The 142,122-nt window shown below is 40.9% G+C and overlaps 9 protein-coding genes and 1 pseudogene across 15 annotated transcripts in view; 3 read left to right on the plus strand and 7 right to left on the minus strand.

Moving 5' to 3' along the window:
* Positions 1–11,636: 11,636 nt before the first annotated feature.
* Positions 11,637–38,238, minus strand: ACADSB (acyl-CoA dehydrogenase short/branched chain). 2 transcript variants are annotated; one of them, XM_045568273.1, is made up of 11 exons: positions 38,148–38,238; positions 30,133–30,292; positions 28,490–28,590; positions 24,409–24,615; positions 23,633–23,803; positions 22,466–22,591; positions 21,133–21,225; positions 18,341–18,430; positions 14,957–15,094; positions 12,731–12,830; positions 11,637–12,040 (listed from the first exon to the last, which is right to left on the minus strand). In XM_045568273.1, the coding sequence occupies exons 1-11, from the start codon at positions 38,187–38,189 to the stop codon at positions 11,970–11,972; spliced, it is 1,299 nt and encodes a 432-aa protein (XP_045424229.1). In that variant the 5' UTR covers positions 38,190–38,238; the 3' UTR covers positions 11,637–11,969. The 2 variants fall into 2 exon arrangements, with proteins under 2 accessions (XP_045424229.1, XP_045424230.1); XM_045568274.1 differs by lacking the exon at positions 38,148–38,238 and adding an exon at positions 34,239–34,261.
* A 169-nt stretch (positions 38,239–38,407) lies between these two features.
* IKZF5 (IKAROS family zinc finger 5) lies at positions 38,408–53,218 on the plus strand. Of its 3 annotated transcripts, XM_045568312.1 has the most exons (5): positions 38,408–38,564; positions 40,030–40,178; positions 45,544–45,709; positions 47,685–47,867; positions 49,225–53,218. In XM_045568312.1, the coding sequence occupies exons 3-5, from the start codon at positions 45,577–45,579 to the stop codon at positions 50,166–50,168; spliced, it is 1,260 nt and encodes a 419-aa protein (XP_045424268.1). In that variant the 5' UTR covers positions 38,408–38,564; positions 40,030–40,178; positions 45,544–45,576; the 3' UTR covers positions 50,169–53,218. The 3 variants fall into 3 exon arrangements, with proteins under 3 accessions (XP_045424268.1, XP_045424269.1, XP_045424267.1); XM_045568313.1 differs by lacking the exon at positions 38,408–38,564 and having other exon boundaries at positions 40,164–40,178; positions 45,519–45,709; XM_045568311.1 differs by lacking the exons at positions 38,408–38,564; positions 40,030–40,178 and having other exon boundaries at positions 44,666–45,709.
* A 481-nt stretch (positions 53,219–53,699) lies between these two features.
* Positions 53,700–62,621, minus strand: PSTK (phosphoseryl-tRNA kinase). The gene is made up of 6 exons (XM_045568314.1): positions 62,229–62,621; positions 58,924–59,215; positions 58,482–58,680; positions 55,966–56,041; positions 55,349–55,442; positions 53,700–53,916 (listed from the first exon to the last, which is right to left on the minus strand). The coding sequence occupies exons 1-6, from the start codon at positions 62,442–62,444 to the stop codon at positions 53,717–53,719; spliced, it is 1,077 nt and encodes a 358-aa protein (XP_045424270.1). The 5' UTR covers positions 62,445–62,621; the 3' UTR covers positions 53,700–53,716.
* LOC123649968 (ATPase PAAT-like) lies at positions 62,297–80,537 on the plus strand. 2 transcript variants are annotated; one of them, XM_045568307.1, is made up of 7 exons: positions 62,297–62,892; positions 68,192–68,438; positions 69,174–69,377; positions 70,361–70,433; positions 73,417–73,623; positions 75,687–76,141; positions 79,295–80,537. In XM_045568307.1, exons 2-7 carry the CDS (start codon positions 68,269–68,271, stop codon positions 79,527–79,529), a joined length of 1,344 nt encoding a protein of 447 aa, XP_045424263.1. In that variant the 5' UTR covers positions 62,297–62,892; positions 68,192–68,268; the 3' UTR covers positions 79,530–80,537. The 2 variants fall into 2 exon arrangements, with proteins under 2 accessions (XP_045424263.1, XP_045424262.1); XM_045568306.1 differs by lacking the exon at positions 62,297–62,892 and adding an exon at positions 67,085–67,805.
* A 918-nt stretch (positions 80,538–81,455) lies between these two features.
* FAM24A (family with sequence similarity 24 member A) lies at positions 81,456–86,243 on the minus strand. Of its 2 annotated transcripts, none has more exons than XM_045568316.1 (3): positions 86,180–86,243; positions 83,021–83,147; positions 81,456–81,788 (listed from the first exon to the last, which is right to left on the minus strand). In XM_045568316.1, exons 2-3 carry the CDS (start codon positions 83,134–83,136, stop codon positions 81,596–81,598), a joined length of 309 nt encoding a protein of 102 aa, XP_045424272.1. In that variant the 5' UTR covers positions 83,137–83,147; positions 86,180–86,243; the 3' UTR covers positions 81,456–81,595. The 2 variants fall into 2 exon arrangements, with proteins under 2 accessions (XP_045424272.1, XP_045424271.1); XM_045568315.1 differs by having other exon boundaries at positions 86,120–86,200.
* Positions 86,213–99,272, minus strand: LOC123649969 (ATPase PAAT-like). 2 transcript variants are annotated; one of them, XM_045568309.1, is made up of 7 exons: positions 98,927–99,272; positions 97,988–98,191; positions 96,824–96,893; positions 94,445–94,651; positions 91,864–92,318; positions 87,771–88,001; positions 86,213–86,292 (listed from the first exon to the last, which is right to left on the minus strand). In XM_045568309.1, exons 1-7 carry the CDS (start codon positions 99,094–99,096, stop codon positions 86,277–86,279), a joined length of 1,353 nt encoding a protein of 450 aa, XP_045424265.1. In that variant the 5' UTR covers positions 99,097–99,272; the 3' UTR covers positions 86,213–86,276. The 2 variants fall into 2 exon arrangements, with proteins under 2 accessions (XP_045424265.1, XP_045424266.1); XM_045568310.1 differs by lacking the exon at positions 86,213–86,292 and having other exon boundaries at positions 87,767–88,001.
* Positions 88,897–89,339, minus strand: LOC123649946 (annotated as a pseudogene).
* Positions 99,273–100,586: 1,314 nt separating the features above from the next.
* CUZD1 (CUB and zona pellucida like domains 1) lies at positions 100,587–112,234 on the plus strand. The gene is made up of 9 exons (XM_045568318.1): positions 100,587–100,687; positions 102,826–102,976; positions 104,892–105,106; positions 106,574–106,724; positions 107,074–107,291; positions 107,772–107,944; positions 109,001–109,392; positions 110,131–110,399; positions 111,949–112,234. Exons 1-9 carry the CDS (start codon positions 100,606–100,608, stop codon positions 112,119–112,121), a joined length of 1,824 nt encoding a protein of 607 aa, XP_045424274.1. The 5' UTR covers positions 100,587–100,605; the 3' UTR covers positions 112,122–112,234.
* Positions 112,235–116,607: 4,373 nt separating this feature from the next.
* LOC123649711 (deleted in malignant brain tumors 1 protein-like) lies at positions 116,608–124,137 on the minus strand. The gene is made up of 6 exons (XM_045567892.1): positions 124,128–124,137; positions 123,657–123,968; positions 122,400–122,432; positions 121,681–121,856; positions 119,024–119,406; positions 116,608–117,023 (listed from the first exon to the last, which is right to left on the minus strand). Exons 1-6 carry the CDS (start codon positions 124,135–124,137, stop codon positions 116,732–116,734), a joined length of 1,206 nt encoding a protein of 401 aa, XP_045423848.1. The 3' UTR covers positions 116,608–116,731.
* Positions 124,138–134,730: 10,593 nt separating this feature from the next.
* LOC123649712 (deleted in malignant brain tumors 1 protein-like) overlaps positions 134,731–142,122 on the minus strand; it is a 14,797-nt gene continuing 7,405 nt past the window's right edge. The window contains exons 8-15 of the mRNA XM_045567894.1: positions 141,273–141,490; positions 140,241–140,552; positions 138,716–138,820; positions 137,857–137,895; positions 136,676–136,987; positions 136,125–136,148; positions 135,359–135,403; positions 134,731–134,825 (exon numbers count right to left, since the gene is read on the minus strand). Coding sequence (XP_045423850.1) covers positions 134,731–134,825; positions 135,359–135,403; positions 136,125–136,148; positions 136,676–136,987; positions 137,857–137,895; positions 138,716–138,820; positions 140,241–140,552; positions 141,273–141,490 — 1,150 coding nt within the window. The remainder of the gene's footprint in view (positions 134,826–135,358; positions 135,404–136,124; positions 136,149–136,675; positions 136,988–137,856; positions 137,896–138,715; positions 138,821–140,240; positions 140,553–141,272; positions 141,491–142,122) is intronic.

Raw genomic sequence — 142,122 nt, forward strand, 5'->3', positions numbered from 1 at the left:
AGCCTGCTTGAACAAAGAGAAAAGAAAAGAGAAAATGCAAAAAAAAAACCAAAAAAACAAAAACAAGTAGTAGCTCTCCAAATTAATCTTGCCACACTGCTTCAAGGCCAAAAGCTCTTGGAGACCAGTCCAGATGCTTGGTCCGGGGCTCTGGGTACCACTTGCTCTTTTGAGGCAGCTGCTGCATCTTTGAGAGTAGCACGGACTGACAGAACTTCAGGGAAAATGGAAATGCTCTGTCTGTGCCACGCAGCGCGGTAGCCACTGGCCACAGGTGACTAACGGGCACTTAACATGGCCAGTGCAACCAAGGAACTGAATTGTTAATTTTATTTAACTCATTTTTTTTTTTTTTTTTTTTTGAGACAGTGTCTCACTCTGTTGCCCAGGCCAGAGTGTAATGGCGTTATCATAGCTCACTGCAACCTCAAACTCCTGGGCTCAAGTGATCCTCCTGCCTCAGCCTCCCGAGTAGCTGGGTCTATAAGCATGTGCCACCACGCCTGGCTAATTTTTTGTATTTTTTGTAGAGATAGGGTCTCTCTATGTTGCTCAAGCTGGTCATGAACTCCTGGCCTCAAGTGATCCTCCTACCTCGGCCTACCAGAGTGCTAGGATTACAGGTGTGAGCCACTGAGCCTGGCCTCATTTAAATTTAAATAGGCACACGTGGGTAGTGGCTCTCATATTGGATAGCACAGTTCTAGAGAAATCGTGAAAGAGGAGTGACATAATCCAACTTGCATTTGAAAGAAGGCCTCAGGCTGCTGGCTGGGAAATGGACTGTGGACAGGGGAAGAGTGGATGCTGGAAGCCAATTAGGCTGTTGTGCCCTTCCCAGCGAGAGACCACGGGCCTTAGAACAGACTACAGCTTTAGTAGAGATGAAAGACTAGGCAGAGTGAGGAATTACTCTGGAAGCAGAACCAGGGATGGAGCCCTGCTGGGGACTGGGACCCAGCGGGCATACTATAGTTGGAAAACCACATTTGCAGTTAAATAGATTCACCCTCTTTAGAAATAGTTTTTGAATCATTCCCTTGATGGAGGACATGTCTTCTTCCAGTGGTGGACACCGTTTCAAGCCATGTGAGGTAACTGAGACAAGGATCGCACCTCCTCTACCCAAGTGGTTTATCAAAGCACAAATCCACTAACATGAGCTGGCCAATGCCATTGTCCCATCTGGTTGATTTTCCAGGTGAAGTTTTAGTGAGCAAATCCTAGGTGGCCCCCACTTGAATAAAGACAATGAGTAAAAGAAAGGAGAAATATTTACTAAACAGCTACTCCTTTAAGAAATAGCACTAACCAAACAATGCTTCCCGTCTGTCTGGCCCTCCATCGTCCATCCTGTAGACCTGGTTTCTCAGTACCTGTTCTAGCTTTTTTGGAGGCTGGGCCAGGACGGGGCTGGGGGGAGGGGAAGATTCTTTCTATTTTACCACAAATTAGGTGATTCCACCAAAGCTTTTCAGGGTTTTGGCTTCTCCTCCCACCTCCTGTCCCTGGCTAGCCCTAAAGTTTTTCTCAGCCAGAAGGAAAAAAAAAACAGCTCCTAAGTTTTCAGAAGTCTTCACAACCCACCTGCCTTTTAATTCCCCAAACTCATTTTGGTACGTTACTTCTCCTTCTTTTTTCCTCCCTAATAAGAATAACTCAGTCCTCCTTTGACCTAATTGTACTCAGCCACTCGTATGCTTGCGGGCTGGGCGGCAGCAAACCTTCAGGTCGCCCCCGCAGCGTTCGGCAGACCTGCTCCTAGGTCCCCGTGGCTCCTCCGGGGCCAGGACTGCTGGAGGTCTTGCCCTTGGCTGTCCCTCTCGCTTCCCTCCCACCCCCAAAGACAGCATCACTGGCCATTTCTAGAGTCTCACTTGCTCCCCACGTCGCCTCCTTGCTCGGCATCGCCCAAACTCCATACTTTACGTTAGGGGTCAGTCTTGGTGGGGTTTGGACAAAGGTATAATGACATGTAGTCATCGTTACAGTACGTTACAGTAGCACACACAGTAGTTTCCCTGCCCCAGAGAACCCTCTGGGCTCCACCTATTCAATCTCCCTTCCCCCAGCCCCAGCAACCACTGATCTGTTTATTGTCTCCGCAGTTTTGCCTTTTCTGGAATGTCATATACTTGGAATCGAACAGTATGTAGCCTTTTCAGATTGGCTTCTTTCATGCATTTAAGTTTCTAATATGCATTTTAAGTTTCTTCCATGTTTTTTCATGACTTGATAGCTCATTTCTTTTTAGTGCTGAATAGTATTCCACTGAGTGTGCCACAGGATAAACACATGTATTAATATTTATCCATCCACCTCCAAGATTGTGACAGATTCTGGCATAACTAATAATCATTTCTCACTGGGCTGGGCTTCTCTTTTCTGGTTTCTCTCTCTTTTTTTTTTTTTAAATTTCAGAATATTGTGGGGGTACAAATGTTTAGGTTACATATATTGCCTTTGCCCCATCCGAGTCAGAGCTACAAGCATGCTTTGGCTTCTTGTCGTGTTCTAATGGGCAGTTCCAGAGGGTCCCATGAATGGGTATAGTTTTCCAACAGTTTCACATGATGGTTGAGCAACATTTTGCAATATTAATAATTCACATTACTCTTAAATTTGATTAACTATATAGGTCTAGTTATAACATGCACGGCATGTGATTTCAATTCTTTACATAAGCTGATAGACACTGAATACTAGAATTGTGAATGGTCTTATTTTTTATAAAAAGTATTTAATATAACATTTAAGTACAATTTCAAAAATTTTTTTTTTGTTTTTGAGGCGGAGTCTCACGCTGTTGCCCAGGCTAGAATGAGTGCCGTTGCGTCAGCCTAGCTCACAGCAACCTCAAACTCCTGGGCTCAAGCGATCCTCCTGCCTCAGCCTCCCGAGTAGGTGGGACTACAGGCATGCGCCACCATGCCCGGCTAATTTTTTCTATATATATTTTTAGCTGTCCAGATAATTTATTTCTATTTTTAGTAGAGACGGGGTCTCGCTCTTGCTCAGCTGGTCTCGAACTCCTGAGCTCCAACAATCCGCCCGCCTCTGCCTCCCAGAGTGCTAGGATTACCAAAAAATTAAATTTAAAGATTCAGTTTTAGGCAAATAACTTCAGTTAAAAATTTTTAGTTAATTGGAATTTTATTTTGCTTTTAATATTAGTTTTAAGTACTTTATAAGAAAAATAACTTTTTTGAAAGCAGATGAAAATTTAATTTTAATTTTTACATTAACTTTAATTTGCATTTTTAATGAAAATATATTATATAATTTTATATACACTTAGAATAAAATTACATTTAAAGATAATCCTATGGATCATAATGAGATAATGAGTACATGGCAAGATCATAATAGAAATTAAAAATACAAAATCATAGATCAGAAAACAAAAACGCTAGAAAAAAGAAACAGAAAATCTTCATAGAGGTAATATTTATTTTTTTAGTTTTTTAGAGGCAGGATCTTGTTCTGTCGCCCAGGCTGGAGTGTGGTGACAATATCATAGCTCACTGTAACTTCGAACTCCTGAGCTCAAACGATCCTCCTGCCCCAGCCTCCCGAGTAGCTGGGACTACAAGTGTGCGCCACCACACACAGCTTAATCTGAGTAATTCCCAAGACCTCTTGCCCACTGGACAAGTGAGGGTTTGTTTCAGTCTCAAAATGTTGTTTATTATGAAATACACTTAAAATGAGCCTAGCAACAATCAATACGCATATCCTCAGCCTTTGTCTACTTGGAAAAATCAATTGGGTTGGGAAGATGGAGTATTAATGTGCAAAGGAACTGTACGTGCATTTTACAGCAAGAGGTTTCTGTTGTATGACAGAGGGTAAAATAAGGCAAGACTCGAAGGGCTGTCTATCCACTCAGCCAGATGTTCTCCCTTCAGACTCCCTACCCCTCCACAGGCACAAAACCTTACATCCCTGCTATTACTTTATCGCTAGTTTGCATCTCCAAAAGGAAAAAAAATCCATTTTTAAGAGAAATGGTTAGATTTTAAAACACCAAACGTGAAGTGGTTTCTCTTATCAGCAGTTTCTTCATTAACTCTCCAGCTAATAAAGTAAAATTTCATCCAATCAAGCCCCGTGGAGGCTCCTATTTTGGGGTGGGAGAATTGTGAAAATGTTGCCCTAAATTGCTTTTTGTTCCGTGGAGCTGGGGAAACACCTGGGGCATGGCTTCTCAGTGGTACGCCAGGAGGGTGAATGGATTCTGTAAGGGACCTCTGGGCCCAGGAGGGCGGGGGCTGCCTGCCCCCCTTCTGCTTCTTTCCCCTCTAAGCAGGTGCGTCACTAAGGAGCTCTCAGGGTTTATCTAGTTGGATCTGCTGGATTGGGCTGCTAGGGGACAAGTTGAAAAGGAACATGGACTCTGGGGCTGGAATCATTTTGAGCACCCTACTCAGGTATTAGTGTGTGATGAAAATCTCCTGGCAGATTCTTAAACAGGCAGATTCTCGGGTCCCAGGTCCATAGTTAAGACTCATAGATCAGGAAATGTGCCTTTTTATAAACACCCCAAGTAATTTAGGAGCAGAGGGCCCAGGTGATGGCTATTCCACTCTTCTGAGGACGTCCTCTGACTTTACCGCATTAGGCTTACATAAGACTCCCAGATCTCTATCTCCAACCCTAAGCCTTCACCTGCATTTAGACATAAATTTCCAAAGCCTGCTGGACAACCTGCCAGGACAGATCTGAAGGTAGACACTGCACCTGGCTAATTTTTCTATTTTTAGTAGAGATGGGGTCTTACTCTTGCTCAGATTGGTCTCAAACTCCTGGCCTCAAATCATCCTCCCACCTCGGCCTCCCAGAGTGCTAGGATTACAGATGTGATCCACCATGCCCAGCCTTTAAGTAGAAGTTTTGAATTTACTTTTTCCTTGACAAAAATGCTTCATGGTCAAGGAAATATTACATTTGAATACCTCAGATCAAATCAGACAAAATCGAATCACAAGTAAAGACAAGACCCTAATCCCAAGGCCAATGCAGATGGCCCAGTTTGTCCCTCAATGCAACAAGCCCTTGTGCGCAGCTTAGGACAGGCATTTACACCTGGACGGCGCTATTTCCCTACTGAGGCTAAATCTTCAAGGGATTAGGTTTCAGATCTCTTTTCCCTGCTGCCTTGTGAGTCTAGTCTCCCATGAGGCTGAATGGAGGGCCTACTTTACTGTGGCTATTTGAGAAAAGCAGAAAAATCAGTTAAAGGGAAAATAATGCATGAAAATGAAAGTTTTCAGTGTCCCTATAGGTAGTTTTAATTTTATTTATTTCCAATTACACAAGCAATATAAGAATACTTTCCCATTATAAAACCTCAAACAGTACGCAGGATGCCAGTGACCCCCACGACCTCCTCCTCCACCCCCAGGCCCAGCAGAGGTCCCCAAAGTGAAGTGTAGTTATTGATATAGCGGCTATACTTTCCAAGTTTCTCCTAAGAATTTTTATACCTGTTTGTACTTAAAGAAATATATGTAGCTTTGTACTGTTCTGCACAAATACTGTTGGTCTATTATCTCCATAAACAATATGCCTTGAGGACTGTTTCATCTCCATACATGGATCTACCTTATTCTTTTAAACTGCTGTCGTGTGTACTAGTTTTCCTACGGAGCCATTTCGAATTTTTCGCCACTGCAAACCGTGCTGCCCTGGATGTCCCAGACATGCTTCCTTATACATCTCCCAGAAGCAATGAACCAGACAGCTAGGATAGCTGGGCTTGTCATATCCTTGTTGACAATGTATAATTTATACTTTTATTTAATTAATCCAGGTTAAAGTTATATCCTACCTTTTTGGCATTTATTTACTGATCATTGTGTATAGCAAATGCTGCCTGGAAAATTTAGTCTTTTTAGAAGTTGTCGGTATTTCTTTTGAGACAAAATTCTAATGACTATTCATTTGCATTTGAAGAGAAACAAAAAAGCTCTCTATATATCAAGTCTGTTAATTACACTATCCAAACCCTCTAGGTCTGTTTTTACCTTCTACTTGACTTGTTGATTTCTAAGTCAGCACCTATGATTATGGCTTTGTCAATTTTTTACATTGTATTTCTATTTGTTTTGCTCTATATAGTTCCCAGTTATGTTGTTAAGGACATAAAGTTCATGACTATTGGACCTTCTTGGCAAACTCTTCCTTTTTATGAGATATCCTTTAAAATTATTTTTGCCTTTAATTCAGTTTTGTTAGATATTAACATCGCTACTGAGGCTTTCCTTTTTGGTAGCATTTGTATGGTCTTTTTCCATCTCTATATTTCAACCATGCCCCCGCCCTGCGCTGTTTTGTTTCAGGTGTTTCTAAGTTTGTGTAGCTGGGATTTAAAATTTTTCTTTTGCCTATCTGAACATCTTTGATCTTTTGACAGGTGAGTTTAACTCATTATCAGTTACAAATGCTACTATGTTTGGCTATATTCCCATCTTATTTTGTTTTCCACTTACCAGTTCTTTAAAAAAAATTATAAAGTTAGGTCTTTGTGAGTTGTCTGTATACAAATAATTACAAATCAAACACACTGTAGTCATCACTCAGATTTCTGTCATGATTTTTTTGTCATTCTCCTCATTTTAAGGCAGCCTTTAGCTATGATTTTTCTTTAAAAAAATTTTGTTTTTTCAGATCAAGAGTCAAACACAGCACACAGCAGCCCCGGGTGAAACTCTAAAGGGGATGAAATTTTTTTGGGTATCTCCGTAGTTCCCTTTTCAGTACTTTCCTCGTCCCTCTAGCTGCATCTTCTAGTGCTCTGTCCACCTACGCTCTCTCCCAACACACACAGGCTGCCACCACACCTATTCATTTGTCTCGCAGGCCCTGTTCTCAGCTCATTTCTCTGCTTGAAAAGATCTGAAACTCATCAGTGAAGAATTATTAACTAATGAAGGGCCAGTTGGTGGTGGCATTTTCCTAGAAGGCTCCTGAAGATAAACAAGCCTTAAAGACCTAAAGGAACGAATCTGGGAGGGCCTGCATCAGCCAGACCGCCAGCGTAAGTCTCATTTACGCCATCTACCCGTAAGCATCTTATCCAACCCCTCTGCCTCAGTCTCCTTGCCTGCAAAGAGGGAAGACAAGAGCACCTACCTCATAGGGCTGCTGTGAGTTACTACGCGCCACGAGTGTAGGATAATGGCGAGCACGCGGAAAGAGCTCAAGAGATGCTAGTGCTCACTGTTATCATCCTAATGGACCTAAAGAAATACTTCTGCATGGGAGCGACCGTGGTAGTTTTCCACTCAATCCTTTTGTGAGGATACACTAATGAGAACAGACAAAAGACACCTGAGATAGACTCACATATAAATGAGCTGTTTTTATTCATCTTCGTATGGTGGCTCAGAGCCCATGGCACCCTGGACGTGGCAACCACTCAGTACATGTTGCTGAATGACCAAAAAAAGAGGGACTGATATCTAGATTTCTAAAATAATGTAGAAAATAATGGGGAACAGACAAGCTGAAATCTCCAATGGCTTTAGACTACAGTGGATCACTGAGTAAAATGTGCAATAATATAAAATTTCCAAAAGTAATACTATAAAGTACAGGCATAAATATCAGCCAGATATCTGTACAGTGAGGATGTGCTCAAAAGAGATGACCTCTCTACTGAAGAGCTGCTTATTTTGCCATTAAAAAAAAGAGTCCTCTGGCAAAATTTTCTTTAGCATCATGAATTTAAACTCAGTCTACATTATAAGACCTCTTCTCTGAAAACAAAATTGGCTTACATAAGAGGCAAGCTATTGGCTTGGCAAACAAAGGTGTATCTATCTTGCAGGAAGATTACATTATTTTCTTACTTCATCTGTATGTGTAACAAATAATTTTGTTTTTTAAGAGTAGCACAAATCTCCAGTTAATTTAATGCTTTATTTTTTCATTCTCCATAGAATATTGGTTTTATAACACTGAATACAGTCTAATATGTACCATTAAAACAAAACTTCCACCTTATGAAAGATCAGCAAAAATACATTGGCAAGGATAGTGCACTTATAAAACACATCAGAATAATGAAACCAAATGATCACACAATAATCTTCACATTTGACAGACCAGCTGCAGCCTAGGACAGCCACTAAGTGCCAGGATCTTTGGCAAGTGATTCACATATGTAAGGGACGACACTCATCATTCATAACATTTCTGAAATGTTAACTCTTTACCAGTTAAACATAAAATAAACCAAGAGTAATGAAATATGAGGATGAAATTAAAAGTGCATTGAACAGAAACCATATTTAATAACAGTAAGAACACTGAATTGGGAAGTAGTACATTCAGGTTCTTGTCTTTGTCCCTGGATGGATGATCTTGGGCAAGTCATCTAGGCTATGAATCCTTCATTTTTAACACGGAAGAGTTGGCTGGATGGTTCACTAAGTTCTTCTAGGTTTAAATTTCCATGATTCTAAAATCTCTGATGCTCATTCGTTTTTGGGTTGTAAAATGAAATCTCTAACTATACTGACTTGGCAAGTGGGTGGAGTCTCGCTCTGCCCACACAAGTCTGCTTAAACAGTTCTCTCCTTTCTGAGCCCGAGGACAGCACAATCCTCAAAGTAACAAAAATGATAACAGGCTTCAGGAGGCAAAGCGCTGGTTCTTCACCTGACTCAAACTCAAGATAGTGTTAAAGAGTTCAAAGTCATGAGTACCAGAAGAAAAGTAATAATGAAAGAACTGCAAGGAAAATCCACAACATCCTTTTTGGTAAAATAACACATTTTACCATTCACTGATTCACTAACAGAAGAAGGTGGGTGCATATATTAACTATTATGTTATTAAGTATGAAATGTCCGATTTCCTTAAGTGCTAAGTTTGATAGCTGGTATCTCTGACATTTCTCTTTGACACTTGTTTTATTTTTATTGTGAAGGTACATCCTCAGTCTTTCAAACACATGTTTTGACTTGTGATTATCTTTCACATTTTTTTAAGAACAATTTTTGTGAAATCACAGGTAACTCAAAAATTCATGTTATTTTCAAATATGAGTTCCATCATTGAACCAATGCAACACAGACACATCCAAATATCAACAGTGCTTGGTAAGGATATGGCTAATGAATGTATAATAGGTCGATGATTTGGAAAGTTCCATTCTGGTGAGTTTAGTCTTGAAAAGGAACCACATGGGCAACCTGAGACCACGGTGGATAATGATGAGCTGAAAGCTGTAGTGGAAGCAAATTCATCTCAACCTACTTGTGAATTAGCATTAAGGTTTGATGTTACTATTCCAACAATATTGGACCATTTGAAACAAATCAGCAAGGTAAAGAACCTGGATAGATGGGTTCTGCATGAATTAAATGACCATCAGCACAGAAATCGCCTTGAAACTTGCCTTTCTTTGCTGTCACGACATAAAGGTGAACTATTTCTACACTGTATTGTTACATGTGATGAAAAATGGATTCTTTTTGATAATTGCAAGCATTCGGCACAATGGCTGGATGAAGATGAAGTGCCGAAACACAGCCCAAAACTGAATATTCATCAAAAAAAGCTAATGGTGTCTGTTTGGTGGTCCAGCACTGGTATAATACACTATAGCTTCATGAAACCTGGTCATTCGATATAGTGGATGACTACTGCAACCAGCTGGATGGAATGATGAGGATGCTTGTGATTAAGCATCTGAGATTGGTCAATAGAGACAGGCCAATCCTCTTGCCAGACAATGCTTGACCGTATGTTGCACAAACAATGCTGCTCAAACTACAGAAGCTGCACTTGGAAACTCTCTGTCATCCACTGTATTCACTAGACCTGGCACCAACTGACTACCACTTCTTCCAGGCTTTGGACCACTACTTGCAAGGAAAAATATTCAATTCTCAACAAGCTGTGGAAAATGCCTTTCATGATTTCATCGCCACTGGCTCTCCAGGTTTCTTCCCTGCTGGCATAAACAAGCTACTATTAAGATGGCAAAACTATGTCAATAGTTTAGGTGCATACTTTGATTAATTGTACTGCTTCTTCTTTAAGATATTATAAACCACACTTTTGATTCGAAATTGGACATTTCATATTTAATGACCGAATATAATATATAATATAATTAATCTTAACTGTTCTTTGTGAACATACACAAAATTAAAACTTTTATCAATACTAAATATAAATTCAAGGTCCAGATGTATGTGGGAGGCTCTCTGCTGATGCTAATTTGAACACGAGGTTTATTGTACTTTTGCGTGTTTATAATTCCACAGGAAGAAAGTTGGGATTCTTTCTACTAGTGTCAGCTTCCACTTCATTATTTGTAAAGCCCACCTCTTTCACATAATCACTGAAATTAAAGCTGTCTAAGGCCCCTGTAGGGCATTTCATCCAGCCCCTACTTTTCTTATCAGATTACTGTCTTTTTGTTCTGAAAGACTGAATGAGTGGGTTTTCATCATCTCCCTATTTGAAAGTCAAGTAGACTTTATCTCTTTGGATCCAAGGTCTAAATTTATCTTTATTTCTTCCTAATATTTTAATGTAATTCCTATCTCAATTGTATTTATGCAATTTTGAATATTTAACTATGATTTGCATTGTGGAGATTAATCCAATTCAATAAACATCAGTGTGCAAAGCAAAATTACTTTGAAAATGTCAGGTTTTCTTAATAAACATTATCCTTTCATTAAAGTACTAAAATGCTTCCCACTTAACAGCAATGATTATTTTAAGCAACTGCATGAGCTTTGGCACGTTTTTCCTCTTTAACCCACGCCCCCTGTCCAGAATACATAAAAACTCCTCTGTTGTCCCCTTGCTCCTGAGGGGACTCTGGATCTATACCCTCAAGGGGTCTCTTCCTCTCTAACAATGAAGAGCTGGCATTGCCAACTATACATTTTATTAAGCTTTGCCTATTTATAATTTGTATTGTGAAAGAACAGATTTATTTTGTCTTCCCAAATATAAATGAGAATAAATATGCTTTCTCAAACTCTACGACTCTCCCCCAATTCCTTATGAGATTTTTGATACCCTTCCTTATGGACAAGAGATCTCTCTCTTGAGAATCACTGAACCAAAAGCCAACTTCTGAATTACTATTCAGGATAAAGCCCAGTAACCAAGTTTGAGGAAATACACTATTTCAATTAAAATACAGAAACAAATTGTACTATTGAAAAATAGTGCATAATAGAATGATTATTACAATACTGTGCAGCAGTTTCTGATTATTAAAACAAATTACATAAACCTTATACTTGAAAACTAACGTAGAGACTTGTTTTTAAAATGACCTGCTGAAGCTATCATAGACTGTATCTTTTATAAAGATCAATCATAGTAACAAATTATATTGCTTTATTTATTTTGTTAAAATAATGTTTTCTTCAATTATATGACCTACAAAGTTATACGCTTATTTTCTACCCATTCTCATATTTAAAACTAGAATTTTTAGATTTTCCTAAATAAATTTTTATTTAGTTTTTACCTCATTTAGCCACTTAGAATTGAAAAGAGTATTGAGTAAAAATTGCCTCCTATAACAAATGTTTCTCTGACTGATGCCACGAGATAAAGATTTAATAGGATTATAAAATAACTATCTCTATAAGTAATTCAGTACTTCAAACGTCTTTATTTTCCCAAATGCTGATGAGGTGAAACTTCTCTATACTTTGAAACTAGAATGATATTATAAATATGTATAGAACTTTAAAACCAGTTTGGGAGGAAATATGGGTGCTTGTCTTCCCAAATTTAAAAATATGATCTCCTGTGCCTACGTTAAGCAGACTGAAACGGTGGAATCTAAAAGGCCTGCCCCCAGGACCACAGCTAAAGGCTTAAATAAAATATTTCAATGCTCTGGAGGTTTACATCTCCAACAAGGCACAATAGTTTAAAATTTTACAGCAATGACAGCAGGAGAAGTCACATTCCTATAGATGTCAGTATTCCGTATCGATGAGCTTCGCAATGGTATTCAGCTGAATATTGGAAGTTCCTTCATATATTACACCTTAAACAAAAGGGAGCAAAAGGAACAATTGGGAGTGGAACCACAGCTAAGAGTCTATATAAGAAATAGCTCTATGCACATTAGCTCTGCATGTTATAAAACTGTTACTAGTAACATCATTCAATGTCCCCTGAACATAGTACTGTTTGACAAAGTAATTTTGACTAAGAGATGACAATCTTCCATTTGGCTTATAGATGTCCAGAATCAGTATTAAAGAGTTGAAGACTTTGATTCTCAAACCATTAATGCATAAACTCAGACTGTTATTAAGGAACAGGTAGCTTTCGGAGCTGTCGCTGTTATTTTCCTATCTAGTCGTGGAGCTGAATGGCTCAGGCTTTATTAAGCACTTAGCTTCTGACACTAGAATGATTCCTCAAAGAACAGCCTTAAACTACACTAATTATAAAATATTAAAATTAAAAAAAATTAAGATAGATTTTCTTGTATTTTTACTGAAAAGCCTGTTAAGATATTTTAAAAGGAAATTTGGTGTTTTTAAAAACATACCCCTCTTCTTTTATAGGGAAAAAAACTCAGCCACAAGAAAACAAGAAAGCCAATAAATATCTACTGAAGAGATTAAAATTGCCTTTATCTAGGTACCAGTAATATTATATAAAATTGACAAATAAAATAGCCAAAACACCTAAAAAGGCAAATAAAATGTAAAAAAAATCTATTTACCAATCTTTGCATCTCGGAAGTATTTTTCCACAGGGTAATCTTTGATGAAGCCTACTCCTCCCATCCACTCAATGCATTTACTAGTTGTTAGCCCTGCAATCTACAAAAATAAGAAGCAAATCACACATTGAAACCACAGAACTTATGCATTATAAACACTTCTGTGTCACATTTTTAACAACATGGATTTACTGGTACTGGGAACTGGAAGGAATGAAGTTACTTTATAAACTAGCAATGTCTCTGTAGTCATATTCTCTATATAATTTCTGTAAAATATCCTATTAATTCACAGAATTCCCATTTTCTTAAGAAAATTATAGTAGTGTTCACACTGTGTGCTTGCTGCTGAGCAGAATTGTTCATTCAGGGAACATTTATCCAGAGCCTTCTTTATGCCCCACACTCTGCCAGCTGCCAGGTATGCAATGGTGGGGGTGGCTGGTCACTGCCCCATTGGTCCTGGTGGCCATTGAGAGACATTAAACCAACAAGCACAGAAACTGAAAAACGGCCTGGGGTGAAAGGAGAGCTTGTTAGGAGAGTTGATGTGACGTAGATGGCAGAATAGCTGAGGGAGTAACAGCATAGCTGAGACCTAAAGGATGAGTTGGGGGCATTTCAAGCCGAGGAACAACATGAGGAAAGGCTCCAGGGGAGAGTGGGCTCCTCGCCCCCAAGGCCCTGCAAGCGAGCCTGTGGCTGGGATCGGGGTGAGCTGTGAAAAGAGAGTAGAGGGCAGGCCAACCTCACCGAATGGTGAGTGTTTGAACATTACACTGGCCACTCAAGGGCGTCCACATCCTAATCCCCAGAAACTGAGAATATGCCACCCTATGTGGCAATAGGGACTCTGCGGATGTAACTAAGGGAAGGCCCTTGAGATGGGGTGCTTATCCCGGATTATCTGGGTGAGCCCAAGGTAATCATGAGGGTCCTTATAGGGGAAAGAGGGAGGCAGGAGAGTACACCATCCAATGCCATGTGGCCACGGGGACAGGAAGCAGAGCAGAGACTTGAACATGCTGCACTGCTGGCTTTGAGCTGGAGGAAGGGGCTACGCATCAAGGAATGCGAGCAGCCTCTAGAAGCTGGAAATGGATTCTCCCTAGAATGTCCACACAGGCAGCCCTGCTGATGCCTTTATTTTATTCCAGTGAAACCCATTTCAGACTTCTGACATCCAGAAGTGAGAGAGAATAAAACTACTGCTGTAGCCACTGCATTTTTGGTAATTTGTTACAGCAGAGATAGGAATCTAATACAAATATAGTTCCATTTGTTGCAAGAGGCCACTGAAGAGTTTAAAGCTGGAGAGTGATGTGGCCTCACAGACACTACTTTGAAAGGGGACAGACTGCGCTGGAGGAAGTGACAGGGGCCAAGAGGGCAGTGAGGTGACTGCAGGAGTTCAGTTAGGAAGTGATGCTGCTGGACTAGACAGGTGGCAGCAGAGGACAGAAATAAACAGATTTAAGAAATCTTTTTGGGGGTAGAATCCACAGGAACTGATGATGGATTTAACGTGGGGGATGAGGAAAAGGAGGGCGTCAGGATGACGTTCCGGTTCTGACGGTGCACTGGGTGGGCGGGCAAAGCAGAAGCTGGGTATATTAGTCTGAAACTCAGAAGGGAAGTTGAGGCAGGAGATGAAATTCAGGGGCCAGAGAGGCTGAATGAGTATTTAAAGCCATGGAATGTCTAAAACGTATCACTGAGGCTAGGAAACAGCTGCCCAATGGTTTGGCTAAATTCTCTGGCCAAAGTCTAATGAGTTAAATATAAAATGTGTACATACGAGTAGAAAGTATTAAAAAAAATAGATAGTCTTTTCTTGGTATTTTTAATCTCATTCGCTCACATTATGAAGACATCACCTTCCATGGCATTCACCTTGCCCTAACTTGAAGTGATGGCACAAGACTGTCACTGAGAGGAAGCTCAACCATGGATGCGTGGTGGCTGGTCTGTCTGATCTGGGCTACTCACAAAAACACCGAGACCTCACTGAATGAAAGCATTTCCCTACAGCAGCTTTACTTTTTTGCTTTTTTATTATAGGAACTGGAAAGTCCATGTTATCGTACTTGAAAAACAACCAAAATTCAACCAATGTTCCTAAGTGAAAAGGTTAACAACATATCTTGGAAAGAAAAAGAAGGATCAATTATAATACTGAATTACTTTTATTTTGTTGTTTGTATTGTACTGTATTGTATTTTTTACCTCTGATGCATAGTATTTGGCCATAGATGCTTCTTTTATGAATGGCCTTCCAGCTTCTAGAAGCCTAGCAGCATTGTACGTTAGCAATCTTGCAGCTTCCAGCTGGGTGGCCACGAGAGCCACTTGGTGTTGAAGCCCCTGTAACATTCAGGACCAAGTTAGAAAATTATGATTTCTGAAAAGCAACTCATCCTCAAAGTCCTGCCTGGATGCACAACACTGCCAGGCTCAAAATATACTCCAAAGGAAATTCACACTCATTTCTTTAAAGTATTTTAAAATCTGCAATCTAAAATGAAATATGACACTACAAGTATTGCTAAACCCTCTTTTCTTAGAAAAATTTCAAAGTCCATGTATTTCCTCACAATTGTCAAGATTTAAATAATAAATTATCACAAAGTTTAAAAATTTGACTGTTATATTTAATAATTATTTTCAACTCTTTATGATCAAAATTGAACTTAAACTAAATCCCTGCATAGCAAAACTTTGAATATGTTCTTTATTTCCTTGAATTAAGAAAATTTTGACTTTTTATAGGGCCCCAAGGCATTATAACATGTTACCTGCAAGGTAATGAAGGAATATTTGAAGCACCAATTACTCCCACCTTGAAATTTTCGAGGGTGATTAGGTGCACACTCAATGTTTGTCAATGAAAGAAACTGACTTAGTGAGCGAGAATACAGATATTAACATTTATAGTTATAAAAAATTTCCTGGAAATAATAGGCATAGATGTTTATTGCAAACTGAAATGTTTCTCATGCCTAACCTATCCATCCACTCAGATAGTTACCAAGTAGCTACAGCATGCCAGGCACTGTGTGGGGTGGTGGGGGAATCACACTGAACATTATAGTCACAATTCCTTGTTTTCATGACTCATACGGTCCAGTGGGGAGAACAGATAACAATTATAATAATGTGTGATGAATGTTAAGACAGAGAACCTTGATTAAGGCAATCACACAATAATCTCAGGAATGGCCTTTTTAAAAAATGGAGGAATAAGCTGAAGAAAAATAACATTGCTCATAAATATCCTATAGATTCTTCTTCTTCTCTTTCTTAAATATTTGATATGTACAAAAAACATATAGGTTATGAAGGTTATGAAACATAATAATTAAGTACATACCCATAAAACTATGTGCAGAGTAAATATCTTTCCCCTTCTGATTTGTCTTGTCACTTTATGGCATCTTTTGAGGAAAAGAAATTTACCAATCTTACCACCAATCCTATCTTTATCATTAATATTTCTTGTGTCTTATTTGCAAAATCCTTTCCTACCATGAGATCATATAGATATTCTCCTTTATTTTCTCCTAAAATTTTTAAAGTTTTGCTTTTTACATTATGTCTTTACATCTGAAATCTATTTTCTATAGGGTGTGAGCTAGGGACACAGTTTCATTTGTATCCCCAAGGAAAGAATATTTCCATTCTGTGATCTGCAATATCATCTCTGTTATGTATCAAATTTGTATACATACATGGGTCTATTTCTGGCCTGTTTTGTTCCATCAGTTAATTTGTCTATTTATATGTCAATGTCACTGTTCTAGAAATTTTTTATGGCTTTTTATATGGAATTCAGAGATTCTGATTATTTTTGCAAAGTACATTCATTCAGTTCAATGAAACTTACAGACACCATCCATGTTGTTTATTCCAATTACCACATGAGGTACCATGAGAAACAGAAAAGTCAGTGAGGCATGTTTCCTGCTCTCTAAGAACTCACCATTGCTGAATACCAGTTCCCTGACTACATTGAGAATACAAGGCCTGGCACGGAGAAGATGTTCAATAAATCTATGCTGAATAAACAATTGAAAGAAACAAGATGAACAGGCTTGTCTGTACCCTCAAGGACCTTATAGTCTAGAGATGAGAAAGATAAGAATGAACGCACGCAAAGCAAAAACCAAATCACTCCAAGTGATAAAGTTGTTAGGAAAAAACCCTACTAACTTTAATCAAAACTTCACATAGTTAATAATGTCGCTTTTTAAGATCAAATTTCCAAGTTTTCTTTAAATTACTCACACTAGGCATCTCTAAAAATGTCATTATGATTATACCTATTAGTACACCTGACCTATCTATATATATAGATACACATAGAAACACTATTTCCTGTGTACAAGGGAGGTCAAAAACTCTCAAAACTGTCTGGACATTCTGTCCCTTTCATTGCAATCTTTGTGGCAGCTGGCTCTGAGCCAGTACTCTATTATAATGCAATGTAAATTAGACCAGGAGCCAAGGCAAAAACCTATAATTTTGGTATCATACTAGCTATGTGACCTTGGGAACTCAAACTCCACGTGTCTCGGTGTCCCACGCACAAGATGGGGATGATAGCATGGGCTGTGGTAGGCAGTGGCCAGGCCTGCCGCGCTCAGTCCTTATGGGTCTTGAACTGGCTGTACATTTGCATAGCCTAGTGTCTCTCCACATGCACAATTTGAGCGTACTCGTCATTATTATAAACTTGAAGACAATGCAGCACAACAGAGCTGATAGTGTAATAAGAAATTGTACTTGGAGCCTAGAGCTGCTTGAAGGGAGGTTTTGCAACCATGTAAAGTAATTATTCTGGAATTTTAGGTGACATGCTTCAGGTTGTCTAAAAGGCTTGGTGAGCTGCCACTCTAGGCTGCCCCTACCCTGGCAAGACCTCCGCATGGACAGGAAGAATACCATTGCCAGCAAGGAATGCCCGGATTGCCGGGGGAGTTCTGAGAAGCTGCATCATTGGACCAGACCAGTATTTCCCAGTATCCTTGGCTGATCAAATCTCATTTGCATTTACTGCAGCAAACTGGTTCTTCTATAAGACATGCCAGAGCGTAGTCCTCTGAGGATTACCACATGGTTAAGGACTAACAGGGGACTCAGAACAAGTGCTACCATTTACTGAACATTTGTTATACCCAAACAATGTGTGAAACACCTTATACATACCTAATTTAAAATAGGACAAGTAGTAGTATTATTTTACAGATAAGGCAGTTGAAATTTAGAGAGGCAAGATAACTTGCCTATGGCTTAAAGCTAATAAGTGGAAGAACCAGGATTTCAACCCAGGAAATCTCACTCCAGACACCATACCCTGGAACTTCTGAAGCAGTGAGGAGACGCTATAGTGCTCACCAGGATATCCTGAATCGTGCCATAGCTGGGCCTCAAGGACTACGTTCTGCCCTTGGAAAAGATCAAGGCATTCCCAAGTATACTCCCTGAGGCCTATTCCTTCCTCCCCACCCCTCTGCCAGTAAAATCCCCTTGAGGCAATTCCTTCCTGAGGCTTTGCATTTCCCGGAAGCTGGTAGAATCCAGTACAGTAGAAAGGGCCTAATAATTACATACCTGAAAGTCAAATACTCTTTTGCCAAATTGTGCCCTTTCTTTAAGATATGGAATAGTGTAGTCAAAACATCCTTGGGCCAGTCCCAGCATCTGTTAAAAAAATAAAAGATCAGAATTTCTTATTTTGTTATAAGTTTATACTTTTAATTATCCAAGTTGTAAATTGCTTTTACACATAAATTGAATAGTTGGGGTAAGGGAAGAACTGGAGGTGCTGAGGTGGTGAGGTGTGTGTTAATAACACATCATCACCCACTGCATTTGTAGAAAAGAACTTCCGACAATTGGGGAAAACTTTGAGTGATTTCTTTTGAGTATATTTAATTCTAGCATAGAGGTCAATATACCAGCAAGGCTATGTTCACACAACCAGACTACATTTTAGGAATCTTCTCCTTTAACCTGATTCTCCAGGCATAAAATGAGCCACAGAAGTTTTACTCAGAACTGGCCTCAGAGACTATAGAATAGTATCTTCCTCCAGTTCTCCTAGAAGTAAAATGTGGATGGTCACTTTTTAACCTTCTACCTTCCTGTCCATTTTGTATTTGATTAGGATTACTAAATTTCAAGCAAGGGCGTTAGAACATGTGAGAGCAGCTTCGATTAGAATCATCTGGGGAACATGATTAAAAAATACTGAAACCTGGGCTTAACGATGGAATCCAAATCTTGGGAGTGAAGGGGTAAGGGAGTGTGGCCCAAACATCAGCATTTTAAAAACTCCTTAGTGATTTAATGCACAGCTAGGGCCGTGAACAACCGATGGAGAACAACTGGTGGTGGCGCGGTGGCTCACGCCTGTAATCCCAGCACTCTGGGAGGTCGAGGCAGGAGGATCGCTTGAACTCAGGAGTTCCAAACCAGTCTGAGCAAGAATGAGACCTTATCTCTACCAAAAATAGAAAAAATTAGCCCAGCATGTTGGTGGCACACGCCGGTAGTCCCAGCTGCTTGGAAGGCTGAGGCAGGAGGATTGCTTGAGCCCAGGAGTTTAAGGTTGCTGTGAGCTAGGCGGACGCCACGGCACTCTAGCCTGGGCAAAAGAGTGAGACTTTATCTCAAAAAAAAAAAAAAAAGAAAAGAAAAGAGACAGAACAAGTGGTAAAAACATTAATTTACACACTTGAAGAATAAATCATGACACGGTGACAATTTTAGCTAAACTGTCTCATTGCTAACCAACTTCTATCTCTATTGAACAACTCAAGCTTTGAAATGGTTCCTAAATTTCAACATTAGGCAGCCATTAAATCACTATCTAATTATATCAAACTATGTAGGTTTTAGAAAAAGAAAAAAAAATCAATAGTTAAAGCTTTTGGGGGAAATGCCCACAAACTCATCAATATTTCATTAGTGTTCATTCGCATTTTCTTTCAGCCTTTTATTTTGAACTCCCTAGAAAATAGAATATTAAGTTAAAAATTAAAGGGACAACTACCCCCCCACCCCAAATTAACATGAGGTAGCAGACTCACTGCTCTTTTGCCTATGAGATAAGATGATGTCACTGTACCCTTATAATCTAAGTTTAAAATATGTAAATAACACCCTATGTTGATATGAAGACTGACATTATCAGTTGTCAATTAAAATAGGCTTTCCCATCTGAGTAAAATGTTTCCATTATAAATACTGAAAAACTAAATTCTCTCTAATTGCAAGGTTTTGAGGACAGATGCCTTCAGTTCACTGTTACATTCGATGTCCCTCCTCTTCTAAAAGGCATCCATCGAGACATAGTAACTACCTGACCTTAACTTTTAATTAGGTTATAAGATAACTTGGAGTAATTAGACTAAAGCTCAGGCCATGTATTTTATTGCCAGAACATCTATATTATTTATATGTCTGGGAATAATGAGATCCACTACTGTAGTTTTTAATGCCATATCTGAACAAGTGAAATCACAGAAAAACTTTAAAAAGAACTGAGAAGCCAATATTCTTTAATAACATATTGTCTAGCTTTGTGGGAAACCTGGGTTAAGTTTTGATCTAAGAATAATTTGTTGGCAGAGTAACAGCAGCAGAAAAAAATCTAGAGTAATAATACAATGTATATTCCAACAGCTGATATACATGTAACATCTTCAAAATCTAAAAGCTACAAGTTCTTAAATTTTGGATACTCACTGATTAAAAGTAAACAAATATACTCTACAAAAATAAGTAATTTATAATAATACCGAAGATATTATGCATTTTGTTAATCTAGAAAACCGATATCACTTAATAGAAAAATACAATATGCATTATAAAGGACAAATTTGGTTAATAAAAGAGAAATAGTTCTCATATATCTATTCAATTGTGGCTCTTTTATTTCATGTGCCACCAAAAAAACACATTGTCTGATTTTCACATGCACAACACTAAGCAACAAAATCTATTTATTATGTACAGATTAGAGATCTTTACCACATAGTAGAATAAATATTCTTAATTTTAAAAATTCCTTCCAGAATGAATTTCAGGCCTTGAAAAGTTGATTTTTTTTAAATGCCATTTTTAATTTCTAATACATTTTAGAAGTTATTGGTAGAAATACTGAACAATACATTAAAGCAGAAAAACTGTTATCTCTAGACAGCTATTTAGCTCTCTGGACACTTCCATAACTGACCACAATGGAATCCGAAAGGTAAGCGAAGCCGTGCTCTCACCTCATGTGGGGGAAGGGTGCCATCTTGTGTTCACAGCTTCCAAATACTCACTGGGCTCACAAGATTGTCTGCCTTTTCCATTTGAATTGACTCACACTGTGGAGGAGCTACAGTTGGACTTACCTGTGCAGCTATTCCTATTCTACCTTTGTTGAGGGCCCCTATGGCGTACTTATAGCCATGTCCAATTTGTCCCAAGATATTGGTTTCTGGAACCTGAAAAATACAAATGTGCACTTATTTCTCAATTTAATTTGACATTATTCATTTTGACCATGTTTTTTTAAATGCACTCAGACTCTCAATTTGTGTGATATTCCTCTCTCCCAGTACTCGCTGACATCTCGGTGTCTCCCCCTGCACTGTTTCCTCACAGCTCTTGGAGGGAAGGTACTTAAATCCCACTGTTCACGACTGCATCCTTCAAAGCCTTGCGCGATTTGCTGAATGAATGAATGAATAAATCTAGAAATCGCATACAATTCATCCATAACATAAATATTTCTTCCCCAATTCTTATCTGTATACTATAGTGTGAGATAGTGTATTAGGAACTACAAAAAAAATGCAAGTACTTGCAAAAACAAGAGTAGTAAAGCCTTTCTTCTGTTGAGACTCTTGACCTTCACAAACATCAACTGAGGGGAGTGTCTGTATATGTATATGTGTACACCTATGTGTGTGCACATAAGAGGAAAAAGGAGGAGAGGGGCAACAGAAGTGTTTTTATTCACAATTTTTAAAAATTAGGACTAGGAATAAAGAAATATTCTTCACTTTATAATATGGGCAGGTGGGAGAGAGAATAGGGGAAAAAGGGGAAAGAAAAGGGAAAGTAGGAAGGAGAAGGACAGTTGGGGCCAAGTGGTGAGATCCAAATGACATTTGTAAAGCAAACAACCCTCCCCTAGCCACCACATGCATGCACAAAATGATCAAGCTCTATTGTGAGTGATGGAAAACCCAGCACAATCTGTCCTACCTACAGAAAGTTCTAAAGCATAAGCATTCTGACCATCTCCTATTCCTCAGTTTTCAAAAGACTCAGCTTTAAAGTGTGGGCGCTGCCTGACTGGTTTCCACTCTCACTGAGCAACATCCCCATCTGGTGGCCTTTGGTGCACTGACACCAGACTCCCTTTTCTGAAGCCACGTTGGGTTCACAAGTATCAAACTTATAAAGTATAAATGGCTCAGAAGTACACAAGTTATACAATATAAATGGGATCAATTCTCAGCATTTGCTCCTGAGGCCAATTACCGGGCAGGAAGGTTTCCACTCTTGGCCTAAACTCTTAATAAAAAGTATATTAAGTCGTGACTTTAGAGCACTGTTCAGGAGCTTTACAAAATACTTTCTTATAGCCACTTGATATTTTGACACCTCTCTTGCACACTTCTTATGATGCAAGCTTATTCCACATCAGTCTTGTATTGAATATTCTAAGATACCCACCTTGACATCTTCAAATGTTAACGGGCATGTGGAAGAAGCTCTGATCCCCAGTTTGTTTTCCGTCTTCCCTACGTGAAGGCCTGCAGTATCACGATCGACCAAGAAGCAGGTAATTCCTTTATATCCCTAAAAAGATTTCAAATGCTATTACCACTTGGATTTATAAAATCCCTTGTTTCTAAAGAGTTCAAAGTAAAAAGCAAACTAAAAATGGACGTTGGTAATAAATACTAATGGACTCAGAATTGCAACATGTGTATTATGAAACAAGAATGACTGGAGGGCATAAGACCCAAACTCAAGAACCTTACCGTTTCTTTTGCTTTTTCAGAAACCATTATGGACATAAAATTATTGTTACACTAAGTATTGTATGATCATGAGAATTCCATATTTTAAATTTAATTTTATTATATACTTTAAAGTTTTAACAATTAAATTCAATTAAATGTTATATTAGCGAAAAGATGAAAGATAAAATTTACCATTTTCCTATGTCTATTTTCCAACTGAACAAATTATTCTTAAAATAAATGTATAAATAAGTATTTAAATTCTTCATTATTAAATAGAAAATTTGAAATTCTACAACATTAAAGATTAGCTTCCTTTATATTGTGAGATAATTAATAAATGACCCTCCATGTACAGTCATGCCTTGGTATCTGGGGAGACTGGTACCAGAACCCCTGTGGATACCAAAATCCATAGATGTTCATGTCCCTCATATAAAATGGAGTAGTATTTGCATATAACCCATGCACATGTTGCTATATACTTTAAATCATTGCTAGATTTACTAATACAATGCCTACACATCTCTTTATTCTTGTGGATTCACTGCAGTACTTGGCACATCCAAGTTTTGCTTTTTGGAACTTTGTGGAATTTTTTTCTGAATATTTTCAATCTGTGGTTGGTTGAATCTATGTGGATGTGAAACAAACAAATACAGAGGGCCGACTGTAATTAGTAATTATGTCAATAATATTTATTTTACGTTAATAAGTAAAAGGGTGAAAAGATGCCAGTTCAAGTCTAACATTTTCAGTACTGAGGGGAAGGATAATTTAAGACTAAATCCTAAAATGGAAATGAAAGGAGGAAAAGAAAAAGAAAGAGGAGAGATGAGGGGGAAAGGGAAAGAAATTTTGTTTTTAAACTTACAACACTAGGGTCTACATTTGCCATCACCAGGAAGAGATCTGCATATGCAGCACTGCTAATCCACATCTTGGACCCATTGATGACATAATAATTTCCTTTTTTATCAGCTCTTGTCTTCAAAGAAAATGAGTCACTACCTGCTCCAGCCTCTGAAAGGCAGAAACTTCCTATCTGCAGATGAGAGAGAGAGAGAGAGAGAGAGAGAGAGAGAGAGAGAGAGAGAGAGAAAATTAATATTTATTGCCTGCCAGACCTAGAAAAAAGAAAGAAAAAAAAAAAAACCAAATTAATAACTGCATTTATGCCCTGTATAACAAATACTTATGGCAAAATGGACATTTGTAAGTCAAACCTTTAGCTACTTTTTTAGTATTTACCAAAATTGTAATGTTATTCTGACAGTATTATTTTACAAAACATATGCTAGAATTTGTCCAAGAGAAATTTAAAGACTTAAGAACACATAATGAAGTTTATCTAAATTGATTCTAATAATTATGAGAAGAAGACATCTCGATGTAAATGAAACCATCAACAGGTACTGGAAAATATAATTGGAACAGAAAAGAAATAATTTTATTGTCTAAATTATTATTCTCTAAATTTCTAAGTGGCAAATGAGAGGCAGAGTGCATTTTTCTAGTAGCAGCAACTGACTGAGCGTTGCTCGCATCATGGTCCTGGATAATGAAGTCGACAATGCAGCTACTTTTCTCCTGAAAATACTGTAAACTTAGAAAAGATCAGATTCATTTCAACAACTTGTCTCAACTCACTTTTTCTGTAGCCAGCTTGGGTAAATAGGTGGCCTTCTGTTCTTCTGTTCCATGTTTTGTAATCATTTTGTTAATTATTGTGTTCTGGAGGTCACAAAAGAGAGCCACCGATGCATCGACTTTGGCTAATTCCTCTATCACTAGGATAGTGGAAAAAAATGAAGCTCCCGTACCTCCATATTCCGGGTCAATTTCAATACCCATCAGCTAAAGGAAAAACAAGGAAAAAGATTAAGAAAGCTATTTTATATGGGGAAATTTCTTGCAAGAACAAATTCAAAAATAAACAGTAATCATATATATTCTCAACTTTAAAATTTTGTATGTATTATTTTATTTTAATTTGGTATGGGTATTTTGCCATAAGTAACAAAACAATCTGTAACAGAAACTATATATATTTGAAAAAAATGAAATTACATGCTATCATTTGTTTCCTTTTGGGATCCAAGAAATGAAGAGAGGTGAAATGCTTTGAAGGACAACTGAACAGAATGAGAAAATATATAACATAAATATACTCTGATGACATTTCTTGCTAAGAACTGTTGTTGCCTGCTTAACGACTGTAGACGGTGTTTTGGTTTTTCAACATGGCCCCCTTTATACTGATTTCAGTGTACTAAGGAACAGAATGAAACAACCTCCCCCTCAGTGGGAATATGTACTGTTGCATTTGGCATAATCTCTTCTATTCAGGCTCTTCCACCCTGACCTTTTTAGCCTAGATAATAACTGAATGACCATTGCTTTTGGGCCATTTTAGCAGGTCCGGGATAGGTAGGAGACAACCTTTGGTAGTGTTTGCTAGAGCTACACTCGACAAAGCACAGGTACCTGGTAAACACAACCAAATGCTGGCCAAGGCTTTCCAACAAGTCTGACTGTTCAGTCACTGCTGAAACTCCCACAGTACTCTCAATTTCAAAAAGAGAATGTCTGTACATGTAATTCAAGACCCACAGCTGTTAACAGACAAAAGGATAATGTTCTAGTCTTTCCAGAAACTCTTGGAATCACAGCATGCTGCAGCCAGGGCTGTGACTCTTATGTTTTAAGGAAAACTTAGCTGTAATGAAGGTGGAACCACAAAAGGGGAAGACGACTGACATGGTGAGACAACCAGAAATGAATGAGGTTCTGTGAGGAAGCACTGGAGGCCCTGGGCGTGCCTGAAGGCTGAGGAGGGTACGCTAACTATCTGATGGGAAGTCTTGAACAGATGTCAGAGACAACACTTCTCTAAAAAAGTGGCTAATTTCTCCCAAAGTGGAAATATTGTTTTTGCTAGCTATTATGGCAGGTGACCAAAGAGCTGGGTCAACAAGACTGACGAGGCAGGTGAGGCCACATCTGCGCAAGAGCAGTTTGTGGAGGTGAGTAGCAGGGTGCGGGCAGACAGCCCGGGCTGCAAGAACCACCCTCAGGAGGTGTTGCACACTGTGAAGTCAGAAGACTTCTCAGAGAAGCCTAGAGGGTCTGCCAATAATGAAAATAAAACCTGACTAAGAAAAGAACTCACAGAGAGTTACATATTGGACTTTTGTTTGATGCAATGGAGCTCCACATAAGATTCTATTTTCCCAAGAGTTTCACTAAAAGAAAGTTGGGAAAATCACCACTATAGACGGTATAAAAACATTTAAAACAGGAAAAAAATAAAACTATCTAAGTGGCAAAGGTTATTTTTCAAACAGGATGATAGACAAGATTTAGGCCAATGGCTTTGCATAGCAGCCACTAGTTCTGGGATGCCTTTAGTATTTGAGATAAAAAAAAAGTATATCACTTCAAACCTATGGAGAAGGGAGAAACGATGAGTGGGGTGCAGTGATTTTTATTTTAATTTTTTTTTGTGCTTCAAAACATCCTTTTGTAATTGAGATTTTATCAGTTGTATTGAGCATTAGTACTGACATTTCAATTTGTATACAATTCTTAACATACATATCGAAATTTAAAAAGCCATTTATTTTCATTTTTTTAAAACAGTTATTCTAGTGACTTTCCAGCTAAAAATTTGGAGGCAAATTTTGCTTAAGAAGATATCAAGTACCAGTATCTTCCAATGTTGATAAGCTATTACATAAGTTCCACCAATTCACAATTTATTATCATACTCAAATTTTCAATCTTTCACAGCACATTAACAAAGTTATTAGGAAAACAGGACAACCACGACCAAAGATGTTACAGAGTGTATGGAACTCTGACAGGGAGAGCCATGATCAAGGAGTGGTTTTCTTTAGGAAACAAGTCTACTAAAAACCAACATGGGAATAGAAGTAATTTAAAATGTTCGAGACATTAAATGCAGGCCTGGGACTCCACACTGCCATTTAGTATGCTCTGTATTGTAGGATATAAAAACTAACCCCCATCCATGGAATGTTAAGCTGACACAGTCAAAGCCTCCCATAATTCAATATCCCACACTATTTTCTAGTTGTACCAAAAAATAAACAACCAGAGAATGATTTCACCTCTTAAAAAAAAAACATTTACACTTAAAAAAATGGAATGAGGCGGGACCCTCCTTAACAAGGTTTCTAGAGCTACTAAAAAACTTGCCTTTACAAAATACTTGATAAAAATATTTCTCTGGATTGTACCAGAAGGGTGACAGGGACCACTGATGAGACATGGTGTGTGGTATTAATCCGACCTGGCTTCTCTCTCCAGCTTCAGCAGAGGCTGGACTCTCCTCAATTTTCGTTTGTTCATTTTCTGTGGGACAGAAGACTAATCTTCTTTAGTTTCTTGGTTAGCTACTTTGGCCTGTTTTCGCTTTGCTCCCCTTTTCCCTTGTGGTTGTACTCTTTTGTCTGAATATTATCCTTTGCTGCAGCCTTTTTTGGCTTTGTTTCCACTTTTGCAGGAGCAGGGTTAGCTGACAACAGCACCGACCTCCTCTTGGGCTCCTCCTTGACTGCGCCTTCATGGCCGAGCTGAGCTTCCTCTTGGGCATCTTGGCAGTGGGAAGGGCGTGTGCTGGGTGCCTGCGGGCCGCGTTGCGCCAAGAGCCTTTGAGAGCCTTCTCGAAGCTGGGCTGCTTGGCTGCTGCCATTCTGATTTTTAAAATACTCTGGGGGAGCCTACTTGCCGATACCACAGCCAGAGCGGTTCTATCCAACAGCAGAGGATTGGATAAGGAAAATGGGGTATACATACACAATGGAGTACCATTCAGCCATAAAAAGAAGGAAATCATGCCTTTTGCAGCAACATAGATGCAACTGGAGGCCGTTATCTTGACTGAAACAACTCAGACACAGACAGACAAATACCGCATGTTCCCATTCAGAAGTGGGAGCTAAATAACATGCACAGTGGAAGCAGAGCGTGGAATGATGGACAGTGGAGACTGTGAGGGGGAGGAGGGCGGATGATGGGAAGTTGCTTCGTGGGTACAATGAGTGCTGCTCCAGTGACCAATGCACTAAAGGCCATGACTTCACCACAATGCAACTATCAGTATGGCAAAATTGCACTTGTACTCCATGAATATATACAAATAAAAAATTAAAACCGGAAAAAATGTTTAGTGCATTATAGGATGTTTAGCAGCAAAATAAAAGATAAAAAAAAGAAAAAAGTTTTTTTAAAAAGTAGGGTTGCTTAACTGTGGCATTCAGTTGGGTAACACTTTGCTGTGGCAGCCGTATTGCGCATTTGAGGGTGTTTGGCAGCATCCCTTGTCTCTGCCTCCCTATGTGCCAGTACTACGACTCAGTTATGACAGCCAAAAATGTCTCTAGACATTGCCAAATGTTCCCTAGGTGGCAAAACTGGCCCCAGTTGAGAACCACTGATCTAAAAAAATAAATCACTGTCTCACGTCCAAACTTTTCCTTGAAAAGCACAGTATTTCTAATTTTAAATGTTAATTGCATTGTTAAAAATTTCTAAGTATATAAATATACTTATAGGACCTCAATCTATAAAAGAATAGATAATTTTGACTAGGAAATGAAGAGTTCATTATGCTATCATTACAGTCTCTAAATTTAAAAATATGCATACATTTAAATACTGAAATGTATTTATAAAAGCTTGAAATTTGAAGAATTATAAAATATACCCCTTGTTGAAATAATCCTTGTATTATTGACTTCTCCATTTTTGAATTTTCATCCATGGTTGAAACCAAAGGAGCAATTTGTTCCTGTGCAAATTTTTTAACTGCAGGAAAAAGAATTACTGATCAGTCTATGTTCAAGTGGCAGTCAAATCAATAAAAATTATAATTAGTTCATTAAGAGTTTACTGAAAAAATTTTACTTTTTAACTAATAAGTTAAAATATATATAGGTGCTCTTCTTATTCTTTTAAAATACAATTTATGAAGTTTTTTTAACACATACATGTATAATTCCTCATCCCCTTTGTAACCCTTGATGACATTAAAACATACATAATTCATGTATATGATACAAAAACAAACATAGAAAGCACAAAATTAAAAATGAAAGCCATACTCCCTGCCCCCCAGTCCCTCTACTCAAAGGCAACTAATTTTAAGTTTATTGTGTATTCTCTCTGAAAACTTTTCTTTGAAAAACATCTATATTTATCTATATAGATACATATATTTTATGTGTACTTTTTACACATAGAAAGCATAAGGAGCACATTTATCTGTGCCTTGCTTTGCTCCCACTTACATCTTGATGATCTTTTTGTGACAGCACATCCCATCTACCTTGGTTGGTCCTTTTAACAGCTGCATTGTCATACAGAATAGGGTTTCTCTACCTTGGCACTGTTGACATTTTGGGGCAGGTTAAGTCTTTATTGAGAGGGAATTGTAGGATGTTTAGCTGCATCCTTGGCCTCTGCCCCTCTAGCTACCAGTAGCACCTCCCACTCCCAAGTTGTGGCAACCAAAAGTGTCTTTCGATATTGCCAAATGTCCCCCGGGGGCAAAATTGCCCCCAGTTGGAAATCACTGTTCCAGACCTTTTAAGTCTTAGATGCACCTAGAATTCATTTTGATGAAAGCACCTTCTTAACTTTCCCAGCATCATAATACCAAGTGCTGCACGTGTGCAGAGAAGCCACTGGGCTAAACTGAGAGCTCAGTGCATGCTGGCTTGCTCCAGGGTTCCTTTGTTTCGAACAAGCGATTCCCTCTGTCTAGAATGGCTTCCTGTCCCTTGTCCAGCTGGCCAACTGCTCTTTATCCTTCAAAGTACAGCTGAAGAACCACTTCTCTGGGAAGCCTTTCTTGACTGCTTCCCTGCCCACTTCCTGCCACGGCACCCCAATTCATTTTAGGTGCTCTCTGTTTTGCTCCCCAAATCCCTCCATGACATTTACCATATTATTCTGAAACTATTACTTTTATTTGACTGTCTTTGCCACTAGACTATGAGTTCCTTAAAGGCAGTGATTTTTCTCTTGCCCATCTTTGTTGCTTCTGTGCTTAGACAAGTAGGTACTAAATTACTTCTAACTCAGCAAGGCTATATAAGAAACTGGAAACGAGGTGACTCCAGCAAGAACTGGGGGACCAGGCAACAGGGGTGGGAGAGACTTAACTTTTAGCCTTTTATTCTGTTTTTTTTTTTCTTTTAATCTTGGATAAGTATTACTCCTCCCCCTAAAAAACCTCTTCATTCACAAACTTAGATGAACGTATTTCCCAATCACGTCACACATAGTTTCATATTATAGACCCAACTCATGACCAGAGGAAAAGGTGAAGTTGAGAAATTTACTTACCGGAGCTCTTTATCGTTATCTGCTCATCTGTAAATGTTTGCAGTGGGGCAAATGACAGTCCATTATTTGTCATATCAAGTAGAGCTTCTGACTGGGAAGACTTTAGGACATGAGGAGGAATTTTCCACGAAGACAGGCAAGTTGGGAAATTTCTTCTTAGCTATAGGAACAGCACCCAGTGAATAGGAAACACAAACACACAAAAGTAAGAAAGGTATTTGAATATCAGTTTCTTTGGGAATAACTTTACAACCCATTCTCATATTTCATATCAATAAAGTAAGGGAGTTTAACCTAGTACATTTTTCAAGTCACTATCTTTTCAATATAAACACAAATTAATTTGCTAACATTATATGATGTCTCCTTTATCTAGCAATGAGCTGCTTTAAATTAACAAATTTCCCAAGTAATTAACTTTTACCAATCAAGGAAATAGAGCTTTCTAGATGGAATTCAATTCTTAAAATGTATTTCATATTCCACTGACTTCTTATAAAGGAAAACTGGAATTATAACACTACTTATGTCTAAGACTGGCTCCTATCAAGAGCAATCTCTTGAGGGTACAGAGCTATCTGCCCTGCCCTGAGTGGCTCCAGGCAGATGTGCTTTTGTAATTTCCATGGCTGGTTTTGTTTCTTCAGCTTCTTATTAGTAAGAGACAATGCAGCATAAGGGTATCTGATATTTAATAGCTTATGTAATCTTGGGCAAGTGATTTCTTTTTTTGAGACAAGGTCTTGCTCTGTTGCCTGGGCTAGAATGCAGTAGCAGCATCATAGCTCACTGCAACCTCAAACTCCTAGGCTCAAGGGATACTCCTGTCTCAGCCTCCTAAGTAGCTAGGACTATAGGAACACACCACCACACCCTGCTAATTTTTCTATTTTTTGTAGAGATGGGGTCTCGCTATGTTGCTCAGGCTGGTCTCAAACTCTGGGCCTCAAGCTATCCTCCTACTTTGGCCTCCCAAGTACTAGGGTTACAGGTGTGAGCCACCATGTCCAACCTGGGCAAGTGATTTTTAACCTCTCAGTTAGAACTTCTCAGAGTCTCAATTTCCTTACCTGTAAAATACAGATCATAACCTCTTGGAGTTCCGTGAGGATTAGTAAAATAATCCATACAAAGGCTTTAGCATAGTATCTACCATACAGTAAGAGCTCAATAAACATAAACATTAGTGATTATTTCTACTACAACTGCTAGGAATGCAGTAGTGGAGGTGGTCACAACATAAGGGGGACAAGTAACGATGCAGTCACGCTGTCAGCCATCATTTCTTGCCATTAGTGCACCTCCTTGTTGCGGTGCTCCAAATCCTTTAACAAATGTAGTAATACAAGAAATATGCTTTCTCAATAGTTTTGACTATATACTTGAAACGCTGAGAAAACAAAGAAACCAGAGTCACTGTGTCTGAAACCATTGTCAATCTTTGCTGCACATCAGCCAAACTTTGCAATTACGTGCCTAAGTTCTGCTCTTGGATTCACCTGAGAAAAAGAAACACTGGTCAGGCAGAGGAAAAATGTATATGTCTGCTGTGTGTGTCCATTTTCCTAGTTAATTTTTTGTTTTGCTTTCAGAATTAGGAGACAGATAGTTTAGGGCAAAGTTATGTGGACTATTTTTTTTCCTCATTAAACGACCGAGTTGGGACAGGAAAATTCGGGGCTAGAAAGAAGGCAGAGGGGACATGAGGTATCGTCTTCTTCCTGATGAGTTAGACAGAAAGAATTAAAAAGAAAGAGTAAGACGGGCACAGTAGTGTTTGCCTGTAATCCCAGCGACTTGGGAGAATAGCTTGGGGCCAAAAGTTTGAGACCAGCCTGGGTAACAAGGAGACACTGTCTCTAAAAAAATAAAAAATAATAAAAATTCAATTTTTAAAATTATGAAAAAAAGGAGAAGTGAGGTAAGAAATGGAAGTGCAAAGGGGCTCAAGAAGGCGAGGAATGTGCTGAGTAGCAGGAGAGAAGGTGGTCAGACGCAGCTGGCACAAAGAAAGAAGGCCAGGGAGGAAGAATGGGAATATTATGGAGAAGGAGGAGAGGTGAGTGTGGGGGACAACTTTGCTCAGTGGCTGGCGGTGGAGTCTTGAATGGGGTCAACATATTTGTGAATGAGTGAAAGCATGAGCCACCTAGTTTTCTCTACAAAATGCTCATCAAACTTGCCTATTACATTTCAAAAACTACGATATCCTGCCCATTTATTTCTAAGGGAGATTATTTACTTCACTAAATCCACTACAGAATTCGATGTGTCTCTTAGTCAACATATCACCTGTGTACCTAAGTTTATCTTTAGAAGAAAGCCCACTACCGAGAAACTAAGCCAGCGGGACTTAAATACCTATTTTTCCTGCTGACACAACTGCGAGACCCTTAGTTTCAATACTGCTACTGACAAAGTATGTGACCATTCAGCACATAGCAATTATTTTAGATTCACAGACAAGATAACAGAGGCAAACGTGCTTGAAAAAGTATGAAACGGTATACGATCGTAGGGTGAGATAACTGAAGATACTCATCATCAAGTATGTGGAGTGGAATCCATCTTTAAGCAAAGCATTAAGAGATAGTACCTATCCTTTTCTGGCAGAAAAAAATGTCTATTTAATCGGACAGTTTTTAATAAAGGAAACTTTTCTTTCCCTTGCCTTTAAATGCACGGCCCGAGGTTTCGATGTTGATTTTCTCCTGTCCCCTGCCCTTCAGTGGTGACCTCAGCCTTTGCAGCATTGGTGTCCACTCCATCAAAATGATTTTCCACAGTTATAACCCATTGCACCACATCATCACATTTTTTTGTACAGAGCAGCAATTGCTACTTGAATGGAATAATGGTTATTTATGACTTGCCAAATACTTTTCTCAGAGCTGGAGTCTGAGCTGTTTCCTACTCAACTGACCAGAGTTCTGCCACACTTAGTAGTGGTGATGATCAAGCCTGGGGCCTCGAGACTCCTGTGGACAGAACAATAGAGTGCACGAGCTTGGATAGTGGAAAAAATCACAACTTTATTTCACTAATCTATAACTGAAACACAGCATTTCTTTTAATCATGAATGTAGGCAACTAGTTAGAGTAATATTAGCAGAATCTGTGACTTTGTCATCAAAAGAAATTATAGATATTTTTATATCACATTGAGCTGGTACAAATATCTTGAAGTATTGCTTGTGCTCACCAGTACTTCAAATTTACAGCAGTTATTAGAACTGCTGCCAGATCTTATTAAGAAGCACATATTACTATATCACAATTTAAAAAACATTTTTAGAACTGTTTTATTATAATTAATTTCCTTTATAATCCTATATATTTTATACATTTTTGAACATTTTGAGAAAATGTCTATAAACTTTACTACATTGTAGTATGCCCTTCACTCATAGCACAAAAAAGGGTTAAGAACACCTGACTGTGGAATGTTCTGGTAAAGGTTCTTTTGCTAAACTCCTTAAGTTTAGCCACCGTTAGTCATAACCCTTTTGCCATTATGCTCCAGCTTAATGAAGTATTGTTGCAAACATTCTTAAAGTGCTTCAAATCTAGATGTTTTCACCATATAAGAAAGGCAAGGGAAGACATCGGAGAAGCCATGCTTACCCACAAAGAAAGAATCAGGCTTTTCAAAGAAAACGCTTCCACATAACACAATAGCACTTTACCTTAAATCCCAATAGTCAATTTTTTCCCCGCCCAAATGTGCCCTCTTGCTCTCTCCTCCCTGAGATAGTTCCAGAGGTGCACCCCTATGGGCTGACTGTCGACCCAGATGTCAGTCATCACTGAGCACTACACAAAGCTCTCCCCCTTCAACTTCTTAGAACATTCCTTTCTCTTTCCTCAATTAAGGGCAACTTCACTTTCCTCAGAGTACATTACTTCCCCTGAAGCTCTCTCGAGTGGAAACTGTTCCTTCTCTCACAGTCTTCCTTTTCTAGGAGTAAGGAGGTAGGGTCCATTAACTCCCTACTCCTCAGCAGAGCCTCAAGAACATTACACCTCCCTCCTCTCATGGGAGGAAGGGAGGTGGGAAAGGAGTAAGAAAGGCGACCATTTCCCAAGAGGATCAGGCCATCACTCACTCTCTCTGCCATGCCTCATCGCTGGCTCTTCTGCCCTCCTGGCCAGTTTCCCTTATTTGCTGAAACTAGTTTACAAACATCCTCTCCACTCAACACACGCCAGTATCTGAGACTGCAGAGTCCATGAGGCCAGCTCACGCAACACTCTGGCCTTGAACTCTTCGTCTCCAGTGACTCTCTCCACTGCCATCCCCTCCATGTTTTCCCTCAGATCACAGCTTCCTGTCCCTCCACTTGCCCACTAACCTACTATGCCACCAATTTTTTCTAGAACATGGCCAGCTTTCCAGTCCCATCATACAACTAATTTCTTTGTCCCCGACAGTCTCTCTTGCTTTCATTACTGTCATTGTCCAGCTTAGGTTCCATGGTGATCTTTTCATTCACTTCATACGTACCTTAGACTTTCTTACTTCTATCATCCTGTTTCCTTCTCCCCACCTCCTCCTCTAGCAGTTACTGGTAATGGGTTCTGGCTGTGTTAATAGCTAGTATTTAATGAGTTTTTACTATGTGTCAGGAGCTGTCCTAAGTACGTATCATCTGTTATCTCACTTAATAATGCTGTTCTCTCACTTTGTAGAAAAAGGAAATGGAAGCACAGAGTGAGGAAGTAACTTGTTTGTCATCCCCTGGCAGAAGGCAAGAGGGAGAGAGGGCCAACTTGTCCTTTTATGAAGAACTCATTCTCTAACTAATGCCATGGCATTAATCCATTTACAAGGGTGGTGTTCCCATTACCCATACACTTCCCATTAGGCCCCACCTCTACATTGGGGATCAAGTTCCCAACACAGGAACTTTGGGCGACACATTCAAACCACAGCACCTACCAAGTTCTCTCTACCTGGATGCCAAATACATGTTCTGAAAAAGTACTGTTGGCTGGGTGCGGTGGCTCATGCCTGTAATCCCAGGAGTCTGGGAAGGATTGCTTGAGGTCAGGAGTTTGAGACCAGCCTGAGCAGAGCAAGATCCCGTCTCTACTAAAAATAGAAAAAATTAGCCAGGCATCATGGTGCGAGCCTGTAATCCCAGCTAGACTCAGGAGGCTGAGGCAGGATGATTGCTTGAGCCCAGGAATTAGAGGTTGTTGTGAGCTAGGCTGATGCCACGGTACTCTAGTCAGGGCAATAGAGCAAGACTCTGTCTCAATAAATAAATAAAAAAAAAAGAAAAAGTACTGCTGACTTTGTCGAACAGCAAAAAGCTAAACAAGATTTATATTTAATCTGGCAGCTGCTATCCGGCATACCTTTGGAACCACAGGTTGACTAGGTCCAATTCTCCATTAATAGTGTTGCTCAAACCAAATGGACAGGGCAGTTCTAATCTACCTGCAGGACCAGAAAAGATCTAAGAAGGCAGAGGTGGGCTGAGTGTCAGCACTGCAACCTGACTGTTGTGTGTGACTTGGGAATAATGGGTATTGTCTCTGAGGTCCTCATTTGCAAAATGAAGACACTAATAACTACTTCATCAGGTTCACAGGAAGGGTAAAGAGGGTAGTGGATGTAAAATGCTGTCTCTGCCCCGTAGTAAGTTCGCAGTAAATGCTGGCTCTCTATTTGCCCCTGGACAGGGACCAAAATTAGCCCTACCTTGCATTTCTCCACCCTCATGCCACTTATGACCAAATGCTCAGAGGCAGGACTCTTTTACCTTTTTGTCTCACATTAGAGATAATTAATTTTATTTGTCTGTTCTACAGGCTTGAGGTGTTAAGAAAATTGCTAAAGTCATGTCAGTATATTTTCACAAAGGAACAGAAATATGATCTTATGATTACTGTTTAATACTATTTATAACTGTTGGTTAATAACTTAGCATAGAAAACTTCCTGGGTTTTGCAATTTGACTCTGTTCAAATGACTTAAAATGTCCTCATTCCCCTTGTGCTGCAGTGTTCTCACCTCCCCTGTTCCTTCCTAAAACCCTAACCCAGTTTCTAGAGAGCCTGTCTCTTTCCCAATGATCTAGTCCTCTCTCTCCAGTGAACCCACAGGCTGACTGTGGACCTATTAGGATTTGTTCCATGTCTAAATGATATGAGGTTAGATGGATATAGTTCTAACCTCATCACTAAAAGACAAACTTCTTGAAGGCAGGGTGTTTTACTTATTATGATATCTGCCATAGCACACAATGCCTCATGCATGGCAGGACAGTAAGAGCTAACATTTACTGAGAGCTGATTATACCCAGCACTATCCTAAGTGCCTTACATGACCATATGAACAAACCTATAGAACAGGTACAATTAATCTTGATAACAACCCTATGGAATAGGTACAATTATTCTTCCCATTTCATAGATCAAGAAACTGAGACACAAAGAGTGTAAGTAAGCTCTCCAAGGTTATGCCACTACAAAGTGAGAGAACACAGGTTCAAACCCAAGCAGTCTGGCTGCAGAACCCACAGTCTTAACCACCATGCCACAGTCAACATTCAGTCAATTACATTAGCTAACTTATGTAAAAGAGCTATAAAAACTATAAAGGTCTATAAGCCACAATAAAACAACAAATCCAAGCAAAATCGGTCTCTGGTATCTCTACAGAGGAGGCAGTAGTGCTTGAAGGTTATGTTTAGAATCAGATCAGAGTTTGAATACCAGCTGTAGCACTTCCTGGCTTTGGCTTAATCTTTCTCAGCATCAACCTATGAATCTGCAAGATTAACTACCTGCTAAGAATTAATTAATTCTTAAGTCAAGAATTAAGTGAGATTACTCAGATGCAACATCAAGAAAGAACATGCTTGCCACAGAGTATTAGGTCAATTAATGTTGGCTCTAGAACAGAGTCAAATCGTAAAACCAAAGAAACTTTCTTTGCTAAGTTATTAACCAATAATTATAAACAGTATTAAACAGTAATCATAAGAACATATTTCTGTTCCTTTGTGACAATATACTGACATAACTTTATTAATTTTCCTAACACCTCAAGCCTGTAAAACAAATAACATTATCTCTGATGTGAGACAAAAAGGTTAAAAAGTCTGCCTCCAGGCATAAGACTGAGGGAACAGTTGAGAAGCCTTCAACTCATTAAAGCAAATGCAAAGAAAATATAAAAGTTTCTGAAGCCTCAGCAGGGGGACAATTCCCAGTGAATTGCACAAACACAAGAGTATACAAAGGTGTGACGGTTCTGGAAAGCATGCCATAGAAATGTTTAATGTGGCAATGACAACCCTGACACAAGGGCTGTGAAAGAACAGCTTGTATAGGTCCAGACATCAGAATTAAGTACAACAGAAAGATGGTTTCAGTTCAAGTTCACGGTTTCACCCTGGACGGTGGTAAGATCGTCCAGGGAATATACTCAGGCTCTTGCCATGAGATAAGGAGCGGAGGGAATTTCCGGACTGTAAGTCCGAACAACTCTGAAGTCCCTTACTTTTCGAGTGGGGCCGTGGAAGGGAGGGCAGGGAGTCGCTCTGCTCAGAATGAGACTGGGTCTACATCATAACAGTCTTTTGCTGGAGGAGAAGGTGGGTTAGGGCATCGGAGAGGTGACATCTATGCACCGGTGAGATCCGAGACTCAGTGGCTCTCAGGAGCCAAAGGCCTGCAAAGGGCATCTTGCCAACGCAGCTCTCCGACTCCATGCAAGGTGCTTGTTTCTCTAAAGCTTCTAGACCAGTCCTCAGGCCCCTTCCCACAAGCTGCTGCCCCCAGCCCTCCCTAAAGAAGGGGAGGCTAGCTGTGCCGGAGGCCTGGAGGGAGGTCCGGCTCGTGGTCGGCCCGCAGGTAAAGGGTCTGAGGAGACGGCCCCGGGGGAGCGAGGGAGGTGCATGCCCAGGACGTGGTGCGGGGCTCAAGCCGGCCCCCCGAGCCCGTCAGGAGAAGGCCTCGCGTTCGCCGTGAGTCCCCAGGACGCCCGCCACGAACGCACTCACCAGCCCGCTGCTGCGCAGGAGCCGAACCGCCAAAGACCGCATCCTTGTCTCCTGCCAGGTAGCTAGTGACTCCCACGTTCCCCAGGGCAGCGCGACGGCGCCCGGGTACAGAGCCAGAGCCCCGCCCCCAGCCCCGCCCCCCAGCCCCGCCCCGCACACACTCCCGCCCCGCCCCGCACACACCCCCCCCCCCGAACGCCACTCAGGCCTACGGAGCACCAAGAGAGACACACAGCCCGCTCCTCTGCCTTCGCCCTACGTCCTGCTCACGCGATACTTGGAAAGGCAGGGGGCGGGAAGGGAGCGAGAGACACAACAAACATGGCGGCGGCTGCGACGGTGACGAGGGCGGCGGCGGCGGCGGCGGCGGCGGCGTTGAACAAGGCGGTGGGGGTTACTCGGTGCGGTTGTCAGGAGGTAAGTAGCAGGCTGCCGGCTTGGACGGCGGCGACGCGGCTGAGCAGGGCGGATAAGAAGGAGCGGCTGGAGGCGAGAGCCGGGTTCGCGGCGGGCCGGCTGACCCCGCCCGAGACTCAGTTCCAGCAGAGGGTCGCTGGTAGTTGGTCGCTGGGCGGGGTGACGATCCAGGACCTTCCCGGCCGGAGTGCGGAGGGCTGCGCTGCCTCTGGCTGCGAGAACCCGAGGGAGCAGCCTGCGCTGTCGGCGCCGTCGGGCAGGAGCTCAGAGGCTGCAGGGTGGGGACTGCTGCACCTGGCTCTGACAGGTGGTTGTGCGGGGTCGCCCGGAGGTTTGCGTCTTCACGGGGTTTCAGGGTCTGGGGGTCAGCCCAAGCGCGGGTCTCCTAGGTTCCTCATCCAGGCGAGGATGTCGCTCCGAATCTTGGGGAGGATGCTGCCCCAACGCCAATTCCAGGCTGCTCGTTGGGAGAAGGACTTTTAAAACCTTCGTCTTTTATGTAATAGATCCTGCTGGGTCTGTTTCTACTACACGTGCACTTTAATTTTCGTAACATGTGAGATTTAGGGAGGACACTGCAGCAAAGAATTACTCAGGTTTATTCAGGGCTTAGGTCTCCTGATAAACTGTCTGGAGTATGAGTGGCCAAGCCAAGCATTCTTGATAACTGGATCCGAACCAAACGGGTTCCAGCTAACGCTAACCACGTGGCCTATTTAATGTCCCCTTAATGTGCTGGTCAGAACCTGAAAGAGATGTGACAAACAAGAGAAGAAATAAAGGCGTCTTAAATGGTGAGATCTCAGGAGATTCAGTTTTGAAGGAAAAACTTTAAAACAACTTTTTAAATGTTTGGACTAACAGTTTTTAAAATTCCGTTTAATTTTGATTTATGTCATGCCTTCAACACCGCTAGAGATTAATACATTGATGGGAGTTCGTTACAGTGGATTGAGATGTTTGGCGTTCTTTTCCTGTAGCAGCCTAGAATGTTTCCCAGAAAACCAGAACTATTCTGTGTTGCCATAGAGAGGATAATAAAGATGAGATTCAGATGTGCCCTTGTTGGATGTGCATGGTGGGATTTTTAAAAACCCTTTCCTATTTCCACACATAGGAGTGAAGCGTTGTTTTTATGCGACTGTAGCTGTTCAGCAGTACCAAGCCTAACCCTTTTAGAAGTGCACTGTGACCAAATGAAATTAATAACTTAAATTTAGTAAGACGTTAAATTTTTGCCAGAAAAATGAAATCTTAAAAAATCCACCAGTGAAAAAATGTTAGTCATGCCTATGGAGCTTTTGCTGAAGTACAGCTATTGTTTTGTTCTTTGATTATGTCAGCTTAGTTTTCTTTTCAGCTAATGGTAATAAGACAGGCACAAGTTATTAGCTTATTAAACCTGTAGATGCTAATTAAGTTTTTGTCTTAAAGGTTTTGATTTGTGTTGTGCTTTTCTTTGCAGATCTCTGTATGGCTTTTTAATTTTAGTTGAAATTCTCTCCATGGCCTTTTGGAGTCCCTTGGTGTGTCTCCAGAGTAAATTTCAATTACTCTACACTTCATCCATGTTGGAGTGGCAGGAAAAAGGAGGAACTGATTTGGGGTGAAAAGGTTAGATTGTACAAATTCTCTTTTGTATTTCTTCCAACATGGTTTTATTTATGTTTTAGTTTTATATTATGCTTTATGATATGTCAAAGCCTTATAGTGTTCCTTTTTGCCTTCAAAGAGTTTTTGACAGTTCTGAAATTAGGAATTGTGTTGTAATTCTTTTTGAAGGCCCATGTTACTCTATTCAAACCAAGCCTCATTTGTTAGCCTTCTCTATTAATACGTGTTCTGTAGCAGAGTATCTTTTTCAGTGACCATAATTATTAGGTGATAGAAGTAAACACATCATTTGAACTATAATCCCTTTATGTGTATAGGCCTGCTTAACCCCCAAATTAAGTTATATAAGTTAGTTGCTAAGTGCTGTATTCCTCCCTGTGGTTAGTAACCTTTAAAAACTTCTCAAAAAATGCTAGATGAATGAAACATATCCTATCATTACCTCATCATGTTCTCAAAATTCTCCCATAGTTTACAAAAAAGATAGACTTTGGGAGGAAGGTAGGTTAAAGAGCCTCTCTTCTGGTTCTTTCTTGCATTACCTATGTTTCATGGTTATGGTTGCCTTTAATTTGCATGTTAATGCCTGTTTTAGCTCCTGGTTAAGAGGTTCTTGGTGTGCACACCTGTTTGCACATATATAGTGTGTGTTTGTGTATATTCTTGAATTGATTGGCAACTTTCCATTTGTAATACAAGACTGAAGAAGAAAGATCAGAGGACTTTATACAAAATAAATCCTTTATCAGAAGCAGAGGAAGCTTGAGGAATAGCTTAAATTACTTGCTTGGAGGTAAAGAGATTTTCATTGTTCTTTTGGGATACCAAATCTTAATTCTCGGATACCTCCTTTTCCTCCACTGGCTTGGTTAGTCTTGGTTGTTTTGTAAACACATTATTTTTGAGCCTTGAATGGATAATTTGGGGGAAGCTATTGGCATAAAAATACTTTAGGTATACTCTAGCCAGTTTCTATGTAGACCTATACGTAGACCCCATGGAATTCCACATTAAACTCAGCTTACCTTAATCAGAGTAATCACAAGAAGGACTCAGGAATTTTGCTATATCATAACGAATGATAATCATAAGGTTTGAGAATGTTCTTCTCTTTGGTTGATATGATTAAAAATCTATCTTAGTTCAGGCTACTGTAACAAGTTACCATAGACTGAGTGGTTGAAACAAACATTTATTTCTCACAGTTCTGGAGGCTGGGAAGTCTAAGATCAAGGTGCCAACAAATCCCATATCTGGTGAGGGACTGCTTTCTGGTTGTATTTTCACATGGTAGGCAAGTTCCCTGGGTCTCTTCTTACAGGGGCACTAAGCCCATCCAGAGGGTTCCACCCTCATAACCTAATTACCTTCTAAAGAAGGCCCCACCTCCAAATACTATCCCATTTGGGGTCAGAATTTCAACATATGAATTTTGAGGGACACATTCGGTGCATGGCAATATCAGTTAGGAGAAAGATAGATTTGGGTTGGAATACACCACCGAAATCTATAATAGTATTAGAGAACAATTAAATAAATTTCTGTTTCAGATGATAGGGTTTTCACACATTGGAATTTTGTGTAAAGTAAATAAATTTTGGCTAATAAGCTCTAAGGTGTTGAGTTCATGGCCAGTAGGAAAGATACCATTGAAGAAAATTATCGTTTGCTGATTTCCTAAAGTATATATTTGTTATGTTTGCAAAGATTTTTAAGTTTATCAGTCCTTTAGAGGCATCTCCAGATGTCAGTTAATTTGTGGAGTTCTTAGATTAAACTTTCAGTCCTGAGACTGATGATTATTATTTTAAATACAGGAAAATGGCTTGGATAGAAAACCTCTATTTTCTTTCTATGAGAGGAAGGCTGTTGTATTTTCAGAATTATTATTTTTCCGTTTATTGCACTTAGAAATATTGACTGGAGATGGAGAAAACTGGGTTTTGAGCCAAAGACTTTACTTAGCTTTAGGCACCTCTCATTTGGGTCTGTTCCGCCAACTAGAGCTCTGTGTAAGGGCCTGTCATGCTCTTTATATATGGATATATGTGACATAGGTGACACAGGTCAAGTGGGCACAAAAATGCTTAGGATGAAATGACACCTAATTTTTAAATCACGATAGGATGTTGAAGGTTATAAACCATATTAATATATTTAAAATCTGATTTAAGAATAGTTTTCCTTCATGTTTACAGTGTTATCTTCCCTTATCTTATTTCATTGGCATCAGTTTTTTTTTAAGTCCATCATGTGTAATGACTGAAAAACAGCATACAATTTATGGCAGGGAACACAGTGAAATTTATAATGTGACAATGTGATAATACCCAAGACTGTCAAAATATGCCAGCCATCCTCTGTAATTAGGCTCATTTGTGTTCTTAAACTTGAGATCTTGAGATGCCTGTATAAAAATACCATTTTCTTTTGCTTGCTTACTGGCAGTCTTATGTGTTTTTACTGCATTGTCACATGTACTGTAGCAGTGTTATACTTTCTAATCAAGATTTGGTAAGGTTTATCTTGCTTATTGAAGCCTATCAAAGTATATTCAGACATTTTCCAGGGAAATGTATCAGTTTTCATATGCACTGATTGGCAAGAATTGATGTTATGTTGCAATGTAAATACTGGGATTTATTTCTTAATTACAGCTTTTATAATTACAGCACAGACAATCTGTGGGACTGTATGGCTTATTTTCCCTCTGGAAGGCCGAGGCGGGTGGATCATTTGAGCTCAGGAGTTCAAGACCAGCCTGAGCAAGAGCGAGACCCTGTCTCTATGAAAAAAATTGAAAGAAATTATCTGGACAACTAAAAATATATATAGAAAAAATTAGCTGAGCATGGTGGCACTTGCTTGTAGTCCCAGCTACTTGGGAGGCTGAGGCAGAAGGATTGCTTGAGCCCAGGAGTTTGAGGTTGCTATGAGCTAGGCTGACGCCATGGCACTCTAGCCCAGGCAACAGAGTGAGACTCTGTCTCAAAAAAAAAATAAATAAATAATTTCCCAGATCTTATTCCTGATAATCTTTTTAATTGGAGCTAACTAGCTTACATTTTCTAATCAAAGGGCAAAATTTAAAGGAAAAATAATCAGCAGAATCAACAATAGTTGCAATACATAGTAATACAATGATTAGGAAACAGAGGCAGGCAGGGTGGCTCACGCCTGTAATCCTAGCACTCTGAGAGGCAGAGGTGGGTGGATCGCGTGAGCTCAGGAGTTCGAGACTAACCTGAGCAAGAGCGAGACCCTGTCTCTACTAAAAATAGAAAGAAATGATGCGAACAGCTAAAAATATATATGTAAAAAATTAGCCGGGCATGGTGGCGCATGCCTGTAGTCCCAGCTACTCGGGAGGCTGAGGCAGGAGGATTGCTTGAGCCAAGGAATTTGAGGTTGCTGTGAGCTAGGCTGGCTGTTGCTGTAATCCTAGCATTTTGGGAGGCTGAAGTGGGAGGATTGCTTGAGACCAAGAGTTCAAGACCAGCCTGAGCAGCAAAAAAATTAGCTGGACATGGTGGTGCAGGCCTATAGTCCAGACTGAGAAGGTTGAGGCAAGAGGATTGCTTGAGCCCAGGAGTTTGAGGTTGCCATGAGCTATGATCATGCCACTGCACTCCAGCCCCAGCCTCTGTGACAGAGCAAGATCCTGTCTCTTGCCTGGGAGTGGGAGTGAGTCAACAATAATCTATAAGATTGAGAAAGTTGAGCCAGATTAAAGCAAGTGATTTAAAGATATGGCCTAAAAGTAAAATAAGAAGAGATGAGTTTGGGAAATCGTATACTGATTTTTTTGGAAATTGGGATATATGAATTAATGAGGCTCAGGTGGACCACGTTTGTCTCATTGTAACTAAGGAACAAATAGATGCTCAGTATATTCTCCAATCAAGTTGATGAACTGATAGAAAAAGGGAAAAAAACTGTGAATCTGAGACATTGAGGTATTTCTTAATCCGAGGTATAGCCATTGTTTTGCTACAAAAATAATTATTAATAGAAAAATAGCTACTGCTGTCTGCGTGTCTACCATATGCTACACGTTATGAGATACTTTATATATATTTGCCTGTAAAACTTAAGGTAGTACTGCATGCAAGTTGGTGTTATTATTCCATTTTACAAAATAGGAAAGTAAGGCTGAGGAGAGGTCCCTGTTCAGAGTCTTAAAGCTAGTGAGTCTCATCCAATAACAAAACAGAGTTGTCCTTTGATGTCTAAGGGGGATTGGTTCCAGGACCCCCTGGGATACTAAAATTCATGGATGCTCAAGTCCTTATATCAAATGGGATAATATTTGCACATAACCTACCTTTACCCTTCCGGTGTACTTTAAATCATTTATAGATTATGTATAAAACTTAATACAATGTAAATGCTATGTAAATAGTTGTTACACTGTATTGTTTGGGGAATAATGACAAGAAAAAAGTCTGTACATGTTCAGTACAGAGGCAACCATTCATTTTTTTTCCTAAATATTTTTGATTTGCTGTTAGTTGAATCCACAGATGCAGAGGGGCAACTGTTTTCTATTATCAAATAAATTTTCTGTAACAACTTTCTAGAAAACAGTGAAAAGAGGTAGCAATAATAGTTTTTAAAAGCCCCTTGGTAGCTTCTAAGAAGGGAGGAAATGTTGCATTAAGAAAAGTGAGAATTCAGTTACCTACAAATCCTTATTGGGTTAAATGTGTTAAGAATAAAGAACACATTAGAGGCCAAGGCAGGAAGATCGATTGAGGTCAGGAGTTTGAGACCAGCCTGAGCAAGAGAAATGTGTACACAATTAACCAAAAGACATGTAGTAATAAGTTCATAGAAACTTTATTCACAACAACCAGTTACTGGGAAGTATCCAAATGATCTAAAAACAGTACAATAGATAAATCAGTTGTGGTATGGGCACATAGTGGACTACCGCAATGAATATGAGCACACTTCAGCTGAATGCAACTATATGGGTGAATCTTACAATCATGTTGAGTGACAGAAGCCACACAAAGGTTCATGGTATATGATTACATAAAGTTGAAGAACAGGCAAGACTAATCTACAGAACCAGAAGTCACAAGAGTGGTAAACCTCACCAGAGTGGAGGGGGCCTAGTAGGGAAAGGGTACACAAGGGGGGCTTCTGGGATGCAGGCAGCCTTCTGTTTCTTGGTCTTTGTGCTGATTTCATAGATGTGTTCATTTTGGGACAATTAATTGAGCTCTACCCTTACGATTTATGAGTATTTCTATGTATGTGTGAGACTTCAAGAAAAAGTTAGGCATCTATGCTAAAAAGTGTCACTGTTGTTTTACTATGTCTGGATCTCCCCAGATCATTTCATTTTTTTTTCCTCTAGGTATAACGAACTGTAAACTTTAAAAAAGCAAAGATGGGTGAAAAGAAACCAGAGCCTTTGGACTTTGTGAAAGATTTTCAGGAATACCTGACTCAGCAGACCCATCATGTGAACATGATTTCTGGATCAGTTAGTGGGGACAAAGAAGCAGAGGCTCTTCAGGGAGGTAGACTCATCTTAATATTATTAAATAATCCATTTTTTATAAATAATTAATATTTGTGTGTAGTTATCCATATTATGAAGACCACTGCTCGCTAATGTGAATCATTCTGGTTTTTTTTTTTTTCCTAGAAAAATAATGGGGCATTTTTTTTCCTTCTTTAAACATATCAGATTTTTGCTGAGGGAGAGTGCTTAACATGGTCTGGAGATGTACTGGTGGTCTTATTGGAAGGTTACAGATACTAAATACCCTTCCTGTCCTCCAAGTTCTATTAGCTAACAGTAGACACATGGAACCCAAAGGGGATCAAAACATTAGCTTCACTATAGAAACAATTCGGCCATCAGGATTAGACCTGAGACCAAAGTAGGGGTTTCTATTTCTTACCTGTTAAAATGAAGAAAGGGCTGACCAGGTTTACCCATCCAAGAAGAGAAACTAGAATAGAGAAAGCAGTGACCTGCTTGAACCTGCTAGAGGTGTATTTTGTCTAGTTTGCTTGCCACACAAAAACTGTAATTTATTCCTAACCTAGCTCAGGGGTCAGCAAACTATACCCTGTGGGCCCCATCTGGACCGCTGTATTCAAATGGCCTGCAAGCTAAGAATGGTTTTTACATTTAAAAATAGTTTTTAAAAAGTCAAAGGAATAATGTCCTGACACATGAAAATTCTGTGAAATTCAGACTTTAATGTATAGACATGCTCATTTGTTCACATATTTTCTATAGCTACTTTTATGCTAAAACAGCAGAGTCCAATAGTTGTGATAGAGACCATACGATGCACAAAGCCTGAAGTACTTGCTACTCACCCTTACAGAAAAAAGTTTGCTGACCGCTGACTAGAGGGTCTAGGTAGGGCCTTGTAATCTAGGGACTGGCAGCAGGGACCAGACATCACCTGGGAGCTTGTTAGAAATGCAAAATGCCAGACCCCACCCCAGATCTACTGAGTCATAATCTGTGCTTTAATAAGATCCCCAGGTAATTCATTTAGATATTAAAATTTGAGAGGCACTGGCTTGGGAAAGCAGTGGGAGAGAGGGAGACACTGAACCTGATCCCTCCAGTGTAGTGGCCCTGTTGGATATCAGCGTTGTCCCACTGCAAAATCACTTTTCCTGGTGAGGTGGGAGGAAACAGAGGAGCAGGAGCCTTGAGTTTCTCATGCCAGCACTGCTACTTCCTGGGATGGAGCATAAGATGTTTTCCTATGAAGCTGCAGAAATAAAAATTTCCCTCCTAATGCTAGATTCACAGATTGGATTTAAGAGACCAGGGTTGTAGTCTCTGCCATTTGCTGGTTTTCCTGATTATGAGCAGCACCTATCCCTTCAGTTTCTTTATACAAAGAAGTTGTCAGATTAGATTAAAAGCAGACAGCCAAACAAACATCTTTTGGCTCTGAAATTCTTACGATCCTAACATTCAGAGGTATCAGAGACAATACTTTCCTTTTTCTGGCTTACTTAGAATTCTAAGATCCTAAATATAACCCAGAATCTAGAACATATGTATAAACTGAGTGGGGTGATGGAAAACTTATTAATTGCTTGTTTAGACTAAAGTAAATAGAGTTAGGATTTTGGTGATGATTATGATCACCAGCTACAGCTGTAGGAAAGCTAGGGTGTTAAGCACCTGTGTATAACTGTGCCCTCGCTCTTCAATGAATCTCTTTACTCCCCCTCTCCTCACCTGTTCTCTTCTTCAAAAGCATGTTGAAGACTGATACAATTTATATGTAAATACTTTGAGATCCATCTGTAAAAGGTTCTGAAAATATAATACAGAATATATTACTGCTTTTGTATAAAATTAGCCTCAGTTCAGAAAGGCTGTTATAAAATGAATTTAACTTTTGTGGGAAGTGAACTGTCAATTTATGAAAGATTTTCAACCACTTAAGACTAAAATGCTAAATTGAGTTGATTCTGAAATTCATAATTTCTTTTGCTATACTTTGTTTATAGCTGGAACAGATGGTGATCAAAATGGACTTGATCACCCATCTGTTGAAGTTTCTCTGGATGAAAACTCAGGAATGTTAGTAGACGGGTTTGAAAGGACATTTGATGGGAAGCTCAAGTGTCGGTACTGCAACTATGCGAGCAAAGGAACAGCCCGGCTTATCGAACATATTCGAATCCACACAGGTAATGGAGACACAGCTAGAGAAGGCATTTCTTTGAGGGCAGGAGTTAGGGGCCAAGGAGGGCAGGTTGATCTGTAATATAAATAGTTCTTATAGCTCAAAAGTGAAGGTTGATGTAAGGTTTGAATAAACGGGGAAGTTATTCCATTTTTACACAGCATCAGCATAACAACATACAGACAGGTCAGAAGTGAAGCCCTTTGTCTCCTTCCTTAGCCATTTTAATTCTTGATCCAAATAATCTTAACATCAGTCTACTTCTTAGGTTGAGGAGGATAATGTGCAAAGCATTATGAGTGATAAAATGTCTTTATCCTTACTAGTACATTTCAATTGCGAAAATGGGGAGAAGTTTTCTATACAGTTGCAGACTCTACTGCTAATCCTAGGTCTCACCTTAGCCATCCCTTCTTCTGAGAAACCTGCCTAACCACCTATACCCTGCCTCTGCTCAAGACCACGTGAGGTGTCCTTCCTGTGTGCTCCATGGCTTCCTGTGCTCATTCATCACGTCATTGTGGTGGCCCAAGAGCCTTTTGAGGACAGGGATTATGATGAGACCATCTTCGTACCCCTAGAGCCTACCAGGGCATCTGGCACATACTTGTTAGATGAATGACTCCAAACTTGGTATTTCAAATATTTTACATGTTTGGGTAGTTGTCAATTAAGATCATTAACTAAAATTGTTCCTTCTGGCATCTGGAGAGTAGGAAGACAGAGAAGCATTGGCAATTCTGAAGGAACACTTTTTGTATAATTCATACTTAGACTAGGAAGCCCATTTTGAATTTGAGTTTTCTGTTTCATATAAAGACTTTTCATAAAGGATTTTTGTATATATTTTTCCCCTGAGAAAAGAGTATGCATGTGTGTATATGTGTGAATATGTATGAATAAGTGTTTACGTATAGATGTGCAAGGGCTGTCCAGAAAGTATCCAGCCACTGTTAATACATATTTTTCATAGTACATGGCTGGATACTTCTGGGTAGCCCTCACATACATGAACATATAACTGAGACATATTTTTGATAAAATCATTATGTAGGGACTATTACTAGAATATTATTGTCAGTTGTGCTATTTCTTCTTTCCCCAAATGCCACTTGGAGCCATAACAATTTTTCTACTATATTGACTAGTAGAATATATATGTATGTCTCTAGTTGTTGCTGATGAGTTAAGCTTTATCTGTTTGTATTTCTTTACAAATTTTAGTAATCTCTTATGCAAATCTGAATTTCTGAAAAGCATTTTTTTCCTGATCAATTTCCAAATCCAATGAATGGACAAACATGAAACTTTCCATAAATGAGCTGCTCTTGTAGTTTCTCCCCATTTTTCTTTTGAAACAGGTGAGAAACCTCATAGATGTCACCTTTGTCCATTTGCATCTGCTTATGAACGTCATCTGGAAGCCCATATGCGTTCTCATACTGGAGAAAAACCATACAAATGTGAATTGTGTTCCTTCCGCTGTAGTGATCGAAGTAACCTGTCCCATCATCGAAGGCGCAAGCATAAAATGGTACCAATTAAAGGTACTAGGTCTTCCTTAAGCAGCAAGAAAATGTGGGGGGTTTTACAGAAGAAAACAAGCAATCTGAGCTATAGCAGAAGAGCACTAATCAACTTAAGTCCACCTTCCATGGTGGTTCAAAAACCAGATTACCTTAATGATTTTACCCATGAAATCCCAAATATCCAGACTGACTCCTATGAAAGTATGGCAAAAACCACACCAACTGGTGGCCTTCCAAGGGACCCCCAAGAACTCATGGTTGACAACCCTTTGAATCAGCTCTCGACTCTAGCAGGACAGTTGTCCAGTTTGCCGCCTGAAAACCAAAACCCTGCATCCCCTGATGTAGTTCCCTGTCCTGATGAAAAGCCTTTCATGATTCAGCAGCCTTCTGCCCAAGCAGTGGTTTCTGCTGTGTCAGCAAGTATTCCTCAGAGCTCCTCTCCCACAAGCCCTGAGCCTCGGCCATCACATAGTCAAAGGAACTATAGTCCAGTGGCAGGTCCAAGCAGTGAGCCAAGTGCCCACACAAGCACTCCTAGCATAGGAAACAGCCAGCCAAGCACGCCAGCCCCAGCCCTGCCAGTCCAGGACCCTCAGCTTCTGCACCACTGCCAGCACTGTGATATGTACTTCGCAGACAATATCCTTTACACTATTCATATGGGATGTCATGGGTATGAAAATCCTTTCCAGTGTAATATATGTGGATGCAAATGTAAAAACAAGTATGATTTTGCCTGTCATTTTGCAAGAGGGCAACATAACCAACATTGAAAATAATCATATTACCTTTTACTTGGTTTTGCCTTTTTTGTGTTTTGTGCTTTGGTGTTGTTTTTTTTTTCATCCCTGATAAAGTGTCTGCTAATTTAAAGTTTATACATTATATTTATGGAATATAAATTTGACAGTGGAAACAGAATTTTCCCATTTTTTTCCCCATAAAAGTCTGGTCAGAGTCATTTATGTATTAAAAAAGTTAAGACACACGGTGTCTCTTTCCTTTCATTTAGACATTTGAGAATTAGAGTGCAATCATAATCTTCCAGGTGTTCATTTAAATTTTTCACATTTGTGGTCCATAAAAACTTCAAGGCTTATCCATATTTTTGATATTTCAACATAGACACTGAGCTAGATGTTATTTCTGCCATATTTCAAAATGGTAGAATGAATTATCTTCTTATAAAATCTGTTACAACTTATTTCAGTGTTTAGTAGAGAAATTGCCTTAAAAATTGCTCTTAATTAAAATATTTAGTTCACATATCTTAAGTTCACATATCTTTAGTTTCATTTCAATTGACAATAGTAAAGCTATTTCAGTGTAGTAAATTTTTCTTTTTTCCACAGGGGGAAGTGTAAAATACTTAATTCTTACAAAAATAGGAGGTGAAAGTTCTAAAATAAAACTTAAGACTTTAAATTGAAAAGTATGTTTAATATTTAAAATACCTGTTTATTCAATTTCTAGTTTAAACCCATGTCCATTCTCCATTGAATCTTTACTATATTTTGGATTATGTTTTAAAACCACAGGTAAATACACTAGAGTGCTAGATGCCCTTTTTACTTTCAGCTTGAACCTTTTTCATTTAAATCTTTTCTTACATTATTAGTGTCAGATGAGGTTGATAATTATAGTGAGAATCTTTTATTCTTCCTATTCCTTTAAGACCAAAGAGGTATAGTGAAAGTCATGCATCTTATTATTAAAATGTAGTCCTTCAAAAAAAAAAAAATCTCTGAAGATTCCTTTTCCTGCCTTCTATCCATTTATTGCCCATAATTTCCAAGAAAAGGTGGGTATAGTGATGGTGAAGTAATATTTACAAAAATGAGAACATGTCCAAAATGGATTCTGGTCTCCTTTTCAGAACTGGCCATCTAAAATGTTTTCTGTGAATTCAAACTGTTTACCAGTCTTCATGTACAGTGATAAAACTATATGGAAACTGAATTGTCGCCTTAGTAAAAAAGGATAAAAAGGTGTGAAAATGGATACAAATGCATTTAAACATATTTAATTTGTTTATAAAAATAAGACTTCGTAAATAAATCTAGAGTAAATCATTTTGAATAGGAGGCTGTTTTCATATTGTGTAACAACTAGCTTACTCTGAAGAGAGCCTGGTCAAACAATAAAATATATTGTTACTAACTGTTGGTTTCTGTGTACTTTGCAAAATTTTATTTTTAATTTGGTTCATATCTTCAATGTGCTCTTAGTTGGCTTCTGAAAGAGACTATCCTGTTAAGCATCTATTAACCCAAAAGTACTTCTACTCTTGCAGTAAATAAAAGGGAAATACTGATGGTATCTGCCCACAAAAACCCCAAGTGCCAAGTTAATGGATCCTCTGCCCTCTGTTCCAAATGCAAGAAAGCCACTGTAATGAGTTCTTGTGCTTTAGTATCTAATCTAACCTAATTTCAACTGCATTGTTTAAAGAACAGCCTCAAGGACAGTTTCTCCAAACTGGAACTTTGTCAAATCTTCTGAATCCAAAATTCTACAATTCTGTCTCACTCTGTTGCTGTCTCACTCTGTTGCTTAAATCACTCACTGCTCAGTTCAGTTTTACTGTAATTTCCAAATGTGCAACTTTGCTCTAGTATTTATCAATTGCCAGAAAGAAACAGGTCATTTGGAAGCTTTTGCAATTATTTTTCCTTACATTTTATTTTTCAGATAAAAGCAATACCCCAAAATAGAAAATGAAAATTTTCATTAAAGAGAAAGAACTCTCTTGTTAAAACCAGCTTATTAACTTTATATTCTGGGCCCAATACATTTTTTTCCCCTAACAACTAAAGATCAATGTTTTGAAGGTACATTTTAAACATGGAAAAGATATTTTTTTCATAAATACAAACTAGAATGTAAAATCCTAATTTTCCTATGACTTACAGAGCACAGTTGATATCCCAAAGGTGTTGATGCTTAAAAGCTACAATTATTCTAAATGCACTTAAAATTTTTGAGGCTAATCTACCTTAGAAACTTTTTTGATATTGTATTTTTTAAAATATTTAGGATTTTATTTAAATTTCCTGTGAGTTAAATTCTGTATTTGTTAAGATGTTCATATCTTCCCTTATGTATTAAATATGTTTCTCATTTTTAATCAAATATTTTATAGAAATAAGTTGTTGGAAAAGATTTTAACATGCACTATTTATAGTACTTTGCCATTAACAGGCAATGTTCTGAAACTAAATTTATTTTTGTTCAGTGAACATAAGTTTAGATTTTTAAAGTTGGTAGATAATTTAATCTCTACTAATATTTTTTTAAGAAACTGTGAAGAGATTAACAGGAAATAATTTTATTTCAGATTTTATCAATGTAGTATGTAGCTACAACTTGAAATTCAAGTAAAGGCTAGATTTTTACTTTGAAAAAATTCCACTGGGTATTTCCAGTGCTATTTCATTTTAGAAATAAGTGTTTGCCATTCTTCTCCAAAATTGTTTGACAAAGGGATTACTAAAAAAATAAAGATAAACTTCATTTTCAGTTCTACCAAAATATTTATCAAATGAATGTTACTAAAAATAAAGATTCCCTGCTAAAGACTTTTTTGTTAGTCTTAGAGGGTATATGCTTTCTAGAATTTGTTTTTGTTAATATGTACTTTGATGTAAAAGAACATATTTTGTATGCAAAACATAAAAGTTGCATTATGGTTGTAAAATACACTATATTGTTTAGGGATTCCAGAAAGCAGTTTAATGCTGAAATACCTATATCTAGTGTGTAGTTCATATTGTGATGAAGCTTTGCTTTTGTAATATATGAATAAAATAATACTTTCTAATGACCTCGATTTTTCTTTTTTGAATACTAGGATCAAATTAGTTTTTTACTAATTTTCCGCTATGTAAAATGTTCCATTAATAAAATAAATAGATTTTGTGGCTACACTGGTTTGAATTTCTAGATGTCTTAAGGAGATCTGTCATAAGTTAAAAACAAAAACAGGTCCATACATCTGCAACTTGTCTCCCCTCTAATTTCCTCTCTTTATTCAAGATCCACTTAACTTGACTTCTGCCCCCAAGCCCCGCCTACCCTAAGCTTTCTGGCATGTAAATGAGGAAGGCTGCCTCTGTGCTTAATTATCAGTGTCACATCTGACAGGTAACAGACTGAAGTATTATGACAAATGAATCCTTTAGAATGAACTGATTTTTTTTCTTTTTTAAAAAAGAATGGTCTTTGCAATGTACATTACTGGCCTAGAAAACATAGTAATACAAATTTAACTAGTTTGTAAAAGCTTACCAAAATCAGACATTTGATTGGAAATTCAGATATTTTAATGCTGCTTTGAAAAATATTTCTGTACAATATTATCTTTCTCATGATGAAAAAAAGAAATGACATCTGGTATGTCAATAGTTTGTTGAAAGCACAGATATTTTTTGTTTCCTTGTCTTAGGTCTTCCAAAAACTCTGTTTTCAGCTTATTAAGTTCTTCTGCTAGAAGCTTCAAGTTGTAAGGAAGTACTTGTTCATCTAAAATAAAAAGATATTCTCAGATTATTTGTATAAATTAAAGCAATCTGGGCTGTCTAATGACATCAGGAAATTGATTACTTTAGACAAACCAGTCGGATTCTGTAAATAATCACAACTGAGTTGGTACAATACAAACAGAAGGTCACAGTGTGATACACAAAAATCATCTGAAACAAAAGAATTTAAGTAACTTTGCTATGAAATGTATGATCAGAAAAGACAAACCTGAAAGGGATTTTTTTGTGGACAAGAAGAGCCAAGATAGCTGGACTTACTATCTTATTGAACTAATAAGTAGAAAGGCAAAAAAAACAAATAGAAAATGACAACTTAGGGTTTTTTTCCATAATCAACATTAGTACCAATTTAATTTTGAAACTGATAAATCATATCTAGGATAACAGTCCAATATAACTTTCTACAATGATGGAAAAGTTCTGTATCTGCTCTATTCAATACAGTAGCAGTAGCCAAATGTGGGTAGTCCTAGTAAAAAATTGAATTTTTGTTTTTTGTTAGCTTTACTAAGATATAATTCACATACCATATAATTTACCCCTTTAAACTGTACAATATGAAGGTTTTTAGTATATTCACAGATAGGTGCAACCATCACCACAGTTAAGACATTTTCACCATCTTAAAAGCAAATCCCTATCCTTGAGCCATCACCCTCCTTCCATACCGCCCCTCTCCGCACCGTCAATCCCTGAGCAACCCCTGGTCTACTTTCTGTCTCAAGATTTCTCTGTTCTGGACATTTCAAATGATTGGAATCATATAATATGTGGTCTTTTGTAACTGACTTCTTTCACTCTGCATCATGTTTTCAAGGTTATTCCATGTTGTATAGCATGTATCAGTACCTCATTCCTTTTTATGCCTGAATGACAATATTCCATTGTATGGATATGCCAAATTTTATTTATCTATTTATAGGCATTTGGGTTGTTTTCATCTTTTGGCTATTACAAATAATGCTGCTATAAACATTTGTGCACAAGTTTTTGTGTGAACATGTTTTCATCTCTCTTGGGCATACACCTAGGAATGGAATTGCTGGGTTAAAACAAATCCTCCCCTCACTCTTCACTGCCTCATCCTACTTCATGTTTCTTCAGAGCACTGGCACATATTCATACAACCAGTCTTCTGTCTCTCTTCTCTCTAGAACATTCGGCTCCCTGCTGATTGCCCAGCATCTAGAATAAGGTCTAGTACACAGTAAAACTCAGTAGAAATTTATTAGATAGATGACTACTCAGTTCCATGGGTGGAATTTTTAGTTATATTTCACCAATTTGCATATTGAAACATGACGTAAACTTTTATGACTGAAAACAAACTACCTGAGTGTCAGGGGGAACAACAGTAGCAAGAGAAAGTCACCATCACACCAGCTAAACAGCACATCACTGACACAACATACCTTTTGCTTCCTTCATCGTCTGAGACACAATTCTTCGGAGTGTCTGATCAACTTTATGAAGAATGTTAGTTGAACATATAATTCTGTCTGTTTCCTATGTAATACAGACATTGTTATTGGAACAATTATACAGTTGTATAAAAGAAATGGCTAAAGTGTAGGCGATGTATATTTGAAGGGACTAATAAGTGGCTTTTTTTGTTTGTTACTCTTCCCTAGGAGAGAGTCCAAATGAATTACATCCCACTGTAAACTGGCTTGCACCTAGGCAGTGATACGCTAGTGAATGTCTAATAACTGGCCCTCCAGAGAAAAACAAACCTCAAACCTATCGGTAGTGCGTAAACATTCCCATTCTTGCACATTTTAAGCTACCAACATAATGTCTACAGGCTCCGACATTTCTGAAAGTTTGGCTGGCTCTGGCCAGCCAGCACCAGCTGCCAGCAGTGCACACTGCAACCAGCGTCAGCAGCTGAATGCTGGCGAGGCGCCTGTCAGTGACACAGCACCTTTCATGCTTTGCTCACCTTTTATTAATATGTTCAGCCCAAAAAGATCTTCCTATGAAAAGCTGTTCCTTCTCATTTATACTAAATCTGTATTGGGAGACTTACCTTTTGTTTCACATTGTCCTCAACATATTTTACTGGATTTTCCAAAGCAATATGCAATAAATCAGTCACCTCCAGGCTATAGAGAAAGTGGGATAAAATATATAATATATCAAACATCTGCTTTTTAAGAACTTTCATTTATGAACCCTAAATTGAATTCTAGAGGAATAAAACTGCTATAATCCAAGATCCTTAACAAAAGGAAAACGACTAAATGGTACAGAAGCTACCTTCTACATGCAAAATCCAATGTAGTAGCTCAAAACAAATTATGAGCCAAAACCCCCTCATTTAAAAAATATTAATTTCTGAAGATTAGTATCAATAAGCTTTGAAAAGTCATTCTCTCCTCGCCTATTAGGTGCTGCACTGTAGGCTACCAGAATTCTATTTTATTCCCTAAAGAAAGATGCTCAGTCTTTTCTTTCTGGTTTCTGCTTATCCAAGAAGGATATGGATTAGCAAAGTTTCTCACTGACCAAGGGTCCACGGAGGTTTGAGGTAGAATTCATTCATTCATTTAACAAATATTTACTGAGCATCTTCTTATACAAAAAATACTGTACAACTACATATGTGAAACCATGAGCTAAGCTGCCTTCTCCAAGCCTGATAATGTAATAGAGACAGATATATTAATTAAATAAGCAAAAAATAATTTCAGACAGTGGCAAGTGGGCAAGTGTGTGAAGACAAACAAAGGGATGATAACAAGAGTGACTGGGTAGCCCAGCTAACCTTCTTCACTGCAGTTAGGATGGTGAATGAAGGCCGTCAAGCATAAACGTGGGAAGGGCAGAGGGGGGTGGCAGTACACAGGCTCTGAGGCAAGAATAAGCTGCTTGTGTTCATGCAACAGAGAAGGCCAGTTTGGGTGAAAAGAAGCAAGGATGGTGAGTGGTAGGCTATGAAGTTGAAGAGTTAATCGGTTAGAACACATGTGTTATGGTAAAGAGTCTGAATTTTACTCAGAGTACAGGAGGTAGCACCGAAAACTTTTAAGTCAGTGAGCTCATCAAGTTAAATCTCAACCTTAAGATGATCCTTCTCACATTGAAAAGAGCCCAGGTTCTGAAGTGAGTGAGACTGCACTGGGTCCAAATCTTGGCTCTGCACTAACTACCTGTGTATACTTACTTACTGCATTACTTACTTACCTGGGCCTCAGTTATCCCATCTATAAAATGGGGATATAGTTTTTACCCTTAAAGGGTTGTTGTGAGAATTGAATGAGACCATACACAGAAAGTATTCAGAACATGCCCAGTACATAGTATGTGCTCAATAGCTGTTGCTATTATTATTTCATAGAATCCTGGGAAAGGCACATTTATCAGATCATCTTTCAACTTCCAATATACCACACTGCACAGAACCCCTTTACAGTTACACTGTGAATATTTTGTATATGAGCACAGGTGACGAGGTTCTTAAGTTCTGAGACAAAACTGGCAGATTATAGCAAGGGCTGGCAGTGACGCCAGAGAAGCCCACACTCTCTTGGCTTCTAGCAAGGACTGGGTCTCATGGGTCTCAAGGCAATGATGATAACCTTATGCTGCTCTCATGGGATATCTCAGTGCCTCAACCAGCTGTCTACTTCCAAAGGAAACAATTTTAAGTATTCCAGGAAAAGTAGCAATCAACTAGTTATGTGCCTGCTCCAAATTTCAGGATACTATAACAAGTTAAAATTAGAAACTGCTCCAGTAGCTTATTTCATAAACTGTCTAAACAACAGTCAACTGATTCCAATTTTGTTTCTTTGGGTTTTTTTTAAATAGTGTGTTAATGTTATAAAATGCATGGAAACCGTATCCTGGGAACTAAACATTGTGTGGAATGAGTTTAAAAACAGCCTTTTAAAATTGCTGATCCTTCACAGACAATAGGCAAGAACCAAGGAAACATGGGCAATATACCTCTAGAACTGTGCTGCCCAATAGAATAGCCACTAGCCATGTAAAGCTATTTAAGTTTAAATTAATTAAAATTAAACTGAATTAAAAATTCATCAGTTGTACTAGCTACTTTTAAGTGCTCAACAGTCGAATGTGGCCAGTGGCTACCTTATCAGACAGTGCAAATACAAAATATCTCCATCATCGGTAAAATTTCTACACAAGCAGTGTTAACTAAGGTGAGCTCTATGGCAAATTAGGACCCAGTAGCAGTTCCACTCTTTCACAGATTTCTTTCTATGAGAAAACTACCAGGCAACCTATTTAGATTGAGCTATTTTAGCAATAGCATCACAGATGTGTTCTACTCTGAGTTCCCTGCTCCAACTTCTGGGAGGCAGTATAATCCTAACAGTTAAGAGAAGCCATTACAAGCTCGGTGATTCTGGACAAGCTAAACTTTACCATTTCAGTTTCTTCTTCCACACAAAGGGAGAAATAACAATATCTCTTCAAGGCCTGTGTGAGGATTAAGCAAGCCAACACAGGTAAGGCATTTAGCACAGTGCCTGGCACAGGGAAGAACCTAGGGAAAGATGGCTCTCATTAGAATACCTGGCCTCGGAAGTACACGCTGGACTCTGAATTGTGAGGCTGTTGTGTTCCCAAGCATTTTTCTCAGGGTTGGGCTTTTCTATCTTTCTTCCCATCAGGTGGATAGTCTCAGCAGGTAGTGCCCGTGGTCTCTGGCCATTCCTCTGTAAACAGGTCTCAAGAGGACAATCTAAAAAGAGCTGGCAAAAGCCTAACGAATCTGAAAATAGTTTAAAACCATAAAATTATTGGTGAACTATATTTCTAAAATATTAAATATATATTAGACAAATTATGCCAACTACAACAGGAAAAACTCCATTTGCAATAGTGAACATCTAGCTTTTAAACTTAGGTAAATCCACCTAAACCTCCTAATCCAATTAAATCCTCACTAAAGACGGCAGTGATTTTGACATGTGAATGTATGTTTCTGTGTGTAAGAAAAAAATGTTTTAATTACATTTCCGAGCCAGTTGGTAGACTTCATATCTCATACTTTGATAATAAAAGTTGTCATCTAAAATCAAAAGCAATGGTCTAGAAACAGCGGTTTTCATTAAGAGGTAGCAAGACTGGGCCTCAAACACTGCAGAAAATATCAGATCTTGATCCTTTAAGCAGGTGATGAAATCTTTCCACATGGCTTCAGTCCTGTTGGGTGGGGCAGACATCTGACACCCGCTAACAACAGCCATCACGAAGTATTCCAGGTACTTCAACAGTTCCTGTCGAAGCAATTTCCACTGAGATGGCTACAAAAGACCAAAGAATTGCAATTTATATTAGGCCAATGGGGTGGTCATCTGGCCTCATTGCCAACCGGTCCCATATGAAAATTTAAGCTCACAACACTGAACCACTTGTAGTTCTCTAACACAGCAGTCCCCAACCCTCCAGATTTTGGACCAGCACCAGTCCGTGGCCTATTAGGAACCTGGCCACACAGCAGGAGGTGAGTGCCTACAAGCACACGGAAGCTTCATCTGTGTTTAAAGCTACTCCCTATCACTCACATCACTGCCTGAGCTCTGCCTCCTGTCAGATCAGCAGCAGCATTAGATTCTCATAGGAGTGTGAACCCTACTGTAAACTGTGCACGCCAGGGATCTAGGCTGCATGCTCCCTATGAGAATCTAATGCCTGATGATCTGAGGTGGTGCTGAGGTGGTGATGCTAGCACTGGGGAGCAGCTGCAAATACAGATTATCATTATCAGAGAGGTTTGTATAAGTATTTCATTACATATTACAATGTAATAATAATAGAAATAAAGCACACAATAAATATAATGCGCTTGATTCATCCTGAAACCATGCCCGCCACCGCAGTCCCTGGAAAAATTGTCTTCCATGAAACTGGTCCCTGGTGCCAAAAAGGTAGGGGACCACTGCTCTAACACATCTGGTTTCTCATGCCTCAATGCCTTCATATATACCATTCCTTCTGCCTGGAAAACTTCTACTTAATGATACTGGTACTATATTAAGCCTTTTCAGACTCACCCATGCAGAAGGCAGCTAGGCCCCTACCTTGCCTATCATGACACCCCATTCTTGTAAATATTATGTCTCCACTCTAGCGGGGCTTACACTGTTTAGGCATTTGTTTGCACCTATTTCCCTGCTAGATCACTAGCCCACTGAATACTCAGCATCCAGCAGAGGGTCTGGCATCTAACATATTCCAGAAATGTATATTAAATGGATGAATGACTGAATGAGCGAATAAGGGAAAGAATTTATTTACTATCCAGGAGAAAGGTGCAGCCAAAATTAATATCCTTAGAAATAAAATAGTCTGGCTGCAGGTTTGCCTTTGAAATTAGAAAGCTCATGGACAGCAAGAAAATCAGTTGAGGCCGGGCGCAGTGGCTCTTGCCTGTAATCCTAGCACTCTGGGATGCCAAGGCGGGAGGATCGCTCAAGGTCAGGAGTTCGAGACCAGCCTGAGTAAGACTGAGACCCCGTCTCTACTAAAAATAGAAAGAAATTAGCTGGACAACTAAAAATATATACAGAAAAAATTAGCCAGGCATGGTGACACATGCCTGTAGTCCCAGCTACTCGGGGGGCTGAGGCAGAAGTATTGCTTGAGCCAGGGAGTTTGAGGTTGCTGTGAGCTAGGCTGATGCCAGGGCACTCTAGCCTGGGCAATACAGTAAGACTCTGTCTCAAAAAAAAAAAAAAGGAGGAAAAGGAAAAAGAAAATCAGTTGAAAGGTCCCTGGGCAAGATGAAAAGAACCCAGGCTAACCACTAGGTTGGTATGGGATGAGGAAAGATAGAGGAAGCAGATTGAGGGGGAGAAAATAAGTAGTTTGAGAATATAAGTACTCTTGTGTTGGTCAAGGGCTGTGGAGAGCACTGACATAGTTAAGAAGTCAAGGCTGGAGGGTAAACAGGAGGACAGGAGATAGAGGTCCTTCTCCTGCTTGTCCATGCTTTAGCACTCCACAGAGATTATACACACACAACAAATGTGTACCAGCTAAACTCACTAAACAAGAAACATGTATCACTTCCTAAAAGGTGAGATTTTCTACTCATGGTGACCAGATGAGTTCCAGGGCCTTTGTCTATAGAGGAAGAGTGGACTAAGTATATGCGAGGGAAAAGCCAGGAAATACAAACAATCTCTATCAACAACTTTTAGCTTTCTCCTAAGTGGTGAAAATACTATCATCCAAGTAAATCCTGTGCTACCCTGATATTGTATTTACCTCACAATTAACGAAGAATAAGGAAGTAGAAAAACTTTGCTGGAGAGGCCCAGAATTTTTCCATGCACCAAATGTAGTGTATTTCTGCATATATACTTAGAAAGTGGAGTCACATCATATTTGCATTTGATTATGTAAATTCATTTACATTCAAAAACTGAACAACAAAAATCTAAAAATTTTGGAATATTCCAAAGGGTATTTGCTCTGGAGTAAGCATTAGAGGCATAAATCACCTCTTCCCCCAGTGGTCTCAGCTTCCATGTGCTTCTCTGAGAAGATGCATCTCACTGTGTTGAGTGTGAGTTGATGGCTTTAGTATGTAACGGGGAACAGACAAGTTGGTCCCTAAATACAAGTCCATTACTTCCCCTGGTGGTCAACTAAGAAATAGGCATCTTTTTCAATGCCGGCAGAGGCAGATTTCCCCTGAAATGAATGAAGATTAAGCTTCAGAGGCCAGACCCTTCATTAGTTCAGACTCACTCTATCGTCCTGTGAGGGACCCTCACAATTTTGTTATCTTCTTAAAGAGAGTTCCTCAAACTGTATAAACTTCAAGCCCCACAACCTGGATGTGCCCATGCCTAGATGTTAAACTGGCTATGTTGGAATTCTTAGAGATTCTTTCCCTGTCCTAAGGAGAAACTTCCCTAGGGATTTTTCAAGAGTTAATTTGACTATAGGGGATTTCCACTTGCAAGCTCACTTAAGAACCTAACCTTTTCTTAAGACTCCACTGTATAGAATACACAATACATATATGCACCAAACATACATACAAACCTCTACAATGCATCATTCTAAAACGGTTGCTTTGTAACTGTTTTATGATATATGTCTACAGCTAACTCATGCACTCGTTGCAATAACTATGTTAACCCCGCTGCACTTTTCTCATACTCCTGTCTGTCCTCCTGTCAAGGCGTCTTCTCCCACACCAGGCACTGCCAAGTACACAACAGGCGCGCAAAGCAAATAACCAACTTGATACCCGCCCGCGCGAACGCGCAGCCGCTACCCCTCCGCCCCACCCTCCGCACTGACCGGCGGCCGCGCGCCCGCCTCGTCGAGAAACGTCTCGGGGATGACGTCATCATAAGCGACGACGCCAACAGCCCAGCCCTTCTCCTGCCGCAGCCGCTGGCCGAGGGCGCGCGCGAAGGTCGACTTTCCTGCTGCGGGCAGGCCGCAGAGGACGCAGAGCGCTAGCTTGCGCGGCCCCTCGCTGCGGGTTCCTCTGGCGCCGTCGGCGGTCTTCATGCCGCCCAGGGAAACCGCAGGAGGCTGGGAACGCTGTGTCTCACTCCGTCCGTCAGCCGCGCACGCGCAGTGCCTCCCACGCGCAGTGCCTCCCACCGCCCTGCTGCGCCACCTGGTGCCGCAGTGGGGAATAGGCGGGGGCTTCCAGTCCACAGTGGATGCGTGGTCCCCGCTGTTTCCGAGGTTGCCCGGGTGGTCACCTGAGCCACTGGGGCCGAGCGTCGGTGAGGCCAGACCTCGAGGCTGGGGAGACCACGGCTGTGTGTTTCCTATCCCCAGGACGTTCCTGAAGGGGTCACGAGTTATGATTTATCTTCAAATACAATCATCCCGCTAGAAACTTGCAAGCCATTGGGATTTGCGCCTACGTTTTGCTGCTATGAGGTCTTCCGGCCCAGGAAAATCCCAGAAGAGACTTTAAACGTTTTCCTCCAGCAGTCTTTATAAGGTAAATTACTGAAAATCAAAGAAAACAGGCGAAGTTCACAGTCCAACGACCGTGCTCCGCTGCCCTTCCTGAACGGTGCGGTGGTGACAAAGTAAATATTAGTTATTGCGCTCTAATGCCACCAGTTGGCAGCAAGTGTGAGGAAATAAGGGCAAGAAAGGAACATCCTTAGACCTCAGTCCCAATGTATGCACGCAGAGAATAACAGGTATTTCACTGTTTAAAAAAAAAAAACTAAGCTGGGGCGAAGTACAAAACAAAATTTTTGCGTGGGAATGTGGTGTAGAAAAATTGAATTCAGATTCTGGTTTTCCCCGTATTTTAGGGGATGATTACTTCTTACTCATAAGGAGTGTGTTAAAATGTGCTGAACACGTGAATATAGAATCAATGTATATACTGCGTCGAAATACAACCAATAACCTGCTGTTAAACCTGATATAATTTGTGATTAAAACGCACATAATACATAATCTTTCTTTTGAATTGAAAGTGAAAGTGAAGTTAATTTACTCTTCATTTCATGACATTGGTCATGGTATTGTTATTGGTCCAGGACACGGTCCCTCTCCTTAATTTACCATTCTCTTTTATCCTCTATCCACCACATCCATGCCCGTTTAACTCCTGCAGGCAACCTTATTTTTTTTTTCTTTTTAACATTGCTATTTTTGTTTTGTCTGTTTTTTAATAGACTTTATTTTTTAGGGCAGTTTTAGTTTTCGGTTCACAGCAAAACTGAGCAGAAAGTACAGAGTTCTCATACACCCCCTCTCCTCCACACTCACAGCCTGCCCCACTATCAGCGTTCCTCACCAGAGTGATACATTTGTTATAACTGATCAACCTACATTGACACATCATTATCACCCAAAAGCCATAGTTTACATTGGGGTTCACTCTTGATGTTGCACATTCTATAGGTTTGGGCAATGTAAAATGACATGTATCCACTCATACGGAACAGTTTCTCAGCCCTAAAAATCCTCTGTGCTCCACCTATTCATCCTCCCTATCCTCTAACCCCTGGCACCATTAATCTTTTTATTTTCTCCATAGTTTTGCCTTCTCCAGAATGTCATATAGTTAGAATCATACAGTCTTTTTAGATTTGCTTTTTTCACTTGATAATGTATACATTTAAGTTTCCTCCATGTTTTCTCATGGCTTGATAGTTCTTTTTAGCGCTGAGTAATATTCGAATGTCTGGATGTACCACAGTTTATTTTTCCAACTCATCTTGGTTGTTTCCAAGGTTTGGTGATTAAACATCTAGGTGCAGGTTTTTGTGTAGAGATAAATTTTCAACTTATTTGGGTAAATAAGTTGGAGAGTGATTGCTGGATCATATGGTAAGAGTTTAGTTTGGTAGTAAATGCCAAACTGTCTTCCAAACTGGCTGTACCATTTTGCATTCCCACTAGCAATGAATGAGACTTCCTATTGCTCCACATTCTCCCAACATTTGGTGTTGTCAATGTTTTGGGTTCTCACTATTCTAGTAAATGTGTAGTGGTATCTCCTTGTTCTTTTAATTTGCAATTCCTTAATACATACGATGGTGAGCATCTTTTCATATGCTTATTTGCTGTCTGCCATCCATATGTCATCTTTGGTGTAGTGCCTGTTCAAATCGTTTTGCACATTTTTTTTTTTTGAGGCAGGGTCTCACTATGTTGCCCAGGCTGGTCTCAAACTCTTGGGCTCACGTGATCCTCCTGCCTCAGCCTCGCAAGTAGCTGAGATTACAGGAGCACACAACTCACCCAGGTTCTTTTGCCCATTTTTAAATTGGGTTGTTTGTTTCCTTAGTTGAGTTGTAAGTGTTCTTGGTATATTTTGGATAACAGTCCTTTAGCAGAGCCAAAGTTTTTAATTTTAATGAAGTCCAGCTTATCAATTACTTCTTTCATGGATTATGCCTTTGGTGTTATAGCTAAAGAGTCATCACCAAGCCCAGTCTTCTTGATTTTCTCTTATGTTTTCCCCTATGAATTTTATAGTTTTGTTTTATATTTTGTTCTATGATTCATTTTGAGTTAATTCTTGTGAAGGATATATAAAAAGCCCGTGTCTGGATTTTTTTTTTTTTTGCATGTGGGTGTACAGTTGTTCCAGCACCAAAGATCAGTTGACTATATTTATGTGGGTCTATTTCTGAGTTCCCTATGCTCTTCATTGATCTATTTCTGTTGCTGATGCCTATTATCTTGATTACTGTAGTTTTATAGTAAGTTTTGAGGTCGGGTATGTCAGTTCTTCAACTTTGTTCTTCTCCATCAATATTCTGTTGGGTATTCTAGATCTTTTGCCTCTCTATTTAAACTTCAAAATCAGTTTGTTGATATCCACATAACAACTTGCTGGGATTGACTGGGATTGTGTTGAATCTATAGAGCAAGCTGGGAAGAAATGACATCTTGACATGTAACATCTTGATAATAAGTATTACTATCCATGAACATGGAATATCTCCTTTTATTTCTTTTTTGATATCTTTCATCACAGTTTTGTAGTTTTCCTCATATACATCTTGTGCATATTTTGTTAATTTTATCCCTAACAAAAAGAAGTTTTAAGTATTTCACTTTGTGGGGTGCTCATGTAATGATACTGTGTTTCTAATTTCAAATTCTATTTGTTCAATGCTGGTATTAGAAAAACAATTCATTTTTGTACACTGATTTTGTATGCTACAACCTGGCAACTGTGGGACCTGTGACCAGAAAGAGAGGAAAGGGAGGAGAGGAGGTAAAACCCAAGTGGTTCTAGCTGAGAGGGAAGTTAAGTTCCACTAACCACCTTGCTGGGAAGTATACTTCTGGGTAAAAGGCAGGTAGGTCATATACAGTAAGAACTTAGTTTATGTAAAATTAAGATAGTTAAAACATCTAAGCTGTGGTATTATTAAAGGAATATGCTCAAGAAAATTAATATTCTAGGTCACTTTTTTCTAAAATGTACTTTTCAAATATGTGTTGGTTCATATTCTTTTTTTTTTTTTGAGACAGAGTCTCGCTTTGTTGCCCTGGCTAGAGTGAGTGCCATGGCATCAGCCTAGCTCACAGCAACCTCAAACTCCTGGGCTTAAGTGGTTCATATTCTTAAAACAGATTTGACCATGAAGCATGAGCAAAGGTAGAGAAAACTGGGTGGTAGGCAGGGACTCTTAAAGAGAATATTGAATTCATTCGTATTGATAAACTGTAATAAACTGCTTAAAATAGATGAGCTAAAAAATTGCATAGTTTATCCTACTGATCTTGGTGGGACGTTTCCAACATATATTTTATAATTTATTTCAAGAGGAAAATAAAGCCAAAAAATCATTTGCAATTCATGACAAGAGCAATTTATCATATTAAAGTTGAGGTCATTACTTGAAGGTTAATGTCAGATGATTAAAAACAAAAATGAGGTCAGCTCTGAACCATAACTACCCAGGCTTTGAAAAGAAGTGTAAGATTGAATTTATTGGTTTTCTCTTTTTCTGCTCCTCTCTGTCAACTAACCCTCACCAAACTATCAATTCCATATAGCAGACCTGTATTCAATACCTCCACCAGGCAAAAAATAATTCCTAATCTCAGCAAGCTTACAGAGAGTAGGGAACACAAATATGTAAACTGGCAAAGTCTGAGAACAGAACAGAATTATAGAATTGTAACACCTAAAAAAGTGTAAATGTAGCACAGAGGAATTCTGATTGCTCATGATTCCACTTTAAGGCAGTCAAAATCCAGTTTTCACTATTGATCTTGTTCATGAAATTGCAGATTAGTGTTTCTAAAGAAGAGCCTATTTTTCTTTGGACTGTCCACATATGTTAACATGGATCAAAGTTAATTTATGACTACAGGAAGTAGGACATACAGAACAAATAATGATGAAGACAACTTGAGTCTGGAGTGTTAAAAAGATCTGTGGAAACTAGGGACTTTACAATTAGGGACTTTAATCTTTTTGTATTCTGTACATAGTAGACCATTGGTAGGGTTTCTCTCTTTCAAACTAGGTGAATTCACTTACCATATAATCAGTCATCATTTTTCCCACCCTGACACAGGTAAACAGAATGCACATCGCTCTGTTCTCATTTTTAGCTAGAGGGTACATGTCCTACTATATAAACTCAAATGAAAACGTAAGCAAAAAGAAAATTAAACAGTAATTCGCATTGAATCATGAAAGTTTAATATTCACAAAGAATATTAAAAGTTCTGAGACAAAATTATAGTGAGCAAAAACGTTACCTTCTAAAGACTATACCACCTTAAACACAACTTTGACATTCCCTTTTCCATAATCTAATTTCCTTTTTTCTTTCAAAAGATGTTAAAATAATCCTCACAAACCTCTACAGGAAGAGGATGGGGGCGAGGACACCATCTACGCTCCCATCCCGTAGGCCATCTGGCAAGTCCATCTCCCACTTTTCTGCATTCAAACCTTACAGATCCTGGAAGTCCGGGTTCAGAGTCTGCTTCAACAGACACCCGAGGTCCCGTTTCCGCTCGCTCTCCCAGTGCCAGGAGTGCTGAGCTCACCGTGCAGTCCCTGCCTTTGGCCTCAGATCTTTCTCGACCTTTAGATTTCTGTTGCCGAGGGCGTCCAAGCCTGGCTACACGGGTTCCTGCGGCCCGAGGGGGCAGGTGGGCCCCGTCTCGGCCGCGCCACTGGGCTAGTCCGGCGGGACCTAACGGCGCCTGGCAGAGGCCCCATACGGCCCACTGACGCCACTGGTTGAACCTCCAACCCCACCGTCCACCTCAGCTCCCCTCTGACGTGAGAATGTGTGGGGCGGGGCGAAAGTGGATCAAGACTGAAAATAACCCGAATCGACAGCCCATCCGCCGCGCTCGCCGCTCCAAATGCCACACACTCCATGGACAGACCCCGGCGTCCACTCAAAGGTAACGAGGTCGGGAGTCGGTCCTGCAGTCGCGTGAAGCGACGAGACCACGCCTACCTAACTACAAACGCTCCTCATTGGACCAACGCTCCCCGCTAACGGTCGTCTGCGCTGCCTGCTAGTTCCGTAGGGCCAACGTCGAAAAACCATCTTGGTGCGCGCGCCCAGGGCATCGCGCCTGCGCATACTCTCTAGCGGTAGACTGAGGGGCTGACAGTGCGCATGCTCCACCCTTGCTCTCTGCCCCAGTGATTTTGAACGAGGTTACTGAAGCCAGATGGCTTGCGCATGCGTGCCTGCGATAGCCGCTTCTGTCCCTACAAAAGCCAGAAGCGGCGGGTGTTTGCTGCGGGGTTGCCGGAAGTCGCTCTGCTTCCTCTCCTGCAGGCTGCACTGGCGGAAACTCAAGCCCTGGAAAAGAGGTTCCGGGGCTGGGCTGGGCTGGCCTGGCTGGAGGCGGCAGAATGGAGACTGGGACTGAGGACCCGGGACTGAGACGCCGCCCGACGCTGGCCTCTTCCTGGGATGCCGCACGCGGGGCCCCGACCCAGAGTCTCCTCCTCACCCAGGCTGGTCTCGACTTCGACACCCGCGACTTCGACCGCGAAGAGCTGCTGGCGCCGCCTGCTTCGGGGTGCGTCGGGTTGGGGTTACTGCGCCGAGTGACAGGCACCCTCCTGGGGGAGGCGGGGACTCCGACGGGAGAGCGTCTGTGCCCCGGGTCCGGGAGCAGAACTGGTGTCTGCTCTGTGCGGGGAAGCGGCGGCGGCTGCCAGGTGGAGTCGATGTCCGGGGTGGGCGGGAGGCAGAGAGAGGCGGGTGCGGGTCCGGCCGGGAAGTGGCCGCTGCTCTGGGAGCGCAGCAGAGCGGGAGAAGGTGACCTGGACTCTCGGAATTTCATAAACATGCCCTTACGTCAGGCACGATGGCTCTTCAGGTCTGTCAAAATCAATCCACCCGTTTACCCCGGAGTAAATAAGCCTCCTGTCGACCCAAACTGGCTTTTCGAAAAGCCCAACTGTACAGGAGCGCCGTCAACTTAAGTTTGGAAAAGATACACTTTTGTCTTTTATTGTATTCTGTTCCCCACTCCTATGCACACAATAGCTGTCCAGTAAATGTATGTAATCATCTGAGAATCAGTCACAGGGCTTGAGAAGAATGTGACTGAGGGAAAACCATAGAGGGGCAAGCCGGGAAGTCTGAAGCCTCCCTTTCTTTATGAATTCAATATTGAGCATTTGTGGGTGCTTGGACCCCAAGGGCAAGTGGAAGTGAGTTAGAAGAAATACCCGTGGCCTAATAAGTGGGTTTTGAGTGGCGTTCAGAGAAGTATACTGTGTAATGTTTTTACCAATTTTCTTCTCAGGCAGGATCTGGTGATTTTGAAGAGAAGCCTGAACAGCCAAGATGAAAGCCCGTGCTTCCTCTACCTGAGGTGTGACCCTCACGGAGGTGAAGAGATCGTTTCTGTTGGCATTCTCAGTTCTGCAAGAAATATGGAAGTATACTTAGGAGAGGAGTACTGTGGAACCAGTAGGGGCAAGAATGTTGGTACTGTCCTGGATGACAGGTTCGTGACTTGTACAAGTCAAAGTGTTCTTCTGAACCGGTGTTTTTATTTTCCCACAGCCTTTGTGGTGTTTACTGATTATCTGACATGGATGCCATATGTTAGTGGAGAAAAGGTAGAAACAAAATAAAAGAAAAAGCTTTTTCTTTTTTTTTTTGAAATTCAAAGGAGGCGTAGAAGTTTAAACCATTGATCTTATGTATAGGCAGTCTAGATTAACCTAGTTTGTTTTGTTTTGTTTTTTTGAGACAGAGCCTTGCTCTATCACCCCAGGTACAGTGCAGTAGCTGGATCATAGTTCAGTGCAGCCTCAAACTCTTGGGCTCAAGCTATCCTCCTACCTTGGCCTCCCAAAGTGCTGGATTAGGATGCTGGGCCGCTAGTTATTTTTATAAATATGGAAATTTAGAACTAATAAGAGTGGAGGCGAATTGATAGAAGATCAGAGCTAGTTAGTGGAAGAGTTTTATTAGAATTAAATTTTGATAAGTGTTTCTTGACGTTCTCATTTAACTCACAGGGGTCTGTTTTCCACAAGTTAATCTGGAACTTTGAACACATTTTCTTCTTGGAAGCCCATTATAAATGGTGCAGGAATCTTAAATCTGTTACATCAGCCTGTTTATTAACCTGTAATGCAACTTACAATTTGTAATTTTTTTTAAAGCTTCTACCCCAGTCTATCTTTAACCCAAAATATGAATCCTGCGTGTTGGAAATAATTACTATATTTATTGAGTTTTAAAATATTCTCTGTGATACATGATTGTATATATGTTGTCTAATTTAATTGTGTCACATAGCTAGTAAGTGGGAGATGTAATCATACAGGCAGTGCAATTCAGTAAGGAGTTCCTACTCTTTATGTCTCACCAGGAAAACTGAATCTCAGGATTTAAGTATTATCCTCAAAACATTTATTTTCAATGCAAGTATTAAAAGTGATGCTGTTGAAAATTTAAAAAAACCTTTTTTATTTTTAGTGAACATGAAAACATTATTTTGTACAAAAAATATCTAAAATTGGAGGCCTCTACACATGCTTGTCAAATAAAGGTAAGTCAGCAGTAAATTTTAAATAATTTGACAGCTAAGTTGTTTTTGTACTATATATACTTATTTTTTGTTGGTTTGGTAATATAATTAGTTGAACTTGGTTTCTAGTTTTAGTTGAGAAACAGTAAGCATGCAAAAAAAAAATTACTTTTCTAAAAACAATCAACCCTTTTTAATATTGAAATCTTTTAAAATTTGACCATTTATTAGCTATGGAAAATGTTTTGTTAACACAGCAGGGCTGTATTTTGAAACCTTGGGAAACTGAGATAGAAAACATTTTTTTCATCTTTATATAAAACTGGTACCAAAAAAATCACAATCAGTTTTGACCTTATTTGTCAATCAAGAATGGAATTAGAAAAGTTTCAGGCAAGGGAACCAAAAAGTTAAAGGGATGGGAGTGATGTCTTCAATATGAAAAATACTGTTAAGATGAATGTTAATGATGTCATCAGCATCTAGGGATAGGGTACTGAGTTGAGAATCTTAAGTCCTGAGTGTTAATTCAGTCCCATGGCTAACTAATGGACTAGCCTTGGGTAGGTTTCTTCATCTGATTAGATCTACCTCATGGGTAAAAAGTAGGGGGCTTCAGAAAATTAATTCTTGGGCTCTTTTTATCTCTCAAATTCTGTACTCACTATCATTACTGATAGAAGAATATGAGACTTATATTTACAATAAGAAAAAATAAGTCAATTTCATAGCAGGCAGATAGCAAACTCATAGAACTTACTATTCTTAGATGTTGTTTTGGGTAGTATACGAGTATATTAAGTTTCTAAACCCATTTAAATAAAGTGATTCATTTTCATTCATTCAAAAAATATTTGGGTGCTCCTTAATGCCAGATACTGTAGTGGGCACACAGGTCCATATGTTACACAAAGACATAGGCTTGTATTGACCTATGTCTTTGTGTGACATATGGATTTGTGTGTCTCTGCAAGTGTTTTTCATAACTGTTCTCTGGAAACATGGGAGTGTAAAGCATTGTTTCGTTCAGGGAAACTCTAGGGTATGTGTGAAAGTTTGTTCTGGGGCAATAGTTTATGAAAGTTAAAAAGAAATTGTTACTGATACAAATTTTTGAGCACTTAATAAGTGGTAGGATCTGGAAAACTTAACACATAATCCTCACAAAAACCACGTGAAGTCGTTATTTTATCCTCTTTCATTTTATTTGTCACTCAAACCACATGAAGTCATTGTTATTTTATCCTCTCTCATTTTATTCCTCACTCAGGTTTAGCCCAGGATCACACAGGTTTTAAGTGCCAGTTATAATTTAAACCCAGATTTGTCTGATTCTAAAGCCTGTTCCCTTTCCATCTTGCTAATCTTTTGTTTGTACCACACATGAAATGCCTCTTGGTTCAGAATATGGACAGAACTGGGTGCAGTGGCTCATGCCTGTAATTCTAGCTACTCGGGAGACTGAGCCAGGAGGATCTCTTGAGGTCAGGAGTTCAAGACCAGTTAGGGCAATATAGCAAGACCCTGTCTCTAAAAAAAACTTTTATTATTTTTTTTAAATTAGCTAGGCAGCTGGGACTACAGTAGCTGGCACACCTGTGGTCCCAGCTGCTCCAGAGGCTGAGGTGGGAGGATTAGTTGAGCCCTGGAGTTCGAGACTGCAGTGAGCTGTGATCACTTCACTGCACTCCAGCCTGGGTGACAGCAAGAGCCCATCTCTAAAAAAAAAAATTTAAAAAAAAGAAATATGGACGGCATAAAACATTGGAAAAACTACTGAGATAGAAGCCAGGAGACCGAGGTTCCGAGCCTGACCTTTCGTAATTAAGTATTCTTTGACAAGGTAGAAAATCACCCTTAAAATTATCTTTTTTATGTGTAATCCAGCACGCTATTGTAGATCATCTCAACATTCTCTAACAGTTGTAAATTCTAAGACAAAACAGTATTTAGTATTTCAGTAAACACTTAGAATGGTCTTCTGGACACCCCTCTATTATGTTAAATAATATTATGGCAAGCTGTGGTATGTTAAGTTCTCAAATTAGTATACAGTAGTCTCTCCATATCCGCAATTTCACTTTCCATGGTTTCCGTTACCCGCAGTGGACTGCGGTCTAAAAATATTAAATGGAAAATTCCAGAAATAAACAATTTGTGAGTTTTAAATTGTACTCTGAGTAGCGTGATGAAATCTCATGTCATCCTGCTCCATCCATCCTGCCAGGGACATGAATTGTCCCTTTGTCTAGCATATTCATGGTATATATGCTACTGCCTGTTAGTTACTTAATAGCCATATGTAACATCAGAAGGTCAGTAGCATCCTAATGCCAAGTCACAATGCTTATGTCATTCACCTCATTTCATCTCATTAGGTAGGCATTTTATCATCTCATGTCATCACAAGAAGAAGGGTGAGTACAATACAGTAAGATATTTCAAGAGAGAAAAACTATGTTCACGTAACTTTTATTAAAGTATGTTATTATCATTGTTCTGTTTTATTATTGTTGTTAATCTCTTACTGTGCCTAGTTTGTAAGTTAAACTTTATTGTAGGCATGTATATATAGGAAAAAACATAGTATATGTAGTACATATAGGATTCAGTACTATCGGCAGTTTCAGGCATCTACTGGGGGTCTTGGAAGATACTCCTAACAGATAAAAGGGGACTACTGTAGTTTATTTTTAATTCCTTTAAGGAATTAAGTAAATTAAGTAAATTAATTAAATAAAACTTTATTTAATTCGCCATTTGTTATTTTACATGTAACATAGTTTCTGAAAGTACTTTTATTTAAATAGTTCATCTGAGCCTCAGTATATTGGAATTTTTTCTGACTATGATTATTCTAGAGAAAAATTTAAAATACGTTTGAAGGTAACTTTTAGATTCTTGAATACTTCACTCTTGTTTAGGTAATACCAAGAAGTGACCTTAAATGATGATTGTTTTTAATATCATGATTATTTTCTGTAACTCTTTTGTTTTATAATAGTTGCTATCCTTTGGTGAAAAGCAGTGTGTATTCATCAGTAAAGTTGTGGTACACATGAGATCGGTTTTGGCAAATTCGTCAAAAAGCTCTCCTGCTCTAGGATCAAGGATAGATCTTGACAAGGTCCAAAGCATAATGGAGTCCATGGGATCAAAGTTATCACCTGGAGCTCAGCAACTGATGAATATGGTTAGATTCCAGCAGCAGGTAAGTAGAAATGGATTTCTTTCCAGATATCATTAAAAATTTCAAAATGGTGGCTTTTTATAAGGAAATGTAGTGACTTAAATTTTTTTTTGAATTTTTATTAATTTAACTGTTACCTTCATTTGGTTTTGTAAAAGTCACATTTTTACAGATTTACCCTCTAACAAAACTGTAAGGCTGGTGACAGGCACCCCTCCCCTCCCTAATGAAAAAAGAAGCAGCCCCTCTTATTCCTCAATACCTTCCCTAAAACTGAAACAAAGAAATTCCTCACTCTTCTTCTCGGGTCTCTCTCTCTCTTCCAGGACCCGAGAATCTCGCCCAGGCTCCTCTCTCTTGGGACCCGTTACCCTCACCCAGGAGCGCCCCAATAAAGCCTCTTTACTTATCCCTTTCAACTCTGCTCGTCTTTCTTTCTCTGGCACCAGCCAATCCAAAAAACCTTACATTTGGTGCCGAAACTCAGGAGGGTACTTTAACTTTCAGCTGCGCCGCCCCCTCCTGTAGACTCCAATCCAAAAAACTGTTTAGATTTGTCTATTTTCTATAATATAATTTTTGGAAATACATAGAAATAAGTGAGTTTTTCCATTATGACTGGGTAAAGTTTTTTTGACCTTATGGAAAGTTGTCTAATGTTAACATTTTGTAAATATGATTATAATCCATCTTGTTCCAGGAATATTCAAATATTCAGGTTTATTTAAAAGTTGAATTTGAAGATAAATTGACAACAGTTTAACATTTCTCTATAAAGAGCATTTTTCCAAAGTGTAGTTCAATAAAAGAAGTTAAATAGGAACATGACATTACAGTCTTCCCCCACCTTTTCTGGCCCTCATTATTTCCCTTTCCTTCTTTATTTTTCCCTGAATTATTTATCACCATCTCTATCCTATGATATATTTTCTTTCTTCCTTCCTATGTAGTCTGTCTCTTCCTACTCTGCTATCATGTAGGCTCCATGAAGTAACGGACTTTAATTTATTTTGTTCACTGCTGTATTTCCAGTGCCTGAAACAGTACCTAGCATAGAGTAGATTCCTGGTACATATTTGTTAAATAAATGAATGTTGGCCTGGCTTAATCTAGCAGTACTTTTCTAGAACATCTGGATGAATATATGAACTGAATTTCTTCAGCTAACCTTGAGTGTTACTTTTTTCAGTCTCTCTCTCACTAGCTGTTGAATAGCAGTAAGTGTGGGATGATATCCCCTGATAAGAATCTACAGTAGACTTCTGTGTTTTGAATTTAGAATAGAGCTGTAATGCTTAAGAGTTAATTAGGTTAGAGGTATTTTGCTTTTCTCTAGTGGAAAAATTGAAGAACATAGAAGGGAAATACTGTAACCTTCTCTTCAAGGTAAGCCAGAATCTTCCCTGGAAATAATACTACATAAGCAGTTGAGTCTATAAAACATAACTCTTATTATCCTAGAAATTCTTACAGCAAACACAGCCAAGTGGTAGCACATTTTAGTCACTAAAAATGTCACAATTGTACCCATAGAACATACAGCTTTAAATAGTGTACCTATCTGTATAGCTTCCATGAAAAACTCATTGCAAAAGATATTACTGTGTAAAAATGAGCAGCTTACCATAATGTTGAAAATTGGGAATAATATAATTGAATTATAAGAAAATTATCAATTCTGTGACTCAACTGAGAGTACTACATTTTATTACCATGAATTAAAGAGGCCTTTTAGTGAAAACATTAAAATATGTCAATGTAATTTTACTATGCATGCTACTATTTAATATTTTCTTTAGGAAAGCTACAGTGAAATGATTTAAAGCTTTGACTGTGGAGTTAAGTTAGCCTAGATTTGTGTCCCAGTTCTGCCACTTACTAGCTGTGTTACTTTGGTCAGGTCATCATTAGCCTTGGTCTCCTTCACTTAATACTGGGTACTGGGATATGAATAGTAGCCTACTTCATAAGGATGTTTTGAGTATCAAATAAAAGGATGCACAGTGCCTGGCTCATAGTAATTACCTCAAAATTTAGCTGTCAGTATTATTTATATTAATGTTTTACTTATTTACTTTCTTTAGAATTGCATTCCCATTGGAGAGCAGCTTCAGTCGGTTTTGGGAAATCCTGGATACAAGCATGTGATTGGACTACAATCATCATCTACTTTAGGAGCCTTAGACAAGTCATCCTCCACACCTTTTCCTTTTAGAACTGGATTGATGTCTGGAAACGTGACTGAAAACTTAAAAGCTTACATCGACAAAAGTACACAACCACCTGGTCAAGGGAATACTACAAACCTTAGCAACTGTCAAATTATGCCACAAAATCATTCCCTTCTTGAAAATGATCTTAAAAATGCAGTATCTTCTTTCTTACCAAAGAAAACAATTGACAACTCAAATATACCTAATTCTGAGTTGCTGCCTTTTCTCCAGAATTTGTGTAGTCAAGTTAATCATCTCCGTGTGGGACACAAGGCTGAGTGGCAGGAAAACATCACAAAGCCCAGTGAAGGCATTCTTGGTGTTGGGTAAGTGTTATTTTAAGACAAATGTAGTTTAAATCTGGTAGTTGGGACAATCAGATGAAGGGAAACAGATTTGTCTCAATGAATACTCCCTGAAAATCTGTTTCTAGAGAAAATTTTAGGAGCTTTTTTTTTTTTTTACATTTTACTATTAATACACTTACAGGGAATAACTGCAGAGCAGAATGGATTGCTTTGAAATTAAGTGCCTGCAGCTGGAGGTGTTGCACACTTAGGCATTTTGTGGAAGGGCTATAAGTATTAGCTAAGTGTTGGAGTAGGAAGTGATTTACATGAATGGAGAGGAACTGTGGGAATCATAATCTTTACATTGTTTTTATTTATGTTTATGCTATTTTCTGCCTAGGAATGTTAAATATGCCATTGTAAAAGTTTTTATTTGTAGATTGTTTGGTCTAGGCTAATTTCTGAATAATAATAAACTATATTAGGATGATAATTATTTGTATTATGCAAGCTCTTAGCCCTGATCTCTTCATCCTTTATTTTGGCAACACATATTTGATTAAGAGGTAGCTAGGTATTTATTATGTTTCTAATTCTTTACATAGGTATAGTCTGTCAAAATTGTGTTCTCTACTGGAATTCAGGACTCTGATCATAGTTTTGGCTTACCCATTTTGCCATACTGTATAATCTTCCTAAGTTAGGGTTTTCATCTGAAAATGAGGTAGCTGGATTATTTTGTAACTAAACACCACGAACAACCAACAGGATCGAATTGACATTTATTGAAGGCTGTAACAACAATAGCAGAATATACATTTTTTCAAGTGTACATGGAAAATTCACGTATAGATTATATCTTGGGTCATAAAGCAAATCTAACCAAATTTAAAAGGATTGAAATCATACAAAGTATATTCTCCAACTAGAAATCAGTAACAGAAAGACAAGAAGAAAATTCCCAGACACATGGAAATGAAACAACACACATAAATCTATGGTTCAAGAAGAAATTTCAACAGAAATTAAAAATAATACATGGAAATGAATGAAAATACAATAGATCAAAATTTGTGGGATGCAGCTAAAGAAATGTTGATAAGAATATTCATAGCACTAAATGATTACATTAGAAAAGAGGCAAGTTCTCAAATCAATAGCACAAAATTACAACACCTCAACCAAGATGAAATAGATAATCTGAATAGACTTATAACCATTAAAGAAATTGAATCCATAATTTAAAATCCAAGCAAAATGAACCTAAAGCAAGGAGAAAGAAGGAAATGATAAAGAGCACAAATCAGTTTACTCGAAAACAGGAAAATAATAAATCAAGGAAGCAAAAAGCTGGTTCTTTGAAAATTTTATTAAGTTGGTAAACTTCTAGCAAGGCTGGCAAAGATAAAAAGAGGGAAGAGACAAATCAACAGTATCAGCAATGTAGCAGGATATCACAACAGATCCTAAGGCCATTAAAAAGATACAATAATAAGGGAATATGACAAACAACTTTATGCTCATAAATTTGATAACTTAGAAGAAATGGATTAATTCCTCAATAATGGAATAGTCCTGTAACTATTAAAAGTACTTTGTCATTGAAAAGCTCATGAAAAAGATATGCTGGCCCAGATGTTTCCACTGGAGAATTCTACTGTGCTGAGTAACAGTATAATCTCAAGAGGTCACATACTATATGATCTCATTTAGATAACATTCCCTAAATAACAAAGTTATAGAGATGGAGAACATATATTGGTTGCCAGGTGTTAGGGAAGGAGGGGATTGCAGAAGTGAATGTGACAATAAAGGGGTAGCAGGAAGGAGATTTTGTAATTAAGGAATAGTTCTGCCTCTTGCTTGTAGTGTTTAAATAAATATGTATACATGTGATAGAACTATACACACATTGTACTAATATCAGTTTCCTGGTTTGGGTATTATATAGTTAGATAAGATGTAACCATTGGGACAGTTGGGTGAAGGATACCGAGGAACTCTCATAACTTTGCAACCCTGCAAATCCATAATTTCAAAATAAACAGTTTTTAAAAAACCGTCCTTGATATATTCTAGAGTAGTGATTCTCAACTTTTTTGGTCTTATACTCTTAAAAATAATTGAAGAATCCAAAAATCTTTATATAGGCTATATAAAAATATTTGTTTAAAAATAACAATACTAAACACACTATGTATTAATATAATCATAAATAACAAGCTTTATGAAAATCAACCAAATTTTCTTTTAAGAAGTTTAATGAGAATGGTGTTTTAAATTTATGGAAATCTGTGTGGTTTAGCTTTTGGCTGCATTGTCATATATGTTGCATTATGGCATGTATAATCAGTGTAGCTAGTTAGAGCATACTAGCAATACTGAGAACAAACGGGGTTAATCTCTGAAAAAGCATATATTTATACACTAAACCTATTACCTTAAGAAATTTTAGGAAAGAATACACAACTAAAAATTTTATTAGTCATCAGAGCAATGACATTACACATTTTGTAGCCCTGGAAAATGCCAGTGTATAATCATGAGAGTATGAGGATGAAAAAGTCAAATATTAATAACATCTTAGAAAAAAATTGACCTCATTGAATCCCTGAAAAAGTCATGGAGACCACAGGGTTTTGTGGCCCACACTCTGAGATTCACTCTACTAATGTTGAGTATGAATGTTAGGAACTGATGTGCTTTTTATTTATTATTAATTTGCCTATTCTAGTTAAATTCATAAGTGTTACATTCATATTAGCTTAGAATACCTTCCAGTACTTTAGTAAAGTTGTTTGTATGAAGAAAGAAAAAACTGTTTAAATTGTAGGGTTACTTGGCGGGAAGTACTTGGAAAATATACATGTTGGCTTTTTAAAAATTAGGCAAGAATAGTTTTGATTGGAGCTCAGTGTCAAAAAGACCCTTTCTAAAGGATTGTTCTTGAAGGATTCATCTTCACTTTTATAGTCTCATTTCAGTTGTGTGCTTAATAAAAAGAATTCCAGAATGTGTTGGGCATTTAGGACTGTGGTCACCTGTGGTATACTTGGAAGCTGGAAATACATTGTAAGCAGACAGCATAGTTATGGAGAGAAATTTCAGCCATGTATGTTGGCTGCTTGTTGTATAGATTGGCTGTTTTTGTTATATTAGGGAAAATTGATTTTTTAAATTGCTTTTTAGAATGGAAGAACAACCTGTTTGCTCCTACCTGGAAAAGAATCTGTCTAAACATATGGAACTGCTGGAAAAGAAACTTACAGAGTACATTGATCAGCGAATATGTAAACTCCAGGAGCACATAGATGATAAGATTGCTTTGTTAATGGACTTGCTGCAAAATCGCAACTCCCCGCCCACTGGGATACCTCTAAGACATTGTGACTCTGGAGAAAGACTTTCAAATGGAGAGAGATAAGTTCTCAACATATACAATGTACTGCAGATATTTATTGCATATTTATTACAAAGCCAAAACCCAAAAATGTTTCTGAAAAGCAAGGATTTAATGTCCTTTGAAGGATCATAATCTTACTTAACATAAAGTGACCTCAGTGTTCATTTTTACTACATTTGTTCTTGTAAATCTAGTACTGTACACTAAGAGTTAGCATGATATAGTCATAAGTTATTTTTGCTAGCAAGATTTTTCACTCTCACAGAAATTTATGCATGCTTGTATTGCTCAAGTGTTTAAAACGTTTAAGAATTTCTAATTCAGTTCATTAGTTTGTATTGTATATTGTATGTGTGTTTAAAGTGACTTATTTAGTAAAAGTTGAAAGATTTATACGATCTGAAGAGAAACCAGAGTATGAAGTGACTTATTTATACAAAGACCTTATTATATAGTTTTAGGAATATGAAAAATAACGCTTAGAGTATTTGATTTTTTTTCTTTTTCTAATTGTCTTAGGAAATTGGGTACTTAAGACTTGGAACCTTTAATTCAGATCACTAATTTACATTTTGTATTGTTTATCTGAGATAATGAGTAAGATGCGATCGATATTTGGCATGTGTAAAATTAGTTCACATGGGCTGTTTATATTATTTGTTTTATAACAGCATACCTGTAAATAGGAAAGTAAACAATCAGAACCGGCCTATTCCTTGTTAGGATTAGTACTTTGGATTTGGTGTTTCATGTAAAACAGGAGCAGTCGTCTCATTGGACCTCAGTAACCCCAGAGAGTATAAGGAAGTCTCTCTTTCTGAACAACTGATACATGTTTTTCTTCTCCAGAGTCCTTTTCTGGCGTGTTTACCATATGAAATGCTGAGGCTCTGCATGGAAGGATTAAGGCATATGAACCCAGAAATTGAGGTTCTCTCTAGCAGACTTAATTTTCAGATCTTATAACTACTGTATATTTGTTGAAGAGTGATATATTTGCATATAAAAATAAATGCATCCACTCTGGAAGATACTTGTCTTAATAGAACTATTTTATTTTCAATTAATCTTTGCTTAACGTATTTTATTTTTAAGAAAAGGGTTATCATACACATTTAATGTTTTTGGCAAGTTTGTTCTTTAAAAGGAGGGCTAATTTATATACTGGTGTCCAGCATATGGCATTTTACAGCTAGGCATCAGTTAGTCTAGAGCCCACTTAGCAAGTAGCTTTAAGAGGTAATTATTTAGCTCCAGAGGGGAGTGAGACATGACTGCTGTTGCATTTCAGTGACTCTCTGGGCCTGAAAATCAAAGGGGGCTCACATTCCTTAGTTAAGTTTCCTTTCTTTCTCACTGTGGTCCAGGGAGTCTGGACTTGGGCTTTGACTGCAGGTTCCTGTTACAGCTGAAGACATTGCTGGCGGGATCAGCACAAATCACGTACACTGATCCACAAAGGAGGCAGCCTGCTCTGAAGATTTGGGCGATGGCAGCAGGAGGAATCTGGGTTTTCCAAATGTCCTTTGGAGGCCGCTGAGCTCAAGCCCATCTTCACACAGGTCAGACAGCTTTAACCCAGGGAAGTCCCACCTGGCTCTTCTCACCACCTTCTCCGCCCGCCCCGCCATGGAGGGAGCTGAATGTGATCGACTAAAGCCCTCAGAGTAAGTAAAAGCCAAACCAGAGTAAGTAAAAGCCAAACCAGCTACTCCCCCTGGGCAAGATCAGCTGAGGCTGAAATTGGAAATGCTCTGAGATCAAGATGCATCTCCCTTCTGGGGTTGGAGATGTGCTGAAGGCTTTTATTTTCTGCTCTAACTCTCCTTGTATTGCAATGGAATATTACAAACTAGTTACCCCAAGTCCCAAAGTGGTTATTACATCTATTTAAATAAGGGACGTTAAGAAATACTAGAGGCAGAGAGGATTATTTTCAATGTTGCACGTTTATTCAAAAGTATATAAAATAACATTGTTCATTATATAATATCATGTAAACACTCTAGAACTTGATTTGAATAATAAAACATTCCACTAAGAAAGAAGTACTGCTCATGCAGATTTTCATACCCACTTTTCCCAAATTAGAGTCCCTCAGTTATGTCACAGCAGCAAGGTGGCAGGGGGTCAAAATCTGCATACACTCGGCATCCATCACAGCACTGGAGCGTGGGAAAAGACTCAGTGGTGGCAGGTTTGGCGTGGGCGTTCTTGATCCAGCACAACTTGGCTAGATTATTACCTTTTACAAACACAACTTCAGGTTCCCTTGCAGCTCTTAAGAAAAGACATACACAAAACACAGGCTTAGAATTTTTCTTCTCAGTCCATGTGTGGCAGCGTCAGGGTTATCTGGGAAGTTTATGGCTGGAGCCAAACATGTGACACCAGCACTAGATTAAAGCTCCCTCCCCCATCCCAAGTTCCTCTCTAATCCCTTCCTTTCCTGTGATTGCTATAAATGTAAAATCAGGCAACAAAAGTGAGAGTGAATTGTAAGCAGGAATCCCCCAGGTGGTCACTGCAGGCACAGACGCTGCACTGAGCTGTGCCCAGGCTCTGGCATGTGTCATCTGACTCCCTAGAATGGGACAAACTGCTTCTGACAACCAATCTCTCCCATACTTGAAGGGTCTTCTCCCCAAACTGTGATCATCTCGTCTGACCTAAACGCCCTTGTTAGCTGTCCCCCAGGATCTTCACACAGCTCAGCTGTCCCAGGGTCCTAGAGGCCCACCTCACTGTCCCCCATCACTGGCAGTGACTGAGGGAGCACCCTGAGAGCCCCCAGCTCAGGCAAGAGGGGATCAGTCAGCCCGTGCTCTGCACGAGTGCGAGGCAGAGGCTCACTCGGGCAGCCTGCCCCGCAGCCTTCAGTCTACAGGGCCCAGGGCAGGGCGGGGCCCAGCCAAGGTGCCGATTCACACGCCACATGGGAAGCTCAGCGAGGTCCAGCGACAGCCGAGCAGCACTGACACGCAGCCCCAGGCAGAGAATATTCTACCTATGAGCTCACAAACCCAAGCCAGAAGGAAAAAAATAAGGTTCTAATTCTGCTGCCTTTTTTTACTTTTTCTTTTCTAAGACAGAGTCTTGTTCTGTGTCCTGAGTCCAGTGAGTGGCATCATCATAGCTCACAGCAACCTTAAACTCCTGGGCTCAAGCGATCCTCCTACCTCAGCCTCCTGAGTAGCTCGGTCTACCAGTGCATGCCATGGACTCCTGGCTAATTTTTCTATTTTTAGTAGAGACAGGGTCTCACTTTTGCTCAGGCTGGTCTCAAACTCCTGAACTCAAGAGATCCTCTTGCCTCAGCCTCCCAAAGTGCTAGGATTACAGGCGTGAGCCACTGTGCCCGGCCCTCTGCTGCCTTTTTGCCTTTCCAAAGCTGCCTGCTCTTCCTGCCCATACCCAGGTGTGGCCACAGCAGCGGGGAAGGACCTGCTCAGGCAGAGAGCCCAATTATCCTGTTTGAGGAGGTGTTGTCCAGTCTTACCCACATGACTCACTTTAGTGCTTTGTATACTTTGATGTAAAGACAGAGAACAATGCTTGTCAGCACAATCGTGGCAATCAGTAAGCTGCTTCCAATGCCGATCATAATCTTCGTCCTGAGATCAAACATCTTTGACACACCTAGGCAGAGAAGTGCAGTCAAGCTGAATGTGGCTTTTCTCCCCACACAGCCCTTTACAACCTCAAATATTTCCTGTAGTGGAGAAAGAATGAACCCCAAACAGATCCTATGAGTGTAAGCCACTAGTAAATCTTCCCAGAAAAGCCCAGGAGCCTAGGATAGCCCATGGGTGGATAAAAAGGTATATTTGTGTATGAAAAAGGACTGAAATGCAACTCCAGAGAGAAAGAAATCAGAAATACAGACTCTGGGGAGAATCCTTATCTTTCACATGCAGTAATGTGCAGCTGTAAATAACAAAGAGATCTGTACTGGAGCTAATTGTTTTGCTCTCATACACTGGGTCTCCTGAAATATGTTCACTCCAAGAGTCAGAATTCATCCCTCACTGTACATTAGGTTTAAAAATATTATATGGGACTAAGGGATTTCTTCCAAAATGTTACTGTCCGACAACACTTAGATTATGCAAACCCATTTCATGAGTAATATGTGTTTTAGGAAACAAAACTTTTCATTTCTCCCACTGATAATTGGGTCATGCCATCTCGGGGTTTAAGGATGGCTAAGCATACTCACTACAGTGAAAACATTCCCAGCTAGATGAAGGCCAACTGTAAAAAAAATCAAATAAAAAATAAAACTTAGGGAACAGGATATTTTATCGGGAATTTATCAAACCTGTAATCTGAGAAAGATGGATCTAATTATCCCTGTTAGGAGTAATTAAGATCCAAGTCGAAAAGCTTGCTTCTGGAAGTGCAGTCTCCAGCCAGAGCTAGTAGAATGGCCAAGCTCCATCTTTTATGCCGTGGGCTGTGTGACATCAACCCTCTGGACACCAGCTCTCTTTCATAGAGTTCTGAATTCTGTTCCACATCGGGGTATATTTTAGCTCCCATGAAATACTACTTTGAATCACTTAATTCTAAATCTTTTACCTTTTCAGGTCTTATTTCCTTTCCATTAATCTTCAGGATTTGACTGCTAATCAAAATCAAGTTTAAGATTTCAATTTAAGAAATAAAAGAAAAAGAGAAATGTGGGGAGGCCTTACACTTAAACACCCTCACACTTAAAAAATTAATTATAGAAGATTGGTTAGACTTTCTGTTTTAGTTACACAATGAAATAATATGGAGCCATTTACTAGGACTCAAACACACGTCCATTGACATGGGAGGATTTTCACCCTTTACGGTTAAAAGTTACAAAAATGAAAGCTGAATGAGATGCCTGTTCTAGTCAGGTTTGTACGACTTTAAGGTACTCATACCCAGTGTAGTAGTACAATTAAATGAGGAAATTCCAAGTGTAGACAAGATTGTGTAGACTTGTTTCTCCCTGCTCCTCTAAGCTAAGTGTTAACTATATCCCTGAAAATAACACAAAGAATCAAACAAAAGAGGACTCTGAAAGTTGGAAAGAAAACTGATTAGAAACCTCAGACCTAGATGAGCATCGTAGCAGCAGAACAGAGGAGCTGGCCAGGCCTGGTGTTTTCCAACTCTCAATCTAGCTCCTTCCTCCCCAGGATTCAACGTGAGTCCTGCTGACAAGCCCAGGCTAGCCCAGCAGCAGTGGCCTGGCAGGGCAGATTGGGATCCCCGCTGACAGTAAGCCAGCAGGGGAAGTGCTCTTCTGTCCCACTGGTCCCAAGACTGCCCTCCTCTGACCCTACAGGGCCAGTGGCCTAGCATAGGAAGCACTCTTTGTCCCTGTGGGCTAGAGATTCTCTTCTCCCGTCTAGAGACTCCAGGTGGCTTCAGTTTGGTGAATCTCCACTGCTCCTCAGGCAGGACTGTCGGACCTGGGAGCCCCAGTGGCACCAGACATACTGAGTAGACCAAAATAGCACCACAAAACCTCTGAAAATTAAACTGTCATTGGAACCTCATCCCACAAAAGTAAGCCAGGACCAGCATGCTAAACCTAAGCAGAATGATTACCTAATAAAAGATTTAAATAGGATCTAGACTCTCCTAACATAATAGTCAAAATGCCTGTGATTCAATGGAAAAGAAAATGGATTTCAAGTCTCCTATAATTGTAGAGCTATTAAGAAACATATACATTATTCTTGGTTTGTAAGGGGAGAACAGAAGCATGGAAACAGATAGGGAAAGGGGAAATTAACATTTAACATCTATTGGGCACTCCCTGCATGCCAGGCCTCTGGTAGGTGCTTCATGTTCAGAATACTACAAACCTCACACAAGAAGTAGGCTGTGATATCCCCATTTTACAGAAAACTGAGGTGAAGAAAGGTTGAATCACTGTCCAAAGTTACACGGCAGGTAACTAAGATGGAAGAATTCAGGTTTCTTTACACTGTATTTTTTCCTCTAAGCCACGTTGGACATATGACCAACAAGTTTTTGATGGAACCTCTGTCAATGGGGTCTCTTTGCTAGGGAAGTCTGCAGTAACATGCCTATGTTCCATTTGAATCATCATTCTGGCTCATGTTTCAAGAATTCAGACTCCTCAAGAAGTCAAAGAGTTCCCTTTATCCTCCCCTACTTCTCTTCTGGAATCCATAATTCTCATTTAAACAGAAACTTTCAGGAGCATGTCTTGGTTTTAAAATTTGAGTTTGAGTCTATTCCTTCAGAGACTTACCCATTTAATAGGGCAGTGTTTTTCTGACTTAAGTTTGCATAAGTATCACCTGGAGAGCTTGTTAAATCCCTAAGTCTGGGCCCCACCACAGAGATTCTGATTCATTGATTCTGAAGTGGAGCCTGTGAACTTGCCTTCCTAACCAGCTCTCAGGTGAGGCAGAGGCCAGGGGCTGATCAGCCGACTAAAGCTTGTGTTTTCTAGTTATGACTATACTGAAGCATTTTGTGAATCAAAGAACAGACCACAACTATCAGAAGCTAAACGGTTTGATAGGATGGCCTGGCTAATAAACTATCTAACAAAGAAAAATAGTTTATCTAAAAGAAAGAAAGAGGAATAAACTCACATAATTGCCCCTTTGAAGGGAAAGATTATAGTACAACAGCCTCCTTGTTTGATTAACCACCTGTGAAGTTTCTTTTCACAGCCTTGAAGAGCCCTAGGCAGACAGCAGGGGTGTGACTCTCTGCTCCAGCTCTGGCCAGACCACATTTCAAGGACTCTCATAAGCCAGCCTCACTGAGAAGAGAAAAAAAGGGGGGGGAAACAGATGTAGCAGCTTCACAGCCATTTTCCTGTTTTTACTCCACAATAAACTTTTTTTCCCCCATTACCCGCCTAAAAATCCCAAGCCCTTTCTGCTGGGGGGGGGGGGGGGGCGGGGCTGACACTTCTCCTTTCTTTCTCTTATGTCGTGCCCTTCCCACCTTTGGGAAGTAAAATAAACTTTTTCCTTTAAAACTATTCTAATCTTTGTGTCAAGAAATCTTTCTCAGCCCATGCTGTGAGTCCCCACACTGACAGGGTTGGGCCTTATTGAGACACATTTCTCCTGCGTGCCAAAGGATATGCCACCTCATGGCTATATGCTATAAATAAATAAAGATGAGTTTGGTAAAAGTGATGTACAGGTCCTCAATTCACTGAGGTCAGAAGGAGATTCATAAATGAACATGTTATTAATAGTTCTCATGTAAAAGAACTAAATTTTCCAAAATACTAAATGAGTATAAAATATCCTTTTTCACAAAATAAACATCTTAACAAATATTAGATGAAAATAAAAATATTTTTACTTATTTCAGATAAGTAAGTTTCCACAGTGGATGCATTTATTTTTTAGATACAAATATATTACCATTCAACACATACATATACCATAATTATAATTTCTGAAAACTAAGTCTGCCTCAGAGAACTGTAATCTCTTTGATTCACATGCCTTACTCCTTTAATGGAGAGCCTCAGCATTTCACACTTTAAAAAGGGCTTGGAAAGAAGAATCTGTATAAGCTCAAAAAAAGGAGAGACCTGCTTATATTTTCTGGATTTGAAATAAAACCAGACTTCTCCCATTTTACGCCAAACACTTAATCCAAAATAATAATCCTAACAAGGAAGAGGCCAGTTCTGATATTCACCTTCCTACCTACTGCTGTAACGTGACAGATCATAAAATTAATGGCCCCAATGGGAACTAATTTTACATATGCCAAACATCACATCTAATTTTTTATCTGAAATAGACAATATAAAATATAAATTGGTGGTCTGAAATTAAAGGTTCCAGTTTTCCAAGAACAGTCAATTAGAAAAAAAGTCAAATACTTCAAGCATTCTTTTCACATCCATAAAACTATAAAGTCTTCGTATTATAAGTTAACACTTCAAACACATACAATAAAAACTAATGAACTTCATTAGAAATCCTTAATCATTTTAAACAAACAATATATTAATATATATATAAATTTCTTATGAGTGGAAAATATTTCTAGCAAAAATAACTTATGACTATATCATGCTAACTCATAGTGTATAGTACTGGATTTACAAGAACAAGTGTAGTAAAAATGAACACTGAGGTCACTTTATGTTAAGATTATGATCCTTCAAAGGACATTAAATCCTTGCTTTTCAGAAACATTTTTGGGTCTTGGCTTTATAATAAATATGCAATAAATATCTGCAGTACATTGTATATGTTGAGAACTTACCTCTCTCCATTTGAAAGTCTTTCTCCAGAGTCACAATGTCTTAGAGGTATCCCAGTGGGCGGGGAGTTGCGATTTTGCAGCAAGTCCATTAACAAAGCAATCTTATCATCTATGTGCTCCTGGAGTTTACATATTCGCTGATCAATGTACTCTGTAAGTTTCTTTTCCAGCAGTTCCATATGTTTAGACAGATTCTTTTCCAGGTAGGAGCAAACAGGTTGTTCTTCCATTCTAAAAATGAATTTTAAAAATATATCAATTTTCCCTTATAACAAAAACAGCCAAGCTATACAACAAGTAGCCAACATACATGGCTGAAATTTGTCTCCACAACTCTGCTCTGTCTCCTTACTACGTACTTCCAAGTTCTAATATCAGTATACAACAGGAACCACAGTCCTGAACGCCCAACACATTCTTATTTCTTTAATTCTTTTTATTAAGTATACAATTGAAATGGGAATATAAAAGTGAAGATGAACCCTTAAAGAACAATACTTAAAAAGGGTCTTTTTGATATTGAGCTCCAAACCAAAACTGTCCCTGTCCACTTTTTAAAAAGCCAACATGTATATTTTCCAAGTACTTCCTCAAGCAACCCTACAATATTAAGGTTTTGTTTCTTCTTTCATACAAACAACCTTACTAAAGTGCTGGAAAGTTCTTCCAACCTTTCACAACACATTAACAAAGTTATTAGGAAAATTGGACTCCCATGACCACAGATGCTACAGAGTGCACACAGTTCTGACGTGGAGAGGTAAAATCAAGGAGCGGTTTTGTTTAGGAAACAATTCTACTAAAAACCACCATAGGAATAAAAGTAATTTAAAATGTTCAAGACATATCAAATATATAACTGTGACTCCTAATTGCCATTTAGTGTGCTTTCTATTATAGGATATAAAAACAATCCTCCCCTGTGGATGTTAAACTGACACCCTAGACAGTTAAAGCCTCCTGTAATTCAGTATTCCATTATTTTCTTATTGTATTAAAAAATACACAACCAGCAGATTATTTCACTTCTTCAAAAAGAGCATTTATACTTAAAAAATAGGATAAGGTGGGATTCCCTCATTTTAAAAAATATTTTCTAGAGCTACTAAAAAAATGTACTTACAAACTAGTTGATAAAATATTTTTCTGGATAACACAAGTGAGACGGACCACAGAAAAGACACAGTATATGATATCGATCAGATTTGGCCTTTCTCTCTTCATCAGAAGCTGGACTCCTCGTTTTTAGCCTGTTTTCTGCAGGCGAATCTTTAGTTTCTTGGTTAGCCACTTCAGCCTGTTTTGCTTTGCTCCCCTTTCCCCTTCTGTTTGCACTTTTTTGTCTGAGGGTTTATTCCTCCCTGCTGTCTTTTTGGAATTCATTTCCACTTTTGAAGGAGCAGGTTTAGCCAACAACAGCGCCAACTTCCTCTTGGGCGCCTCCTGCACTGCCCCTTCAGGTGGGTTGACCTTTCTCTGGGGCATCTTGCAGGTGCTGGGTACCTGCAGGCCCCGGTGCACCTACAGCCTTCATGAAGCTGAGCTGCCTGGCTGCCACCTGAGCTCTCACTTTTTTTTCCTTGTTCTTACTTCAGACAAATCACTTTTGTTTTAGCTGTTCGAATAGGTGTGTTATGATACCTCATGGTGGTCTTAGTATCTTTTCATGTCCGTATGCTATTCACATACCCTCTTTGGTGAAATATCTCATGTCTTCCACATTTTTTAAATGGATTTTTAAATGGATTTTTTTTAACTGTTGAGTTTTGAGAGTTCTTAATATATTCTAGGTATGAATCATTTGTCAGATATTTGGTTTGCAAATATTTTCTTCTAACAGGTCTTTCAGAAAGCAAAGGTTTTTATCTTTGATGAAGCCCAGTTTATTGATTTCTTTTATGGATTGTGGTTTGGTGTTATGTTTAAGTACTTTTCTGCAATTCCTAGTTGCTAAATATTTTCTCCTATGTTTCCATCTAAAAGTTTTCTATCCAAAAGATCATTTAAATCTATGATCCATTTTGAGTTGCTTTTTATATTAAATGTGATGTTCCTACCATAGGATATCCATAGCCTACGGATATCCAATTGCTCTAGCACCATTTTTTGAAAGTGCTGTCCTTTTTCCATTGAACTGTTTTTTCCACCTTTCAAAAATCAGTTGATCATATTTGTGTGGGTCTATTTCTGGCCTTCTATTATGTTCCATTCATCTATGTTTCTATCCCTCTGCCAATACTACACAGTATAGAATACTCTCACTATATGAGACTAGACACTGAATGAGTGATTCCCAATCACTTTATTCTTTTTTTTTCAAAGTTGTTTTAGCTATTCTACCATTTTTTTGCCTTCTCATATAAGTTTTTAAGAGAATTCTAGGTGGCCACAAAAAATCTCGGTGGGATTTTGATGAGAATTACATTTAGGCCTGCATATCAGTGGGGAGAACTGACAACTTTGCTGATTCTCCAACCCATGAACATGGTATGTTCCTAAATTTATTTAGGTCTTCTATGATTTCTTTCATCAGCATTTTATAATTTACTGCATACAGATACTGTACACATTTTGTTAGATTCATACCTAAGTATTTCGTTTTCTCTGGAGCAATTGTAAATGGTATAGTAAGTCTGTTTTAAGCAGGAAAGCTTACGTTCATTCTTGCAGTTTTATACTGTAAGAAGTATAAAAGTCAACATTTAATAATTCATTTTTCACAATTGATTTATAAAAACAATTTTTTTTGAGACAGGGTCTCACTCTGCTACCCCAGCTAGAGTGCAGTGGCATCATCACTGCTCACTGCTACCTCAAACTCTTCCTGGGCTCAAGTAATCCTCCTGTCTCAGCCTCCCAAGTAGCTGTGATGACAGGCAGGTGCCATCATGCCCAGCTAATTTTTCTATTTTTTGTAAAGATGGGGTTTCGATCTTGCTCAGACTGGTCTTGAACTTCTGACCTCAAGCAATCCTCCTGCCTTGGCCTCCCAAAGTGCTAGAATTACAGGCCTGAGCCACTGGACCCAGCCAACAATTGTTTTTAATTTCAGTTTCCACATGTCATTGTTAGTACAGTTAAGCCTCAGTATCTGTGGTGAATTGGTTCCTGGACCACCCTCCCCTACCCTGTGGATACCCAAATCTGCAGATGCTCAAGTCCCTTCTATAAAATGGCATAGTATTTGGACATAACCTATGCATATCCTCCCTTATACTTTAAATCATCTCTGGATTACTTGTAATACCAAATACAATGTAAATGCTTTGTAAATAGTTGTTATACTGTATTGTTTAGGGAATGACAAGAAAAAGGTCTGCACATGTTTGGTACAGAATTTTTTTTCTTGAATATTTTTGATTAACGGTTGAATCCACAAATGTGGAAGCCATGAATACGGAGGGCCAACTGAATATAGATAAGCAATTTATTTCAATCTTCCATCTCATGACCTTGCTGAACTCAATTATTAGTTCTGAACTTTTTGGGGGGTATATTCCTTGGGATATTCTACACAGACCATCTTGTCATTGGCAAACAGGAACAGTTTCCTCTCTTTGCAATCTGAACTCATTTTATTTCCTTTTCTTGTCTTACTGCAGTGGCTAGAACTTTTAGTACTATGTTGGATAAGAGTGGTAAGAAAGGACATCCGTGCCTTGTCTTTGACTTAGGAGGAAAGCATTCAGTCTTTCACTGTTAAGTATTATGTTAGCTGTAGGTTTCTTATAGATAACCTTTATAACGCTGAGTCATATTATGGTTCCCACAGCTGCTCTCTATTCAGGCAAATCACTTTCTACTCCAACTCTTAACTAATGCTTGTAACTCTTCCACAAAATGCCTGAGAAGTGTGCAACACCACCAGTTACAAGCACTTCTTTTAAGCAATCAATTCTACTCTACTCTGTAGAATACTCTTTTTAAGTGTATTGATGGTAAAAATCCTCCCCTACTTCTCTTTTTTAAAAAGCTGCTAAAATTTTCTCTGGCAACATTTTCAGGCAGTACTCATTGAGACAAATTTGTCTCCCTTCATCTGATTGTCCCAACTACCAGATTTAAACTACATTTGTCTTAAAATAACACTTACCCAACACCAAGAATGCCTTCACTGGGCTTTGTGATGTTTTCCTGCCACTCAGCCTTGTGTCCCACACGGAGATGATTAACTTGACTACACAAATTCTGGAGAAAAGGCAGCAACTCAGAATTAGGTATATTTGAGTTGTCAATTGTTTTCTTTGGTAAGAAAGAAGATACTGCATTTTTAAGATCATTTTCAAGAAGGGAATGATTTTGTGGCATAATTTGACAGTTGCTAAGGTTTGTAGTATTCCCTTGACCAGGTGGTTGTGTACTTTTGTCGATGTAAGCTTTTAAGTTTTCAGTCACGTTTCCAGACATCAATCCAGTTCTAAAAGGAAAAGGTGTGGAGGATGACTTGTCTAAGGCTCCTAAAGTAGATGATGATTGTAGTCCAATCACATGCTTGTATCCAGGATTTCCCAAAACCGACTGAAGCTGCTCTCCAATGGGAATGCAATTCTAAAGAAGGTGAATAAGTAAAACATTAATATAAATAATACTGACAGCTAAATTTTGAAGTAATTACTATGAGCCAGGCACTGTGCATCCTTTTATTTGATACTCAAAACATCCTTATGAAGTAGGCTTCTATTCACATCCCAGTACCCAGTATTAAGTGAAGGAGACCAAGGCTAATGATGACCTGACCAAAGTAACACAGCTAGTAAGTGGCAGAACTGGGACACAAATCTAGGCTAACTTAACTCCACAGTAAAGGCTTTTAATCATTTCACTGTAGCTTTCCTAAAGAAAATATTAAAATACTAGTACATTTAGTAAAATTACACTGGCATATTTCAATGTTTCTACTAAAAAAGCCTCTATAATTTATGGTAATAAAATACAGTACTCTAAATTAGGTAAAAATAATTGATAATTCATTAACTTTCAACATATGGTAAGCCAATGTGGGTATATCTTTTGCAGCTAGTTTTTCATGTAAGATGCACTAGGTAATTATACTACCTAAAGTCTGATGTTCTAAAGTTTGTTGTTACATTCTCATTGACTAAAATGAGCTACATTTTCGCCATGTCTACTTTAATAACTTGTAGGATAATAGAATTACATTTAGCAGCCTCAACTCAACTGGCTATGCTTTATTGTTTTCTGAGAAGATTCTGGCTTATCTTTGAGAGAAGGTTACACTGTCTCTTATTCAGGAATATCTCCCTGCTATACTCTTCAATTTTTCCAGTAGAGAAAAACAAAACTACTTCTAATCTAGTTAAATGTAAAGGTATATAGTGCTACCCTAAATTCAAAACCTAGAACTCTACTACAGATTCTTATCAAGGGATATCATTTCATACTTATTGTTGCTCAATATCTAATAAGACTGAGGAAAGTATTATACAAGATAAACTGAAAAAACTCAGTGCATACATTTTCTAGATGTTTTAAAAAATTATAAGATTAAGCCAGCCCAAAATTCATTCATTCAAAAAATATTTACCAGAAGTCTACTCTGTGCTAGGCACTGTTTCAGGTTTCATTTACTCTCTTTCTTCACCACGTTCTCTGTTAGCTACTGTTGAGTACACCCCTAAGCCCCCCTTTCAGCCACTGAAGGTTCACTCCACTTCTCCCAATCCTGTTTCCAAATGCTTACGGCATCCTTCCAGCTAATATCTTATGTACAACTAAAACTCAATATCGCCAAAATAAAACTCCTTTTCTACCCAAGCGTCTTCCTCCCTTGGGTTGCATTTATGTTACTGATATGGCCATCCTCAAAACTCCAATTTCACATTTGACTTTATTTTTCTCCCAAAATACCAGTATTAAGTTAGTTGTCAAGTCCCAATGGATCCATTGTTTTAGCATCTCACGATCCAGTATCATGTTACTACGTCCAATTTTAGACCCTCATTAACTCCCATCTGGACAAGGGAAACAACATGTACCTTGTCTCCTTTTTTGTAGCTTCATCACACATAACAGTGGATTAAAATCCTTGCAACATAGGTCAAAAACATTCACAACTTTAAAATACCGTTCAAAGCTCTCTATGTTCTAGCTCATATCTACCATAAACTTCCTGTTACTTCTTTGCTCCAGAGAAATGAACTACTATTCATTTCCCAGGTATATCCAGTTCCTCTAGCATTTAAGATTTTATCCGCCTCATTTTCTTTGTCTGAAATGGCCTCCCTCCAGATTTACATGCCTAACCCCACCCTTCTTCAAAGGTCTAGATAAACTGCCACTTCCTTTAGTAGCCTTTCCTACCTCATCACTCCCTACTCACATGCTCTAGACTGTAAAAATCTTTAAAGACAGGCTATAGACTAACTGATCATCATTGCAACCTCAGGTGTTCAAACCAGTGCCTTGTTCACTGTGAAGGGGTTTAATAAATATTTGCTGAATGAATGAGTGAATAAATTCACAAAAAAGTGTGAAGATCTGTAGTCAAAACGTTTTGTTAGAGGGTAAATCTATCAAATACTATTTTTATAAAAATAAAGGTAACAGTTAAATCAATAATAAAAAGAAAAAAATTAAGTCACTACATGTCTTTATAAAAAGCCATTGTTTTCAAATTTTTAAAGGTATCTGGGAAGAAATCCATTTCTACTTACCAGCTGTTGAAACCTAACCGTACTCATCAAGTGCTGAGCTCCAGGTGATAACTTTGACCCCATGGACTCCATTATGCCTTGAACTCTGTTTAGGTCTATACTTGATCCCAGAGCTGGAGAGCTTGTTGAAGAATTTGCTGAAATTGGTCTCATGTGTACCACAACTTTACTGATGAACACACACTGCTTTTCACCAAAGGACAGCAACTATTACAATACATAAGTTCAGGAAAATAAATAATGACATTAAAGAATATTCACTATTTAAGGTCACTTCTTTTTATTAAATTAGCAAGAATATTCAGGAAAGCAAATATAAACTTTAAATATATTTTCATTTTTAAGTTTTCCCTAAAATAGTAATGGTTAGAACTTTCAATTTATTATGAAGTTCAGAAGAATAATGTATATAAGACAATGTCATTTTGAAACAAAAAAATACACTAAATACACAAAAGGAGGTTAAAGTTTTACTTAAGGAACTAAAAATAAACTATACCAATTTGAGACTTTAACACACTGCAGCTTGCTGTAATATTCTTTAGTATAAAGTATGGGTGTTCCTAAGTCCACCCAAAGTGTTTACTAAAATACTTAACATAAGTCAGCTATTTAGAATTATAAGGGAAAGCTAAGATGGTGCCATATAACCTGCTGATATACACATTAAAGAAGAGGTCAGGGTTAATTTTCTAACTTGTCAAAGGATTACCCAGTAAGCAAAAAGGCTCAGAACCTAGCTCTTCTGGCTTTTACAGGAGTGCCCTTTCCAATGCTTTGTGCTGCCTCAGTTCATCCATGTTTCTGAACTGAAAGACATTTCATGTGTGGTACTGACAACAGAGTAGCAAAGCGGAAAGGAAAAGGACTTAGAATCAGACAGACTGGGGTTCAATTACGATTCTGCTGCTTACAGCCTGTATGATCCTGGGCAAATGCCAAATTCTGAATTGGCAGTAAAATGAGGGGATAATAAGAATGGTTCCACACGGTGATTGTGATTATGTGTTAAAATTTCCAGTATCTACCAGTAAATACCCAAAAATATGCATCAGTTACTATTTTTTTCACTTTCATATACTGCCCCAGAAAAGCTTTAGCAGGCTGGGGACCTCCCTAAATGAAATGACCCTTTGCACTCACATATTCCATAGAACAGTTACAAAAAAACACTCACCATATGTAACACAAAGACATAGGTCAAACCAGACCCATGACACCAAAGACATGACTGTCCTCAACAACTGAGGAAATACCCCATTAAATTTACACATCCACCTCTAAACCTCTGTATTATGCCCTTTCTGCTTCTTAATTCTCATGGCCTTTCTCATCATCAAATTTAGTACAATTTTATATATCGAGTGTGCTTATTATCTGTCACTTCCCACTAGAATATAAGCAACATGAGGGCAGTAATTCCAATTTATTTTATTACTGTAGATTTCTAAATGTCTAGTAATCTGGCATCAGAAAGCACTCAAATATTTGTTGAATAAATCACTTTATTTAAAACAATGTCTTGGAACAATCCATTCTGTAAGTTTGCTAGTTGCCTGTTTAAGAATCACTAACTTTTTCCTTATTCTTAAAATAAGTCTTATAACCCTGTATAAAGTAATGTGGAGACAAAAAGAATACAATGCTTTATTTTCTTTAGTTCCCTAATTTAACCAAGAGGTAGGTCCAAAGAAATGAAAAGATTTGCCCAAGGTCACTCGGCCAGTCAGCAACAAAGCTGAATTAATATTATGGGGTGACTCTGATGAATCACTAAAGTTCACCTCAACAATATTTTTTTTTGAGGCAGAATCCCTCTTTGTCACCCTGGCTAGAGTGCTGTGGTGTCAACCTAGCTCACAGCAACCTCAAACTCCTGGGTTCAAGCAATCCTACTGCCTCAGCATCCCGAGTAGCTGGGACTACAGGCATGCACCACCATGTCCAGCTAATTTTTTCTACATATTTTTAGTTGTCTGGTTAATTTCTTTCTATTTTTTAGGAGAGAGGGGGTCTCGCTCTTGCTCAGGCTGGTCTCGAACTCCTGACTTAGAGCGATCCTCCTGCTTTGGCCTCCTAGAGTGCTAGGATTACAGGCGTGAGCCACCTCGCCCAGCCAACAATATTTTTCATATTCAAGACACCAGTACAAATCCCTTCAACTTTTAGGTGCTCTTCTCTGTAACCTCTCCCTAATTCTTGTCTTTCTTAATATAATGGGCCCAAAACCAAAATGTGGTTTCCTTGGCACCATAGTTTTATATAAAGATCAGCAGGGACCAAGTTCGTCTAATTGTATTAATAAACCTATAGTAAATAAGTATGTAGTATACATAAACATTTGCAATTGTCAAATTAGTTAAATTAGTGATAACTTACCTTTATTTTACATGCATGAGTCGAAGACTCCAATTTTAAATATTTTTTGTAGAAAATAATTTTGTTTTCACTAAAAATAAAAGTAAAATTATTTTCACCTTTATAGATTATCATTGTTAATACTAGCATTTAAAAATAAACTGCAACAAACCATACTGCTTTGGGGAAAAAATAAAAATAAAAAAAAAATCAAAATAAACTGTCCCCAAGTCATTACTTAAATCCTGAGATTTAGTCTGCCTGGTAAGGAGCAAAGAGTTGGGATCTTGTCTCAAATGACCCAGTTACTAACACTGCATCATGTATTACTGTTCCAATATGTACAATACATAAAATAGTTCGTATTCTGATTTATATAAGAGAGATTAGTGTAGAATCTTCCTATAAGCGACTAGAGAAAATAAGAATCTGTAAGAGACTGAATCACAGATTAAATAGGCTGATATGGGTTTGTGCACTATTCTTTTTTTTTTTTTTTTTTGAGACAGTCTTGCTTTGTTGCCCTGGTAGAGTGCAGTGGCATCAGCCTAGCTCACAGTAACCTCAAATTCCTGGGCCCAAGTGATTCTCCTGCTTCAGCCTCCTGAGTAGCTGGGACTACAGGCATGTGCCACCATGTCTGGCTAATTTTTTCTATTTTCAGTAGAGATGGGTTATCACTGTTGCTCAGGCTGGTCTGGAACTCCTGAGGTCAAGCAATCCTCCTGCCTTAGCATCACAGAGAGCTAGAATTACAGGCGTGAGCCACCACAGCTGGCCGGGGTTTGTGCACCATTTGTAACGGGCTTCCTCACAAAAAATGTGTCCAAAGCTCCAGACTGACTGCCAAATTAACTTGGAAAACAGGCCATTGTGTTTATGGAGCCAGCCAAGAAGCAGCAAGAAGGACTGCACTATTGTCTGTATACGTTTATAACTAGCACGAGCCTCTACCAACTCACCTCCCCTTTATTAGCTCAGTTTCCACATTCATAAAAATGAGAAAGATGATCTAGACAGCCTATGAGATCCCTTAATGGTCTAACCCTTCTACGTCCATTGGTTTTTATCTTCTCTCCCCTAACGTAAGGGATCCATGTCAGATAATCAGTAAACACCACAAAGGCTGTGGGAAAATAAAAACACCGGTTCAGAAGAACACTTTGACTTGTACAAGTCACGAACCTGTCATCCAGGACAGTACCAACATTCTTGCCCCTACTGGTTCCACAGTACTCCTCTCCTAAGTATACTTCCATATTTCTTGCAGAACTGAGAATGCCAACAGAAACGATCTCTTCACCTCCGTGAGGGTCACACCTCAGGTAGAGGAAGCACGGGCTTTCATCTTGGCTGTTCAGGCTTCTCTTCAAAATCACCAGATCCTGCCTGAGAAGAAAATTGGTAAAAACATTACACAGTATACTTCTCTGAACGCCACTCAAAACCCACTTATTAGGCCACGGGTATTTCTTCTAACTCACTTCCACTTGCCCTTGGGGTCCAAGCACCCACAAATGCTCAATATTGAATTCATAAAGAAAGGGAGGCTTCAGACTTCCCGGCTTGCCCCTCTATGGTTTTCCCTCAGTCACATTCTTCTCAAGCCCTGTGACTGATTCTCAGATGATTACATACATTTACTGGACAGCTATTGTGTGCATAGGAGTGGGGAACAGAATACAATAAAAGACAAAAGTGTATCTTTTCCAAACTTAAGTTGACGGCGCTCCTGTACAGTTGGGCTTTTCGAAAAGCCAGTTTGGGTCGACAGGAGGCTTATTTACTCCGGGGTAGACCGGTGGATTGATTTTGACAGAACTGAAGAGCCATCGTGCCTGACGTAAGGGCATGTTTATGAAATTCCGAGAGTCCAGGTCACCTTCTCCCGCTCTGCTGCGCTCCCAGAGCAGCGGCCACTTCCCGGCCGGACCCGCACCCGCCTCTCTCTGCCTCCCGCCCACCCCGGACATCGACTCCACCTGGCAGCCGCCGCCGCTTCCCCGCACAGAGCAGACACCAGTTCTGCTCCCGGACCCGGGGCACAGACGCTCTCCCGTCGGAGTCCCCGCCTCCCCCAGGAGGGTGCCTGTCACTCGGCGCAGTAACCCCAACCCGACGCACCCCGAAGCAGGCGGCGCCAGCAGCTCTTCGCGGTCGAAGTCGCGGGTGTCGAAGTCGAGACCAGCCTGGGTGAGGAGGAGACTCTGGGTCGGGGCCCCGCGTGCGGCATCCCAGGAAGAGGCCAGCGTCGGGCGGCGTCTCAGTCCCGGGTCCTCAGTCCCAGTCTCCATTCTGCCGCCTCCAGCCAGGCCAGCCCAGCCCAGCCCCGGAACCTCTTTTCCAGGGCTTGAGTTTCCGCCAGTGCAGCCTGCAGGAGAGGAAGCAGAGCGACTTCCGGCAACCCCGCAGCAAACACCCGCCGCTTCTGGCTTTTGTAGGGACAGAAGCGGCTATCGCAGGCACGCATGCGCAAGCCATCTGGCTTCAGTAACCTCGTTCAAAATCACTGGGGCAGAGAGCAAGGGTGGAGCATGAGCACTGACAGCTCCTCGGTCTACCGCTGCAGTGTGAGCAGACGCAGTGGGCTGCGTGCTTGCACGGGGCAGTATTTCGATGTTGGCTGTGGGGAAATAGTAGACGGCGAGGACGACGGTTACTGGGCAAGTGGGGAGTGTCTGTCAGGTGGGCGTGGTCTCGTCGCTGTACGAGACTTACTGGACCAACTCCCGACCTTGTCATCCGTCAAGTGAAGTCAAGTGGACGCCAGGGTCTTTCCTGGGGCCTGTCCATGAAGTGTGTGGCAGATCACACATGGATACCTCCCTCTTATCTGTGTTTGTTGAGATCTCATTTCTCAAGATGCCATTCCCCCAAGGCAGCCACTGTGTCCAGTCACCCGGTTTGATTATAGTCACAGCTCTTCTCACTATTTGAATTCTTCATTTATTTTGTTGTCTATCTCTCCACTGAGAATACAAGTTCCATGAGGGCAGGACTGTGCCTCTCATGTTCACTTCTATATTCCTCAGGCCCTAGAACAGTAAGTGCAAATATTTGCTGAACTAATAAGTGAAAAGAGGACAGCTCCTTCCCTGCCCCCACCCAAACACACGCTTACTCTTCCTAGTCTCACTATGGACACCAAGATTCCTTTCTCTTGACTACAAAACACGGTGCCCGAGGGACTAATCCACCTGATTCAGCCTTTCTAGACATAACCAGTTAGAAATCCTTGCAGGGGAATCTGGACCTCCACTTTCTTTTTCCTTCTCATCTTCTGTTTCTCCCCCTCCCCTCCTAGGATCAGCCCCCTGGCAGGGCATCTGAATGACCCAGCTCAACCCAGAGTTTGCCCAGGTGCCACGCCTCTCCTGACCCACTGATCCTTTGGCCTCCCAGAGCCTTCCTTTCTTGGAGCAGAGCAGTGAAGGCTTCAGATGTCAGTGATGCCACCCCATTCGTGATCTGAAGGGACAGGGCAAAGGCACAGCTCCAGGTCAGTTCCACAAGGCATCACTCAGTGCCTGCTGTGTGCCAGGTGCTGGAGATGCCCATGAAGAGCTGTTGCTGGGTGCAAACTTTCCAAGAGTGGGCTGGGGAAAATGAACACTTGCTGTTGGGAATTGCTGATAAGAACCAGTCACACAGCTGCTATATTCTCACATCATTCTACCGCTTGCATGGCTGGAAATGACACATTTCCCTGGAGGTCTCTGGGAAGCTTATGAAACTAGATAGTTACGAATCACAGAAACTATAAAACCCTGCTAGCCCTTAAGGCTTCCCAGCGCCTTGCAAAGATGGAGGTTGTAAGAGGGCTCTTGTCTTTGGCTCTTTTAATTGCCTCATGTTTGGCAGAGGTGAACTCGACTGAGGATGAAGGTAAGAAAATTGAACCAGATTTCTCCACCAAAACAGGAACGACCTCCTCTCAAGAGGCCTTTAAAAATTTTTTTTTCAAAGTTTCTATATCTGTTGGCCTCAATACAGAAAAAAATTTAATACTCTTGGTGAGATTTTGAATCAGTACCAGTTTTATTCAGGTCCGTGTGACAATGTCCATAAAAATACATAGAAAGCACATATAATTTTACCAATAATTTCACTCCTAAGAGTTTATCTTTAGAAAATAATCATAAAAATATACAAATATGTGCATTTATAAAGTTGTAAAAAGCACGAATTTTCATCATTCATTTTGTTATGGTAAATCCATACAACAGAGCACTCTTTTGTAACTTTTAAAAAATGACACTGGCCGGGTGTGGTGGCTCACGCCTGTAACCCTAGCGCTCTGGGAGGCCAAGGTGGGTGGATTGCTTGAGCTCAGGAGTTTGAGCTTTCTATTTCTAAAAATAGAAAGAAATTAGCTGGACAGCTAAAAATATATAGAAAAATTAGCTGGGCATGGTGGTGCATGCCTGTAGTCCCAGCTACTCGGGAGACTGAGGCAGTAGGATCGCTTGAGCCCAGGAGTTTGAGGTTGCTGTGAGCTAGGCTGATGCCACGGTACTCTAGCCTGGGCAACAGAGTAAGACTCTGTCTCAAAAAAAAAAAAATGACACTGATCTATAATGTGTCTATGATCTACATTAAAAGAAAAAACTATCTGAAATTTTTATAACATGATGTTTGTTTAAAATGTTTACGTTTAGACCATTATGAGTAATGTTGCTGTGAACAGTAGTGTACAAGTTGTTTTGTGGATATTTGTTTTCATTTATTTGGGGGATATGCCTGGGGGTGGAATTGCTGGATTATTCTAACTCTATATTTAATCTTTTGAGAAACTACCAGACTTTTCCACAGTAGTTGCACCATTTTCCAATCCCATTAGCAGTGTATTATCATTCCAATTTCTCCATATGCTTGTTAACACTTGTTATTTTCTAGTTTTGATTCTAGCCATCGTAAGGGATATGAAGTTGTATCTAGTGTGGTTTTGATTTACATTTCCATGATGACTAATGATGTTGAGTATGTCTTCATGTTTTACTGGCCTTTTATAGATCTCCTTTAAAAAAATGTCTATTCTGGTCCTTTGTATATATATATATTTTTTTGAGACAGAGTCTCACTCTTGCCTAGGCTAGAGTGCTGTAGCATCAGCCTAGCTCACAGCAACCTCAAACTCCTGGGCTCAAGCAATCCTTCTGCCTCAGCCTCTGGAGTAGCTGGGACTACAGGCATGCACCGCCATGCCCAGCTAATTTTTTTCTATATATATTTTTAGGTGTCCATATAATTTCTTTCTATTTTTAGTAGAGACAGGGTCTCACTCTTGCTCAGGCTGGTCTTGAACTCCTGAGCTCAAACAATGCGCCCACCTCGGCCTCCCAGAGTGCTAGGATTACAGGCATGAGCCACCGCGCCCGGCCTATTTTTATTTATTTTTTTTGAGACAGAGTCTCACTCTGTTCCCTGGGCTAGAGTGCCGTGGTGTCAGCCTAGCTCACAGCAACCTCAAACTCCTGGGCTCAAGTGATCCTTCTACCTCAGCCTCCCGAGTAGCTGGGACTACAGGCAGGTGCCACCATGCCTGGCTAATTTTTTGTATATATTTTAGTTTTCCAGCTAATTTCTTTCTATTTTTAGTAGAGGTGGGGTCTCACTCTTGCTCAGGCGATCCACCTGCCTCGGCCTCCCAGAGTGCTAGGATTATGGGCGTGAGCCACTGCTCCCGACCCTTTGTCTATTTTTAATTGGCTGTCTTTTAATTATTGAATTGTAAGAATTTTTTATACATCCTAGATATAAAGTGCCTTTTTAAAACCATCCTTCTACAGGCCCTAATATAGTCTCTTTTATGGACTATATGTAGAGAAATCATAAATACTTTCTCCCCAAGGGCACCAAGAAGGAAAAATCCATTGTTTGTGGCTTACTTTGGAGTGAGCTAAATACTATCCACGATTAGCTGAATGCTTGCATAGATATTACACGTGGGAGGTAGATGCTCAGTCACTGGGGAGGGGGAGGGGCAGCTGGCTCTCCTCAGTGCTATCTGTGGTCTCTGCCAGGCAAATCAAACTGCAGCGCCAGTCTGGGAGGTGCCAATATAGCAGAGAACCACAAAGCCCTGGTCCTTCAACTCAACCCCAGTGAGAACTGCACATGGACAATAGAAAGACCAGAAAATGAAAGCATCAGAATCATCTTTTCCCAAATCCAGTAAGTGCCGCTTCAGTTTCCTAATGAGGGAGGTTGAACTCTCTGGCCACGTTTGGGGCAGAAGGCTCTCTGTGGGAAGATTTCAGCTGCTGCTAGAGGTGGTGGTAACCCTCACAGCCACCATGATGTTGATGGTGCTGGTTGTGGTGGTGTTCACTGATGACGACTGTGTGCCTGGCACGTGCTCACAGAGATCCTCTAGTATTACAACACAGAAGGTTGAGAACTTGCCTGAGCCCACACAAATAGTAAGTGGTGACCAGGGTTAGTATCTAGTAAGTCTGGTTCCAGATTCTAGTCCTTAAAACACTAAATTTGTGGTTCCAAATTTTGCTATGCATTAGAATCAGCAGGGGAGCTTTCAAAAACTCAGGTTCCCAGGCTGTACCCCATAAAATTAGATCACAATCTCTGGGGTAGGACCCAGGCATCAGTACTTTTTATTGTAAGATTGTAAAATTTTTATTTGAAATAAGCATACATTCCTAAGTGGTTTTTTATAAGTGCCCAGGCAGTCCTCATGTGAGGCTAAGCTGAGAACAGGGCTCTGCCCAATGGAGACACTCTCTGCGTTTCGTGAGATCCACCCCAGTTAATCCTCTCAACAACCCTCTTGGATTAGACTGCATCAAACCCCCGTTTAGTAGATAGGAAAGCCCAAAGAAGTCACTTACCGGGCCCAAGGTCACATAGTGGGAGAAGTCCAAGCAACCTGGCTCCAAAGCCCAGACTCTTACTCTGTCCCAGTGGTTCACAAACTTGATCATGCACCAGAAGCACCTGGAAAGCTTGTTAAAGCACGGTTGCTGGGCCCCACCCCCAGAGCCTCTATTATCTAATTCACATGGGGTGGGTGCAGCCTAAGAATTTGAATAGATAGCAAATTTACACGTGATGTGATGCTGCTGGTCCAGGTGCCACCCTTTGAGAACCATGGCCCTATACCACTGAAGTTGGAATTTACTTTATCCCTCAAAGAAACAAAAGAGAAGGAGGCCTTTCAAATTGCCTAGAATGGTAGCGTGATTAAGAAATACACACTATTGTAGCTGTGCAAGAAGAGAAGGGAAGAGAAAACAAAGTGTGGAAAGAACAAGGGAAGGGGGAAATTGCCATTTAACGTTCACTGGACACCCCCTGCATGCCAGGCCTGTGGTAGGTGCTTCATGTTCAGAATACAATAAACCTCACACAAGAGTAAGAAGTAGGCCGTGATATCCCCATTTTACAGAAGAGAGAACAATTCAAGAAAGGTTAAATCACTTCTCCAAAGTTATACAGCAGCTAAGTGGCTAAGGTGGAAGAACTCAGATTTCTCTATTCTTGTATTATTTCCTCTAAGTTACGTCGGAAATGTGTTTTCTGAGGTCAGGGAGACCCCATCAGGATGGGCAGAATATGAAAATCCTCGGCTGCCCTGTCCAAAGCAGGGCATGGGACTGCCCTTCAGAATGATGGACAAATGATGGTATGAGGGAAGGAAGGGACAACTAGGGAGATGTTAGGATTTGCCTTACCTTGGAAGAGAAGTGGCCAGGAAAGAATTGCTTCACCTTTCAGCAGCCCAGGACATCAGGTGTCAGTGGGGATCAATTTTAAATAAGAAGGTTCTACTCCAAAAGTCACGTGGGCACAGGAAACAGGAGAGATGGAAAGAGGTAGAAGGCTCATCTTCACCATTTACTTGATGTGAGACGTAGGCAAAGCAGTTCACCTTTCTGGAGCCATTAAGGTGGACAATGAGTACTTTGATGTGGAGGATGGTGGGGTTGGTGATTGGTCTTGGAGAGACTTAAATGATTATAGATGTGCCGCCACTTTGTAAATTACCATACCAATGTGAGCGATTGACTCTGCCTGTGAAACCCCCTTTGCTAGTGGCGCTTCTCCAGCCACAGTTGTGTTCTGTCCTCAGGCTTGATCCAGATGGAAGTTGTCAAAGTGAAAACATTAAAGTCTTTGATGGAACCTCTACCGATGGGCCTCTGCTAGGGAAAGTCTGCAATGAAAATGACTTTGTTCCTGTATTTGAATCATCATTCAATACACTGACATTTCAAATAGTCACTGACTCTGCAACAGTTCAAAGAAGTGTCTTTACCTTCTACTACTACTTCTCATCTGACATCTGTAAGTTCCTCATCTACACATACTTTACTCACCTCTCCCGCAAGCACAGGTTACACACCCTCCTGCCTGGGTCCTTGTGATCTTCAGTCTGAGTCTGTTCCCTCAGAGGCATCTCTGGGAGAGCAGTAGTTCCCTATGTTTCCTGCGCATAAGTATCACCTGGAGAGCTTGTTAAATCACTAATTCTGGGCCCCACCACAGAGATTCTGATTCTTTGCTTCCGGGGTGGAGCCTGTGAACTTGCCTTCCTGACCAGCTACCAGGTGAGGCAGAGGCAAGGGGCTGATCAGCTGGCTACAGGTGAGGGTACTCTGTTAGAGCCCGATGCAGAGCCTCTCCACATTCAGCCTGTTTAATAATAACCCTGAGATCTTTTGTGAAGCCTGTTCAGGGACTGCACCTCCCTCTGGTCAGATTGCTTAGACCTGGGTTGGGCTGCAGAACCTCCATCTTTAATAAGTCCCCCAGGTCATGCTGACAAAGAAGATTGTCTGAGGAGCACATGCTGGGAATCTCTGACCTCACCTCTGAAATCTGCGACTTCCAGGCAATCAGAAAGCTGCATTTCCTTGGTTCTGCATTCACAGCACAGACATTCTCTTGTGACCCAAAGCAGAACACCAGAGACTTTTCATGTGAAAAACTCCACTCTGTTTTTCTTTCCAAGGTCCAACACTGATCATGTCACTCTCCTGCTTAAACCATTGATGTCTTGGTGGCAGCAAATCTCCAGAGTGGAGAGCAGTCAAGGTTTTCCCAAGCTGCACCCAGGCCACCTTTTCAAGCCTTGCCTCTATCTACTACCTAATATGCATCCCATGTGTCAGCCAATGTAAACCATTTTGCGTCTCCAAAAAAGAGCTTTTGGTATTGTTTCTCCATGTTTCATCTGTCCAGCTGCTTGCGTATATACTTACTGGGGAAGGGAGGGACCAAGGCTGGGTGTCGTGAAGGTTGCATCTGAGCTGAGCTTTGGACAATAGCATGACCAGGGTAGGGAAAAGTGGGAGTCGGGGAGGATTCATCTTTGCTGGAGCCAACAGCCCACAGAGACATGGGAAGAAAGGGCCGGGGGAACAGCAGGCCACATGGAAGTGGCTCACGAAATATGAAAGCTGGGCAGGAGCTAAGTGAGGAAAGGCCTCCAGTGCTAGTCCTGAGAATGTGACTTTATTTTCTATGGCTCAGTCCAGGTAATGGAGGGTCTACAGCTGGGACAGATCTCATTGCATCACTTTAACGTGATTGATTTGGCAGCAGTATAAAAATTCACTCCCAGCCCTGCAACAATAGGCAGGAAGTCCAGTGATAAAGAAGGATGAAGACCTCAATATGTGACCCGTGGGAAAGACAGAGGTGGAATAACATTCAGATTTGACATGTTAATAAGCTCAACGTACAACACAGAAATTAAAAAACGTCTCCATTTTGACTTAACATGCTTGGTCACCTTCACATCCATTTTAGCTATTCCAAACTGTGGCGGTTACTTGGACACTTTGGAAGGATCTTTCACCAGCCCCAATTACCCAAAGCCCCATCCTGAGCTGGCTTATTGTGTGTGGCACATACAAGTGGAGAAAGGTTACAAGATAAAATTAAACTTCACAGAGATTTTGTAAGTACTGAGATCCACTTCTGTTGGAGCAAATGCAGTGTGCCCACTTGGACACTGGGGGGACCTGGGGAGGAGAAATTATTACATGCAACACATTTTTTAAAGAATTGATTTAGAAAGGAAAACACTTAGTGATACTATTACATTAAACTAAGTTGACTAATATTTTTCTGAAGATTCTGAGGTCCTGTTAGGGACTGACAAAGACCCAGGTTTGTTTGTTATCATAAACCTGAGATACCATTGAGGGGGAAATCCTTAATCACTTAAGGGTGGAATTGCTGGGATTTTAGAACATAGAATTGAATTGGTCTGAAAAGCTTTTTCACCAGAGGCCCTCATTCTCTAGCCTAGAAATAGACAAGCACTGCAGATTCGACTTTGTTGCTGTCTATGATGGCTCCTCCACCACCTCTGGCCTGATTGGAAAAGTCTGTGGCCGCGTAACACCCACCTTTGAGTCTTCGTCAGACTCTTTGACTGTTGTGTTATCTACAGATTATGCCAATTCCTACCGGGGCTTTTCTGCTTCCTACACTTCAATTTATACAGAAAACGTCAACACTAGTAAGTCACATTTTATATTCCTTAGCTATATTGAGCTTCTCTGAAGATTGTGTACATAAAAACTGTTCCTTAATTCTTAACCTATATGTGGCTGTCCCTATTTGCAAGACTGTCATTTATAGTCGGGAACATTTTCATAATCTGAAGTTTGAGAATCAGTTCTGTGCATTGTTTAATACAAGAAGAAATTAATGATATGTCAACCTGAAAAAGATCCTTGCAGAAAATATGGACTGTTTCCCATAATACCTTCTGCAAAGACACTGTTAAAAATATTAGATTTACAGATTCTAGCTCCAAACAAAGGCACAATGAACATTGTAAAAGGTGGATCAACTGCTCAGCTATCACAGGTTTCTGATTACTTATTTAGGGCACGATGGGTTTTGACTTTTTATATATTCACCTGCATGCACAGCTCTTCAAGATCCAAAGTTCCTAGCTGGATAAACATGATCGTCCTTTTTTTCCCCCTGACAGCGTCTTTAACTTGCTCTTCTGACAAGATGAGAGTTATCATAAATAAATCCTACCTAGAGTCCTTTAACTATAATGAGAATGACTTACAACTAACTGACTCAACTTGCAGACCCAAATTATCCAATGTTGTGGATTTTTCTATCCCTTTTGATGGATGTGGTACAATCAAAAAGGTAAAGTGAAACACTGATAGCTGGGTTTTGTCAAATGATGAATGCATGTTGGGTGATGCATCCTGGGTAATGCTTGCTAGCTGCTTAAACAGCCCCCAAGTCATAGTGGCTTCATAAATGATAAATAAGCATGTGTGGACATTTAAGTACATACCTTCACACACAAATGCCAAATTGCTTCCTTCATTTTCAAGGTAACTGGAGGATGGTTATCTTTCCCAGAAGGTAAAGAACTCTGAAAACTCACTAGAGAGTTTGATCATCTATATGCAGTGGGTTTAATATCCTACCAGAAACAATTGTGCAGAAAATGTTTACATCTCATGTTTAGTAAAAACCTAGCTAAACATTCTTTCCTTTGTAAAGACAGAAGGTAAAACATTATCCTTATTTTAAACATGAACGATATTTCTGGAAGTTTGCAATTTGTTTTACATTTTCTAGAAGTCTCAAGATCTCAAACACTTTCAACCTAGGGTCCCTTTAGGATACATGTCATAAACTTCTCACTCTGGACGTTAAACAGTAACCTAATTGAAAAGAACGGAGGTCAATCCAGAGGAATTGATAGGGACAGAAGTAAATCATCATTTCTTGCCAAAAGCGAACATTCAGGCTTAATTGCACTGTGAGCTCCTCGGGAAGGCTTCCAAGGGGCACCTATTGCTGCCCTCTGTCTATGTACATTTTGGGAACCTCCCAGTTAGCCACACTAACTTAATGTTCCTGATGGAAAGCAATACATTGCCCGGTTTAAAGTCTTTATAGGGCTGGAAATTTGCATTCAAAACTGATTTTAATGTAACTGAAAAAAATTCTGTCCAATTCTGTCTTAAAGTCTTTCTAATACATGTTGTATCTCTCTCTCATTCATTCTTCCTTTCTCAGACTATTTCTTCAGTGAAACACATTTAAGGTTTACAGTATTCTGACATGAAAGCTATTATCTCATGGTTTAAGAAAATTATGCCTCCACCTACAAATGTTATTTACATCTATGCTCTAAAATATTACTGGACTTAAAATGTAAAATTTGAATTCCATCTTGTTCTGCAGGTAGAAGATCAGTCAATTATTTATACCAATATAATCACCTTTTCTGCATCTCCACCTTCTGAAGTGATCACCCGTAAGAAACAACTCCAGATTATTGTGAAATGTGAAATGGAACATAATTCTACTGTGGAGATAACATACATAACAGAAGATGATATAATACAAAATCAAAATGCACTGGGAAAATATAACACAACTATGGCTCTTTTTGAATCTGATTCATTTGAAAAGACTATACTTGAGTCACCATATTATGTGGATTTGAACCAAACTCTTTATGTTCAAGTCAGTTTGCACAACTCAGATCCAAATTTGGTGGTTTTTCTTGATAGCTGTAGAGCCTCTCCCACCTCTGACTTTGCATCTCCAACCTATGACTTAATCAAGAGTGGGTATGTATTAATGTAATTGATGTATATATGATATTTCTTTCTGATGAGTAATAATTATTTTAATAAAGTAATTTTGTGTGTGTGTATATATGTAAATGTTCCTAGAACTACTACCATGGAATTTATTAAGTTAAAATATTTATATAGACATAGATTATATCCTCTAGAATTTTAAATGTATTTACAAAATATTTGCTGGTGGAAACAAATTTATCTTTTGTCAAGAAAGCTGTTTGTGCTTATGCTTTTTGTAAATTTTGGTTACTTTCAACAAAAACCCAGGAGATCATTTCATTTGTACCATCTTTAGACTATAATGTCATCAATAAAATATATGTAGCATTCTTAAAAGAAAAAGTATAAAGTTTTTCTTTGAAAGAAAAAGTTTCCTTTTTTTCCCCCTAATAGCTGGTAGATTTTAACTAAATCATCCATACTGATACATTAATAATAAGCATGTAAGGAAAGGTGTTTGAGTTCTACTACAGAGGCATAGATTTTCTGGTTAATTCACACGGACCGGGAATTTTAGAGCTAGAAGGAACCTTTCTATCTTACTCAGGAATCAGATCTATAGTCTTAGCTCACTATAGCCTGAACTAGAGACATTAGCTTTCTAGAAGGATTTTTGGATTCACAAATTAGACAGTTCAGAGAAAACTTTGTATCATCTTTTTTAGCATTGACAAGACTGAACTTCTGTGCATCTTCTGAACATGTTTATAAATTCTGTTCCAGATGTAGTCGAGATGAGACTTGTAAGGTGTATCCCTTATTTGGACACTATGGAAGATTCCAGTTTAATGCTTTTAAATTCTTGAGAAGTCTGAGCTCTGTGTATCTGCAGTGTAAAATTTTGATATGTGATAGTAGTGACGACCAGTCTCGCTGCAATCAAGGCTGTCTCTCTAGAAGGAAACGAGACATTTCTTCATACAAGTGGAAGACTGATTCCATCATAGGACCCATTCGTCTGAAAAGGGATCGCAGTGCAAGTGGTAATTCAGGTAAGAAAAAAGTTATTTTGACCAGGCGCAGTGGCTCACGCCTGTAATCCTAGCCCTCTGGGAGGCCGAGGCGGGTGGATCGCTCAAGGTCAGGAGTTCGAGACCAGCCTGAGTGAGACCCCGTCTCTACTAAAAATAGAAAGAAATTATCTGGCCAACTAAAAATATATATAGAAAAAATTAGCCGGGCATGGTGGCGCATGCCTGTAGTCCCAGCTACTCGGGAGGCTGAGGCAGGAGGATTGCTTAAGCCCAGGAGTTTGAGGTTGCTGTGAGCTAGGCTGATGCCATGGCACTCACTCTAGCCCGGGCAACAAAGCGAGACTCTGTCTCAAAAAAACAAAAAAAGTTATTTTGTGGTCTAAGAACACCTCATGGCTCATAAAATGCTGTTCAAATCTGGTAGTTCTTAAGCATGCACAGTTTAAAGATTTATAGAAGTTTTACAAATAAGTTGTGAGTTTTGAGCACACAGGATTACTGTTTATTTCCATCATTTGATAATATGCATACCCTGTACAGTGTAAGCATATGACACACTGATAATTCACCATTATTCATATGCCTTTTGAGTATAACTGTAATAATGTCCTCATCTGTAAAAATAGTTTCCATTAGCTTCCTGACTCATTATTATAGATGCCATAGCAGACAGTGGAATCAAAAGCAATGTGTTTTAACTCCTAAATGAACAAAACAAAATGAACCAGTATCCCACATAATTGCCAATTTGAAAAAAAGTTATTTTTTAAAAACAAAGAATCTATTGTATTAACACAAGACAGCCTGTTTCTTTTATTAATAAAAGGCTTGAAACCTGAGACCTACCTGGTTGCATGGAAAGGAAGCAGTGGTGAATACTCAAGGATAGTCGATAATTAATAGCTTAAGAAAAGCCATAATGAAATAAAACCATTTATAAGAATTTATCTTAGGTATAAGTGGCATTGAAGGCCCTTATGATCTCTGTAGTTATTATTATTAGCACTATAAAGGAGTGTATGGTTCTGGTTTGTAGCAAATTAGTTCTGTGGTAAAAACAGAAGAATACAAATTCAGTAATTTTATAAACACATTCACTAAAAAGCTTGTATGGTGTATCTATAGATACTGGTTTGAAATTAGTGGAAAATTTGTGAATGAAAGTCACAATAGAAATATCATACATATTGGAAAATATCCTTTTCCTATTTCAAGGGAATAAACAAATGTTTTTCCTGTTGATCAAATGTATTTTGAAACTAAGAGAAATAGTTATCATTAATAAATAAAACTGTATTTCTATTTGGCTATTATGCTTGAATTTCACATGTTTTTCATGCTGCATCAAGGAACCAAACTAAGTCAACCATTTGAAACAAATTTAAAATTAAACATAAACTAACTCAAATATTTGATAATCATTTCTGTTTTGTATTGGCATTATACATTGTACATTAATTCATGTGTAAGATTCATAGGGTGGTATGTACAGATTATAAATGTTACCAACATTTTGTAATGGTAATATTTTTTTAAAAAATGATTTTCATCTTGTTTCTAATTACAGGGTTTCAGCATCAAACACATGCAGAGGAAACTCAGAACCAGCCATTCAACAATCTGCATCTATTTTCATTCATGGTTCTAGCTCTGAATGTGGTGATTATGGTCACAGTCATAGCGAGGCATTTTGTAAATCAACGGGCAAACTACAAATACCAGAAGCTGCAGGACCATTAGCTGATCAGTGCAGCCCTAAGTTATTTCTTCTGGATGCCAAAGGACGTGGTACCTCGTGGCTATATACGTTATGAATAAATTAGAAAAGGTGTGAAAAAGTGATACACAAACCTTCATGTCACTGTGTCAGTGTGTTTCATTACAGGATGACTGAAATGAATAAACAGTATGTCAGTTGGCTCTCATTCTAGGCACCAAAATATTACATGAATTAAAACACCTCTTTCATAAGCTTAAAACATTTTAACCAAATATTAGGTGAAAAGAAAGGGGCTATTTTTTACTTAAGTAGTCTTCAGAGTTAGATGTGTTTAATTTTTAGATGCAAAAGTTAGAATTTCTGAAACTGGAATGTGAAAGGAAGAATTGCAATCTCCTGGATCCACGTGCCTTAGTGGTTTAACGCACAGCCTCAGCTCTTCTCACCTCAGCATTTCAGGAAAGACCTTTGGATAGAAGAATGTGACTCTAAAATGAGAAACTTCACACCGTTTCTGGGTTAAGGAGAGAAAAACATTTCTCCTCCCTTTCACCATCAGGCACCAAAGCCAGAGGTCACTCATCCTAACAAGTGCCAGACATTGACTCTAATCATCTTAGATGACTAATACAGCTTTACCTTGTTATGTAACAACACACAGTTTCAGGTTCTCCTATGCATTCAAACAGGTAACCACATTCCTGAATGCCCAAAGGCATTCGCCTTCACTTCTGTAAACATGCATTGCAGGTCCAGATGCTGAAGGGAATGCACGATGGATGTGATAGAATTTCTACCTTCACAGAACAAGTCCTTAGGGGCTTGATTGATTTTTCCAGCTCTAAATCAAAACAGATCTTCCCCATTTTTTCTTTTTTTAGTATCTCCATGGAGATCTCCAAATACCCCTCGTGCAGTGACTCTCCTGTATTTTCATCCATGTAGCCTAAATTGGACTAGTGCAAAGTTCTTTTTTAACCTAACATGAAAACCCCTAAAAATTTACTTAGAATGGGCAAATCACATCAAGTACTTAGAAACAGCACAACTGTCTGGTCTGGCCACTGCCCTGCGGGCGCCTCTCCGTCAGGAACTGACTGAACATTCTTTGCTGGCCAGCATGGCAGGTATTCAGAGACACATCAGGCATGAAAGTGGGATACTAAGAAAATCGTCACATATTGTGACTCGACAGAGGGGGAAAAATTGTTACTACTGTGAATTAAAAAAGTCTTTTGTAGTGGAGACATACCAATGCATTTTCAGTATGCATGCTACTATTTGTAAGTTTTTTCTTTAGGAAGAACTAAAGAGAAGTGATGAAAGGTCCTGGACCTGGAGTTGGTGGCCTGGGTTCTAGTTCTTCCCACTTACCTGGTGGGTTACAGTGGCCAGGTCACTTCAGCCATAGTCTGTATGATTTCAAATAGGGGTTGTTTAGCAGCTGCCATACCCCTGGGGGGGGGGTGGCAAAGATTAAACAAGAGGATGTGTTAGTGGTCAGGGCCATCCGCCTTCCACTTACCACCAGTGATGAGTCCTCACTGCCAGCTCCAAAACCCCATTGTAGAATCTGGTTCTAATCTGCTTGGCCCACACCTGGTACTCCCTGTCGTAGGTCAGGTTCTGGGGAAACAGACTGACGTAGGCTTGGGTACAGGAGGTTTCTTGGGCAGTGTGTGAGGTGGGAGGGGAGCAGTACTGGGCAGGGAGTCGGTGCACTGTGAAGCAACAGTAGCTGCCCAGTCAATCCCCCAGGGAGTCCTGGGGCTGGGCCAGCGCATGCCCCATTGAGGCACTGGTGCTCAGACCTTTCAATACCTCTGTGGGCCAGTCACTGGTTGAGGGATGGCCAGGGGTGGGGGGCTATGAAATTGGACAAGACAGCTGTCTTGAGCTGAGGGAAGTTCCTAGAGAGCAGTGGCGCTGAGAGCCATCAGCTGCCAACACTCCCAGCAGCTTGGAAAATGAGTGACTCCATCTGCGGGGGCATCTGGGTGTCACCCCAGAGCAGTCACTACACTCACTTCCTAAAAGAGCAGGATTTTCAGAATGTTTCACAAAGCAAAATCTAACTCTGTTGTATTCAAGAGACGTACTTAACAAGGTGTTTTAGAAAGGCTACAAAGGGATGGGCAGTGGAATGCCAGGCAAGTGCAAACTAAAGGAGAAGGGGGTGGAATCCAGGCTACCCACATGGCCTCTGCTGCCTTAAGGGGTGGGGTCCCCTCATTACCGCTGGGCGGGGGTAAAAGTCCTGGCTCTCCACTGGGCCTCCTCTGACCAGCGCAGAATGAAAAGGGTGCCTCATCCCTTCCAAGTAAGGGTAGAAATGGAAGAGCAGGCTCCCCACCTGGCCTGCACCTGACATTGGGTGTAGGGGAGGGAAGAGGCACTGGGGGAGAGTGACAGATTAAGCTCCCCACTCAACTTTTGCTGGCTAGGGTGGAGGTGGGGCCACAGTGTTTCCCATGGTGTTTGGCTGGAGCAGAACCGTTTTTATCGCAACTTTTCTGTCTGGCTAGGTTGCCCCTTTGCTGGTCCTCTGGCTAGACAGAGCAGACTTTTCTTGGGTCTTTTTGGCCTGCACCCTTGGTGTTTTCCAATTGCAGGCTTCTCCGTGTTAAGTGCATTTTGATCCATCAGTATGCAATGCTGAACAGTGGCCGTTGCTTTTGAACGCCAGTGTTCCTAAGAATCACCTGGATTTGGGGAGTGCTTCTTCCTTGATCCTGTCCCTTGAACCACACTAGGAGGAACTTATCTGCAAGTTTGTTTGAACCTTTATTTATTTATTTATTAAAATGTTAGTTCTTTCATCATCAATACTTTTCACATTAGGGATTTGTTAAAAGTCATTTAGACATTACCCCGGCCCAGCGGTAGTGAGGGGACCCCACCCCTCAAGGCAGCAGAGGCCATGTGGGTAGCCTGGATTCCACCCCCTTCTCCTCTAGTTTGCACTTGCCTGGCATTCCACTGCCCATCCCTTTGTAGCCTTTCTAAAACACCTTGTTAAGTACGTCTCTTGAATACAACAGAGTTAGATTTTGCTTTGTGAAACATTCTGAAAATCCTGCTCTTTTAGGAAGTGAGTGTAGTGACTGCTCTGGGGTGACACCCAGATGCCCCCACAGATGGAGTCACTCATTTTCCAGCTAGATTTTGGTAGCTGTCAACCTCCACTTTCTCAACATGCTATGGTAGGTGCAGCAGATGGGCAGATGAACTTTTGAAAGCAGGATCTTGAGCAGCCCACAATTACTTGGAATAACCCTTTTATTCATTTGAAGCACTTTCATGAAATAGACACCAGATGCTAAAATTGTTTCATGTGACTGAAGATGAAGCTACTAAGGGATAAATAATTAACTTTGATTTAAAAGATACCCTTTTCACTAAATTGGCCAATAAGCACATTTCATCAATTTCTATGTCTAAGCAGGAAACTTCATCAAAATAAATATCAATATATTTTACCAAGACAGTTGTCAATGAAGGGCATGTTTGTAATGAAACTGAGATGTTCCCTCTCAGAGGCTACTTCCGTCCTTGAGTCATTTGTCGATTTCCATCTCTCAGGACATCAGGGTTAGTTCCCGGACCCCACCAAACTCTGCTCTCCTCCCTGGGGTACTTGATAATACCGCAGTACCATCTTGTACATGCTATTTATTGACAAAGAGCAGAACAGTTTCTTGGAGATGGGGACTCTTCTTTTAAATATTGCTACTGAATATTTATTAACACGCAAAAATAAAAATATGACTATTTCAAGTCTATTTCTTTAAAGGCAACTTTGAGGGTAGTGAGCCTAGCAGAAGTCTCTTTCTGTTAAGGTAAAAAGAGATTAAAATAGGTGCTCTCCCATTTTCCTGGAAGATGTTGGAATGTCCTTGTTTGCTTTTCAGATTTTGTGTGTACTTTTGGGGTTTCCCTGAATGCTTTGAGGATCTGGAAAACAGACCGAGAACATGACCACATGAGCACCTCGTAGCTCAAAGAGCGGATGTGTGGTTCTTGCAATTGTATTTCAGCCTTTCTTGTTTGTAAGCTACAACTCAAACCCAACAAAGCCTGGGTTCAATTTATTCCCAGTGAAACAAAGCAAATAAAGCTTGTTCTGATGAGTAAATGACATGTTTGATTCAACCAACCAATTATAATAGTTAAAAAAAGAAAAAGAGCAGTGGCATCCTGACAGTTTATGTTTCATAAGACTCTTCGCAAAATCTGAAAATAAATTCTTATACCACCAGAAAGACAGAAACAGAGATTCACCTACCAGCATCTGAACATTAAGAAGTCAAATTAAGAAAAGATCTTTAAATTGGCAATGGCATATAGAGAGATAACTCTTCTCTTTGTAACATTTTGTACACTTTAAGACAATGATCAAGTTTTTAATAGTGAAGAATTAGAAAATGCAGCTAGACATCAGAGACAGTTACTGCCTTAGAAGTTTAGTAATCAGAGATTTATTTAGTAACAAACCTGAGAGAAGCAGTCTCCTCCAGCTGTTTCTTTTACTTGTCTCTACGTAGATAACTTCTGATTTGTCAAACATTACTAAAGAGAAATTAGTCTTTGCTTTCTAATTTCTAACAGATTCATGTGAAAATTGGATAAATCACACAAGAGTCTTGCTCTGAGCAGTTACTTTGTGGATCTCCAGTGGCCCCACCAGTTGGAAATGCTCTGTCTGCTGTTCCTTGGCCTCCACGGTGCCTGCATCTCTCCTACTCCGCCCTGCACAGCCCTGGGAGCAGCGAGAGGAGTAGTCTCCCACCTTGCACACGGTGAGCTTACACTGCAGATAGACCACATTGTAGCTGTCAAGAAAGCTGAAGGCGTTGAACTTGAACTGAACCACGTTCTTCTGGTGGGAGTAGAGATTGGCATAGGAACTTTCTTTGATGCACCTGATGGGGAGGAAAACCCCAGACCAAAAAAATTAACTTAAATCATTGTGTGAATTCATTCTGACCTAGATAATTAGGTGTGGACACAGACCTCTGAATTCCAAATGGAGCTCTTCCTACTACCCACTCATTTTTGTTTTTTTTTTATAAAGAAATTTTAAACACTACTATGGGTGAAAAACCACTATTCCTGGCCAGAAATAGAAGGAAACTGTAAAATAGACACAATAAATACAAAGCAAGGTAATTAAGTTCTAGCTAGAACTCTTGCCTTCGGAAGGCCTATTCTATTTTGTCCAAAGGGGGAATTAGAAGTGGTGGTTACATTATTTGAAGGTGAACTTAGATTATTTAAAAATGTATATTGTAAACTCTAGGGAAATCACCAAAAAAGTTATGGAAATAAGTACAAATGATGGATTGAGGGGAGATAAAATGGAATCATAGAATATGTTTGATTAAAACCAGAGAAAGTGGCAAAAGGAGTGTGGGGAGAAACAAAGAACAAATGCAATGAATAGAAAACAGTTACTAAGGTGGTAGAGTTAAATCCAACTATATCAATAATCACTTTATTATTTTTTATTTCTGAAGTTTGTTTTGTCTGAAATTAATATAGTTACTGTCGCACAGTATCTTTCTCAATCTCTTTTAATTTATCTGTGTCTTTATATTTAAAGGTTTCTTGTAGGCAAATATAGTTGGGTCTTGTTTTTTATTTATCTACTTTTGTTTTTTAATCTATTCTGTCTTTAAATTGGTATATTTAGACCATTTGTATTTAAAGTGAGTATCAATTAAAAAAACAAGTCCTAACTATATGTTGCCTACAAGAAACCCACTTTAAATATACATTCTGAGCCATAAAAGACACTTTAACAAATTTACAAGAACAGAAATCACACAAAATACATCCTGAGGTAGCAATGGAATTAAACTAGAAATCAATGACAATGATTGCTAGAAAATTCCCAAATGTTTGGAAATTAAAAAACATACATCTGAGTAACTTGTGAATCAAAAAAGTGTCAAGAGAAATTTAAAAATATTTTAAACTAAGTGAAAATGAATATACAACTATCACATTTGTGGGATGCAGCTATAGCAGTGCTTAGAGGGAGATTTATAGCATTAAAATCCATATATTGGAAAAGAAGAACGATCTAAAATCAATAATCTTAGCTTTGAAAACTAGACAGAGAAGAGAAAATTAAACCTAAAGCAAGCAGAAGAAAAAAATGTCAGTTGTTAAATTCTGGCACCAAACTGAGCCACTTGCCTTGATATATTTGTAAGGATGATTGTAAGGGAAATGCTTTCTCACTCCATGACTCACACCATGGCTCACAACACCTGTGGGAGAGGCTGTATCCTGCCCCTTCCACAGTGCCACTTACAGGCTTAGGCTGCTGTGGCTCTCACCACCCTAAAGCTGCCACTAAATGATGGGTTTTTGTTGTTTTTGAACTGGTTGCCAATTGCCCATCCATAAGTATTTTGCCCATTAGGGGACAAGGGAGCTATAAAGGCAAACAACATGTCAAAGTTCTAACTTGGCAAATGGGTTGGTTAGCCAAAGGAGCCAGAATAAATCTCACAAGTATAACTAAGAGCTTAGCTTGGGATAACTCACCAGTCCATCAGTGTAGGCCAAATGCCCCAAGGGCCTGCACCATGCATGGGGAATCTAATAAAGTCATAAAACTAGAAGGGAGGGAGGTATGGGCATGAAAGGAGATGGTGAGGCAGTAGAATCCAGGGCAGCAAGGGTCCTGCCTAGGACCCTGGGGATTCAAAGGAGGTTGTGCAGGCCACCTACAACTATTTGTCCCCACCTGGGATCAGAGGGTTGGTGATAGCACCCACTCTGCCTCTGGGGCATGGTGAGGACTCTTGCATAAAGTTCTGATTTAGGAATACTGGTTGAGAAGCCACAGGCCACCTGAAGGAATGCCATATGAATATAGCAGTCAACACGAGAGAGCTTCCATTTTCCTTACCCCTGCTGGATCAAATCATGCTTGATGGTTGTAAAATCACTGGGATCAGGAGAAGCCACACAGGTATCCACAAAGAGTTTCAGGTTGGGGTTGAGGCTATGGAGGGTGGCTTGGAGGAAGACCTCTTTCCCCTGGTTAGCATAATATGGTGCCATGCCTTCCATGTACTGGGGCCCTGGCGATTGGAGGAACGATATGGACACTTCGTAGCTGACATTCTCCATCGGGACATTAGCTCCATGAACGATTTCAACTGCAGCTGGGCCGCCCACCCTACAGGTGAACTTCAGCTCAGGCACCTTGTGCCGCACGATGACTCGGCCAGGGTGGCCCCGAATTCGGCCTCTGATGGAGTTGGAGTAGCTGAGGGAGCCCAAGTGCTCCTGTGAGAACAAAAAGAGAGCTGGTGGGCAGTGCTCCCAGCTCCCAGGCAAGCACCTGCCTTCATGAGCAGAGACCTTTCCTTCCCATGCCTGCCTATTGCCTGCTTTCTGACATGCTGGAGGACATGAGTTCCCAGGCCCCTTTGGTACTTAACACCAGGGGTGACCTGATGTGTGGGGTGCACAGGTAGCCCCCAGTGGGTGAGCCTGGATGTCCCCTTCCCTCCTTGGAGCTCCCTTTCTGCTGAATTCCTCCACATGTACCAAGCCCTCAGGCTCCCGAAGGCCACCCCCCACCAGGGCTCTTGTTCGCTCTTTGGTCTCTTCCCTTCCCTTGACTCCAAACCAGTTGTGGCTCCATGTGAGCTGTGGGCTGGCCCTGTGGACCCCAGCCTTTAGATCCTATGAGACCTGCAGGGGTTAAGGGGATGCCAGGGCCCACAGACAGGGGCCACCGCCTCTTGCCACCTCCTTCCCACACCCTGTGTAGATGCCCAGAGGCTCAGACTGCCCCTGTTTGCTCAAGGAAGCCTCAGCTCGTGGGGCTCCGATCCTGGGACATTCTGCCTTGGAATCTTCCAAAGACGCCTGTCAACTTAGACCAGTGTTTCTCAACCTTTTGTTCACTCTGGTCCTCCTAAGGGGCCTTTGTACACATCATCTTTCCTATTCATCCTGCCCTCTCTCCAGCTCCCGCTATGGAATTTTAATACAACAAATGCACTGTTTATGTACCGTATGTATATCTGTGCTTGATCCATAAAGAAAGATCTTATTTTTTTGCCCCTAAGAGCCAATCTCTAGCTCCCCTTCCCCTTCAGGGAAATGTATAGCTGTATAGCTTAGAATAAAAGCCGAACTTTTTGGCCACATGGTCCCACCCTCTTCCAACCTGCCTTAAGCTTCCCATCTCCAGTGTTTCCTCGGCACCCCACACACTAGCTGATCCCCTGCGGCCCTTTACCCAGCTGCTCCACCCACCAGGCAGGCTGCTCTCAGCTGCCGCCCTATTCAACGTGGCTTCCCTTCCACCCAAATCACTCTCCTACCTCCTTCCTTGTTTTATTGTCTTCCTAACCCTTTTTGCTACGAAAACGACTCTCATCTGTGCTTGTTCAGAGCCTGAGTGCCTGTCTCTCTTTTCTTGAATGTAAGAGCCATGGCGCAGGGACCCTGCCCTCTCCTGTACCTGGATGGCTGCTCATTCACTGACTCTGATATCAGACACGGGACCTTTGGTGGCAGTGTTTTCCTCCTAAGTGGCCTGCGGCTGGCTGTCACCCCATGTGGTTTCTGACCCTGCTGTGTCCCCAGCACCGTGGTCAGCACATGGGGCTTATCTGGGGGAGCCAGGCCAGCCACGGCCAGAGAAGACATTTGCAGGGTCTTCCCTGATGGCTCAGAAGTTTCCCAGGGGTGCCCACCTCCCAGATACAAGGGGCCTTCCAGCATGGCTCCTGGGAAAGAAATCTCTGAGGTAAAAAGTAGAGTTTTCAGAGCAAAAAGGATAGGAATGACTATGGTTTGCTCACCCAAATGGACAAAAGTGAATGAATTCAACCTCCAACAATGTCAAGGGTTCCCTGAGCTTCAGGTATGTGTCTAAATAGGGATGTGAAAGAATAGAGGAGTGGTAGGGGGATCTTGCTTTGGAACAAGTTACATTGTTAAATATACTGAGAAAAAAGATTCTGTGGTTATACACTCACTATATCACTGGTATACTTGTTTCCTTGACTTCAACACCACTGTTTTGTGAAATACACAGATGGTTAAAGAAAATTAAACAAACATATACATTTCATTAATCATAAATGTCCTAGAGGTTTGCCTTACAGACTGTGGAATGTACCTACCTGGTTAGAAACATAGTCAGATGGACAGACAGACAATCTGTCCTCCCCCCATGTCCTCCACCATACCTTGCACATGGTAGGTGTACACTAGTGCTCAATCAAGAAGCATGTTGTGAAAAATGCTTTGCTTTTGGAGCTAAGAGAATATTATCAATCTATCCATCCACCCATCCATCCATTCGCATATCTATCAGCTCATCAGCACTCAACACTTGCTATTGTGTATCCCAAATTCCCAAAAGGAAGGAAAGTTTCAGTAAAATTAGTGAGCTTCTCTAGATCTCACCAAACTCAGAAATGAAGTCACAGCTCGTGTCTTTCCTTTGTTCCTACCCAGGTTTCTCATTGGTGGTTGAATTTCCCAGACCTCTTTCCTTGGCCTCCACAGAAGGCTACCACCACCTTGGCAGTTTCTTACCTGTTGGACGGTGCCACAGTGTCCATACGGAATGTTGAAGATCAGGTAGTGCCCCGTGACCTGGGGGCGACACAGCTCATCATTTAAGTGGATGTCCCAGGAGGAGTAGCCCAGCCTCCAGAGGTAGCCTCGGTCAATAACGGCTTGGAAGAGGTGAGGCAAGCAGGAGAGCTGGGCTGCAGGAGGGAGAAGATGGAGAGGGCCTCACAAAGAGGACCTGGTGCCCTGAACGTGTACAGCAGGCTTGCAGGTGTACATTTACTTTACAAAAGGTACCATGGATAGTGCCCTGGGCTGGGGTTGGCTCAGCTCTCCTCAGCCCTCACCCTCGACTTGACTTTCACTTATATCTACTCTTTTCTAAAAAGGCTTTGAAGTCACACTACATCCATGGGGGACAGCACACATCCCATGTTCATTTCCCATGTTGAGAACCCCTGCACCTGAGCACTGTCTATCTGGGCCTTTGTATGGAGGTAAAGTGGAGAAAGAGACAAGAGATAGGAAGCAAAGGGGGAGGGAGCCTGGGTGCACAGGGGCTTCTTCCTCAACCCCCTAAAGCCCAGCAAGTGGATGCAAAGCAAGAGGTCTCAGCAGAAATGCAGAAGCTGGTCCCCCCCACTGCCAGTCCTTTCTTCCCCACTTGGCTGCTCTCTAACCCCCTCACCCCCAACTTTCAGCAGCCTAAGCCTCAGACCCCAGAGGGGGGAAGAGTTTACCATTGTCCTTGGGTACAGGAGAGTCAGCGGGACCTGGTGAGGAGAGAAGGATGAAAAACAAAGGTCAACCGTGCTGAAACACTGGAAGAGGATGATGTAGCTAAGAGTAGACACAAAGTGTCGGTGAATGGGTGGGCTCACTTGATTTCACTATTAAAGCTGGAGCACAACGGCATGAGAATACTCCAGTGCGTGAAAGGGAAGGAGGGCCCAGGGCCTCCCGATGCAGCTGGAGTCTGGCATGTGTGGAGTAGTGTTCAGAATACGGGTACTATCAACACCAAGATTCACTGGAGCAAGAGAATGGTAAACACAGGGCTTTGAAGGTTATAAACGCTGCACATTGTACAAACTCTGCCTGGTGTCCCTTCCTAGGCACATGGCATACCGGGAACCTCAAGCTGGGAAAGATGCAGTTAGCAGATTCCAAAGGTTTTTCCAGCTCAGAAGTGAGGCAGGACAGTACCCCAAGGTCACGACCCCAGCAAGGCCCACACTACTTGGCTCTCTGCACGATTAATGCCTGTCTTCAGGGGACTCTGACAGCTTTTCCATTTGGACCCCACGCCTATGCAAAACAAATCAACACCTATGTAAGGGTAAAAGCAGCAGCGACAATTCCTTTTCTTTTCTTTTCTTTCCTTTCTTATGAAAAACTAAGAATGGCACAGACAAGGTGAACTCATACTGTTCACTAAATCTTAGAATTCCGTAACTCCTTGAGATTTAGGGTAAATTTAGGGCAAATATAAGGAAGTACGACTCCATACCAAAGGTAGTCAACCTGTGGAAGTCACAACACCGAGACAGATGTGGGGTGATAATCAAATGCATTCCAGGAAAGGTACCGGGAGGGCAAATCTCTGATGAAGGGGACACAAGGGGGAACCTGAGACATTGTGGGGTGTCTTAGGCCCAAGTGAAGAAGAGTGTCCACCCAGGACTGTGCCCTAGCAGCCCTCCTCAGAGACTGAAAAGGGACTAGACAAGTTGCAGTCTGACTGCCAGCAGGAAGTTCTATGTCCTTAATCATTTGGTTACACAGACCTCGTAATCTTTTAGCTCTATTTCAGAACAAACACGGTGCTGATTTGGAATTAGACACAACTGATGAATAAACTCCCAAGCCTGGCTGATGAAAACATTTGCCACCACGTGTATGCAGCAAACATGCACCGGGTACTAGGCTCGGGGGCCTTGGCCGCGCCCAGCATCCCATGGCCCGGGGAGGCGAGCAGAGGCGGCGGCGGGACGCACCTGCGCAGACCACGCCCGCGTCCTCGCGGTGCCGGCAGTCGTGGCGGCCCCAGCCCGAGTGGGCGCAGCGCCCCAGCGCGTCCTCGGAGCCCGCGCAGCGCACGTCGTCCAGCAGGATGGGCCCCGCGCCCGGGCCGAAGCGGCCGTGGCCCGGGGCGCCCAGCGCGTGGCCGCAGCCCAGGAGGCGACACACGACGCCGGCGTTCTTGATGTTCCAGCGGTCGTCGCACACCGTGCCCCACACGCCGCCGTGCCACACCTCCACCCGGCCCTCGCAGCGGCTCCGCCCGCCCGCCAGGCGCAGCGCCGGCTCTGCGGGCGAGACAAGCAGTCAGGCTGGGAAGAGGCCCGGGACAGCGTCTCGGGTGGCACCTGCCATTTGCAACGGGAAAAACCCCACCGCAACGAGTGCCAGTTGGGTTCTGTTGTTCTCTGTCACCACACTCTCTCATAAGGGAAAGCCTTAATTACCTGAAGCCATCAAGGAATGGCCGCTATGGGCAAGCCTAGTTTCCACGTACCTAAGAACTTAATCTTTAAGCAAAAATATAAAAAACCGGCCGGGCGCGGTGGCTCACGCCTGTAATCCTAGCCCTCTGGGAGGCCGAGACAGGTGGATCGCTCGAGGTCAGGAGTTCCAGACCAACCTGAGCAAGAGCGAGACCCGTCTCTACTAAAAATAGAAAGAAATTATCTGGCCAACTAAAAAATATATATAGAAAAAAATTAGCCGGGCATGGTGGTGCATGCCTGTAGTCCCAGCTACTTGGGAGGCTGAGGCAGGAGGATCCCTTGAGCCCAGGAGTTTGAGGTTGCTGTGAGCTAGGCTGACGCCACGGCACTCTAGCCCAGGCAACACAGGGAGACTCTGTCTCAAGAAAAATAAATAAATAAAAATAAAAAACCAAAACAAGACAAACAACACCCCCACGTCTTTAGAAGACAGTTATTCTACACTCAGGCACTTCCTTGACTCACGAAACATACATCCAATGAAATTACTTTCACTCTTGATGAGTAAAAGACAATATTTTAGCTATAAACACTATTATTTTATGACCTAGCTTTTCCACTCCTAGGCATTTACTCACAGTAAATGAAAACACATGTCCAGAGAAAGATTTGTACCCAGCAGAATTCTCCACAACAGTCCAAACCCAGAAACAGCCCAAGTGCCCATCCATAGGAGAATGGATCAACTGTGGTATATGCACACAATGGGATCTTACTAAATAATAAAAAAACAAATTACCAACACATGGAATCACGTGGATAAATCTAGAAAACAATTTGTTGAGTAAAAGAAGTCAGAGGCCAGGCACAGTGGCTCACGCCTATAATCCCAGCACTTTGGGAGGCTGAGGTGGGAGGATCGCTTGAGGCCAGGAGTTCATGACCAGTCTGGGCAACATAGTGAGACCCCATCTCTACAAAAATAAAGAAAATTAGCTGGTTGTGTTGGTGTGTGCCTGCAGTCCCCGCTACTTGAGAGGCTTAGGCAGGAGGCTTGCTTGAGCCCAGTAGTTTGAGGTTACAGTGAGCTATGATCAGGCCACAGCACTCTAGCCTGGGTGACAGAGCCAGACTGTCTCAAAAAAATAAAATAGGCCAGGCACGGTGTAATCCTAGCCCTCTGGGAGACTGAGGCAGGAGCATTGCTTGAGCTCAGGAGTTCAAGACCAGCCTGGGCAAGAGCGAGACTCCCCCCCTACTATAAATAGAAAGAAATTAGCCAAACAACTAAAAATAGAAAAAATTAGCCGGGCATGGTGGCGCATGCCTGTAGTCCCAGCTACCCGGGAGGCTGAGGCAGGAGGATCCCTTGAGCCCAGGAGTTTGAGGTTGCTGTGAGCTAGGCTGACGCCACAGCACTCTAGCCTGGGCAACAGAGTGAGACTCTGTCTCAAAATAAATAAATAAATAAAATAAAATAAATTTTTAAAAAGGAGTCAGACATAAAGAGCACCTATTATTTGATTCCATTTAAATGAAATTCTAGAAAAAAAAATCTAATCTATAGTGACTGAAAGATCAGTGCTTGCCTGAGGGAGGCAGGAGAGATTTACCACAAAGGGACGTGAGGGCACTTCCTCGGGTGATGGAAATGAATCTGTATCTCGATGATGGTGTTGGTTACACAGTTGCATACATTGGACAGAACTCATAGATGGCTGCAATTTATTGTACATAAATTATACTTCAAAAAAGTTGATTTAAAAAGTATGAACAAAAAAATTTATTATGTTGGTGATGCCACACCCACAGACATGTGTAAATGATTTGTCTTCATATTAGTTGGTCCCTGCTCTGTTTGGTGTATTCACACACACTGTGTCTGCACATACACACCAACAAGTTCATAAAATTTCCCTGTAAAGAATAGGAAATTTAAATGAAAAAGAAATACAATCCTAACAGTAAAAATGGAGATATGATCATTTTAGTGCTTAGAAACAAACAAAAATTACCAGGTAAAGGGACTGTTGCTTCATTAACAGAAATTGTACCTGTAGATAATAAAAAATAAACTTTAAAAATGTGTACCTTCCAAGTTACATATTTATATTCAAAACTGAAAAAGAACCAAATATCTTCTCTAATTTCAGACAGCAATACTTTTTTTTTTTTTTGAGACAGTGTTTTTGTCCCCCAGGCTGGACTGCAGTGGCCTGATCATCACTCACTGTAACCTTTAACTCCTGCGTTCAAGCGATCCTCCTGCCTCAGCCTCCAAAGTGCAGGGATTACAGGTGTAAGCCACCACGCCCAGCCAGACACCAATACTGTAAGTTTCTACTTTGATTTGAGTGCAGAAATATTGTCTATTAAGTTTAAATTTCTTGGCATCCAAATCTAACAAGTGGTATTTTATCTTGTTTATTCTCTAGAAGTAAAATAATTTATTAAATGGTCAGAAAAAAATGTTTATAAGTGTACTGAATTTTTGAAAGGAAGAATAAAAAAAATCATTATATTTTGTAGAAAATAATTTTACAGGGGCTGAAAATGAAACCAAGAAAATCAACTTAGGTTTTTCAGAAATATTTTTAGATAAGAGAAAGAGTACATTTGAGAGGTGTAATTCCATATTAACATATACAGAAGGAAGCCAGGTAGGAAAATTAATAATGAACTTTATGAAAGAATATGGCACCCTAAATTATAAAGCTAAGTGTTAATCTAGCAATAGGCATATGATCATTACCGGGTGATGGTGTCACTTTTGTTGAAATTGGATCTGTGGCTGCCAACAAAAAATATTCCAGTGAAAAGAAAGCATTAGAATTTGGCTTCATTGAAATTTTACACTGTAGACTACATGTTTATGAAAACAGGCCTGTTTCGTAAGTGGTATGCAGTAGAAATCCACGCTGCACCTTTATCTTGCAGCTTTATACACAGGCATGAAACAGTGTATGAGAAGTTGGCATTTTGCACGGTAGATCAACATTTCTCATTTTGAGCATCTACAATGTGTCAGATCATTTACATCCCTAATTCTTACAAAGACCGTTCCAGTTAAGTATTGTCACTACCTTAGAGATGAAATGGAGACTCAGAGGGGCTGTATCGTGAGCCCAGGTCATCTGCAATTCATGACTGTGAGTCCCCAAAGCACATATTCTTTCTCAGCACTGTGCCTTTCAGGAGCATCAGGCATGGGAATTGCAGTCACCCGGGGCTCAATGTGGTGAATCAGGGATGAGAGGGAAGGGAAATAGGGTTTAATGGCCTCTGCTCTTTCCTCACACTCCAAGGGCCCTTCCTGAAGAAACAGGAAGTGGTGTGGCTGCCGTGCTTTCATAAGAGACGTAAAATGTGTGGGTGCCACCTACACTGCATACAAAGCAACCCAGTTACCTCCAACCAGGTCTGCAAAGAAAGCTCACCTCATGTAATGTCAAGAGCCAATGGGAATTAGAAGTAAAGGAATCTTCTGACAAAAGTGGAGTCATGGTGGGGGTGGAAAAGGAAGGAAGTGAGTAAATGAGGGATGGAGGGATGGAGGGAAGGAGGAAGGAAAGAAGGAAGGAAACTGTACTTAAATATAAGTGAAAAGAAAGTATAAACTTTGGTTTCATTGTTTTACCCCCATATGTCTTCAAAGTAACCAGGCCTTGGAAAAAATAAATAAATAGAAGAAAGCAGCGGAGCCTTGTTACTGAAGGCATCGATGTCAGGGATTTGGGGGAATCACACAGACGGATTCATCAGTGAAGGAGGATGGGAGTCGGGAGACCTGGCTTTGCTCTGCCCCAGCTCTGTGACTTTGGGCAAGTCTCTTCCTTCTCTGGGCCCCATTTTCCTTCAAAATGAGGGTGGTGGGAGGCCCATGACCAGCACCAGTTGCATCACCTGGGAGTCTGTGAGAAGTGCAGAATTCAGGCTCCACTTGGAGCCACTGAATCTGCATTTTAACAAGGTCTCTGCATGCATGGTGTTCACACACATATGAACATTTGAGAATCACTGGTCTAAATCATCTCTAAGGTCTTGAAATTTGAGGCTATTTTATCCCGTTAGCCCATCCCCAGCATCCACCTTCACGGTGTTCAGATTCATAACGAGTGCTGGGGGGAGTGGCTGGAATCCTCTGGGAGTTGACTGGCCTCCCCTGACCTGTCCTCTCTTCTCTCCTAACCTCACCTGAGTGTGTAAACTCTTGCTGGACTGGGGGTTTTCAGAAATTCTCTCACCAGGGCTGCTGCCAGGAGCAGAGAGCGTACCTGGAGAAGAAGGTGCTTCGGCTGATGTGGGAATTGTATCTGCAAATGAAGAAGAATGTTTCGTTTGACCAACTGCATGGTGGAAAACAGAACAGTGAATGGATAGGACTAACACTGTCACATCCTGGCTGTCTCATGTGCATGTTTGGATATGCTGGCCCGGTTGAAGCATCACCTGAAACATGACACACACCACCAAGCAGAGGAGGAGTGGCTCCCCAGCCCTGGCCCACCTTGGGCACATCTGATCAAGACCAGTGCAACAAGCAGAAGGTATTCCCTAGTGGAAGGGACACTTCTGTGTCTAAGGATGAATGAGGAGAATGCGAAGCTCAATTTCTTTGAAAATGGTGCTGGGGTTTCTGTTTCTATCATGGTTTATATCACAGACAAAATGTTTAGTACACATGTTCATTTGCCAACTAGAAAGAGAAAAATTTGAGTATATGTAACTTAAGAAATGTGACAGGCAGAAAACATTACCAGAAGGAGTGTCCACTTCCACTGAGGTTAAGGATCCATCTGTGTATAAACAAAGAGAACAGGGCAGGTAATTGAGTGGAAGGAAGGAAGACGCTGAGGTTTACTTTGTGGCTAACATGGTCATTAAGTAGGCTCATTTTCTAAATAGAATATGACAAATAAGCTGGTCTCATTAATTTCAACAGCACCATGAGAGACTTTACCAGATGGAGAGGTCACTTCTGCTGACGCTGAAGAGGTATCTATAGATAAAGGGAAGAGGAGGCTTAGATAACAATGGAGGGGACTCCCAGGTTTCTGTTTTTACCAAGGCTATGTTGGATACAAAATGGAACTCCAAGAAGAGGTAATTGGTGGAAGAGCAGATGAAATGTTCTACCTGGGATGGAGGTCACAGCCGCTGAGATGGAAGCTGCAGGTGAGCAAAAATGAGAAGGCAGCAATAAGACAGTCTCATCAGGCACATGTGCCTCTATAAGGCACAGGGGGTAGTAAGGTGGCCTCATGGGTCAATGTGACTTCAGGAAGCCTTGTCTTCCTACTCTCCAGTCAATACTGGGGGCAGGGTATCTCCAGAGCCTCCACCTCTCCCTGCCTCCCCTCCACTCCTTGGGTCTACATTTCTCTTGCCCACCCTTTAACTTCTTCCCAGGCAGGTGGCTGTGACCTGTTTGGAGGACCACAGCCACTGGCCAGGTTTCTAATCTGCATGGGGCTAATCTAATGGAGATTCTGTGAATGGGACTTGCTTTCCTGGCCTTCCTCCTCCTTTCAAATGGGTGGAGGCAGTGCCCCGGGAAAGGCGTCAGCTCTGCAGACAGGAACTTTCCCTAGCAGGTCTTTTGTACTAAGTGTTGCCCTCCAGCTCAGCTCTGTCGGTGATACAGGCCATATTTGGTGCTGATTCTGATGTTTATGTCTCAATGGCTTCAGCACCTGGGTAGGAAAAGCACCTTCTTTATTGTCCCCCGTTTCCCCCCAAAACCCTCCATGCTATTTGTGAAATTCTTGAACCTGGGGTCACACAAGGAACTTCTTCAATAATTCCAGCCAGCGTCACTCAGAGTCTTTTGTACAAGAGGTGAGTTACTTGTCAGCTTGGGCAGCGCTGCAGCCCTTGCTGTCTTGGCAGAGCTGGCTGGTGGCCATCCTCACTGAATGCTGTTGAGTGTCATGGAGGATCAGGGACAGCCATGGCCTGGGGCAACACCACTTGGTGGCTGGTGTCCAGGAGAAACTCTCTCCACGGACTCAAGTAGGTGAGTACATTAGACTACCAGTTAGTCTAGGGAGTGTTGTCACGGACTTGACTTGGCCTAATGGGCTGAATGAATTTTCCCTTGGTTCACGCATTTACCTGGGCTACCCAGAACGTACCCACCATCAGGGGAATGGCTTTTATGCATCAGGTTAAAATGAACATATTAAAAAACTAAAAAAAAAGATTACTAAAGAATTAAAGAATTTGACTAGCACATAAATAATTGTTTAATGAATTCACTGGAAAACCAAATAAAATAATTTATAGCAAGCAAGACGGAATCCAAAATAATATTTAAATTACCTGTTGAAGTAGTTATAGCAATATTCAAAGATCCTGTAAATAAGAAAAGTTAATTGGTCAAAACCTACCTAAAGCTGGGAAACAAACCTTATTTTATAGTTTACTTGTTCTCTTGTCTCTATCCCTGAAGCACAGAAACCGTGGCCTGCATTTAGTTAACTAACAAATCTTCGTCGCCCATTCCTCTGTGCTGGGCACTGTGCCAGGGCTGGAGTAAAACAGTCAACAAAACCACATGCAGTTCCTGTCCTCAAAGAGAGGACTGTGTCATGGGAAGACAGATAAGGCCAAATAAATGTAAAGTTGCAAGGTGACAAGTGCTGTGATGGAAAGAAGGAGAGATGTGTGACAGTGTGAGAACCCACGGCAGGTGATCCACCTGGCCAGGGAGTTCCTCTATCTTACCGCCCCCTGCCCTGCCTCATGCCAGGTACAAGGTCTGGCCTGGATGAGACACTCTACTCCAAGACAGGGACAACCTGAGACCACACCACCCCGTGCCTGTCCTAGTCTGGCCCCAGTGGCATGACAGAGGTGATCCTACTGTCCTGTCTGCCTGCAATATGGTGCACAGAGGGCATTACCAGGTGCAGGAGTTATTTCTTCCCAAGTGGAAGTGATGCCTGAATATGAAACACAAACAGGAATGTTAGTCCATTGATCGGCAAGTTTTTTATTCATTTTCTGGTTGTACATAATTCTACTTTTACTATGGTCTAATTTACCAGGCTTTATTGTTGGAAAAATTCAACTATGAGGACTAGGTATTTCTCATCCTCCCAAATTAAAAACACCTGCACTGTTATAAATTAAATCCTTCCTGACATGAAACATACTTCCCTGTCCTTCTGAACAAAAGATATTGATCATTATTGTAACCTGTATGATTCAGACTCATTAGGAAGAATATTGTCGTGCAGGGGTATAATCAGAGGTGTCTCAAAGGACATTGAGGTAAATGGGCATTTTGCTCCATGTAGTGACATTTAGAAACTCTGCTGATATTGAATGATTTTTCTGGATCCTTCTGTGGCTATCAGAGAATCTGCTAGGATTTCCTGACATCGCCAGCGTGGCTGCTCTATCAGGTCTACCCCTCCCAGCCCTTACACCACCTCCCCAATCTCTTGTCTCTCCTGATAGATGGTCAGCAGGGAGACCAGATAGCCAGCTGTCACGTGACTATAGAAAGTAGGAATGATGGGCTCTCAGAAATAGCCCTTGTGGAGTACCTGCATATGTGTTCAAGCGCTTACTTCATCTTGAATGTTGGGATCTCAATTTGGCTGCATAGAGGCCCTCTTTGTCTATTTCTGGATTCTAGCCTATTTCCCAAGGGATTAATTTAGCCAAGTGACTCCTGGACAAACAGGGGTATAATTGTACTAACTAGTCAGCATTTCAACACAGCAATATTCTTTATATAGGTAGCAAAAGGACAAAGTCAGCAAAAAACTTGTTACCAGTCACAGGGACCAAATCTATGGCTGAAATTGAGGTAGAAACTGTCAAGACAAGCAAAAGTTAAGAGAAAATTGTAATTAAATGCCATCCTTATCAATCAAGTTCATTGGTAAGGAATTTTCAAAAAAATTATCCTATTTACAAATCATGTCCCAGCCATGTTCATATTCGATTATACTCTATTCCTATTTGGTTCTCCTGTTCTCTGTTTCATTAAGCTAGGGCAATTAATAATGAGACAGGTGGTACACAGGGCTGGGACCTGAGACCTGGCAGGGGTGGGGAACCTGCGACCTTCAGGTCACATGTGGCCCTCTAGGTCCTTAAGTGAGGCCTTTTGACTGAATCCAAATTTTACAGAACAGATCCTTTTATTAAAGGGGTGCAGCAGAGAAAGATGAAGCTTTTCTTGCCTCCTTTGGTGCTTAAAAAAGAACAATCTTGAAATCAGAAGGCTGCACCTTCCCCACCCATCTTTGTGGAAGGGAGCACATGACCTTGGACAAGTCCCTTTGCATCTCTGGGCTCTAGGTGCTGCACCCGAAGGACCAGTCCATGGACCACCAGCATCTGCATTACCTTGTTAGAAATGCAGACTCTCGGGATCCACTGAACCAGAACCTGCATTTTAACAGCATCTCCAGGTGAGCTATATGTACATTAAACACCGAGAAGCACCAAGCATGCAAATGGAGATATCTACAGCTTAGACAAGCATGGCATGGGCCAGGAGGAAATGGAGAGCATGTGCCCATAGAGAGGGGCAGCCCCTCCCTGCTCAGCCCCAGCCAACTTGTCTCCTGCTGAAATTGGCTCAAAATGGCTGGGCACAGTGGATCACACGTGTAATCCCAGCACTTTGGGAGATGAGATGGGAGGATTGCTTGAGGCCAAGAGTTCGAGATCAGCCTGGGCAACATAGCAAGACCCCATCTCTACAAAAAATGATAAAAAAAATTAGCTGGTGGTGGTGACACATGCCTGCAGTCCCAGCTACTTGGGAGGCTGAGGTGGGAGGATCACTTGAGCCCAGGAATTTGAGGTTAAGACAAACAAACAAACAAAACTCAAAACTCATTGAAAACCCAAATGTGTAGACACTGATGAGAATTTTAAGTGAAGCCATGTCACTAGAACTTGATTTCAGAGACCAGCTGTTGCACCAAAAGACAGAGAGAACAAACTGGACATACTGTGTCCTACATATGGATGACACGCAATCAATATGTTCAATTTACTATTTCATTCAATGAATGTATAAGCACCTTATATTAGTTTGATAAAAAACTTGGTATTTAGTTCCATAGGAGATATAAACTCCAACCCTAACCATATGCATGGCAATCTATACATATCTTATTTATAGAAAGCAAGAAAGAAAATAAAATTACCAGGTGAAGTGGTCAGTTCTGTGGCTGATGCTGAAATTGTAAAACAAACAGGAATTTAGAAGATAGTTTTTTATTTTAAAAATTTATACCTCAGATACATTAAAATTAGATACAAAGCAACTTCTGAAATGTGAAATTAAGAATAAGAAAGTTTTCCTAGTTGAGACTAAAATAGAGACAGGGGAGAATGAAGGCAGGAAGTGAGAAACATTCGTTGGCTGGGAAAATACATCCCCTGATGGAACAGAAAGGCTCTTCCACTGGTGCAATGAAAAGGAAATATTTCCTACAGTGGCAAAGTACTAGGAAGCTTCCTAATTCTCACCTTTCAGGTTTCTGACATTGATTTGTCATTTTCACCAAACTAGTTTTATAACACAATACAAAGTTGCCTGAACACTGAAGGAAAGTGTTTTTTTTAATACAATAAAGCATATTCCTGATTCAATATTTATTTACTTTTGTTAATTATCTGTCATAGTTGAAATGCACAAATGATTCTGACTCTCCCCCGGGAATGCTAGCGCCATGAGGCAGGGTTGTTGTCTGTTGTTTCCATTACTGCATCCTTAGCACCTGGAATTGTGCCTGGAAATATCACTTAAATAAATGGATGGATGAATTAAGCCCTGTTATTCTAGTCTTTGCCCTATAAAATTAAGATACGCTGAGAAGTGGCTATTTTATTTCATTTGATTTCCTTTCTATTCTACTTTGTTGGCAAGGGAAAGAAGAAAACATAGACAATGCACAAACTGGGCTGAATCAAAGGAAAAAAAAGAGGGGGGACGATCTCAACCACAGAGGCCAAAAGGAAATAGCGATGAAGCTTTTACAAAGGATATAGAGCAAGGAACTGGGTTTCATTCATGGAATTCCCTAGAGCAGTACTACGAAGTCAATTTTAGAGCTCAAAATAGACAATTTTGGAAGGCCCGGCGGTTATCACTGAAGTGTGATCAGCTCTTCCGACGGGAAAGTTATAAAGGGACTTTTCTTTAGCTTTTAGTATAATACACCCTAAATTCCAGAACCCTAGAAACTTGCTTCCTGTTTCTCAGTCTCATAGGACTGAGTCTAATGAGTGCTTGTAAATTCAGCAACTGGCTTTTCTATGCTATTTGTGACTCCCAATATTTTGCTCCATCCTTTTCTTTTTTTGTATTGGAAATATAGTTACAAGGATAAGGATAAATATCTATTTTGAAGCCAAGCCTTGGCATTGGGATGTGTCAAACTCAACCTTGCATTATTTCCCGTGGGCCAAACTTGTCCATCGGCCCAGATTCAAAGTTGAAAACATTTTCAAGAGCCAGAGACTAGACAAGCAGCCGCCAGCTCTGCCCGAAACCTCTGCCTCCACGTCAGCTCTGTATTTCCTCAGTCTGAGGGAGGCGTGAGTCTACGTGGCACTGACATTACTGGCTGTAACCTCAGGGCGTCCCCTAGAAAGATCCAGTAACCAGGAAGCTGTGAGAAACAACTAAAGGATTACCAACTGTGGGAGCCGTTCCTGCCGATGCTGGGGCAACTTCAACAGCTGGAAGGAAAACACAAGGCAGTCGTGTTAGCAGACGGTAACGTTTACAAACACCTGATGGCCGGGTCCCCACCAGTGCCAGTGTAACGCTTTGGAACATTCTGGCCAATGCAGCACCTCACGGGAGGATCAGCACTTCTAAAGATTAAGCCCAGACCCCGACTCACTGACTCTAATCGGAAGCCAAGCATAACTGACCCCCAAACCCAGAGCAGGGGAAGCTGGTTGTCAGGGGCTGGGCCCCCAGAGATCGGGCTGGTTCGAGGGGTCCCCGTTAGAAGGGTCTGCAAGAGCACTGTGTGGAGTCTGGCCTTGTGACAGGCCTTCTCAGGGTGGGCGGGCGAGCTGGCTCTCTCCTCAGAAAGGTCTCCACGCCGGGAGAGTCCGCCATTTACCCGCTTGCCGGAATGTGCACAGCCTTACTCTGCACAGCGCCAGGGCCCCGGAAACCATGTTTGCTACTTTTCTGTGGGTCACAAATGGTGGGACCCCAGCCTCAGAAAAGTCATAAAATGCAAGAAGGGAAAAAGTACCTGTCGGATGGAAAACACGTGGATGCTCCCTAGGAGCTGAAGAAGCTACACATATGAAAAAGAAAAATCATCACCACAATAACATCCCAAACACACACAGTGAAATTTCATGCTCTTCTCAAATATCATCACATCTGCCAGTCTGCCTTTAAACACTCCCACCCAGTCCCTAATCAATTCTATTACCCATGTAAAATGTGGTGGTAGCTCACAAATTAGTACAGACTATTCTGATTAAGAATAGCAAAATAAGAAATAAAATTCACATTGGGATTGTGAAGATACGGCCCCATTGGCAGGGGGCACCTTGTTAGAATCACAGAGTTCAGCTGCTGCATCCTAGGACCAAGGAAGGGCTGCAGGTGGAGAAGCAGTTCCTATACCCAAGCCCTCCTGCCTCCAGCTCCTCCTGCCCCCAGGCCCACCTGCCCCCAGGCTCTCCTGCCCTGTATGGCCTGCCATAGCCTCTGTTGCATGAAGCACCCTTAAGAGGGGTATCTCAGAGTCCCGCTGAAATGCAGCTCTGTTATGCAGAAGGAATGCGCCAACCTGCTGGCACCCAGAGCAGCTTTCCCTGTGGGCGCACTGCAGCCCCAAGGGAATGGGAAACAGCCCTGGGCCTTCCCCTTCTGGAAGGTGGAAGTGTCTGGAGCTTGGGGCCTTGTTAAGGAAAGTTAAAGCTTGTAAGGGAGACCCAGTGTGGGGACACCTGTACTAGACGGCTAGTCACCAGTCAGCAAATAAAATGGATAGAAGCTCACAGTACCTGGATGTCCAGCAGCTGGGGAACCTGCAGAGATAAGAGAAATATGAGGGTATTTAATAATATGAACCAGGGTGGTGGAGGATCATTGTCTCAGTTTAAATGCCACTCAAGGAAACTGGGCACATGCAGGTTTATACAGCCAGGTGTGGGTGGTCTCACCTGGCTAAAAGCTTTGAGGCAGTGATGCTGATAGAACTTGCCTTAGTAACTAAAATACCAACGAGAAAATAGTAATATTTTTGTGTATTTATGGTGTGTCAGGTGCTTGTCAATTGTTCTATGTGGATTGTCTCACTTAGTCCTCCCAACAACTCTTATGAAATAAGTACCATTATTTTCATTATTTTACAGCTGATTAGTGTTTGCACTCAGGTTGAATGGGGCCCTCCCATCTATGAAACAGTTGGCATATGTTTCAGAGTTTGGACAGAAATCCACTGTCCTGCCCATGGGGGAAGGTTCAGGGCACAGAGGCATTCCCAGACTCTTCTGGAAATCCCAAGCTTGGCCCGGGCAGCTCTGTGACTGGCTCAGGTGGGACCTTCACTCACCTGAGCAGATGACGCCAGCATCCTCATGGTGCCCGCAGTTGTGGGTGAACCAACCGCCATGAGGGCAGTGCTCCAGGGAGGACTCCCTTCCCGTGCAGTTGACGTCATCGAGGAGGATGCTGCCAAACCCAGGGCCGAACCTGGCCCCTGGGAGGGAAGACAGGGCCAGGCCACAGCCAAGCTGCCTGCAGACCACGTGGGCATCCTCTATGGACCAGCTGTCATCGCACACGGTGCCCCAGATGTCGGCGTGGTAGACCTCAACCCGGCCCTCACAGCTTCTGGACCCGTTTGCCAGCCGCAGGCCCGGACCTTGGTGCACATTCCAAAGAGCAACCTCCGTGAATGCTCATCCACAAAGGCCACCAGAAAAGCCAGCTATTTCCTGGGAATTGTGCACTGACAATTGAGGATAACAAATCCACTCCCCCCTTTCCTTTATTTCATTTCATTTATTTTTGCCTTGGGTACAACTCCGTGTGTTTTTCGAGATTACGATTGGTTAAGAAACGGCTGCTCCTTGGCCGTGGGACCAGCAGCCTGCACCTCTGTGTGGCCATCCTTTCCCTGTGTGCTGTGAAGTCTTGGTTTCTAACATTCAGGTTCTGTTGGATTTTTCACGAGAAGCTATCATGCACACACTAACTCTGTGTGTGTGTGAGTTTCTGTGTGCATTTGCACGTACTGATCAAGTGACAATAACAATAGCTCCCATCTGTTTTGTTCCCAGGGTCAGTGATAACCCACACATGAAGACATTCCAGGGAATGCAAAGTGCAGTCATTGCAAACTGACCCCTGAGTCCAAAGGGCGGTATTGCAAAAGGGAGTAGAAGCTGCTATGCTTGGAACACAGCCAAGGCGAGCTCACGGTGGGGACGTGAGGCTGGGATCAGAAGGGCACCCCCAGCCTCCCACACCAGCCCCTCCAAGCCATTCTTGCATCTCACAGCCTCTTCTTCTCTGTCACTTTCCAATCACAGATTTTCTGGGTGATCCCAGACATTGCCAGCCCTTCCTCGGGCACCAGCCATTTGAGGGCCAGGCTGAGGCCGTGGAGCAGGGTAGAAATGTGTGGAAAGGGTGTGTCCAGGAGGGACGCTTCCTCCCACTTAATGCCAGAGCATTTCTGAACTAAAGCTCTGCGAAGGGAAGGCGACTGAAGTGAGAAGAAAGGATTACCTGTGGATGTGGGCAGCTCTGTCGGCTTTGGAAAAGATGCTAAGGGCAGACAGAAAGCAAAAGAAGAAAATTATACAACGTCTTGGTTAAGTGTCACATATTTAACTGTCAGTCAATTGTCAGTGGCTCTGCGCTTTGCAGATGCAGGTTCTGCTGCTCATGCCCTTCTCTGTGGGGAAAACTCCCACCGCCCAGACCGTGTGTGCACAGGAAACAGGAGCCCACTCCCACAAGCTGCGGAAAGCCAAAGCATGGGGGCTGAGACATTGTTTCTAAACAGGTACATTTTAAAGTCAAGAAAGCATCCTTTGGGGACCTCTGCTGTGCAGTATAACCTGCCCTGGTGCTTCGTCTGTAGGTCTGGGGCCATTTCTATTTTCCCCAACTCTTCTTTTCATATTGTATTTCACTCTTAAAGACCTGCCATGGAAGAGCTGCTGACCGAATGTGAACTATAACTACTGGCCCAAACAGAGCCAGGAGCGAGCCAAACAGTAACCCCTTCGGCTTCTTCATTCTTAACAATTCTGCCAAGCAGAAAGCCGTGTACAGTGATAAACCCCCGCGGGACTGCAGCCTTGGACGAGGTGCAATGTCTATGTAGTGTGCACCACTGCAGGGCAAGTGCCTCCCTGGCTGCTCTACACCAGGAAGTCCACTGAATTATCCTTGTCCTCATCCACAGGAGGAAACTGAGGCATGAAGCAGTTCAGGGATTTGCTAGAGGCCTCACAGCTAGTAAATGACCAAGTCAGGAAGACAAACCCAAGGCATTTGGTCCCTAAACCACCACCCTGCAGCCCAGGGGTCCTTTGCCAAGGCGAGTTACAGCCGATCGACTCAGAACAACTGAAATTACCTGAGGTTGGGTGACTCAGAACAGCTGATGGTGTTGGGTACGGCAGAGAGGCTGTGAGAGACACAGGAAGTGTGGGGAGCTCATCTTCTTCCACTCTTCTGAAACCTGAGAGGTAGGCTTGCTTATTTCAACCATAAAAGTACCATGTCTTGTTTTGGGGAGAAACTGCACCAAATCCTGGCCTCTTAGAATGGCGCTGAGTTACCATAGTTACAACCACCGGGTGTCCTGGGTCACTGGGTTCATTTCTGTCCTGCTGTTGGACACTGTAATGTCATTTCCTTTCCTTTTCTTTCTTTTCTCCCCAAACTGTGGCCCCAATGGTGGTGCCTGGTGTGGAGCACCCGTCTTGCTGGTTGGTTTGGTTTTGTAATTCTCCCTGGGGGTGTGTGTGTGTCTCACCTCCAAGTAAACGTCAGTTCCTAAAGGGCAGAACCACATCTATCTCAAGTGAGGTTGCACTAGCAACCTCAGCAAGGAGGGAGCCAAAAGCCCCCGAGTGGACCGTGGAGCTGGGCTGGGAGCTGCAGGGTCAGGGTGGAAGGGGACTCACAGCTGCTGCTTGGAGGCCCATCCCCATGGCTCTGCCAGGGCCCTGCTTCCAAACCTCCTGGCTCTCCAAGCCCCCAGCCCTGTCCTCTGATGTCACATGTGGCTTCAGCTTCTGTTTTGCTCAGAACAATGGTTCTGTCCCTTGACTTCTCTCCTCTCAGAACCTTCTGGTACCTCCAGCCTCTCCTTGCCCTTTGTCCTATCTCAGGAGGTTGCTTCCAGCTCTAGCTGATAAGCCAGTTTGCACCTCCCAGCCAAACCCAGAAGGGTGCAGAGACAAGGGGTACTTTTGACTCCAGCTACTGAATTTATTGGGGAAAACTCAACTGGGATAAAACTGAGGAATGAGAGCCCTGGGCGAGGACGTGGGTTCCCTGCTGTTAGGAAAGCTCTCTGTGCTACCTGTAATATGAGGGGACTGAATCAGAGCGATGGCTCCCACAGGTGTGACTCATCATGGGTGGGGCAAGATAACTTGGGGTGCCGCATCTTGTATTTTGAGTTGCACACTTATTGCGTTAAAATGTAAAAATTCACGTTTTGTTCTATTCTGAGTAAGGATCTTTTCAGATATGCATGGGTGTAAATTGGTTAGATTAGGAAGTTCACTGTTTAATTTTATTTTAATTTTTAAACATTTTAAATGTTGCCTTATTGCCACTGTTTGTTTTTATGTACTATTTGTGGCAAGTGGTCCTGGTTCTCCGTTTATGGTGGGGATATCAAGTTTCCTTGCAAAATGAACTCATTTAAGTTAAAAAGAAGAGTCAATTTAAGAGAAAAGATGAAGAAAAATGATAGTGTGGGCAGGAGATGAGCGTGGCAGGGATCGTGCAGGGGGCCTGAGTGGCTAACGCTTGGGGACCAGTGGCTTGGGGACTGCCTGGGATGTCCCCCCTGCTCTAAGTGCAGTTAGGCCGAGACTCATGGAACAGAATGTCCCTAGCCCACCACTGCTCAGAATCAGGCCCACCTGAGCAGATGGCGCTGGCGTCCTCGTGGTGGCTGCAGTTGTGGGTGAGCCAGCCGCGGTGCAGGCACTGCCACAGCCTGGCTTCTGTGCCCACGCACTCCACGTCATCCAGAACGATGGGGCCCAGGCCTCTCCTGAAATGTGCCTGCCCCGGGGCTGCCACCGCCACGCCGCAGCCCAGCTGCCTGCACACCACCTGGGCATCGCGCAGGTCCCAGCTGTCATCACACACCGTGCCCCAGCTGCCGTTGTAGCGCAGCTCCACGCGGCCCTCGCACCGGTGCCCGCCATTGGTCAGCCTGAGGGCCACATCTGGAAAAGCCAGACACACCTGGTCATCACTCCGGGGCTACCCCTTGCCGCTGCTCAGAGGAGAACGTGGGCCTTTCCTCTGAGCCGACCAGCTCTGGAGGGTTCCCCCCTCATGCTCGGGGAGGGAACGTCGTGGGGTAAAGCCAGCGGCAAAGTGCTTTGGGTTTGTTCCCTCACATCAAGGGGATTTGGGGGGGGGGGTTAAAAGCTTCCCCCTAGACTGGATTGTCTACTTTATAGAGGTCAATTACATAGCTGTGGCTCAAGTGGTATAAAACTAATCCATGTAACCAAAACATTTGTACCCCTGTAATAGTCTGGGAAAAATAAAAAAAGAGAGTGAGCCCTTAAAAGCCTCGTGTAAAGGCTGGAAACCTTTCCACCAAGCTGGAAACACGTGGCTGCTCCTAGCGTGAAACAGTGTTCTCCAGGCCAGGTGGAAAGAGACTGCGCGTGGCTTTGAGTAAAACTGGCTCCAAGAAAGGACCCTTTCCCCGCAGTGTGATGTGCCTCTGCTGTCAGGAGATAGGCCTGCATGTGCAACTCCAGGGCAGGGCTGGGTGTTCAGCCCGGTTCTCCAGGTCGTATCTTGGGAGTAAACTAAGGAGCTTGGGAAGCCCCTTCCAAATCCCTGGGTCCCACTGACGGAGCCGCTGTCCATCTTCACCTTCACCGCCATCACCAAGCGGGGCCAGGGGCTAAGACGATCGCAGGACCTACCGGTGTCGTTCTCATCTTGCACAAGAGACTCATAATGTGCATAAAAGCCGATGTTGGTGATGACAGCGTCGCTGTGGAACACCACGGACATGCGGTTGGAGGAGGAGGTGAATATCGGGGTTGTCCCGGAACAGAACCTCCCCAGCGAGAAAGATTCGTTTTGTGGGCCATCAAAGATTTCGATGAAGTCGTACGGACAGCCGTAGAAGTTTTCCATTCTGTGAAACGAAGCAGTGTCATCTGGACTCAGTCCACTGGGGCTTTCTTCCCAATAAGCGTCACCCAGATTGGTCCAGGAAGGGCTAGGAAGAAACTGTCTGAAACCTGTATCTCTTCACACAGGTTGCAGGAATAATGACCCTGTGGACAGGGGCAGCAGGTATCCTCCTGTTTCTAAACATTTTTTAATTTTTAAAGTTTAAATTCAATGGCACTTTCTGGAGATGTATTACAAGCACACGGAATAGAATTTAAGTGGCATTGATGGGCGTGTGGCAAAAAGTAAAACTCCCCTGACTAGTGCCCCCTCACTTCACTCTCCCTCCCAGAAGCAGCGTCGATGAACAATTTCTGCTTATTTCCTGCTAGAGATGGTCTATGCACAAATGGCAGCAGACTGTGCTATTGTCCATGGCTTTCTTGTAGCCCATTCCACAGCAACACACACTATCTGTGTGACAGCAATAGGTGCATGTACCAAAATCCATTTAACTGATCCCCTACCGATGGACAATTAGATTGCTTCCAATCTACGGCCAGCATAAGCACGCTTATCCTCAGTGCGCATGAGACTTTATCTGTAGATCAAATTCCTGGAACCGGAATTGCTGGGTTAAAAGATCTGTGTATT

The sequence above is a fragment of the Lemur catta genome, chromosome 14, assembly GCF_020740605.2.
Source record: "Lemur catta isolate mLemCat1 chromosome 14, mLemCat1.pri, whole genome shotgun sequence".
Lineage (NCBI taxonomy): Eukaryota > Metazoa > Chordata > Mammalia > Primates > Lemuridae > Lemur > Lemur catta.

Coding starts and splice junctions, on each gene's coding strand:
- IKZF5 (XM_045568312.1), top strand. CDS start 45,577: ATGGGTGAAAAGAAACCAGAGCCTTTGGACTTTGTGAAAGATTTTCAG. Junction 45,710..47,684: donor AGCAGAGGCTCTTCAGGGAG/GTAGACTCATCT, acceptor CTTTGTTTATAG/CTGGAACAGATGGTGATCAA. Junction 47,868..49,224: donor ACATATTCGAATCCACACAG/GTAATGGAGACA, acceptor CTTTTGAAACAG/GTGAGAAACCTCATAGATGT.
- CUZD1 (XM_045568318.1), top strand. CDS start 100,606: ATGGAGGTTGTAAGAGGGCTCTTGTCTTTGGCTCTTTTAATTGCCTCA. Junction 102,977..104,891: donor ATCATCTTTTCCCAAATCCA/GTAAGTGCCGCT, acceptor TTCTGTCCTCAG/GCTTGATCCAGATGGAAGTT. Junction 106,725..107,073: donor TTAAACTTCACAGAGATTTT/GTAAGTACTGAG, acceptor CTCATTCTCTAG/CCTAGAAATAGACAAGCACT.
- FAM24A (XM_045568316.1), bottom strand. CDS start 83,136: ATGTTTGATCTCAGGACGAAGATTATGATCGGCATTGGAAGCAGCTTA. Junction 81,789..83,020: donor AAAGTATACAAAGCACTAAA/GTGAGTCATGTG, acceptor TCTTTTCTTAAG/AGCTGCAAGGGAACCTGAAG.
- ACADSB (XM_045568273.1), bottom strand. CDS start 38,189: ATGCGGTCTTTGGCGGTTCGGCTCCTGCGCAGCAGCGGGCTG. Junction 24,616..28,489: donor AAGGATTATTTCAACAAGGG/GTATATTTTATA, acceptor TTTTTCCTTTAG/CTGATGGGTATTGAAATTGA. Junction 15,095..18,340: donor AAAGAGTATTTGACTTTCAG/GTATGTAATTAT, acceptor TGAATGTTACAG/GGGCTTCAACACCAAGTGGC.
- LOC123649968 (XM_045568306.1), top strand. CDS start 67,778: ATGGACAGACCCCGGCGTCCACTCAAAG. Junction 67,806..68,191: donor ACCCCGGCGTCCACTCAAAG/GTAACGAGGTCG, acceptor CCTCTCCTGCAG/GCTGCACTGGCGGAAACTCA. Junction 70,434..73,416: donor CACATGCTTGTCAAATAAAG/GTAAGTCAGCAG, acceptor GTTTTATAATAG/TTGCTATCCTTTGGTGAAAA.
- PSTK (XM_045568314.1), bottom strand. CDS start 62,444: ATGAAGACCGCCGACGGCGCCAGAGGAACCCGCAGCGAGGGGCCGCGC. Junction 58,681..58,923: donor CTACCAACTGGCTCGGAAAT/GTAATTAAAACA, acceptor AACTATTTTCAG/ATTCGTTAGGCTTTTGCCAG. Junction 56,042..58,481: donor GCGTGTACTTCCGAGGCCAG/GTATTCTAATGA, acceptor CTTTCTCTATAG/CCTGGAGGTGACTGATTTAT.
- LOC123649711 (XM_045567892.1), bottom strand. Junction 122,433..123,656: donor CGCGGGCGTGGTCTGCGCAG/GTGCGTCCCGCC, acceptor TCTCCTCACCAG/GTCCCGCTGACTCTCCTGTA. Junction 119,407..121,680: donor ACTGTGGCACCGTCCAACAG/GTAAGAAACTGC, acceptor TTGTTCTCACAG/GAGCACTTGGGCTCCCTCAG.
- LOC123649969 (XM_045568309.1), bottom strand. CDS start 99,096: ATGGAGACTGGGACTGAGGACCCGGGACTGAGACGCCGCCCGACGCTG. Junction 98,192..98,926: donor CTGGCGCCGCCTGCTTCGGG/GTGCGTCGGGTT, acceptor TTTTCTTCTCAG/GCAGGATCTGGTGATTTTGA. Junction 88,002..91,863: donor GAAGGCATTCTTGGTGTTGG/GTAAGTGTTATT, acceptor ATTCATTTTTAG/AATGGAAGAACAACCTGTTT.